Raw genomic sequence first — 144,179 nt, 5'->3', positions numbered from 1 at the left:
AGAGCTTATCCTTACAGATTTTGTATCTCTTACGCTGAACCACCCAGCACCTCTGCCCCAATCCCTCATCTGAAGTTTTAAGAAGATGGTTTGACAGTACAAATTACCTTCTTTGTTTGCAATTTAGCAGAGCTTGTGGTTTTTATAGACATATAAACTATTTTTATAACTTAATTCCCTGCAAGTTGTGGCATGAAGAGATATAGGCATCAGTCATAAAAACGTATGCTAAATTGCTCCTAATTAAACCTGTAGCTATTTTCCACATTAATAACTATATTGTCATGTTGCAATCATTTTTATCGATAAAGATACACATGATTAAAGTGGATGATTATTCCAATGCCCTGAGGCAGGTGAAAGTTTAAATTCTCCCAGTAGCTTTACAAGAACCTAAAGCCTGGTTCAGCAACAGTGAGATGGATGTTTGCATTGCAGATCCAGATAGAAGTACAGTTAAGATGGCAGAGATATTCTATATTTTAATTTATCTATCGACTTTAGAGAGAGGGTTCAAAGTCGCATTATAAATGTCCAAACAACCTTTTTACTGTAGTTCTCACAAACTGGGGATGATAATAGTTTCTTCTGGTTTTGTGTGCATTAATATGAATTAATGTGAATTAATTTGAAACCATGACATCAACATTCATCATGTTGTCCAGCATGTCACGACTAGTTGCTGTGTGTACAATCTGGCTAGGAGCTATCCATAAAAACTCTGGTAATACAGACCTTTTCCAGAATCCAGAAGTAAGCTCAGTACTTTCATTTGCTGAGGGAGTTCAAAGAAACCTAGTCAACGGCCTGTCCTGTGTGTCAGTGAAAGAGCAGTGCTGTCATGACTTTTGAGAGCCAACTGTGCAATTTCCCTCAAAGTTTGCAAGCTTCTTTTAAACTACACCTGTTGCTCAGAACTGAATTGCAAAAAGTGTGCAATTACATAAATTATATTAAGAGCAAAGGCCATACCCATATTTCTTCATTGCTTTACATATTGTGATTACCTTGTACTCTTGAACATTTTGAGAGCGGTTGTGTCTTTAAGGGAGGTGCTCAACAGAGTTGCAGGGCTTCACACTGCTTCCCCACACTGTTGTTGGGATACCTTGTTAACAGTCTCAAGTCAGCCACAGAAGATTCAGGTAACTATACCGCAGTGACCAGCACTGTCACCAGCCATGGCTCATTGGCCTGTTCCCCCTGCATATCTCATAGAACCGTTTACTGGATATTGGTCAGCACGTGTCTGTCTGGATCAGAGCTGCAGGTAGACTTTGGTCAGAAAAGGAGGATAGCTTCACAAACTTACCAGCAAGCTATAATTTTGCACTGCTTCATCCCAAAGTTTTCTTCATGTTTAAGGGTTTACTGTTTATGTTTTCAGAGAAGGTTAAACACATCTTGGTGAGATATTTCTGAACACCCACAGTGAAATACCTGGTTGTATTTCTTCCTCTCATTGTCTTTCTTTTCACATAAGCATTTGTGCATTTTACTTTTAGTAGCATAAGGAGCATGCGGAGAATTTTTATACTAATCGGGCACTATTGGTATTCTATTAAAATCTATCGAGTGTTTAAAGATCTGTGCTAACAACTATGACGGCAAGTCTTCCTCATTCTTTTTGCTTCCTGACAGAATTGGAAGTCACCGTCTTCTAGACCCCTGGGCCTGCCTCTCAAGCCAGGTCTTTGCCATCTCCCACCAGGGTTGCTTCAATACTCTGGTCCTCTCCACCTTCTCCGTTACTTGTGTAGTGTCCGAAGAATGATTTGTAATAATGAGCCTCTAAGGCTAACCAAGGGTTTCTCTGTAGTGTGAGAGGCGGCTCCACCTCATTTGGCTCCATTCTCCCCTTGTTTGGGAAATTCTAGGCTCAGTGTGTCCTACAAGGGTCCTCCCTGCCCCTCAGTGGGGTCTCGCTGAAAGCTCTTACCTCTGTGTGTGTGATGATAAACTAGACTATTAGTTTTTCTGAGCTCAATTCAACTCTATGTCTTAGACAACTAGCCATATCTGTTAGAGATAACTCTGTCCTCAGTAAATTATTTACGGTGAAAAACTGGACATTTTTACTCAAATGTTTTTAAATATCCAGACACTGATCTTCATGGAGGTTAAAAAAAAAAGGAACCATGACTAGCCGATGAAATATTTCACCATCTTTGCGCCTTGAGATTGTTTAAATGCAATAATCCATGCTTTGTTTCTTAGGCATATTTGTTCATTGCTCCAACAATGCAAATTTGTGTACGCTCTGATGCTTCTTTTTAATTGAGTGCTTCCTCTTTAAGGGAAAGTCTGAGAAATACTAAAAATACTTATATTGTATAATAAATATCACAAAGTGAAATTCCCCATGTGCATTTTGTAGGAAGAGCCAAGGCAGGACTGCTCAAAGGACTGGCAGTCTCCATGCTGGGATCAAAGGGCAGGTGAGCCAGATCTCAGCCTGATAGTAGCAGCGCACTATGCTCGAAGCTCTGTCTCTAAACTCCAAATAAGGTCAAGATTCCTAGAACTGAGCTCTGAAGACCTGTTCCCCTCTATAAATATGATACACCAAATTTGAAGGGTTAGGAGGCATAAAACTATAGTACGTGGGTACTGGAAAAAGTCAAATAGAACAGGGTTGGATAGAAAAAAAAAAAAAAACCAGCAAGAAAGAAAACAACACAGGAAGCTGTCACACAAAGAGTCCACCAGCGACTCCTTGTGTGACATGGTCAGGTGAGTGCTTCTGTGAAGACTCTGGCCTTTTCATCAATATGCCGACTCTGGATCTGCAGGTGAACAAGACTCCCAGGTGATGTGGATGCAGAGTCAAGTTTGAGAAGTCTTGCTTTAAAAAGTAACTGGAAAGAGGAGGTTGCTGTCAGCCACAAGGGATGGTCTATTTTAATGGTCTGGTCACAATGTTTGCTCACTATTAAGTACAACAAGTGGAATTTATTCCAAGTCTGGTTAAAATGTAGCTATGGCCTCCTTCCCTCTGCCTCTGCCACTGTCCTTCTTGGCCACTGAGGGCTACTGGGGTTGTCATTCAGGTTGGGTTTTGTTTATAGCCAGCTATACTGGCTGGCTGAATGGGCCCTGGGAAACCACTTAACTTTTGATCACTACTCACTTCTGTTTACTCTTCTCTACAAAAGGCAGAATGGTACTGGGCGACCCAGAGCTTAAATTAATTAATGTTTATAGCACACTTCAAGCCTTGGGGATAATAGCCTCTTTGAAAATGGGATGCAATTATCATTACGGCTAATGAAGCCTTAGCCTAGCTCCTCCTCCTCATCGGGTATGTGGCACTGAAGCTGTCTTTCATAACAGACTCTAAATTAGGACAGATTCACCCCAAATGGTACTTTCCTTCTGTGATTATTTTATTGAGGGTTTCAGTTTTGTTTGTTTGTTTATATATTTATTTTTACCCTATGTGCTAGATTTAGATGGATCGAATACGGTTGCTTCAAAGTAACTCACACTAGTTATGAACAGTGCTTTTCTCCAGTCTCAAATATGGCACTCCACAGCTTCCTTACCAGGGCGGAGGGGGGCCAGACAGAGGGGGCCTCAGAGAGAATCATTTAAAAGCAGGGCTGGGAGAATGACAGGGATGGTTCTTGAGTTGTTCCTTGAGATGGATCAACTCCAGGAAAGAATTTAGGGTTAATTGCAGTAGAGGAGACATTCATGGTGTTACTGGTTTAGGAGAAGTACAGCTTAATAATACAGGGGGTGGAGGCAGAATGAGTCCAAGTTGGAGGTCAGCTTGGGCAATGAGGTAGGACCCTGTCTCAAAAAGCCAAGGTTGGGCTGTAGCTAAGTGGGAGAGCACTTGCTTAGCATGCACAAGATGCTGGGGCCTGCTCCCCTGCACTGCACAAAGGTAAAACCATAATTTGAAAAAAAAAATCTATCTTTTACGTTTAGTAAAATAAACTCCTATTAATGTGCTCTGAGAGGAATCTTTCTGGTTCATTGAATTTGTAGAGTTACAGTCACCTGTTTGCTAAGCTTCACTGCTGTGACTTAGGTAAAGCTGGGTAACTAAGTGCTTTGGATGGGGCTTCCATGACAGTGCAGAAAGGATGATAGCAAAACAGGCTATTCCCAGTGTAGAACACCTTTGGTGAGCTAGAATCCCTGACACAGAGGTTCAACAGTAGCTGGACTCTTAGTCTGTAGACTCTTGGGTCCAGGCCAAGCAGCTGCTTGAGTGTAGGCTTTGCCTGTTTCACACCTGCCGTATCCCTCACTCCAAATTCCGAGGCTTACTGCTCAGTTCTTCGATGAAAATCTTTTTTTTTTCCACCTCAAGCAAATAATTCTCTTGTGTGTGTCTTCTGATTTTATTTTTTAATATATTTATAATTAAAATGTGATTGCATCACTTTGGCCTTTCCCTTTCCTCCCCCAAGCCCCTCTTATGCTCTCTCTCCAATCCTCTCAAGTCTCTCACTTCTTTCCCAGATTTATAGCCTCTTTTTCTTTTATTATTATTGTTCCATATATAATATTTATATATTATATGTATGCTCAAAAATTACAATCTAGTTGAGCCCGTTTTTATTACTTATATATGGTTTCAGGACTGGTGACTTTGTATTGAGTACCCAATAACGGAGCTCATTCCTGGGAGAGGTTAATCCTCCTTCACTCAGTAATCATTAGTTGCCTGCAGTCTTCTGTCTAGCGGTGGGACTCCTGAGATTCCTCATCCATCTGCATTAGCTTGTCTATTGATATTCTCATTGTTCCTGTCTTGTTTATGAAGTCATTGCTAGGAGAGAGTCTCACAGTGGACTTCCTGGTAGTCTAGCTCTTAACAATCTTTACAGCCACTCTTTTGTGATATTCTCTGAAATCATAGAGGCAGGAGCTGTGCTGCAGATGTATCTAAAATCAGGGAGGGAACACCAACTGGGGAGGGGGGGAAGAAGGTCAGTACCAAAAGAGAAGGAGGGAGGATGGATAAATAACACCAAGGTTGTTGGATAAAGACTTAAGGAATCGTATCATTTTCTATTTACCTAACATTATATATACATGTACTTACCTGACATTATGTATACATGTACATAATATAACATTATGGATACATGTACCTAACAGATGTATACACATGTATACATTATGTATAAATATATTACTATATATATATATATATATCCTAAATGAAGTTATGTTGTGACCGGAGCTGACAAGAACCGTACACTAACAAAACTCTGAGTTCCATCAATGAAAGACCTCCTTTTAAGTAATTGGTCAGGGCAATCCGAGTGCTCCAAACAATATAGGATATAGCTGTTGCCCTTGGCTGCGTCTCAGAAGTTGAAGGTAAGTCCTTATTGTTGAAGACAATAAATGTTTATGGCATGAGAGACAAGGGACTTGGATGATTCAAGCTGGATCTATTCTGGAAGCCTCCTTTGGTGTAGCTTTCACAGTATCAGAGAGAACTGTACAGTCTGCCAAGGGAGAGAAGCAGTTCTGCCAAGCTGTAATACCTGTGAACCCCAACAACAACCAGAATGTTAAGATATCCATCAAGGTGCAATGAGAGGCACTCTCATGGTGATGGCAACTAACAGCTGTCTAATTGGACGTACAGGCTCACTACATAGGAGGAAAGTCATACCTGGTACTGGAAACCTAGCCTACTCTCCAGTGGTAGTGAGTTCATGGATTGTAGAAGAGAATCTATAACCACCATTTTGATAGCTGAGTATAATTCCTAATTACATTCGAAACCTTATCCTTTTATGCACAGATAAGGGTAGCTATTATCTCTCATCAAAGAAGCTTTTCTTTACAACACATGAAGACTGTCAATGAAACCCACAACTGGACACAAAGCAGAGATCATGGGGACTCCAGTGTCAATAGATAGCGTCTTCCCTGCGAATCTCAACTGGAAGTCCCAGAGGCTAATATTCGAAGTCAGTTTTGAACGTAATTGGAGAATCTATTTAGCAGTTATTGCCTGTTTTCAGAGGTAGTACCTTAAAAGTAATTTTAAAGATTTATTTTACTTTATGTATATAAGTGTCTTTGCTTACATGTAAATATGTGTAGCATATGCATTCCTGGTGCTCTCAGAGGCCAGATGAGAACATTGGATCCCCTAAAATTGGGATTACAGATAGCAGTGTGCTACCATGTAGGAGCTGGGAATTGACCTGAGGTCCTCTGCAAGAGCAAGTATTCTTAACTACTGAGCCATCTATTCACCCCTTCAGAGGCATTTCTGATAATTTTTGTGCCATAAGATGAAAAGTGGTCCTTCCTGTCTAAAAGCATTCGAGTTAAATGCAGAGACAAAATGAACAGGCTTGTTTTTCTCTCCCACTAGAACAGTCCTGTGAGAGCAGGATTCAGGTCTTTTATACTCACTGGTGGGGCTGAATGCATGAAAGTGTAAAACCTTGTGTATTGCTAGGGTTAAGGGTGGATGTTTTGGTTGGACTAGTGTTAAGATTAGATTTGGGTTAGGGTAGAATTAAGGCCATGATGAGTTTAAGTTTAAGGTGATAGACTGGTTAGGGTTGGGGATGCATTCAAGGAAGGAGAAGTTGATAGAATTATAGAATAAAATATTCCCTGTTGTTACTCAGATAGAAACCATTTATAATAAAACAGGAGTAATAATAAAGAGTTGTGGGATGGTATAGAAATCATAAATAAGCATTTCATTTAAAATTGGTCAAGCAGGTTTTTGTGATATTAAATGATTGCAATGTATGAATAGGCTTATGCATGTATCCTCTTCTCCATTCATGTGGCATGGTATATCCCCTCCCCAATGTGATACCATTATTAGCTAGGGACTTTGGTGGTAGTTAGTTTATGAGGGAAGAGCTCTGAAGATTTGTGTTTTTGGAAAAGGGACACACAGGACTAAGGATTTAGCTCACTTGCTTGGCACATAATATGCCCTGGCTTCACTTTCCAGCACTGGAAAGTGAAGAACATGATGTGCACAGAGAACTTATTGTTTCCTCTCTCTTCTTTCCCCTCTTCACTTTTATTTTTTCTATCTTTCACTCATTTTCTACTTTAATATAATGAGAAGTTGTCTGTCTACATCCTGGAATAGGGTCTTTATGAAAACTAGACAGCAGTGTTACTTTTCTCCTGGACTTTTAGCTTTCAAAGCTGGAGAAAAAAAATCTTTGTGCTTGTAAGCCGGCTGGCCTGTGGTATGTGCTTGTAAGCCGGCTAGCCTGTGGTATGTGCTTGTAACACTGTTGACTGATGATGCTCTTCCTACGCTTAAAACATGTAGGCGTCCCCAAGCAACTAAATGTTTGTTATACAGAGACTAATATTAAAATGACAGGATGAGAATGTCCAGGCTTCTAAGATCAACTGGTCAAAACCCTAAGGAAGATTTTTTCCTTCTATTCAGAATAGATGGCAAGCTTAAAATTTTTTCTTTTGAAATACTGCCCATCTTAGAGAGGCCATAATTACAATGGCAGATACATATAAGTAAAACCCTATTTTGTTTCCTTTGTTGTAACCACCGTATTTTTTAACCAAATCAGGAATTGGGAACACAAAAGGGGTTATGATTATTTAAAAGCCTCTTAATAAGTCATCGGCCAGGATAAAATTTGAACCCTAGAAATTTAGAAACAAATTGAAAACTACATGGCTTTCTTCTTCTTTGATGATAAGAATCTTGATTTTTAGAGAGCAAACAGGGAGCATAGACTTTATCATATATGGTATATAGAGCATTGATCTTGACCAGCCAGGCTGTTCTCTTTCTGCACAGGACAGAGATAAGTGGAGCAAAGTGTATGTAAGTAGATGTTGAGCAGGTCTGGACAAAGTCTTTGTCAGCAGACTAGAAAATTTAACAGTAATAGGAGGGCTCAGAGTGTGAACGTTCCCATAGTGTGAACGTTCCCATTCAATGCAGTAGGGTTGTCAATTCTGAAGCTTAATTGTATCACTTACACGGCACAAGGCTGATCATTCAGAGCTGTTATGGGACACAGAAGCTGGCAATTAGTGGTGACTTGTTCTATCCCAAAGCAGTATCTCTCCTTTCTTTATGGATGTAATCATTGCTGGCTTTGTAGAAGGTCAGCTAGAAAGAGTTTTTGATCCCAATTGATCATCTTAGTTTTTGGTTTTGAATCATTGCCTTCTCCAGAACTGACAGTCTTGGCTGAGCTGCATATGTGCTGGGTAGATGAATGCTTTTTTTTTTTTTTTTTTTTTTTCTAGATAAACCAAGAGCCTTACATTTTTAGTGTGATACTAAAAAGAGAATAATGAAATATAAGTCACCAATGGCCAGGAAACATGCAATAGTTCCTTTGTGTAACTACCCCCTGTCCTTTTAGGAACACATAAGGTAGCTCATTAACCCATTGAGCATGCCAAAAATGTAGAGTCACTAGCCCTTGGCCACTCATACCTTTATTTTGTCTACTACTTATTTTGTGAATTATACTCTCCACTCTGCTACAAGCTAGTCACTAATGAAGAATAAATTTGTTGGATAAGCTCCCTGGAACTTAAATAGGTCAACAACTGGTGATTTATTTGCATCACTTCTGAAACAGATCAGTGCTTTCATGACAAAAAGCACTGTAGGGGTGGTTTGGGGCATACTTAAGGTCTGCCCTGGATGGCAGAAATATGATGTTGCCCACAAATAAGAACCACATCCACACTTTAAAACTGTCTGGGGGTCATATTGAGAAAAAAAAGAGATGAGGTTATAAATATTAAACTTAGTGTAACCCAAAGTATTTCATCATATACTCAATTCAAAACTCTGTAGTGAGCTGGGTGGATGACTCACCAAAGCACTTGCTATTCAAGCGTGAAAACTAGAGTTTAGGTTTTCAGAACCCACATATATATATAAGCAGGCTTGGCAGATGCCTATAATTCCAACACTTGGGAGGCAGAGCCAGAGATTGCTAGAGCAGTGTGGCTGTCTAGGCTAGCCTGAAATAGTGAGCTCTGGGCTCAGTGGGAAACTTTGCTTCAAGACATAGGGTGTAGAGCAATAGAAGAACATGCCCAATGTCAATCCCTGGCCTCTACTTACACCCATGTCCACACACTTGTGTCTCCATGTTCATGCATGTATACATGCACACACCTGAACCCAACCCCACCTTACTAGTTCCTTTTCACATTGTCTTCTAAGTCCAGCCTACATTATATTCTGTGCACAGACATATATGGCACTTCCGCCATGCTCCCCATCCACACATGGCAAGTGACTACTACAGTGGAAACCACAATTTTCGGTAGTAGAAAAAATACTCTACTACCTAAAGCCAGTCATTTAGAGACACACACTTCAGGAGGAGGGAACAGCAAGGAGGAAGGTCCTGAGTCTGAGGATGGATAAAGGTTTAACAAAAATTGAATTTCATTATAAAATGCAACAATAAATACAGCTAGATACCCACTTTACAATATTTCTATGCATTCTTGCTGGAAATTAAATTGTACCTTTAAAATGTTCACAGAACACGACCAGCCATCATTTCTTATGAACCTCAATTAAAAGTTCAGTATAGTTTAATAGCTTGCTACAATAGAAAGGAGCTCAATGCAAAGCAGAACTTTTTTTTTTTTTTTTAAAGAAAGCTAAGTTAAATGCATCTTGAACATATTTTTCTCTTTTACCTTCAAACACAGATTTATCACAGTCTACTGGGGTATTTTACTGATAAATATACTAATTGTAGGTTCTACTTTCTAATAGCATTATCTATCTTCAGGACAGGGCTTTGAGAAAAATACATCTGGGTACCATTGCTTGTGTTTTATCTTTCTCTGGAGGCAGGCCAAGTCTGACCCTCAGCCCAGCAACATAATGAATTAATTAGAAACAAAGGTACCCTATACGTAGACAATGAAAACTCACTCAGAAATAGCTTAAAAAGAAGTGTTGGATACATTCTGGAGTAATTGTCTGGTACACAACGTTCATGCCCAATCAGCATTCTATTATCTATGTAAGGCTAGTTTGATATGCATCTTTATTTTTATACACCAACTCCAAGATAAGAATAGAATCATAGAAGTTGATTTTGGTGTTGATTCCTGGAAGCAGGGATAGGAACCATATCAGGAAGGAATGATAGTAAAAACAAAAATACATACATACATACATACATACATACATACTACATATATGCATACAAAAGATCATGAGTGCCTCATCCTGTTGTACCACTTCAGATCTGTGAAAGCACACTTTGTGTCTCAGAAATATCTCAGTTCTGGAGAAATACATATTAAGCTATCTCTGCCACAGCCTTGCTGCTTCTGGGTTAGGAAAAAAATGACTGTCATCCTTTAATGCACATGAACAGAATCTCACTCAACTAGCATCCAGAGAAAACCTCCAGACAAGGAGATGTGGGTGCCTGAAGTTGGCAGCTGATTGCTGCATATAGGAATGAGAAAGACCTGATACATCTGCACAGGTCACTTCCAGAAGCTATGTAATGCTTACCCTATAAATTTACCCAGAAGCTTGCTTCACTGCTCAATGCTTTACAGTTTATCAAGTACTGCTATGTAAATTGTCTTATTTTATCCTTATGAGGCCCTTGAGGGGTGGCTGAGTAAGGGTTACTAGTCATATGTTATAAAGGAGGAATCCTACTGCTCTCACAGATGGCGAAGCATTGCAGGGGCTTTGAGGGAAATCCTGGCTGCCTTCCCTGCATCCCAGCCCACCCCTCTCCTTCTGTACAGCTGTGCAGTTTGCTCTCTTTGTGGAATGGCTCCTGTTCTTAGGGATGGGCCTTGGTTGGTTGTCACCAATTAAATCATCATGTTCTAATAAACACATGGCCAGTGAGTTATATCAAAGTAAAACAGATGAGAGCAAGCAAAGTGTCTTATTAGTTCTATTTTAAGTTTTACACATCCACGAAAGATATTTAGCTGTGTGTTTTTTAGGTGCCTTCATGTGTGTGTAAAGCAATCTGGCCTCATGATGATGTCAGTATCATAGGAGGAATAAAAGCCAGATAGATAAAGAAAATAGTATAAACTCCATAAAACTACAATAAAAGAAATTAGTTAACAAGTGTTCCCTGCCAGCTTTAGAATTTCAATATCAAGAAAATCTAGAGACGACAGAAGCCTACCTAGAAGAAAAAGCAGGGATTGGGTTTTACTTGGCTGAAGATTAAAAAAAAAATACAACTGGTGAAAGAACTAGTGGGCACACTGAAGAAACTCTTATGAAATCCGTTGGTGTTGCAGCTATGGCATCTAGGTACCTAGGGTAGGGTTTTGGAGCTTTTTATTCCAGGCAGAATTTAAATTTGTACCTGCAACGTTTTTTCCCTATAAGTTTTCTTCTTGCAGGCATCTGGCTGCTCATGCGTGACCTTCATCCTCTGGAATAAGAATTCAGAAGGAGTGTGAGAACCCAGCCAAAGCAAAGAGGGATGGTGACTACCAGGAAGACTGCTTACTTTGAATACTGAAAATAGCCACCATTGTCCCCTACAGCATAGGTAGACTCAAGCATGGGAGGAACTTAGTACACCAGGGAAATCATACTCATTCTACAAAACAGGATGGGGTACAACTGTGAGTGTCTTCACAGAACCTAAGTGTCTTATAAAACTTAGGGGAGGCTTTCCAGAGTAGATGGTTCTAAGGAGGGACAAACTGGCTAGGGGTCCCACAGAATCCAGATGATAGCTCTTTATGAGAGTTACTCCATATCTGAGGTCTATATTTCACTCTATGTGGTTTCAAACACTCCTTAGGGGTTCTACACATTTGTCTTTGAATGTATAGCCACAAAACTATACAAAGGATCACAAAACTACAGTCAGTGCTCAGCACCCAGCTGTTTGAAAGCAGTATTTTGAGTTGTTTTCCATAAGATTAATTTGCTTTATTTTCTAATTGTAGATAATCTTATACACACTTGTACACATATACTTGTGCACATGCAAACATACATGAACACACATACAATTTCCTACTTATGCAGAGAAAATGGGAAACAAAAAATTTAGACCTTTCTCTGTGCATTTACATCAACACATTTAATTTTTAAAAAGGATTTTAAAAATTTGTTTATTTGTGTGTGTATGTCTATATGTATATGTATGGTTATATGTGCGTGAATACAGATGCCTGTGGAAGCCAGAAGAGGTTATCTGATCTACAAGAGCTGGAGTTACAGTCTATTGTGAGTTACCCAACTAAGTGGATGTGAAGAACTGTACTTGAATCTTCAGCAAGGACAGCATGATCTCTTAGGCCCTTTTATTTTTAATGGATATGTATAAATGTGTGTGCATATGTGTGTGTGTGTATGCATGTGTGTATGTGTGTACATGCACATGCGTGCGTACGTGTGTGTGTGCACACACTTGAGAACAGAGGACAATCTCAGATTTTATCTTGAGGAACAACACCCAGTCTCTCATTGGCCTGGAGCCCATTAATTAGTTAGACTGGATGGCCAGAAAGCCCCAGTGATCTTTGTGTCTTTGCTTCCTCACTGTTGGGAATACAAGAGCTCACCACCATGTCCAGCATTTTTTTTTGGTGGGGGGAGAGAGGGTCCTGGCATCAGACCTAGGTCCTCATGCCTGCACAGGAAATCTTTTCCTGATAGACCTGTCTTCCCAGCTCTTAAGTACAGTCTAAATCTTTACTTTGCAAAACTGATTATACTGTCAACAGGAACAGGTGTATCTTCATAACTATCAAATAGTAAGTACTTTGGGTTAAATAAAAATGTATCTTAAATAAAAATATTAAGACTAAAATAAGTCTCCTATTTGTAGAAACTTAGTTTTATTTCAAACATTTAGCTTTTAGCAAAAGTAGTGTGATTCCTTTTGCTAGCTCTTTGTAATGTTTCCTTCTCTCTTGCACTCTTATTTTTTCTACTTAGCTCTCTGAATTAAATTCTGAATGGAATTGTTTCTTGCAATCAGTCTTTATTAAGCTATGCCTAACCTTCTGTCTTAGCCACACTTTAAGATTGTGCTTTCAAGCATCTCTTTGCGTTACTAAGTTTTATTTCACACATAATGATTCAGTTTCTTCTTTGTATCTTTAATTGTGTGTGTAGAATTTTTGGGTTCTGTCTATTGGGGGATGACTAGATAATTTTTCAAATCTGTTTCTAGTCCTCTTGCTCATTGTGTATCATTTCTCCACTGAGTTTTGCCCTCTTCCAACTGCATTACAACATAGGACATATTACATATTAATTACGTTTTCTCCAACATTCTGCAAGAAATGTCTACAAATCAAACCCACGAGGTTATGGTTTCCAAGCTACATCACTTTTTCCCTCCATCTAAAATGTAGACAAAAAAGACTTAATTTTACCACTATATTAATTATGTTTAATTAATTAATTATTGGAGCCTAGCTTCTCACTTTTTACTGGCCCAAGTCCTCATTGTTTTTCATTATGTAGGCATTAAAACTCCATGTTCTGGAGACCAGAAGGTGGAGTTTCAGGTCCTCTGTTACAGTTTAAGCTTTCAGTGTCTTCATTTTTCACCCCCACCAATTTTCTAACTTTCCTGGAGGTTAGGTTTCTTCTCATTTAAACAAATGTGACAGTGGTCTAGTATTTCTCTGTATCTGGAACATTTCTGATTATTTAGACCATAGTACTAACAGAAACTAAGCTTCATGTAGCTAAAGCTCTTAAATATTTCTTTTTAAAAACAGGTTATATTAATGGTACAAAATAGTGGCTTTCATTGTTACATATGAATTTAATGCACTTTAAAAAATACTTCTATTTTTTTTAACTTTTGAAATTATAATTACATCATTTCTGCCCTTCCTTTCTTCCCTTCAAATCCTTCCATGTACTACTCCTTGCTGTTTTTCAAATTCATGACCTCTCTTTAAAATTTGCACATATAATGTTACTTTATGTATGTTTTCAAGGCTGATTATTTAGTATGGGATAGCCATTTGGTATCCTCTTCTCTGAGGAGGACTGTTTCTCCCGTGCTCAGCATTCCTTAGTTGCCTGTGGTTGTTCTGCTAAGGCTGAGGGCTCCTAGCTTTTACCCAATTCATATTAACATGTCCATTGGTGTCCTTGCACAGAAAATGTTTAGGCAGCCATATTGGTGAGACTTCCTAGGTATAGCTTTTGACATTCCCAGGAGACGCAACATCAACAATAGCTTCCTATTCCTCTGGCTCTTACAGTCTTTCCACTCCCTTCTCCATAATAACCCCCTTTATACAAATATACGTATGTACTTCTCCCACTCGAGTATTTTTCAAACAAATGTTCAGAAGTGGAATTGTATGCTTGAGAGATGCACTTCTAATGCTATACATAGAAATGAAAAAATACCATAGAATGGTGAAGGGTTTGTCTTCTTTGCAGTATTTTATAATTCAAGAATATAATAATGAGCATGAGATAGCTTTTAAATAATTTCGTAGATGGATGTAACTTGCTTCTCTCTTGTTTTAAGCTTTACCCCTTTATAGAACATCCGTTTTAACATAAACTTTGGAAGTATAAACGCAAAATACCTGAATATGCCCATAGGATTATGAGGAGCAGAAGGTCTGTAAAAGCATCTGTCTATATATTCTTACTTTTACAAGGTGAGGACCTAGCCCATATAAATTCTATTGTCCTATCAATCACATATATTCACGCTGAAGGCTAGATGGTGAAAACAGGAAGGCACTTCACAGGGATGGGGCAGAAGCACATTTTTTGTATGCTCTGTTATTTTTTAGTGTCTACTTCTCCTAGCTCTAAAGCTGTCACTGAAGAGTAGCTTTGAACCAGCTGCAAAACTCTGAAAGGTCATAACCCAGGAGCAGGGCACTCTAGGAACGTGTGCATGGAAGATGCAGATGGGTAAACAAGCCATAAAGTAGACTGTGGCTAGCATTTCACTGGAGTGCTGACTCCAGGCTATTACCCTGTGAAAGTGAAATTTAAAAGAGCCAATATGAAAAACAAAAACAAAAACCTCTTGCTTGCTTTCCCCATAACTAATGAAACCTAGGAGTGTCCTGCAGTGAGGCGTGAGGCAGAGAGAAGATCACAGAGGTGAGAAGATTATCACCTCTTTTCATATCCCAAGGCTCCTTATGTCCATACATCTCCATATGGGCCAGACAGAACATGCTCATGAATCTGGTCACCAGGACACCAGGGTGCAGTGCCACCTCCTCCTCTTCACACAAGCTTTTCTAAGGTGTCTTTGTTGTGAGCATGCACAAGTGATAATTACCTTGGAAACTGTGACCATAACTATAGCATTTCTGAGGAACTCAGTGAATGTATTCAATGGTAATGAGATGGAAAGATGGGATGAATGTCTGGGTGTGCAGCTGTGGGTAACAGGCTGGGTGTGGCCTCTGTGAATGAAGGGAACTTACCAGGCCTTTATGTTTCATATAAGTAAATGAAGTGGGTCTAGCAGCAGTACTGGGAAAAATAGCTAGATCAGGATTAGTCTACTCTCTTTAAATGTGTCCAGCCATCAGGCAGGGATAACTAGCTGTCTCTTCCACTTTTCCTTTTCCATAAACTGGAATAAGAGCCTCAGTTATGTACTCTAGGACTAAGGCATCAGGGTTGGTGGTATCACAGGCTAGAAGTACCATGGACCTGGAGTATCATGAGGACTTACAACCAGGGATACCAAATTAGCATTCCATTTGGAGCAAAATATAGCCCCACCCCCTTTTTAAAAAACTATATATGATTATTCTGAGGGAACTTTTTCATTGCCTGTTACTGAATTCTATTCTTGGCTACTGTGTCTTCTTTTAGCTTGGAAATATTTATTGGAATATTTGTAAGTGATTTTTTAAAAAGAAAGATATATTCATGTTAAAAAAAATCTAAGCATGAGGTCAGAAGCCAGTAATTTCAGCTTTTTAGAAAGTTGAGTTAGGAAAGATGCAAGGTCAGGGCCATCCTGACTTTATATAGTCAATGTTAGGCTGGCTTGGGCAATTTAGTTCACACATTAAGTGAAAATCTGACAGTAGTTGTCTAGAGCATTTTCTTAGTACACACACGCACACATGCACACACTCGAACACGTGTGTGTGCATGATTCTATTTTGCTTTCCTTTTATTAGGTAGCTACTTCTACCTGAAGAATTTTAAATTGAAACCCATTTCCCACTGAATTCTACAGACACTGCTTCCCTGTCTTCTAGCATCAGATTTCACAATGCAAACTGTATCACGGACAAGGAAAGTGCAAACGACAAGCAGGCAACATAAGTATGAAAAAGGGTTATTCCTTTTAAATGGCCACCAGACATCAACAAGAGCCACTTTTTCTATCGATAATGATTATAAAATGCTAGTGGCATTGGTGCATATGGAAGGAATGGCTGTTCTACATAATGTAAAGGGGTGGGAAGGTTGATATGAACTGTCTGAAGGACACACTTGTAACATTCAATAGTAACACCAGTTACTCCTACTGTTTTATGTGTGATTGTTTCATTGTTTCTCGAGCTATAAACACTGAAATCCTTCTGTTTATTCTTGGGAGCAAACAATTCCTGGAGACATATTTATGTGAAAACCTTTTAGTCTTCTTCTTAGCACCCACTAGCCCGTTTCTTTTGGTTTTGTACAGCACTAGGGAAACGGTTCTTTTATTATTTACTTGGTCTGTTTTCTGTGCTCCATGCTTCCTATCCATCCCTTTTAACTCAGCAGATGAATGTTTGCTTTCCTTATGGATAGCCTGAATCTTTTATGTCTTCTTTTGTTTTTCTTTGTCCTTTGCTTTATATTCTAAGGGTTATTTAAATACGCATCTTTGTTTTCTATTGACTTATGTTCATAAAACATTTAATTGCTAGCTAATTCTTAATTTTTATGAGCTCTGTTTCCTTTTTAGACAGCCTATCCTTATGGATGTATCTTGATAAGATTAACCTACATGGTTATATCCGGAACATCCAGAAAATTCTTTTTTCTCCAAATTGTCTGTGTCTGCCAGTGAACTTCTTCTTTTTTTCTTTCACTTTGGCTATTCATTTGGCTGTTGCTAATTTTCCTCAAATATCTGAAAATCCCTGGACTTCTATCCTTATAATAAAGGGTGGTATTGATTAATGTAAATCAACCAGTCATGTTTCCTTTCTGTTTGGTACTTATAAATAAAACATGTGTAATAAAAATTCAATTTATTTTTTCAAAAAGTTTTCATCTTATTACATATAATAGATTCACTTTAATAAAATATTTTAATTTTTCTGTGTAGTATATAGGTATGTAGAAGTTATAGAATATAAGAAATGTCTAATATTTAGCTGGTTCTACTTCGATTTTCTTATTAATAAAATATCTTATGTTTTTATTTTGCAGGCATACTTAAGAACATTTTTAGAGTCAAAAGTCTTCATAGATATTTTGTTAGTGTTTTTAGCAGAATTAAGTGATACATACACACACACACACACGCGCCAACATGCTGCTTTATATACAGTGGAAAATTCATTTTGTGAGAGCTGTCTATAATTTGTGACCGTGATTTATTGATGTTTTACGTGTGTAACGTTTTTAAAAAGACTTGTATAAATTATGTCAAATGGGTATTGACACAGGCACGGTGCAGGGTAGCCTGATCTCACCACCTTTAAGATTCAGGGTAGATCAGTCTCACCACATTTACTCCACCACCACTCTGCTCCTTTTGGTCTTCCTTACACATTTTCTCCATGCATGCTTTGAATCTGGAAAAAACAAACTTTGGGGCTGGAGAAACAAAGAAGCTGCAATTTCCTTGCCTTAGTCCTTGGCCCGTGAGGAAGTAGAGAACACATCTTGGTGATTGGAGCCAGACTTACCCTTGGCCATGGGCATTGCAGCCGACCCAAACCTAATTAAGAAAGATCCTGAATAAACTTGGGTGTGAGCCAAAATCACTAGTCCCTTCAATCAATATTTTTGATATAAAAATTAGCATCTGGCCTGAATAAAAGGCTGTACTGTTTCATGCTGCAGGAAAAAAAAAATCCTCTTTCCCTTCTATTCTGACCTTCTGTTAGGTATTTTCCTGATTTATTTCGATGATAAGGTTTTGGGGCAGTTGACTTGCAAATTTTCCTTTTAGCTCCTCATTTGAACTGAAGGCTGAAAGCAGAATTATAATCACAAGTCCTACCTTAATCTCAAGCTGGCATAGGCATCAACCTTTTCCAACAAGTAAACTGACTTGACTTGTTCTTTCATTTTTTGATTGAGTTACCTTTGCTAATATGCAAAGATTAACTGAAATAACCCAGAAAGAAAGTCCCTTTTGTAAGGAGGAGGGCACGTGCCTAGGTAAACAACGTACCATCAGAGTCCTGGAACTCCTTTTTATTTTCTGTGAATGAGTACCAAATACCTTCCAAGAAATCTCAGTTAACTTAATACAACAATGCCCAGGAGATTGTGTTCACAGAAGTGCTTACTTAGCACTGTGTCTTAAGAGGATTGGCTGATTAGCTCTTAGGACATCATATGCCTATTTCAGAAAGTATTCTTAGTTTTTAACCATGGGATTCATGACTTGCCAATGAGATAGAGACAGCAAGGGTTCATGTTTGATTCATTTTGATGCTGGTGTTATTCCAAAGAGTTGTATTTCAATGAGGTTGAAAGGAGGAACAAATTAAGACATCACTGCCTTTTCAAAAGATTCCAGGAAATACTTAGTCATGAAATGAAATGATTTCCAGGGTTCACATTAAAATAATCTAATGTGAGGAATAGTGAAAGGGAGGGGTGAAAAGCCCCGTTACCAACTGCCAATGCTTAGAGCATGCGGATAGGTGGATTGGGCTCACCATACGATTCTATTTTACTGTTTATTTTTCCATTATTAATGTTAAGTGGCTATCTCAGAAATGAATCTTAAATGATAGGTGAGAGGAATCCTCTTCAACCGAACAGAATTAACTTGATGTGCTAATGCCCCACTCTACGCTTCTTCCTGGGAGCTTCGTTTGGTCAACGGGAAGCTCATTTTGTTCCTTCGACTTGAATTAGTGCTAAGGGAAACCTAACTTCATGGCTCCACATGGATTCGACTGAGGTCTGTGCTATAAATCAATGCGTAATGATTATGCTATTGTCCATTCATTGCATCATCATGTGTGGTTTCTGCTGCTGAAGTTTTAGAACCAGATATGTGATTTGTAGCATTTTCTAGTTTCTGTGGTGTCACTTCTCCCACTGTGACCACTCTAAGCTCCCATTGTGATGTCACTGGAGGATCTGGAAGGGGCTGTGTACAAGTGGTTCTCAGGAAAGCATATGCTTCTCTAGCTATAACTGCCTCTATCAGTTGCCTCTAGTAACATTCCAAGATGCAAGTTTCTACTCCAGCTTCCCAAACGCCCCAGACTGACTTTAATGACATCAACATGAAAACATTTATAATTTTATACTGTCAATTTTAGTGATTTATTTATTAAAATGACATTTTACAGGCAGAAGAAAGTGAATCCGGTCATCTCAAATGTTTCAGCGAAACATAAACATTATGTTCACACTCTATATACTTTATTTTACAATACCAAGATGATATGCTACAGTAGTAGTAGTTGTGTGTGTGTGTGTGTGTGTGTGTGTGTGTGTGTGTAGGCAAGAGGTTAATGTTAAGTGCTATACCTTAGGAGCTGTACACTTATTTTTAGAAAGAAGATCTCTCATTAGAACCTGGAGCTCCCCAATAAGGCTAGGTAGATTGGCCAGCAAGTCCAAGAAAGCTATCTGCTTTTGCCTTCCCAGCACTATATTATGAGCATATACCAGTATGCTTGGCTTTTTATGTAAGTGCTGAATTTTTGTGTAAGCTCAGATAGTTCCTCATGCTTGCATGGGCAGTGTATTACCAATAAGCTTTCTCCCTAGCACCAGGGAAATACTCTCTTCCTGATTTACAAAGCACTACACAGCAGGGTATGGTGTTCTAAGAGAATAGACTACACATACATTGTTACTATTTTCAAAATTATGACGTCCATAAATCAAAGTATGTATTCGAGATAGTTCAAGTATTCATCAGATCTTAGATTTTAAACAAGAGCTAAGATTTTATGTATCTGATACCTCTGAAAGAAGATGTGGAAATCCTCACAGGGCTGGCAAGAGTAACATTCTACTGCCAACCTGTAATACTCAAAGGTTGAACTTTTCTTTTTAAAAGTATGGAGAGATGGGAAGACAATGTTTAAAAAAGAAAGATACAAATACAAAGGAAAAGGAGGTCAAGAGGCATCTTGTAGATGGTCGTTTCAATATTGAGTCAATTTTTCGTAAAGACGGACATTCCTTAGAAAATGGCTCATTGAGAAAGAAAGGAAGTGCATGAACTAAATTCACTTCAGCTTACTAGTATAAATACCCTTAAATATCAACAAAGAGTCAGAAAAGTTCCCTGCTATGTTATAGGAGCCAACTGGTCTACCAAAATCTCTAATAATGGTTTACAAATTCTGGCATCCATTGGAATTACCTGGAGAGGCTTGTTAAAATGTAGTCCCCTGGGCACCACTGCAACCAGATTCAGTGGTGGTCTGGTGTGAGTCACATGGTTTGTCATGTTAACAAGCTTCCTAATAAATTCTGAAGCCTGTGGTCTTTGTCAGACTGAAATGTGGTGAAAGGCAGTAAGGCTGAGTATCCATGACACTGTCATAATTTGTCATAAGATTGGAGATAGGTCTTTATCATTCCTTCATTATACAAAATTTTCTTCCTTACAAATATCAATCTGAAACCTTCAGCTTCTGTTTCCCCAAAAGCTGATTCCTAGAACATCTATCTCTCGATCATTTAGTTAGATCTACTCATCTCTCTGTTGATTGCCTTGCTTTCTTTCTAAAAAGAATAGTAAAAGTATCCGTCCATATGTACGTGTGTGTATGAGTACATGTACATAATATGGTTGAGATGTAAAACACTATAATTAAGGAATCCTTAATCCCAACAGACTCAAACTCTGATTAATAAAAGTCTGCAATTTCTTTGAAGTTGAAATCAGTCTTAATTAACCTTAGTGGTTGAAGATTATTTTCTTCTAAAAATCAGCATTTTTTATAATTGACAACTTTTTATGAATTCAGGGTCTTTCCTCCCTCAGGAAGTATTCTACTGGAATTGTAGTTCTTTTCTTAAGTGTATATTCATCATAGACTCCGACAAAAGTAAGTCTTTTCATATGTGTATAGGAAGGTAACAAGTTGCTCCAGGACCCTCAGATCTTAATGAAAAAGGAAGAACCTCCTCCTTGTTCTGTAGGCTAGGCATGAAAGTAACATGGTGAACTGAATTCAAGTTCCTCTATGCAAGTAATAAGCATAGGCATTCTTGCCCAGGAAGAAACCTCTGTCCATCTGGTGGTTTAAAATCTTAGAGCAGGTGTGACACTGTAGGGGAAGATTACAGACAGAACTAGAGAAGATGGGGGGTGTTTACTGCTTAGTGGAGCTCCAGTGCAAGCTCCCTCTACCCTCTTTACCTCCCATCTCCTGTTTTGAACTCTAGATATTCTTTATTCTCTTTAGATGATTTGCTAAGAACAACTTCATTGGATACACATATTAAAAAGAAAAGACCCACACATCTTACTATCTTTATGCATCTATACAACATGCATTTTCTCTGCAGAAGTAATGCTGCACCAGTTCACTTGGAAGCACTGGAGCCCAGTTATCAGATCAGTCTTCAGATGGGCAGCTAGCTGTGTGTAGTAGTACTCTCTTCTTTTTCTCCCTCACCACAGCATTCCTTTAGCTTCTCACCGTTTATGAGGTACTTTATAACTGGAAACTACTTTTTAAAAAGATTTATTTTTTATTATATTTTAACTTTATGTATGTGTACGAGTCTGAGTGTTGTGGGTATGTTCATGTGAGTTCTGGTGCCCACAGAGTCCAGAGCCATCAGATAGCCCAGAGCTGGAGTTACAGCTGGTTCTGAACAATCTAACCTGGGTGCTGAGAACTGAACTCAGGCTCTCTCTGAAAGAGCAGCAAATGATGTCAACTGCAGAGACATCTCTCCAGCCCCACGGGATTCACTAAAAACATTATAGTCCACCAGCGGGCTATACTTTTTAAAATGCTTTACACAGTGATCACTTTCTTCTTGAATGATCTTTGAGCATCAGTGTTGGCCAGTCCAGCACTAGTTGTTGCAGGTTGAATTTCTGTCTCCCTGCACAGCATGAAAGCTTGGGCCCATCTGTGTCACACAGAGCCAAACCTCTTTTGAAGTGATTTGTTTACAGTGTCATTTGATGGAGTGGAATGTTCTGTAACTCATTCGAACTGTTACAGAAGCTTGGCTAAAAGGTCACCACTGCTCTTTGGAGTTTCCAAGTCTGGGCACCATCTGGGAGCTTGTTAAAGATAAGGTTTTCCACTGGCTTTTTCCATACCAACTAGAACCAATTAGCAGAGGACTAATTTTTCAGAGACGAATGTGTCATTTTGTATGTATGAGGAGGGTGAATCACAGTTGCAAAAAAAGTGTGCAGTGCCTTTTCTCACCAAATCTGAGTAGATGTGTCAGGGAGGATATGATTAACTGGACCTGAATCTGTATAACCTTGAAAGAGACTTTTAAATACCTTACATAATGAACCAGTCCATTTTTCAAGTGTAATTTGGGAACGTGTTGTAAGGAAAATTGAGTTTTCACTATATACTCAGAATTCAATAGAAAAATGGGAGGATATCTTAAAGATATAATTTTATTTGGAGCCCTTGAAAAGGCCTGAACCCAAAGCAGCTAAAACACAGGCTCACTGCCATTGGTACTTATGATTTATGGCAAAGGAGAGGGAAAAGTTAAATCTAGAATTATAATCTTTTGCTTTGTATCAGTCTTAAAGTCATAAAGACTAAGCATGCTAAGCTCACTCTGCATGGCAAAGCATCATTCGGGTTGTTTTAATTTTATAGTTTTAGTCTAGGTCCAAAACTGGCTTGTGATTGCTTTTCTTACTCCTTTTTAGAAAACAAGAGCTGCAATCTCTCCAATCCTTAAAGCTTAACAATAAAGTTGTAGCAAAACATCAAGAGGAAAAAGGTTTGCCTCAAAGACGTCTGTCTCTGCTCACTACCGGCCAGTTCTGCATTCTCCCCCAAGCATTAACTGTGTCTTTTGACACCTGTCCTTGGAGAAAGTCCAAATGTGACAAACAGAAGCGATGTTCTGCCTTTCCTGGAGCTTCCCACGACACATATGAATTGTTATCGGTGGAACAAGGGACTCGGCTCCTCTCTGACACTCTTTTTCTTGTGTGCAGATGGTACACAGGAAGATTATCAAGTTAAAACTCAAAATACTTTCATTTTATTTGGAGCCCTTGAAAAGGCCTGACCCAAAAGCAGTTAAAAAACACAGGCTCACTGCCATTTGCACGTATGTGTGTATTTACGGCAAAGGAGAGGGGAAAGTTAAATCTAGAATCATATTCTTTCGCTTTGTATCAGCAGGTTTGTGACATTAAATAAATGATTATTTCCCTTCTTCAATTAAGCTGTTTGTAAAATAAAATTGTCCTTAGAAGGGGCAAAATACAATTACATTACTTTCTTTATGTTTCATTTAGAGCCAGGAAACTTAGGCTTCCGGTTCACAGTGCATCTCTTCAAAGTTTGCTTCATTGTCAAAACTCTCCTTATTGCAGAGTTCAGCGCCTCCTGACTTCTTGAATGGGAAATATTTCACGTTCAGGAGATCACCGAGTTTATCAATGACTTCCAAAACCTGCAATGAGATGTCCTTTGTAAGTTATCTTTCAACTCTTCAGTGGACCACTTTGCAGAGCTCAGGTTAATGGTTAGCTTTCGGAAGACCCATAGTAATGTTTTTCCAGCAAAAATCCATGCAGGTAGGTTTTGGTTTGTAAGTCCTAGAAAAACTTTAATTAATTTGTCTCTGTGGGTACATGTATGTGTACAGCTATACCTGCATGTATGTGCACATGTGTGTGATGCCAGAGAACAACCATGGGTGTCAATATTCAGGAGTCATCTATCTTGTTTCTTGATACAGAGTCTCTTGTTGTCCTGGAGCTTGCTGGTTGGTGTGCATCTGTAATTCTTTGTCTGTGTCTGTAGTGTTGGTTACAAGCACATGTCATTACACTAAGCTTTTTAAAAGTGGGTCCTGGGAACTGAACTCAGGTCCTCATGCTTGCATGTAAGCATTTAACCAGTTGAGTTAATCCCCCTTAACATTTTAGAGAATTAATGATGAATGATAATTCTCTTTATTTAACGCTCTAACTCAACATTGTGAATGTTCTGTTTTAGGGGTGTGATGACAGGAACTTAAGACCTCTGACCCATCTAAACCTTTTCTGTATCTTAAGACTTGCATGTAACCTCATAGAAGAAAACAATAGGGTTGCAAATTACATTTGAGATTGTCTTCAAATAGAGTAAACCAACAAAATAGAATGTTTTGGGTGCTAATAGCTACCTCTTCAATCATCCCCAAACTTACTTCCAACACTGATTTTACAATACCCATTCCTACACTCTGTAGAATAGCACAACTTAGACTCACAAAGAATCAAGACCACACACATTTCAGTTTTATATTAAAGTCCTTGCTGAAGTGTGGAAGAGTACTGTAGAGCCATGGGCATCTCTGAGACAGGGGTTAGAAGGGAGGGCATTCTTACTGCATTGGGTTTACACTGGAGGTGATTTTAAAGAAGCAAATGTATACTCTCCTTGGGTACTACCATGAAGCCACTGGCTGGTGTGTATTTATCATCTTTCAGAAATAAAGAGTAAAGCCAGCTAGAGCTGTCACAAAGGATCCAGAAAGGCAATATGTTACACTATCCTGTGTCTTTTCTGTTCCCAACCTGATCTCTGAATGATGCCTCCCCCTTTCTCTCTTTTTCTTTGTGGATGTTTTGCACATGTATGTGTACTCACACGCATATACACCCATCCAAGGTATGTACATGTGTACCTGAAGGTCAGCCATAGGCCAGGTCAATACCTTCTGTATTGTTTTCCACTTTAATTTTTTAGACAGGGTCTTCCACTGAACCTGAAGTTTACTAATTAACCAGTTCCAGGGCTCTGCTAAGCTCTGCTTTTCCAGTGCTAGGATTGCTAGGATTGCGGGCACACATGCTACTATATGCAGCTTTTTACATGAATGCCTTGAATCCAGGCTCAGGTCCTAGTGCTTTCAGACTGACAGCAAGCACTTTGCCGACTCACCATCTCCCCAGCCCTCTGACTGCTTTCGTGTACCATTGTTTATGTTCTATGAGTGCTCACATCCAGTTGCTACCTTAGCCCCCTAACTGTTGAACGGGTTCAAGTTTTACTCTATGTTATCTTAAATAACAGCTCAGGAGTTTACACAGCAATGCATGTGTGATCTCAGGAGTAACTGTTGAGCTGACTTATCAGTGCTCCTAGCAGGCCAAGTATTTTATAGCAATGAAGAATTTGTCAATGTGAGCCCAATGTCTGGTTACTACAGAGTTAGCTATATTTGAGATCTTACTGCTGTTTGGACCCAAAGGGATAAGATGTTTTCTCTGCTATCCACCTCATTTCTGTCACCGTTTGGAGCGTACTCCTTGTTCATTTTCACTTTGTAAGGTTTCCTCATTGTTGTGTTCTTACTTCCTCGTGTAAACAGTACAAGCCTTCTGCCAGCTTCCTTCCTTGCCCTTCCCTTTCCACCTTTCTCTGTTTCTCTCTCTGTTTCTCTGTTTCTCTCTCTCTGTTTCTCTCTCTATTCTTCTCTCTCTCCCTTCCCCCTCTCCCTCCCCTTCTCTCTCTCTCTCTTTCTTTCTTTCTCTCTCTCTTTCTCTCTCTCTCTGGTTTTCTCTCTCTGCTTTTCTTTCTCTGTCAGTCTCTTTCCATCTCTGTCTCTCTCTCTCTCCTCATATATCCCCTCCCTCTGTCTCTCTGTCTCTTGTCTTCTCTCCATCTCTCTTTCACCTTTCCTGCCCTTTGTCTCTCTATTAATCACTATCTCTCTCTATCTCTGTTTCTGTCTCTATTTACCTCTTTCGGTCTCTGCCTCTGTTGCTCTCTTTTCTCTCTTCTGTCTCCTCTGTCCCTCTGTTGCCATTTCTCTCTATATCTCTGTTTCTCCTTAGATCTTTCTCTCTCACCTCTCTTTCCCCCTCTTCTCTCTGTCTCTGTTTGTCTCAGTCTCTCCCCTCCTGTATCTGTTTCTCCCTCTCCCCTCCTCCCCACATCCGCATCCATCTCTCTCTCTGTAGTGTGTATATGTGTAATTCAAGCTCAAAGGATACTCTTCACCCTTTTATTCATTGTGCTTTCCTTTTTGTTCCTTGCATTCTCATAAAACCACCCACTCTAAGGAACACCAAGCTCCCAGTAATTGCTAGTCTAAAAGTTTCTTCTCATCTCTTACCCTATTTGAACTTACTTATATTTAGGTAGCTTTTCTGTCTTTTTTTTTTTTTTTTTTTTTTTTTTTTTTTTTTTTTTTTCTGGAAACTGTTTGTTAGTGTACTATAGTAGTACACATCTGTCCTGGCAGTTTTAGCTCTACCTATGTCCTACCTATTTCCCTACTGCAATTCCATGTCTCAGGAAGTAGGTGCTCTTCCAGAGTCTGCCTTTCCCCTGATCACTGTTATTCATTTCTCAACAATTAGATCTTTGATCTTTGGCTTTAACATACCCACAGTTCCATAAACTACCATAGCTCTACGCTTGCAATCATTCCAGAGCTCTAGAATAAATTTTCACTTTTATTGATAATCCAGAGGCACATACTTTCAGTGTACAGGTCTGGGTTTGCTGTATCCCTCCACTCTTATTAAAGATGCTCTGACACTTACTCTCCATTTCCTCTCATGTACCTGTTTGCTCATCCTTCTGTTCACCAAGCCTGGAGAGCTAGAGAACTACCCTTGGTCTTCTCTGCTCAGGCTTCCCCTCCATTTAATCACCTGTCAAACCTCGGCAAGTCATGTATTCATAGTGTGTAGTTGTAGATTTGTCTTTTAATTGTTGTTTCCATTGCTACTGGATGGAAACCACTTGTCAACTCTTATTTAGTTTAGATGGCTCCATTTCATGTCCCTTTCACTGGCTCTTTCCTTTCTAACCCACTTGTCACACTTACTTCACCATGACTGATCATGTTCCTCTAGTGGTCAGAAAGACCCAGTGATGCTTCATAATTGTTATTTAACAATGTCTATCTGAAAAGTCACTTTCCTTGTAAAGATTCACTACTATAATAATGAACCTCACTTTTGTGATCCCACAGAGTTCCTTGTTGTCTTCTCATGGTTAACTTATTCTGTCTGAAATTATTATTACTTTGTTATTAATCTAGCTTGTCAACATTGTCTAATCTTTTTGTTCCAGGTTTTGAATATGATTCAGTCACATCAGTGCTTATAAAAATGCATTCACATTATGGGATATTTAAACTTCAGACTGACTGTGATGGCTTAGTGTCCTGATATTATTCATATAAAATATAAAATGAATGGCAATAAAATACATTTTAAATGACTGCTTCCTCACACAAATATGATTGATATTATATAGAAAAAGTCTTTATTGTTTTCCTATGAATATTGTTTAATTTAGCTCATATTTTATTATAGAAGCTTTTGGACCTGTAAAAAATAATCAGGCCATAATACTTCCGTTCATGTAAGAGGAAGTTTACTTTTCAGAGCAGAAATAGAACATTTGACTACTCAGGGTTTTCTATGAAATCAAAATTCTGACTTTAATCAAGTTTTCAGGAATTGGATTTTTTTTTCTATCTGTTGGTTTGGCCATGTTGTTGGATATTGTTGACATACTACAGTGTTTTTTTTTGTTTGTTTGTTTGTTTATTTGTTTGTCTGCTTGTTTTTTTTAACATTTAGCAGTGAGTTTCGTTTGTTATTAGTTTTCTTTTCTTAAACCACTCTAGAGAACCCTAAGATATTTCAATAAAAGTACTCTCCCAGTCTATGGTATCAGACGTAGTCACTCTGTTGGTAGATGGATACTCACTGTGTCTAACATCTCCCGAGTATGTGCTGAGGAGAGGCTGAACCTAGCCCGAGCGTCTGCCAAGGAAGTAGCTGGAAATCCAACAACCACCACCGCAATTTTTTTCTTAAGCAAAAGTCTTGCAAAAGCTCTTAGGGAAAGAGAAAACAAAAGGTTAACTGAGGGAAGGTAGAATTATCCTGCTGGAAAAAAAGAATATGGTTAGTTGACTTGTTCTTTTTAAAAAATAATATTAAGAAAAGGATGCAAAACAGATCAAGGAAAGGACAATCATTTGCTATCCCTCATAGATGAGTGTGAGCTTTTTATGGAACCTGACACAGTGGTTGGGTAGTTGTCAGTTCAGAGCCTTTGGGATTGAGCAGGCAATGCTGGTGTCGGCGGTGCTGATATAACAAGCCTGCACTGATATGAACTCCCTGATCTGCAGAGTTCATGGACTAGAAATCAAAACAGCTAGTATAATGGCTCAGGAAATAATATTTATTAAATGTAAGCCTGTATGTTTTAAAAAGTTGAACCACAGCATTAATTGTGGACATTTCAAGAAGGAATACTAAGTGACTATAACTTGAAGATCAGGATTTGATATTTCTATACCAGAAGTGAAGACTACATGTTACAGCAAATGAGAAGTAAGTATTGGCAAAGGTCTCCTTTCTTTCTTTCTTTCTTTCTTTCTTTCTTTCTTTCTTTCTTTCTTTCTTTTTTTTAAGTAGTCCTACATCAGTCACAGGACTAACTACAAAGCTCTTGAAGGCAGAGAAACCTTTACAATCCCTCTTTCCCTTCATTCTTCTGCTTTTTGTTTATTTCAAAGTTAATTTCAGTATTGACCTCAGATTATTAAAATCAAAGTCTCTAAATCACTCGTTCTAAGAGCCAAAGTCAGATTAAAAAGGAACATGCTCTTCCTGCCCCCCCCCCCCCCCTTAGTCCTTTTTCTCTTTGGGCTCTGTTGCTCTCTGCAGGAAATCTTAATTGTCAAGTGGCTCTACCCGCAAGTGATGTCAAGGTCTCACGTCCGTTCTTAGCATTGAGGACTTGCTGGTATACTATTTTAGGCTGGAAGCTGACAGCAGCATAGAAACCTCTAGCTGTATTTTAGGAAAAAAAATCAACTGTATGAGACTGCCCACTATTCATCCACCTTGATATTTAACTATCCATGTTTTGTTTGCCCCGTGCAGAATTCATGTTATCAAATAAAACAGTGGAGAGTGCAAAACCTACTGAACACACAACCTTTCTGCCTCCCCTCCTCCTGGCGGGGGCAAGGCAAGGTTTCCCACTTTGATTTCTACTGAGAAGGCTACAAGGCGGCAAAACTTTCTAGCTGAGAAAGTTTGAAAACAGGGGCTGTTCTTTCTGCCTTCTTGATCACACTATGGAAGGCTGCTCACAGCACTGCACAGGAGGAGAGCACAGAATTGTCTGAGAAACAAGTCAAGTGCTTTGTTGCTAGGTACAAACCACCTGACCCGTAAGCTCAGGCTAGGTTTTGGGGCTCTCAGAAGAACACTTCACTTTGTATCAAAGGAAGTGAATTCTGTCAAAGAATGTTGAAAAAAAAAAAAAATAACTGTTTGTTCATTAGGATAATCTGGGGCTTCCCAGAAACATTTCTGAATTAAAAACTTAGACCACTTCAGAGACTATAGATGATTACATTTTATATAATGAGTCTATGGATATGTAACCCTCAAAGCAAATCAGAGTTGCCATAGGGTAGAAGTAACCAAGTATATGAAGCAATAATAATAACAACAACAACAATAACAATAATAATGATGATGATGATGATGATGATGATGATGATGATGATGATAATAATAATAATGATAAGCATTAGCACTGGAGTAGATGCAGCACTATAAGAACATGTATACCAAAGTCTCCCAAGTGGCAATGACAATGTAGGGGAAGTAAAACCTTGTACCACAGGCTGAACATAATACATACTTTATGTGTGTGCTTGAATTTTTTGTACCTATTAATTTATTTTGTGTGTATGTGTGCAGGTATGTGTGTAGGTCAGAGGACATCGTTTTAGAGTTGCTTTTCTCCTTCTACCAAGTGGCTTCCAGGAATTAAACTCAGGTCATCAGGCTTTGGCAGCAAGTGTCTTTACCTGCTGAGCCATCTTTGCCAGCCTGATTTACACATTTTATGGCTGAAGTTGCGTTGTCCTAAACACCACAGATGATTGTACTGTTGCAGTACATTCAAAACTACACCACACTTGACACTCTTTTTTAATCTCATACGGGCAGAAGAATATGAAGAACTCTCAATTTGTAAGAACATCAAAGGTTTAATTTCCTAAGAATTTTATGTGTTTATGTGTATGCATGTAGAAATATGTGCATGTGGAAGCAGACGTAGATTTGGGCTGTACTCTCCAATTCTGTTTCACTTTCGTTTTCAATATATATTGTATTATGAATTTTGACAACTTTACACATCAGTACTGTATTTACATTATCTCAACCTGCACTCCCTTCTTAAATGTCTCCCAAATCCTGCCTATTCCCTCTCAACTTCATTACCTCTTCTCTTTTTAATTATTATTTTGAAGTAGTCACTCACTGAACCTATAGCTCATCGGTTTGATGGGGCTGAATGGCCAGGGAGCCCCAAGGGTCTGCTTGCCTTGATATTCCCAGAATTATGATCACAACTGTGCCATCTATGCTTTTACCTGAGTGCTGGAGACCAGGGAGTCATTTTAGCAACTGTTCTGTGTCTCCTTAGCCCCTGGCATCAAAGATTTTAAACGTGAAAGTGAAAACAAGTGTATTCACACCAGCTGATACAATTTACTCCCTATTTTGAAAGCTTTTTTACATATAACCTTTCAACAGAAAGAACATAGAAGAAAACAATGCCAGGCAGATGAGCAAATCTGGCAGATAACTGTGCCCACAAATAGCATGACTTTCTACGTCACCTGTCCTGGATTTCCTTAGGGAATGTAGTTAGGCATTATTTTTATTTTTTGCTGTCAAACTGAATGATGCATTTTGAGCTGTCAAAGACAACATTCAAGACCGCTAACCCAACAGTCTGTGTTGCTTTAATGAGATGTAGACTAAAACTTGAAGCCTTTGCTACAGGCTTCAGAGCTTCGGTCCATGGGCAAAGGAAAATGGCATTGGATTCTTAGGCTCCTGATCACAACCTGGATGAATCTAAGAAGGTAATCTAAGCCTTCTTAGTCTCGTAGTCCCATTTATAAACTAGGGGCAAGCACTGCACCCATGATGAGTGTTCAGAGAGGTTAAAAAGCCTTATTTAGAATATAATCAGCATCAGCAATGTTAGCTTCTCGTAAAGAAAAATCATAAGATGCAGGGAACCAGGATCTATGGTCCAATATAGCATAACCTATGCAGAGTAGCAGCATGTTCAGTCCTTTTCTAGGAGTTCTGCTTTTATTAACTACAATGATTATCTTGGGAAGCCATGTAACCATGGCAACTTAACTTTCTTTTCAGTTGAAACTACTACTAGTTAGTACAGTGTATAATGGTTGGCAATGGTGGGATACTTACATTGCATCAAGAGCTGTATTAATAAGCAGTATATATGTGATTAAAGTTATTAACAACAGCAGATCTTGAATTACTCTTACATGAAAAACATCATTCCAGATGCTGCAGATACTCTTTCTTTCTTTCTTTCTTTCTTTCTTTCTTTCTTTCTTTCTTTCTTTCTTTTTTCTTTCTTCAGTACTGCAGAGTGGAGCCAGGATTTTGTGTGTCAGGTCACTGTTCTATTATTGAATTATATCCTCAGCTCTTTACTGTATTAAATCAGGGTTATTTATGTATTCTCAGGAAGGGAGCGCTAATCTATCTAATTTCATCAGGAGGAATCTGGTATTCAGAAGGTTGTTGGCTCACTTGTCCAGTATTCTCCAAGAGAGAATATGAGCCAAAACGATTCTGAACCTCTTACTACAACACTAAAGACAACTGCTACAGCAAATAGATAGGATTAGTAGATTTGAAATGCATTTAAAATTCAGTCCTGTTAGTATACTACTGGCTGATTGTGTATCACAATGACATGTTGTGTATCTTTAAAAGCTCAAATAAAGTTTTTAAAAAAATATTTTCAGCATGAAGAAACATTGTGATACCCTATTAATGTGCATAATTTTTATATTTTATGTATCAGCATAAAACAAATTTAATTAAAAACATGCTCTTTTTTTGCTATTAATGAGATCCACATTGGATTATTCACTCATCCAACTTGTTTAGATTTTAATTTTGGTCTCCATCTTCTTGTACACTGCTTACTTCTCTTACTCTGTTACCATGCATTGTGAATCTCAACAAGCTTATGTTGAGTGTCTTCTTTTGAGCTAGTAATAAAATATTAGGTAGACATTATCTAGGGTTGAAATCTTCCTTCTAGAGTATGCTATTTACCCAGTCATTTTTGAATAAGTGCATGTGTTCTTTTGTGCCCTCAAAAGTTAGAAGGTAGAGTGGTTAGATTAGTGGCTGTGTAGAGTCTCCACTATCACTCCTCCCTTGACATTGCACTGAGTAGGATGGTGTTATATTCTGTCCCCTTGGACACTCAGTGCATTGTTTCTTTGACTTACATTTGTGAACACAGGGCTGACTGATGCTGATGATGTAACCTACTAAATAGCTCACTCACATGAGAGGTTTAAGTGCTTGATATTTTGCCGTGGCAAAAAAAAAAAAAAAAAAAAATCACACAGGATATGTTTAGAAGAATGAACCTTTTGAGAATTTATGATTCACTTCTATTCAGGATGAGTTCTCAACAGACTAGATTCCAAAATCTTTTAATGGTATTTTTTGTATTATGAATTATCTATCTGTTCAGGTAGATAAATGGTGGGTCAAAGAGAAAGCTCTAATACTGGGATTATGTGTTGGAGGGACAATCTTGTGTCAGAAGGAGGCTCAAGACCATCTCTCTTTCAATTCATATAAACCCTTTTTCCATATTTTCAGAGCTTGAAAATGGTATAGAGAGGTGGGCCTTAGTGCCTATGCCTATATTTTCTGGAAGGTACATGGAAAAACTTCTGAAGATGCCTGCTGATGACTTCTGAGAAGCTGTGTGTCTGAGGTCAGAACTTAAGCGCATCCTCAAGCACATAATCTAGCTCATGCACAGAAAAACCTCATGGCATAAAATATCCCATCTCTGTCATGGCACACTGGGCGTTGGCCTGATTTTGAGGGTTGATGGCTACTCACGACACTTTAGCAGGCATGTAGAGGAGCACAGGGACCACGGGAGAGAAGTCAGTACCATAGACGATGAATCCCATCTCTATCAGTCGCCGTCGGAAGTATTTTATGTTTTCTCTAAGTTGTTGTATTCTCTGTATACCTGAAAGGACACAGGCATGAAACCCTTCAATCTCTATCAGGAAGAGGGAAGTAGAGATTAGATCAACTTGGCAAGCATTTTCCCCTCTGAGGGCTTGCTTATCAGCTAAGAAGAGTTGAAAACAGGTGATCAGACACAAGTCCTGTGCTGTGCTTAGGAGACAATATGGGAGAAGGGTGTGTTAAATACTATAGGACAAGTGGGAGCAAGTACCTCTTGTGTATAGACTCTATGGCAAATGCTTTAAATATTAACTCAGGAAGTGAGTGTAATAAGAAATACACACACACAGACACACAGACACACACACACACACACACACACACACTCACACACACTCGAATCTAGCCATGGCTAAGCTAGTACAATTGTTTGGACTTTCTGTTATGTGAACCAGTAAGTGGTCTTTTCTGTGAGCAAATGTTTCTAGTGACAGATGGCCACTACTTTGACCAGGCATGATACAACAATATCAATAAATAATATGAATAGAGTGCTGGTGAGATAGATCAGTGGTTATAGGCACAAGTATGATGACCTTAGTTTGATCCCTGGATCCCACAAGGGGGCAGGAAAGATGTGACTCCTGAGAGTTGACCTCTGTTCTATTGATCTACACACGCACCTGCATGTGCATGCACATGTGTGTGTCCAAGCAACACACACACACACACACACACACACACACACACACAGAGGGTGATGAGGGAGAGAGACAGAGACAGAGAAAGAGACAAAGACAATTAAATAAATATTGAAAAGACAGCAGCAGTAACAATGATTATAATCCATATATAATGTCATCACAGTTATAGGCAGGTACCATACAGTAACTTATCTATTTCTACTTTATTATGACAGTATCAAGATGGGTACTGTAATCTTATATAATACATAATGGAAAGCAAGTACTTAAATTTATAAAGTTTGTAGCTATTCGAGATAGAATTTAGCCCAAGAAATTGGGTTCTAGAATTTGGTTTGTTAACCTCTATACTAGTGTTCTGTCTAGATAATGTATAGATGGTGGCTATCTTTTCTAATCTGTAATAAAATTCTAATCTCTACAATAATAATTGATCATAATTAAGCCAGTATTTTATAGTAGCAAAAGTGGAGAAGGCCTCATGTTGTAAAGGGTTGGACAGACATTGAGGATTAAGAGTTCAAAGCCTGATAAAGGGGAGACCTTATTAAGCCTTCCACTTTGGCTGTAGGGCCTGAAAGTATAGACACAAGGAGTGATGTGAACCTATAGACTGTCCTCCTGAAGTCATTTGTTTATGTAGCCTTCTCGTGTGTTGAATGATAAGATCAATCATTTCCCAAATACGTTAGATCTTCTTTCACAACTTTTCTTTGATCTTGAGTTCCAAAGGGACCTAACATTAATTGCCTAATTGTGCCAACTGTACATGCAGAGGAATGAAGATTTAGTTGAGTAGAACATCAAGAGATGGGATGTTAAATGCCTCATTTGTCCAGGATTCCTTTCTGTAATTGCTCCTTATCTAACTCCAGTTTTTGAGGAAGATCCTTTTCCAACTTTTCTCATTCCTGGTAAGCAGATTTTGATAGAGAAAAAAATAAAAAAAAAAATACAAAAACAAAACATCTGCTGCATTCTAACTCCTTAATCCTGGCCACAGATAGGGGGTAGAGATTCCCTTGACCTAAGGGGAGTTCATTTGGATATTGATCAGGGAATCATGATGTAGACTGTCACAGGAATTTTTACAAAGAGATGACAGATACTAGTTAAGCCAACCATATCTTCTTGCTAGTAGAGTTTAGATCTGAAAAACTTAAAACTAACAGTTGCTAGGATAAAATTAGAAGAAAGGGGAGAAAAAGTTGTAGCAGAATCCATGAGATAGAATAAGTCACTGGTTAAGAAAAGGGGGGCAATCTGTGGAGAACAGACAAAGTTCACTGGTAGCAATGAGAGGAGAAGATACATAAGCAGAAAAGAATTATGATCTGTGGGAAGCTAGATGTGAAATCAAACAGTCAGATTGGATAGATATGGATATGCATAAAGTTATAGATTATATAGATACATCCATGACTCTAATGAACACTATAAAGGAAAGTTATGTGGTATTATGATAGTTCACACTAGGAAGATTAGAGCAAGCCTAAGGTAGCCTGGCTTCAATGATGATCAGGCTGGAATCTAAAGTGTGAATAAGTTATTAAGTAGAAAACTATCAGAGAAGAACAGCCAGTTAGAGAAAGCAAGCCAACAATTCAACGGTGCAATGATGGGTACCATAGGAGGATGGTAGAGAACTAAGGGAATTGTGATGAGCCTGAGCAAGGGAAGATTGCCTGAAGAAAAAGAGGAGGGATGCGTGTAGACAAATGGAAGAATCCAGCATTTAAATGTTGTGATAAGGGTGAACCTAAAAGGCAGGAGAGAGAGAGAGAGCTAGAGACAGAGAGAGAGAGAGAGAGAAGAAGGAGGGAGGGGGAAAGATGGAGAGGGAGGAGGGAGGAGGAAAGAGGGAGGAAGGGAGGGAAAGAGGGAGAGAGAGAACATGCAGGAGATGAAATAATATTCCTGGACGTTTCAACATGGCAATCACTGATAGCAACATTTCTGGGTGGGCCACTGGATTGAGACTCGGAGTTGCAGGAATGATTTACTTTCATGTATATAGTCTCCCCCCCCCACACTCACTCATGCTTCAAGAACCAAATGAAACAACAATAAAAAAATTCTCTGCTCTCCATTTCTAGATTTGTCAATTGTGTGGAATCTGAAAATATGCAGGGCCATCTGTATAAATTCTACAGAGTAGATACAACGTCTTAAGTCATTTAAAAAATAATTGTTTTATAATATGCTGAAATGTCTCTTGGGAATTTGTATGTGTACATGGAGTGTCCTTTGTGAAGTATAAAACTAGAAATTAGAAGGGGTGCTGTTTTCCTTAAAAATTCACCTATACTTTGAAACTCTATGTCTAGGGAGATAAGAGCATAGAGCGGGGAGAATAGGCCAACTGACTACCAGAGGGATGTGGTAAGATGTGATATGAAGGTGATTGAGAAGAAGGCGTGGATATACATCCCATCCACCCAAATGTATTCCATATGGCCTGTCTTCTTGTGTGCTCAGCACTTTTGTTGATTGTTAGCTACACGACGAACAGATGACTTCATCAGGCTGGGCCTGATGGTTCCTAAATGTTCCCCCTCAAAGACTCGGAGGATTTCCTGGTCGGGAAGTACACAGATGATTTAAATTGCTTTTCCCAGTGGCATTATCTTTGCACTTGCCTACAGTGACTCATCTATCATTGGACAGCCCAGCTACTTAATTGGCCCCGTCTGTCTTCTCTTCCTCAATTAACTCAAGTAACTGGATCATAATCGAGTGTCACTACTTCACTATTTCTAGAAGCTTTGCAAACTTAATAAAACTGGTCAGAATTTTGGTTCTGAGTTCATCTGATCTGTAAGAACTGGAAGGGTCATTTTTGTCTGGTCTTTCCTGTCTTTGAACCACTTATCAGCACAGTTACGGCTGATAAGCCACCATGACACACTTTGTAGTCACCACGCTTTCTCATACAGGTCAACTATAAATGCCTTTGAGGTCTTTGGTATTGGCCAAGATACAGCTCCTTTCAATTACTTGATTCCTCACTCTTTAAAGTCGAAAACATTTGCATTCTCCTGAAGGGCCTGGGGGCAAAGGGGAATTTGTACATATAAAACGCTGCTCATCTAGACAGGATGTGGGTGATTGTACTAATTATGGTGTGCTTTGAGATCCGTGCTTGAAGAGAGCTTGGTAAAAGCAGAAGAAATACTTGGCAGGGTTCTTGTGCACAGGAACGGTTGCTGTCGAGACAGCACCCAGGCATTCTGCAGACTGGGCACTGCAGCCAGATCCTGTTTGAAAGGCATAAAGCCTCTAATTACAGAGGTTCAGCTTCTTCTTCTGCAGGTTCCACACAAGACCGAAAGGGTCCCAGCCAGCTAAAGAAATGAATGAGATGATTCTAACACAGGCTTTTATGTATTTATTTTGCTAAACTTGGGTCTGAGTGATGTCAGGGGGAAGGAACAGGCTTCAGAGTTAAGTGAACTACCATCAAGCTCGACCTGGATAACTTCAGTCCTTAAAAAAAATTGACTGTTATCTGCAAGGTAAAGATAAGATTATCTCAGGAAGATGGGCTAGAAATGAAGACTGTTTAAAGCAAGAGGCCCAATGAATGTGTCAACTGGCATCCAGGATGTACTTGGGAGTCAATTCTCAGTTCCCCTAGTTTTCAGCAGCCTCACTGTCGCCTTGGCATCACCTGGAGAGGTTGTAGAGTCAATCACACGCCAAGGTTGCACCCAAGACCCATTGAGTTGTGCACTCTCGGAGTAGCACTGGGCATGCATTTTGATTTTCAAAAAGAGAGTTGGAAATTTCAGAAACTGGTGCTTTGCCAGTTCGCCTATAAGGCTGTGCATGCTTGTGGGAGGTACCTGGCTACTTTTTGACTCTAAAGTTGGATTTGAAAATAAAAAAAAAAAAAAAAATGAGAGTTAGCAGTAGCCTCTTGATATCGTATCTAGGAAAGCTACTGAATTCAGATTTCCTTTCCTGTGGGTAACCTGCTTTCCTGGGAGTTATCTGCTACAAGTTGTTCATTCAACTTGAGATCAGCCCCTGATCTGCCTCATCCCTGTCAGAAGGTAGGTACGGTTAGAGGTGAACCCATGCCTGCAAAGAAGCTATGTGCTGCCATCCCTGCCTTTCAGGTTTCCAGCCCTACCCGCCTGAGAGATGAGCTGGGTTAACAGAGGCCACAGAGTACTTTAACCTTCCCTCCGATGCTGTTAAAACAAAAACAGCTGGGGCAGAGGAAGGAAAACAAATAAAACACAAAGCCTCTCACTACAAAGCTTTGCAGTCCCCTAATAAAAACAATGGTTTGTGGCGTTTCCAGAAATATGTTTAGGACAACTCAGTCTCCAGGAGGAGCAGAAGGAATTTCGGAGAGTGGAAACGGCCAGTGACCTGTCTTAAAGGAGAAAAATGTCTTCCCCACCAAATCATTGGCATGCTCTGGGGTGGAGCAGGTGGGTGGGCAGGCATTACTCTCTACAATGCAGAAAGAAAAGGAGATGGTTTGATGCCCTCCTGGGCCAACATAGTGTCACTCTCAGTTTCTAGCAGAGGAATGTATATATACCCAGATGCCAATGGGTGACTTATGTTAGCATTTCTCATGCTTAGAAATGGACACATGGGAATACACACTGCCTGCACTGACTTAAATTATTTAGCACACCACTACTGTCAGAACACTGACTTGGGCAATCTAACATTTCAGCTCAGGCAGTATTACTTGAAAAATGAGGTCCTTGTCTCCATAGATGGAAAGTATCTTTCTGTAAAACATTTCTCACTGTTTAAGCAGTTGGTATTTCAGAAAAAAATTAGCCCGTGGAAAATCAAATTGACATTAGAGAATGACTACAGTAGTCTAAACCCTTTCTTAGTCCTGGAGCTCCCCTGACTTCTTCCCTGGCGTGACCCAGAGTGTGGGGTGCTGAGCAGCCCTGGCAGTAAAGTTTCCATGTGGCAGCAGGAACCCAGTGTCTGTTATTTTTAAGCACTGGACACCAGACAGGACATTTTGTTTCCAAGACACTCAGGGGCAGAGGGATCTCAGGGAAGATGAAGAGGCTACGGGTGGTGAGAACGGTAAGAACCACATTAGCAGTGACAGGCTTCCCAGCAGGGTGGAGACAACAGCATTTGGAGTGGTTTGCTTAGAGAAGCACACATTTTTATAAGGCAGTGGAGCTCTCCCTTTTGATGTCAGGATTCCAAGGTTACGGCATGTTTTATAGCTACATACACATGTGCCAGGGGCTCTTTAGTCTGTGCAGTCTTGGCCCTGGGGAATGTACACAGAGGGGCAGATTGGACTTCAGGCAGGAGCAGCTATCTTCATGGCCTGATTTCAAGGGCTCGGAAGAGCTACTACTACAAAGCTACTCCAACACACTGACAGGGATTTGACTCACCGAGCAGGATGAAAGAGGTCATCTGTACATCAAGGAGGAGCCAGAGAGTGATGTTTTGGAATCCTTTACAGACGTGGAAACTGAGGCTTGTGGATTATGAAAGTATTGCCAAGATAACGTGGAAACTGGATCTGCTTATAAGATTCTCAAGAGTTGGCTCATTGGTTATGTGTGAGTCCCATGACATAAGGACACATGCATTTGACACACAGAAAGCTCTTATGACATACAGAAACTGGGCTGGTTGTGGAAGCAGAAATGGACGGTGGGATTCTGGAGCTCTTTTGAAAAGAAATGATCTAATCAAGAGGCAGATAGAAAATGGCATGCACAGAGTAACGCATGCCATTTGACATGTGTATCACCATGATACTGTCTGATGAATATTATTAATTGAATGGTTAATTTGCATTTAAATGGAGAGTAATATCTTAGCAAGTCTCTAATAGTAGAATTTAGTACATTAAAGAAGGCATGCACTTCCCAGAACCCTTATGAATTAGTAATTTTTAACATACCAAAGGTTTCTGTAATTTTTAAAAATTAATGGTAATAGGAAAATAAGACAAATTTTCTTATGTGCAGAATCAATATATATATGTATATATGCATATATGTAACATACATATATGTATGTGTGTGTTCATATGAAAGTATAAAGAAGACAGTATTTTGAGGGAAGACAGAGAGCAGCAGGAAGGGAGACAATCGAAGGTGATGGGAATATATAAACATAATGTATGAAAATAATGAAAAGCCATTATTTCATACAACAAGTAAAAGAACTAGCAGACATATTAACCTTCCACTTCAGAGATTATATTCTAGAAGGACTGGGGTTGACCTTTTAGAAGAGCTCATGGGACAATTATGATGTCTTCCTATAGTTAAGAACCACTGCTCAAAGTGACACATTACATTGAGGTTGTTGATTCAATAACAATAATAATGATGATAAGGGTAATAATAACAATAAAATAAATTGTAACTGAAGACAGCAGAGAACAATCCAAAGAGTTTCTGGGACCAGTCAGTATATTTGGTGGGAGGTTCTATGTGACCCCCCCCCCCTTTTTTGAAGATAAAAAACTAACACCTGGTTATGTGTCAGTTCACCAGTCGATGTGGTGGGAATGATGGGTGATGGGGATGATGGGGAAGATGGGGATGATGGGGATGATGGTACTTGCTGATCTATGTACTTCCCCAGGTTTTGAGAGGATGATAACTCAGAATTTGCTGATGTATGGCTTTTCATATACAGATAACAGCTGTATTTGGTAGAGAATTGAAAGATGAGGGTACCCACTTGTGGCCATTGGAATAAGAATAGTCCCTATGGCTTGTATATTTGAATGCTTGATTCCCTGGTCAGTGAACTAGGAGATGTTCTCCTATTGGTGGGGCTATGTCATTGGGAGCAGTCTTTGAAGATTCAGTTAGCTCATTTTGTCTCACTTGTTGATAAGGATGTAAGCTCTCAGTTACTGACCCAGCATCATGCTTGCTTGCTGCCATGTTCCTCACCATGGTGGTCATAGACTCTAACACTCTTCAAACATGAGTCCCAAATTAAATGTTTTATTTTATAATTTGCCTTGGTCATCCTGTTTCATTATGGCAATTGAAGAATAACTTAGATACCACTATTTTCCAGGCTCCTCCAAACTAGAAGATTAATATTATCATAATAGAATGTAAAGCATTAAGTGCCCCAGGGAAGAAATGCTCTGGGAGTTTGGAGAAGAAATTTGAAAGTGGTAAGTTCATGACTTGTGCATGGAAGTTTGCTTTGAGTTACCAGAATGGACGGCTCCATTGCTCACATGCTTGAATGCATTGATGGAAGGACAAGTGAACTAGACCAATGTAATTCAAATTCCACCAAGTCTGATTTGGGAAGTTGATAATGGAAAGATAGCAGTATCAAAAGTAGAAAATGATCTGTTTGGGGCAGTGGGGTGGGTGAATGAGGAAGAGGAATTTTGTAGGGTTAGGATATAAGCTGGAGGTGATATAAGTTAGCCAGAGTGGTAGCTTGTTTGAAGATGGGACACAGAGGCAAAGGATGTGTCAAAAGGAAGGTCCTGGACTGAGTAACTGAGTTGATAGCACCCTCTTGAAAGGACTAGAAGTCAGGGATATCAAAGCTGCCACCAGCAAGCTTTAATAGGGAGGGGCAGCCAGCAAGCTCATTTTAAAAACTTTGGTTTTTTGAACTGTGGAAACTATTTGCTCAGAAGTGGGGTTCTGATGGAGCCCAGTATTGATCCTTCCCCCACATAACACCAACACCAGGGTCGAGTGCCAGAGGGCTGTGAACCCAGTTTACAGGGTTCAAAAGTGACTCCCCTGTCACAGGTCTGTGTTTCCTCCCTCCACGTCTTCCCTTCTTCACCCGTAGAAGTGAGAATAATGCTGCACATTTCTTTCTAGTATGAAGATTGAATAGTAATCACTTAGTGGAGCGACAGGCACAGAAGAAATTCAATGTTGTAAAATTAAACAAAATATGTGTTTTATACAATGGGCCTCAAAAAATTTTCACAGTTCGAAAATAGTAAAAACCATGAGTTTGAGCTAAAACCTGGCTGCTTAGCTTGAATTTGCTCCCAAAGGCTATCCTCAAGGCCAACGTCACTACAGTTTATCAGGCTGTCCTTTAGTCCTTCTAGGTTTGTGTGTGTGTGTGTGTGTGAGGGATTTGCTTTCATTTCTTTCCTGTCTCTCCAAATTTAGTGTTCAATGTTCTCTGGAGTAATTTTCATTCTTAGTATTCAGTTTGAGGCAGATCACTGCTGGCAATGCAACCCTTGCAGTCGTCTCATACACATGTGTGTGAACGAACACACACACACACACACACACACACACACTCTCTCTCTCTCTCTCTCTCTTTTGAAAACTCTAGAGAGATGAACAAGCAGCAACTCCTTGGTGCAGTGACCTCTTAGATGGGGGCCTTCTGGAAGAAAGCGATTTGAGGAAAGAGGCCTGACTCAGGAGACTCTTCTACTGTCTTTGAGAATGAAGGAGCTACCTGCTAAGGAAGGAGTGACCGCCACCTGTGGAGAATGACTCTGGCATCCAGCCAACCAGAAAATGGGGACCTCAGTTCAACAGCTCCAAAGAATTGAGTTTGGTGATGGGAGTGGAGCCTGAGTTTTTGAAAAGAGTAGATGGTGCCATCTTCCTTCAGCCTCCTGGGAGGCTCTGCTCAAATTCTCCACAAAGTAACTGATAATAAACGGGCATTGTTTTAAGCAGCCACTTAGGGCAATTTGTTATGCAGAAACAGAAAGCTAATACATTCCTTCTAGCTCAAACTCACACATGCTGGGCTTCGTTAGGCATGAATCCACCTGCTTAATCCTCCCCAGCTGTGGCTGGTGAGGTAGCTGGTTTCCTCTACCAGAGTGAGGCTGAATACGTTTCACTGCACAGTTGTAAATGAGCTCACGATGAGAGAAACAAAGGCTGATGTAGAACACCAGCTCTTTTTCACTGTATATGAGACAAATAGAGTTGTCTTCTCTGCATCTCTAGTTGTACTGAAACGTATGGGATTCCACGTATGGGATTCCACATTACACGTCCTCTGTCTCAGAGTCTTTTTACTGAGAGCCTAAGAGGAGGAAGAAGCTTTGGCAGGGTTTTGAATGACTGAGAGGAAGAGGCCACAGGATCTTGGCCCCTGTAACATCTAAAAAAACAAACACTTTCCTTTACTCTTTGTTAGGGAAACTCTGTAAGGACTCACAAGCCAGGGCTGATTTCACTAGTCTGACATAAAAATTCTATCATTCGCTAACCCCTAAGATGAAGCAAATGAGGAGGCACAAGGTCCTGGAAAAGTTGGCCACACGTTTCTGTGTAACCAGGAAAACATTTCCTTCCTATCCAAGGGTTCAGTGTGTTGGCTAATTTTGTGTTCATTGGACAAACTCAAGTTGTCCTGTGCATATATAAGCAGTAATAAGGCAGGGAGGCACATGTCTGCCACCTTGATTGCTGACCCCGACCTTAGGTCTGCTCACACAAAAAGACCAGGTAGACCTTCTCTACCCACTAGCACAGGTGATTAATCATGGACTGAGGCAGGCCCTCAGTTGAAAGCCAGTGGAGCGTAGCACCTGACATCTGGTTTGTATTAGCTATTGCTGAAATGCCAGTGGCCTGAAACCATTTAGAAAACGCAGCTCTCCGTGCCCTCTGTTTCCTTCTCGGCTTCTTTCTCTGTCTCCAGCTGGTAACCAAGTGGCAAATGTATTTAGGAAGCAGCAGCTAATTCCTCCCTCAACAATGCCAAGGGCCTTCAATGCCAGGACCCTCAGACAGTGCACTTTGCATGGAATTCTGTCAATGCCTCTAACATACATCGAGGGATCTCAGAGGAACAGAGCAAACATGTTGCTGACTTTGACTGGAAGGGAAAAAAAAAAAAAAAAACGGGCAGGAGGGCCCGTTTCCTATTCTCCAAGCTCTTTGATGCAAAAGACAATGAGCAATGTGAGAAGACCTTTTAAACTGCTTGTTTAAAGATAGATGGTTTACCCTGTGGATCACAGTCCTTTTTGGCTTCTTACTATCTCTTCGTAATAGAAGGGACAGAGTTTTGCGTGAAGAACAAATTTCCAGAGAAACACATAAAAGATAAGCCTCGATACCAACGAGTAAGTGTACTTCGCAGCTAGCAAACAGCATGGAAGCAAAGCAATATCTGATGAAAGAAGTTTGTCCTGCATCTCATGGGAAAAACAAACAGTGGAGAAGAGAGAAAATTCCTCCTGAGAGCTAATGGCTGTCACCCACCCTGCTCCCTTCTTTCTCTGTCTCGATGCCCTAAATCTTCACACTTAGACACTGTTGTCTTTAAACCTATCAGACTCTAGTGTAAAAATATGTCTGTCCTGTTCCAGAGATCAGAGCAAAGGTTGAGGGTCACAGCTGGAAAGGGCTGGTGCCACTTTCTCCACGTCCACCTTGGGGTAGGAGCTGGGTCAGTGCTTCCCTTGCTAGTCTCATGATAACCTTTCAAATGATCAGAATGGATGGGATAATCTAGACAAAAGGACTCAGAAATGAAATGTAGTTGGTGTTTTTTTTTTTTTTTTTTGGTTTTTTTTTTTTTTAGGTTAAATATATTCTAAATATCACTTACTTATTTTTTTCTCTTTTCTTTTTTTTTGTCTTCTCTCTAAAAGGCATGTTAAAAAAATGAGTTTCAAAATAGTGAGGTTACATGAAAGACTTTGGCATTTTATTTAACACTTCTCTTAGCAACTGAATGAAACCTAGACATTTAAGCTTTAGAAATTTTACAGAAGTCTCAGAATGAACTATTTGGCAGGAACTTGCCCACTTAACCACGTAATAATAGTAACAAAAGGTTCTATTCTAAGACAGTGAAATGCTTAGGGTGAAGCTGATCAGGGTGTTTTCTTATGAACTCAATCTTGGTATGGAATATTCAGGTCCCATTCTCTGGGTTCAGAATTAAGACTTCTGTGTTTGGTCACTCAGTAAGCCAAGGGTTGGCTGTGACCACAATATGAACACTCGAGGCTCTGTCCCTCCTTAGATACTAGTTTCCCTTAATCTCTGCTCTCAAAAGAATTCAAGGAGAGCTAAGTGGGAGAGTAGAAACTGACTAAAAAGTAAATCTATCCAAGTTCATATAATTAACCCAAGTGGTCACATTGTTAAATTACAATTTATAAATTTCTGATAACAGTACCATTTTTTGTTTCATTATAGCCCTTAAAATTTTTCCAAAAATGACTTTTCTCAGTTTCTGCAGAAATTCAAGACCTTTTCTAATTTTGTGCCAATTTTAATTTTTTTCTAGTAAATTATTATCCTCAGGATCCATTTTCTGCTACCACAAAGTATATGGTGCTTCAGAGTTTATAACACAATGATAACACTATTACCATGTACTTTGGTGGAACACAGTTCTATGAAGAAGAAAAGAGAAGTGGTTGTAGTCAAGTAGGGCTGGTAGCCCTGAGAGCTTGCACGAAGGAAAGAGATCCTACTAGTTCCATTTCCCCTTTGTTCTGACTTACTCATACCCAATTCAAGAATTTATCTGCTCAGTTCCTGGAGAAAGACTGGTTAACTGCCTAAAACAGACAAGATTGTAACGCCCCTCAGGAAGTCTGAGGATGGTGAAGACTGGTAACCTTTTTCCCAAAGGTGAGTTTTACTCTCCTGAGTCGATAGATGGTTTTCTTTTCCCTTCCAGGCTTCTCTGTGGTTTGGCAAAATCATGTGATTAGGTTATGGCCAGTGGATTTTGGAGGAGAAAGGTAATATACCTCTCCAGTCACAGCCCATGAAAGTGTCATGCATAGTCCAAGTTCCTTGCCCTGTTGGCAAGTTTGGGAGTCTATTTTTGAAAAAAGTCTTCATCCTCTTCCCTCTTACTGTATGTACTATGGACTGAGCTGAGGGTGTCACACACTGGCAAGTGTACATCTTTACAGCCCCAGGCTTCTTTTTACTTTTTGTTTAGGGACAGAGTCTTGCTATGTTATCCAGACTGGCACCGAACTTGCAATCCTGTGTCTCCACCTTTTAACTCAAGGAAGAAGTAAATTACTATTGTGCTAAACGAATGATATGTTGGGAATTGTTTGTTCTCTCAACCAAGATACTGTCACCAATCCAAATATCTGTAATGAGTGATTACTATAAAAAGCTATCAAGAATCCAGAATCCTAATGCCCTGCTGCCTTTTATTAGCTGTGTAGTATAAAAGAAAACCCACATTTTCCTGTGGAATTTTAGTTTCTCAACTTCTCATTACCATGCACATCGTAACCCCACAGAAAAAGACATTGAAGTACAGATGCTCATTATGACAGAGGAAGAAAGGGAAGGAGGGAGCAAAAGATCACATCAGATACTAAGGTCAGCCTACTCACCTTTACTTCAGAAATACAGTCTCTTGGACAGACAGGGTTAGATGGGGCATAATTCCTGTTGATTACTATGTATTAAAAAGTCAAATGCACCTTTGAATTTTAGATGGTGTCTCGATCAGAAGCGTTAAGTGAGGGATTCAGTTAGCCTGCTTGGATAATTAAAGGCACAGTTCTGTTTGTTTGCTTCTGCTATTTGGGTAGTGATGGCTGGAATTACTCAGTCTACCTACTTCACTTCTATGTTTAGACAAATCCTAGTGGACACAATGTAAAAGCATTCATTTATCAAGAGGATAGAACAGTGAATCTAGATTTGGGCTCATGAATGGACCCACTCAGTGAGTGATTCTAATTCTAACACTTGAGCCAAAATAGCTCTGTAGAGCAAGCACATTTAAGGGAAGGACAGTACAAATGCTCTTAGATGGTATGCAGGCTACAAAGCTTGAGGGGGATCGGATTTGTCCCCAAGCCAACATTTATGCAGTCATTTGCAAGTTTGATGCCTCAAGACATGATTTAAGACCTGATCACTACTGATTTGAAGAGCTTCATTAGAAATGTGTGTGACTTGGCAACTGGAATAAATAACAGCAAAACAAAACTGCTGAAATCTGGATGAAGTGGAGATTCCCCCCTGCCCCCGAACTAGGGACATGAACTAGGGCTTAGAAAGATAGTCAGGCATTCATGAGGCAGAGAGGGCTTTGGTAGGTTTTGGGGAGGAATAAAAGCTATTTAGGTGGAGCTAAAACATTGAACGTGTCTTGGGAGGTAAAAAATCCCTGAGAGTAGCCAATGAGATTGGCCAAAACCCAAACTGAATGAAATCATACAGCTAGCCCAAGATTTTGAAGATAACAGCAAATTCTATCTTCATAAGTTTGTCCCTGAAAGACAGGAAATTTGATTGGGAGTGATGCAGATGTAACCTTATGAAATAAAATATCACACATTAGGAACTGAAGTTCTGCATGTATATTTTGTAGGAGTAAATTTCCACTATCCTTTTTCTGTCAATTGGCATTACTGGTGTCTTAGCTGTCAACAAATCATTTTTAGGCATGTGATGCCAAAGGATAATTTTGTGATTCAGAAATTTCGAGATTATTTTAGCAGCTTGACACCAAAGTCACAGCTTGGAAATTGACTCTAAGATCATAGATATGGATTCTCTATAGCCATTTTCGTTACATAAGGAAAATTGAGTCATCCAAATTAGATCTGTTAATTATTGCTGGAATCATGTCACACTCCTGTTTCCAGTTAAACTTTTTAGGTGAAAGAACTGATGTCACACAAAATTCTATAATATGTAAGAGGCTATGTAAGTGCCTTATGGGATCTTCCATCAGTATATAAATCTGTAACTATGACAAAACTGTTAGAATCCTACATTTACATGTCACATTAGATTGAGCATATTATCTTTTCTTAAAACAGTGCCCACATCACTCAGTACCATGACATCAAAAATGTGACAGTCTCTCAGGAAGATAAGTAGTTGAAAGGACTATGATAATCATAGTGAAAGCCAAGCAAACCATAGGAGAATCCATTGTTTCAAGTGATGACTTTGAACCATATAACCATAAGTCACTAAATAAATAATCAACATGTATCAGACTTGCCACTGTAGATCTACTTACTAATCAAAATGACTAGTCCTACTGTAGACACACTGATGGAATAATTTATGTGATAATAGTAATAATTAGCCAACGGTTAGTATTTCAAATTATTATGTTTATGTGTATATGTATGTGCCTGGATATATGTATAAGCATCATTTGTGTGCAGGTGCTTGTGGATACTAGAGGAGGGAAACTAGATTTCTTGGAAATTACAGTTGTGAGCTGCCTGCTGTAAGTGCGGGAAACTTAATTCACAACTTCTGCAAGAGCAGCAATTGCACTTAGTCATTGAGCCCTCTGTCTTGCCCCTTATGGCTTAATGAGGATAGGGTCTCATTAAGTTGCCCAGGCTGGCCTCAAAGTTACTATTATAGCCCAGGCTAGTCTCATAATGAAGATTTTCTTGCCTCAGTCTCCTGAATGCTGGAATTACACATACTTATTATTATGCATGCATAAAGAAGAACTGTTTTTGTGTCTATGTGCACATGTTCATGCGGAGGCCAGAGAACAGTCTTGGGTGTTACTCCTCAGGTCCCATTCACCTTTTTCTTTTTTGTTCAGACAGAGTCTCTCACTGGCCTCAGATCAGCAAGCCTGGGGATCTGCCTGGTTTTGCTTCTTCAACAGTGGAATCATCAGGTTGCACTTCCATAGCAGTCTTTTTAAATATAGATAGCTTTGAGGATCTAAAGGATATCTCCCCTTTACCAATGGTACCCCAGACCTACACAGACATGAATTAAAGTGGCTTTTATAGACATCAACCTTTGTATCCCAAGGAGGACGAATTACTAGAGAAATAATATCTCGGTCAGACAGCGATGATCAAAGGGGAGGATATAACTAGGGTTGTAACCATTAGCTCTTATGACTTTATAGATCTCAGTTTGTTTTCTTTTTATGAAAGCACAGATTTACAGGAGGGTTTGTTATGAAGAATACACAGTCCTGTGGGCAAAAGCACTTTGCTATTCCTCTTGCTAAGTGGTCAGTCATACCAGGGATGATGTACAAGCACTCATGCTAACTGAGTGAACCCGGTTCATGCTTGGCTTTAAATGGTGGCTTAAAAGAGTGCATCAAAACATATTTCATACTTTTCTTTTTCTGGTTCTCTCACATTTTCCAGTCCTCAGGCTTCCTTTCTGCAAGTTTGTCTAGGTCTGTCTATGTTTGCAGGAAAGCAGTCCTCTGTTCTTTTTCCCTTCGCAAAATATCCTTACCTGGTTCCTTCCTTTTATATGGAAATGTGGTTTTCAAATGAGGCTGCTTCCCAAGCCTATGGATGATGGCTAGTCTGCTTGTTGACCTTGTTCCTAGAGTTTCTGATTTCAAATGAAAATGTCTAGTAAGGTTCTAACATGCCCCAGGTGATGTTGACATGCTTGTCTAGGGACCCCTCTTTGAGAACCACCATAGCATACTATGTTTGTAGTCATCCTCTTCCTCCCATCCTGCTCTCCCATCCTCCTGAAACATGAGGTGATGGAAGACAGATGAACACCAACCTCCTACACTGAAGGCATTACAATAAACATACAAATGTTATGAGGAAAAGAAGACTTGGACATAGATAAGAATTACAAGTGAAAAGGCTGACCTTGGTGAGCAAGTTCAGTTATTTAGATGGCTGGTGTGCAACATTTGGAGCTCAATTCTTTTGATGAATAAATGACTCCAAAATGTCCCAATAGCTATTTTATCAGCATCTGTATCACAGCACAATTGGAACTAGACATATTGCCTTGCAATTCAATTTGAATACATGTCTCAATAGTTTATTATGTGTCAGTTATGTGCTGATAGCCAATGATGTGAAAATGATGTTTTCTATCTATAAGAAATCCATAACTCATTAGTGTTGGCTGGGAAGGAGAGAGTGACTAAGATGAGTTCATTATTCAATGTTAAATCTCAAAGGATGGCCAACCAAAACCAATACTGTGAGCAGCACTCTGGCTTTTTGTAAATACAAATAGCATTCATGCAGAATTACTTTGGCATCAGCAATCTGTCTTAACCATTCTTCCAGGAGAGTCTGATGTGGAATCACATTGTTATATAAAAGGAAGGAACCATGAGAAGACACTTGTGTTAGGGAATTGTACAGGAAACAGAGGCTAGGATTTGGACAAGTGCAGACAGGGGTGGGAAAAAAATAACAACACAAGGAAAAACAGAGGATGATAGTACCTGAAGGTTGTTACTAAAGAGAGAAGCATGCCAAGAGGTCAAGGCCAGCTGGGCAGGATGAAGACCAGGATAGAAGTAGAAGACCAAAATCCCCAGCATGGAGGGATAGGAGCCAAAGCAAGCCTGGTGACATCTGAGCAAGCAGGCTGGGTAGTGCACCCCTCAGAGGTTTGCTGCAGCAGAAAACAGTGGTTGTAAAGGAAGAAGAGGGAAGGGAAGTTTGATTTGGAAGGATACCAGCAAGACCATGCTGCAGAAAGGGATCAGTGCTTTTCAAAGAAAGGAATCACAACCACAGTGATGCAAAGGAGATCAGAGGCATTTATTTGTTCAGACAGAAGGGCAAGGGAGAACATTGCTGTTGGTCAATAAATCTTTGCCGAGGAATGGCGACCATGCTTGCAGGGTGCTGTTCTTGGTGTGCTTAATGAAAAGAGTCACTTCTCTTGGAGTCTGCACTCCAATGAGAGGAAAGAAAGAATACACATGAATAGAATGAAAACTGATGTGAAGGGAAGGGGAGAGATGAAGGCTGAGCCCATAGGATGGGACAGATCCTCCAGAGAACCGACTCTGAGCAGAGATGGGTGGCAAACAGTCGAGACAAATAAGAACTATTCTAGAAGGACCAGAAAGTGCAAAGGTCTTTCTGTGGAAGTTAGTTTGAGTGCTCCTGAATTTGAGAACTTAGGAGATCAAGGGGAAGAGCCTGAGAAATGCGCAGGAGAAGTCTGGAGAGCCTGTGGGCCACGGGAGTGCATATGGATTGAGTGGGAAACTGATGGCATTGGAACGGCATGGCATGACTTATATTTTCCCCTTCTAACTAGTTAGGGTTTCTCTCAGATAGATGCTACTTTACAATGTCAGTAAGAACACAGAATAGATTTACTAGAGGCTGGGAAGAGTTAAGGAAGAAGGGATGGAGAGAGAATGGACAGCAGATACCCAATCAAAGACTGAATCAATTTTAGTGTTAAAGAACCACAGGAATGCAATCTACAGTGCCCCATTATAATTATAAGTAACTAGAAAACAGGAGTTCAAATGCAAAAAAGTGTTGAAGAGTTAGAAACATTAATCAGCCCAATTTTCTGAGTATATTGTACACATGTACTGAAATATTACTCCATATCCCATAAATATACAATTATTATATGCTATTCAAAGCTTTTAAGACATACAAAGAAATGGAAATACTAACATCCCTGATTTGTCCATCACTCCCACTGTGTGACTATATTAAATTGTTATACTATAACTTGTAAATGTGTGCAGTTGAAATAATTGCTAAAGAGCATGATTTGTGCAGAGGACAAAGCACAGAAAGCCAAGACAGAGATGGGCAGAATATTTTGGAAGGTATTCCAGCTGTCTTGAGGGATGGAGTTTGAGTGGTGACCCGATTATAAGGATATTTCTAAGCAAGTGTTACAAGATTTGAGGAAGAGTAGTCATCAAGTTTTAGAACAAGGGAGAATTCAAGGAGGGCAGAAACTACTGAAAATATTTAGAGAAGGAAGGGAAGAGAGCAGGTGAAGTAAAAATCACAGCAGCTTTGTTATGTTCTTATCGTGCATCAGCACCAAGTGATATTCATTCTCTATGCCACATCACCTAGTCCTTCCTCTATCTTGACTATCAGTGGAGGAGCTGAGTTTAGAGAGGTATCATGTCAGACTCTGGGCCACATGCGATCTGGTGATGTCTCTTAATTATTTGTACAATTCAACCTCCATTTTCTTTCTTTTAGAAGTAAAAGATTGTCCACAGTTGGGAAAAGAGGGTTTAGGGATGAATGGTAGAAATTGGGAATTGAAAGAGACTGACTGACTGACTGGGAAAAAATGTCCATTGAAGAATTAAATAAAACAAGACAACGGATGACATTGTTTTCTGTAGGGAAGCTGTTGGCGTGATTTAAGGCTCTATCCCTTGTGACTGCTTGACATCTAGATTCAGCCAGTGACAGAACTGTAATCTTTCTAGACCTCTCTTAAAGTGTTCCCCTGCCTCTGCTGAAAGATCCCTTCAGGTGCCACACTGGTGTGGACTGGATTCTGGCTCCTAGTCCTCTGAGATAAAGATCCCCCACAATTGTATATAGCATAAACATGACCTGAAATCCAGAAGGCTGGCAAGATGGAAGTTGAGTCATGACGTATTTATTAAGCTGAGCACTGAGTTTGACACTCAGAGGAACACAGAATTAATTCAAGACACATTTCTTGCCCTTAAGGAGCTTACAACATTGGTTTAACTGGGAGACCACCCAACAACCATTAGGATGGAGAAATCAAATCTCCACATTGGGCTCAGTGTACTCCAGAGTGACAGGCTAGGAGATTAAACGGGTCTTGGTGCATATGGAACGCACACCCGGCCTGCAGACCCTCAGTCTGTGTGCATTAACTCCACCAGCAGCCTGGTTGCAGAGTGAAGGTGGCTGTTTGTGCATAAACATTGTCATTTCGCTGGGGCTGCTATTTCATCTTTGAACCTTGGCATCAAAGGAATACTGACCTTATTGCTGTAGCTCGCCTCTCTTTGAAGCGTATGGCTTTGCATTGCAGATTAAAGTAAAGACATTCATCAAGGAACGGATCTGGCCAACCGCTCCCCAAAGTTGCCCATAACAAAGCCTTGAAAGGCTCCAGTCACAGTTGCAGTAGGCTGAAGAAGGCTTGGAGCCAAGCTCCTCTTTTCCAAAGTTTGTGTGGCAGATCTAGAAATGATGCAACTCTTGGAGCTTTGGGCAACTTCATTCTGAGTACATCTTTGGAGAGAAGGCTAACCTAATGTAGTAGTCTCACCTATCCGATTCATTTGAGCAAGCATTGTTATAAATGTGGTCAACGTGATCATTCCCAGAGTGACTTTGAATCCTTCAAAAGATGTGCCAGACAGAGTTACCTGAGACTTGGCTGGTGATTCTTTCAAAGGGAACCACTTTTCTTTGTTCATTTATTTGAAAACAAACAAACAAACAAACAAAAAACAAACAAACAAAAAAATTAAAGCCAAACCTGTCTTAAGTTTCTTCCTATGTCTATTTTGACACATAGCATTCTGTTTTCTTTTAACTCATAAAATGGAAAGAGACATGAGGTAAAGTATTTTAATTATGATGCTAAGAATATAAGGACTTGTTGATACAAAAGGAGGAGAATTTCATGATATCCCATCCCTAGACAAAGACCTACTGACAACTAGTGATTGTTCAGAGCAGGAAATTAACCTCTCTCAGGGATGGATTCCCTTACTGGTTGTCAAAGAATATATTAGGAAGAAAGGAAGAAAGGGGGGGAGGAAGGAAGAAAGGAAGAAAGGAGGGAAGGAAGAAAATTTGGGCAGTGATGGCCCATGCCTTTAATCCCAGCACTTGAGAGTCAGGCAGGTGGATCTCTTGAGTTTAAGGAGTTTCAGGACAACCAGAACTACCCAGAGAAATCTTGTCTCGAACAAAACAAAACAAACAAACATCAAAAACAAACAATAAGCAAACAAAAACAAATAAAACAAAACCAGGATACATTAAAAACAAACACACAAAATGATATTACCACCAGGATGTGAGAAATAAGCCTTAGCTCTGTTAAGGTAACAAGATTTTTTAGGGCTTGTTTTGGTAGCCTCCTAACCTTGCTAATTCTGACTAATCCAAGACCTGGGATGACATTCAGTCCTATGTCATTTTTTTCCCTAAGACATTTTCTACAGAATCAGAGAGCTTTCACATATTTTTTGAATGCCACAGGAACAATAACAAATAACAGCAAACAATTATATAAAATTCACGATTGTTTCCAGACATTCCTGAGTACTTTACATGGATTAACTCATCTAACTCTCATAAAATCTCAATGCATAAATGTTATTATTCTCATTTCATAGCTGGGGGAACTGAAGCAAAGAAAAGCTAAGTCACTTAGCCAAAGTTGGGTGAGCCATTCATTTGCAGAAAAACACTTGATCTTAAATTAAGTAACACCACAGAAGTCAATCCCAGCATCCCAGCAGTTACTTTCTATTTGCATTATCAGGATTCCTGAAACTGGGTTCTCAGCCTTTCAATACATTTCAGTCAAGAAATACAAAAGTACAACACACACACACGCACATGCCCACGCACATACACACGCACACGCACACGCGCACACACACCACAGACCATTCTAAAAAGATCCACCAGCCATTTTATTTCACATGGTAGAAAAAGAACCATCTTATGGGTCATTTTCTAGCTTTAGTGATAAAACAAACTCCATCTTACATTTTTAAAAAATATTCTGGCCAGCAGGAAGGCTCAGTGGAAGGGCTATAGTGGTTGGTAGTGTGGAGGTGAGTGGAGGTCCTATTTCAACTGATAAGTTTTCTTCTTACCTGATGTGTATAAGGGATACAGGTTGTTCCTGATCAGAAATACTTGGGACCATAAGGATTTTGGATTTCGAATTTTTTGAGACTATTTGCACACATATCCTAAGATATCTTGAGGATGGGTCCCATGTCTAACCGCAAAATTTATTGCTATTTCATAAACATATGATTTTCAGAATTTTTTTTGACATAGGCTATTGTTCTGTAACTTAGGTTGGCCTCAAACCCACAATCCACCTGCCACTCAAGTGCTGAGATTACAGGTACGTGCTGCTGTGCTTTGTTCCCACAGACAACTTTACAAAATATTTTTAGTGTACCTGCATTTTGAGTGTCCTACCATATGACGGTGAGTGTGCAATGTTCCACTTAGGGTCTCACTGTGTCAGTGTTTAAAATGTTTCAGATTGCAGAACTTTCCGGTTTCAGATTGGGGTGAATGTTCAGCTTGAAGTAAAAGAAAAATAATTTCTTTCTTTCTTTTTGATAAAACACATTTGTAAGTATTCTTGTTTAATACTATTAATGATAGATATTTTCGTACATCCTATAAAGTGGGTGTAGAAGGTTGCAGTAAACAACACAAGGTTTGGTGCCAGATGAGTGGCATTCATATATATGCATATATATTTGTATATATATGTTATATATGATGATATATGATATATCTATTTCTATATATCTATACCTATATCTATATCATATATCTATATGTCAGTGTAATTTGTTGTTTCTCACTTGTATTCACTAGCTAGCTCCTTGGCTGCAAGAGTTGCTTTATTTATCCTAGCAGTTAGTAGAAGCTTTAGAGATTGGATCTGAAAGATGGGATGAGAATTCTATGAGGCTTCAATGAAACAGTTCTCCAAAGAGCAGGTTAAGTTCATTTGAGTTAAGCAAAGTAGCACATTTTAGCTGAAGTGACACAGTGACAAATGAATGACTGGGATGATATTGAGAGTTTACATGTTTTTACATGGCCAGTTGTGGTTTTCCCTTGCCCAGCTTCTGACAATAAAACCTACAAAATATTAAAGTGATGATACTCATCTCAGAGAAGCACAAGGAACAGCAAGCAAGCATATACATATACATATACATATACATATGTATATATAATTTATGTATGTATATACTCATATACGTGCAAACTCATATAGACACACATACGTACAAATGCACATACACATATATGCTTATACAAACACATACATATACACAGTGATACTGCTTATTTCACTTTAACCACTGGTCACACAGAAAGGATCAGAATTTGTTGATCATATTAATGTGTTGCTGAACAGTGCATGTATTTTAGTGAAGGGTTTGTGGTGTGTGTGTGTGTGTGTGCGTGTGTGTGTGTGTGTGCATGTGGTGATAGTAGTTCTAGTATGCTCATCACCTGACTCTACTAAAAATGTTGAGCTTTATGAGACACGAGTATGTACTTGAGAAGGTGGAAGACTGACAGGCAGAAGCCTGGGAGAGTTCTTGGGAGCTGAGGTTTCCATAGACTCCTTACCTCCAAAGTTTCCCTCAACTCCCATAATTATCTTCAATGATGTGATGATTTGCGCTGCTATTACGGGACTCATGGATGTAGCATAAATAGCACTATGTGACTGAATCCGTAAATAATCCACAGTTTCCTAAAATAAAGACAGAAACCCAAGATGGAAGCAAAGAATTTTCAGAACTTGTCCTCTGTACATGTCAGCAAAACATTTGCTTAGGTCCTCAAGAGACAACAGTGGTCTACCCAGTCTTCAGTGAGTAACTGTCAACCACCTACTGGCTTCTCCCCTTTCCTTAGTAAGTCTTTCCCATTAAATCCTAGAAACTATACAAAAGTAGGAGGGGGCTACAAATTTCAAGCTGGTCTATAAGGTAAAACTGAGTGTGTGAAGGAAAATTGCTTTCTGAAATATCTGCCTTTCATGGGAGAAAATGCTCAGGAATGGCTGATACAAAATCTGGTTCTTTTTGTGCCTTGAGAATGTTACCAATTGTGCTGTGAAAACTAGCAGTCCTTGCAGAAGGATGCATGCAATAGACTGTAAGGTGCAGAGGAAAGAGAGTGAGTACTACTAGGAGAGCTGTCAGGGCACATTCCAGTAAGGAGCCGACGGGATCTATGAAGCTCTGAAACATGAAGACTGAGGATGAAGAAAAGAAAACTTGGAAAGCGAGAAGATGCACAAAGGTACAGAGGCAAGGTATGTAAAACTGACTGCCATTCTCCACTCTTGGTCCCCACCAGCCTTCAAATAGTCAATGAGCCTCAGCTGCTCTCATGGCCTGCTTTCAGAAGAGTGATACTATACTGGTTCTGAGCCTTTCTCAAAAGGCTGTGGGCACTTTTGTTCTGCACTTCAAATGGTTTGTTTCCTTTCTTTCTTTCCTTCGATATTCATTCTTTTCCTTACATTTCATTCTCTTAAAAAAAAAAAAACCCTTCAAATTATTCATTTTAATTATTTTCTTTTTATTAATACATTTCACTTCTTGCTTTCTATCCTTCATTTTTATCCTTTTCTTCTTCTCTCCTTTCTACTTTTGTTCCAGCAAATATGTTAAATACCTGTGCTGTGCTATGTCCTAGGCTCACGAGTGAGTCTCAGAGACAGGAGGACTGAGGTCCTATTCTAGCCTGACATTGTTGACTTTCCCATGCCCCCAATCATATGAAAATGTCCAGGAGTGCTTTCCCTCATCTTGGAGAGTGTAGATGACCATGGTAGGCCTTGAAGCATTAGCTATGTAATATTTAGGAAAGTTTTCTCTGGAGGATCTGGAGGCCCTCAAAGAGAGATCTTTGATGATTTCCCAAGAATTACAAACACACTGTCCCTCAGCGTTCTGCCCTATAGTGGCAGTAGGGATTTCCATCCTCTGTTGAGTTAAATATTTTCTCACAGGCTGCAAGGGAGTCAAGGAGGGGACAGTCAGTGAGTCACAGGCACTAGACAATGGAGACTTAGAGGTTCTTGTGTCTATGGAGGGTGGTTCAAAGGGTGACCTGAACACAATGGATGGGTGGATTTGGAAGAATACAGAGGAAGTAAAACGCACATGGCCTTACTAAAATGAGTATTAAAGTAGACTGTCTGAGCAAAGAACAGAAGAGTCAATTGGGAGTAAAGAGAGAAGCTAGAGGTTTGGGGACTAGGTGGTCACGAGTTGTTCCCTTGAGTGGTAGTATGTCCCAGAATTAAAGCAGAGGTTCTGGGACTCAATTGCTCAGTCCGAATCCTGGCTCTGTTACTAACGGCTATGTGACCATGCACAAAAAAACTAGGTTTCCTATCTCAGTTTTCTTCTTTACAAAGTGAGATAGCAGTGATACCTACCTAAAACTTATTATGAGAATATATATATATATATTTCTCATACATTTCATATATATATACATTTCTGAGAATATGTATATATATATATATATGTATATATATATACATATTCTCAGAAATGTAGACATTTGTAGAACATGGTGGGGGTTGGGGTGGAGGCAGGGATAGAAACATGAAACTCCATGGGATTTTGTGATTTCAGTTTTCTGATTTGCAAAGGAAATGATCTGAGGTTAAATTACCTGTATGAGGGAAGCCACAATGCACCAAACCAATGATACTTAGCTTGTTTCTTCCTCCATCCCATAAGGGATAGTGGCAGTAGGAGTGAAACCAAGCCAGACTTAACCTAACTGCTACTGACCACAACAAGAAAACAGACAGGCCTTCGGAAGAAAGGAGAGCATAAACTTCATGAGCTATTGAATGACTCCAAGAGGAGAAAATGAGACCAGAAGCTGACACCACAGCCAACGTTCACGGGATACTTTTGTATACATTTTAAGAACACTGTATGTGTTAATTCACTTACAATAACAATAAAAGGTAGGTAACACCTTTTGATCCCCAATTTATAGATAGAATAAATGAGGCACAGACATTCTGAAAATTCTCCATAAAGATGATAAGGTAAGGATTTGGACACAATGATTCTGGCTCAGGTGTCTCCATCTTTAACACTATGCTTAGTATGTCTTCAAAAACAATGGAGAAGAAGTGAGTCTTGGAGGGTACAGAGACCAGCTCCCCTTATGCTTAGCCTGTGGTGCTTCCCCTGATTTGCATACATTGCTGTTTTGGGGTTTAAAGAATTTTAGGTATAATTTTATTTAATCAAAGTGAGTGTGTCCCCAGAAAGAAAGCAATGAAGGATATAATTTTCTGAAGGTCTACAGTAGTAAGGACTTAGCAGAGACCCTGTACATTCTGACAGTTTAATGGGAAGCCAAGGAGTTTCAGAGATTGAGTGAGGATGGCCAGTCCCCTGATGCATTAAAGACAAGAAAACTGAGTTCTTAGGAACAAGTATAATAACATTTCAGTTGGGAAGTATTCACCACAAAGATCAGACAAAGAAACAAAGCAAAGCCTCCTTTGATCCAAATCCCCCTAACTCTAATTTCCTTTCATAAATTGAAGAATCTCATTAGTCAATCATAAGCATCTTCAGTTTGAACACTAGTGCATCGGAGTAAAATCACTCCCTTGAACATGCAGAGTGTCTGCCCTACAATATAATTACTTTGGACTGAGTCCATTTTATCCCAGGCTGGGCAAAGGCTGTTTTGCTTGTGTGGTTGAAGAAGTGGAGTTCTGTAGTAACTTCTTGAGAGTGTCAAGGAAAGACCACTGATTTCTTCCACTTATTTCCTGACTGGGTACCACAAGTCATGAATTAAGGGTTGACTTTGGTCTCTTGCAAGATGAGTCTGTATTGTGTCTTTCTTTGGAATGGGATAGAGGTCCTCTCAAGGACAGGTTTCCAAGTCCTTTTTTTTTTTTTTTTTTTTTTTCAAGTCCAAATCCTTGATTATTTTATTTATCCCTAGGCCTGGAGTTCAAGGGCAAGGGTGGGTTTTGGAGAGGGAATCAGACAGGAGGCTTTTAGAATAAACATCTTGATACTTATTCCATGACCCTTATTTACTTCAAAGGGCTGTTAAGTGCAGGCAGGGCTGAGAATACCAGAAGAGAACAGCTTCTGTAAGGGAACTGCCTTTGCTTGCTTTTCAGGCTGCTGGAGCTATCACTCTCCAAACCTAGCCCCTGTTTCCATTTCCCTTCTCTAGAATTACAACCCTGCAGTCTATCAGTCACAAGGACAATCTCTGCCTCACTTATTTGCCAATCATCGGGGAGGCTGGGAGAAGCCAGTGAATGACAGCAGGCATGTCAGAAAATGCAGGATCCATGCTTAGAGGAGAACAGAGGATGAGCGATGTTGAGTACATCCTCCCAGCAGATAGAGACATAACTGAAACTAAAAACTGAAAAAGAAAAGAACCCAGCCCTATCAACTCCTGCCCTTTTTATAGACAGTGATAGACTTGATGTGAAAAGTGAAGTGATAATCTGAATTTTCACCTGGACCATTGGAAGGATAACTTCCTTAGTGAATTGTTAACTGTCCATCAACAGAGCTTTGAACTCAAAGAGCAAAAGACAAGAGCCCTATAGGCTTTTGAGAAACTACTTCAGTTTGGAATTAATCCCTGATCAGCCAAGGTGAATTTGTTACTTAGTAACAACTAAGGGGGAAAGCCAAGTCTCTCAATCAAACCTTGGCTTTCTGAAACCTTAGCACCAAGCTATTTTCCCCGCCCTCACTTGTTTCCAAAATGCACAATTCATCTGGTCTCTATCTGGTCCCTAATGTGCAAAACTCCATTCCACAAAGATTCTAAGAACATCCCAGTTGCAGTTTTTAGGAATATTGTCTCTGTATATCAAGATTAACAGGAAATTTTCAGAGACAGGCATTTTTTATCTTTTTCTAGAGTTTTGAAACCACTCGATTGTTTTCAAGTGTGCTTTCCATTCTCTTGCTCAGTTCCATAAATTGAATTCTGTCTGTGTCTTCAAGGTTTTTGCACAATGGTGTTTATCTCAGTATGGCTAATGAGTCCCTGCCGAACACGCTCTAATTCATGATGCCACCTGGTGGTTAATTCAGATACTGCATTATAACATGGGTGAGGAGGAGAAAGCGTGTAGGAGTGGAAGGAGTCCTGATTAATGTAATAATGATGATTTTTACAATTGCCTGATCTTTAACACAAAGGAGTAGAGGTCATGTAGACAAGAGTATTCCATTTTTGAAACTCTACACTTGCCTTCAGAATGGAGAACCGGCAACAGGATCCCAGGGAACAGTTCTTTCTGTGGCTACTCCTAGGCCTTTGTTTAAAGTAGGTATCAAATAAAGGCACTCGGAGGAGAAAAATGTGACATTCAACAAATCTGACAACATTTCAAGGATCTGCTTGCTTTAGTTTATTCAGGTGCCTTTGGCTCAGGAAACAGAGTTACGCTTGGTTAAAAGTTTTGTGGCTCAAAACTGCTGCTAAAGTAATCAAAGCCCACAGCCTCACAAAGCAAGGTAATCCGGATCAGACAGCTCCTAAATTTGAGACCCTCTGATCCTGCTGATGTGACAGTTAGGAAGGAAATATTTAACCTTTCACTAGACTTTGCCGAAGCCTTTGAGGACCTGGCATTCCCCGTGTTTCTAGCATTACCTAGCTCATCCCCATAGGAGAGTAGAGGGAGGCCGACATACAAAGCTTGGAGTATGAAAGAAAGTCGCAGTTACAAGGGGGCGAAGAACACTTAAAACAGAATTTCAGGCATCTGTATGGCTCATGGTAAGTGGCTAAGATGCAATCTGTTGTTTTAAACCACTGACGTTTAGAGACAGAATTGCTTTCCGCTAACATATTCCGATTGGTCTAACTGGTTGAGCAGTAGGCTGAATTTTTGTTCCTGCTGATAAGTGGGTAAGGAACTAGAAACTTTAGATATCCTGTTAATAGCACCTCTATGCACTAATTTGGGGTCTATAATGTCCTACTAGTTGGAGCCACAACTACAGAGTTGTGTACCACAGTCTCTTTGGGACAGATGTAGGCTTGGAGAGACAACTGCCATGATTTGGAAAAGGGAAAAGACACAAGCTTAAATTTTAAATCCCTTAAATCTTGGTCTGAATAGTTGCCTCCTCCCACCCCACCTTTTCCTCTTTCTTCTTTAAAATTTCTCTCAAATGTTTGTTATTTTATTTTTTATTAACAAATCGTTGATAATAGAAGCACAAGACAACAGCCTCATGTCACCTGACCCAATTTGTTTTCATCATTTAGAGAATAGAAAAGATGGCTATCTAACATCATAGAAAAAAGTTATTTCTCAGAAAACAATTTTAAAAGTCCATTTTTATTCTACTGTCGTTTAGGTGAAAACTTGTAAAATCCATGAGGCCAGCCTCTTGAATACTTGAACTTTCCCCACTGTTGCTATTTCCAACACATACACATACATACACACACACACACACACACACACACACACACACACACACACACCACTCCTAGATCTTTAATTTTTGAATTAACAAACTGTATGCATGTCTTGCCTGCATGTATGTCTGTATGCTATATTTGTCCAGTGCCAGCTGAGGCTTCAGATCCCTGAGACTGGAGTTACAGATAGTAGTGAACCTCCATGGGGTGCTAGGAGTTGAACCTAGAAGGACAACCAGTATTCTTAACTGCTGAGTCATCCATCTCTCCAGCCTACTCCCTCATAGTTCATGTAAGATTTTTTTTTTTTTTTTTTTTTTTTTTTTACTATTTTTGTGGCCCAGTATATACTAATGCTTCTTTGTGAAATTTATCCTCCCCACTATTTGTTTATAAGACTGATCGGTAGTTAGTCTACAACACTTTCCAGATATAGTTTGTCAGAGCTATCTCTCTTCCAGGAACTGTACACACGTGTGCCCTTGCTACTATGGTTACTTTGTTATGTGGAAGAGTCTTCTTTCCACACTTTTCTTTACTCTGTGCTACAGGTGAGCTGAACTGAACTTGACATGAACTTCAGAGAAGCCCTGATTTCTGCTTCCCTTGCGTTTCCAGGATCTACCCTAACACAAGAGGTTCCTTTCTTACCTTTTTCCCAGCTATATAGCCTCCTGAAGATGCGAAGCTTTTGGTGAATGTGCCCATGTATAGGTCGATATCCTCAGGGTCCAGTCCAAAGAGCTCTCTGATGCCTCGGCCCGTGGAGCCTGTAGAGCCAATACTGTGAGCTTCATCAATGTAGAGGTAAGCCTTGTATTTCTTCTTTAGAGCCACTATCTGGGGAAGGTTCACAATGGAACCTTCCATGCTAGCACAAAAGGAGAAAGGCTTGGTAAGTAGTGAATATCCTTCTGGAAAGCTCTGTAGTGTCCCTAGAAAGCCAGTGTCAGGCTGCTGACAAGAATTGGTCACACTTCTCTTCTCATAATATGTTTTTTTTTAAAATTATTCAGCAAAGACAACATTTCAATCTTGTAAGGCTTCTCTGGGCGTTTACTCTACTTGAATAAAATACTTTATGTTTGATGGATTGAGTGGATTGGGTTGTCAGCCTTGATTCTCAACTCAGAAGTGAACTAGCCACATTGCTGGCCTTATTAGTTTGTAAAGCTGATTATTGCAGTTAGATAAACGCTTTTGATATAGGTTTAATGAAAGTGCTCCACTCTGAGTCACTTTGATCTAGCTGCTATAGTTTGTTTGACCAGGTCTGCCAGATCTAAATTTAGCGTTTGAATTGCTAAAGATTAAAGTGGGGAATTAAACATATACAGAACTTCAGACACCATAGTATTAATTAGAGCACAGTAGAACACCCCTTAGTTCTCCACTCATAACAACTCAGTCTATGTGAGGCACCTGGTGGCACCCTTTCTTCATATCTCTTCAGAGTCATAGAACAGAAGCTTATCAGGCCTTAAAATAGCCTGAGAGTTTTAAGGCACAAGTTTCTGGGTTCCTTCTATAGAGATTCCAGCGGTGCATTGGGGTGGGAGGGTGAGGGATGGTGTATACAAACTTCCAGGATGGGCTTACACTAGTATCTGGGAACAACACTTGGGAACAACATTTATCCTACTGACCTTTTTGTTGTTATAGACCTATTTCATTATTTATTTTAGTTTTCTAAGTTTTATACTTCAGTTAAAAAAAAAAAACCTTGGATTGACAGATTTTTTTTTGTAATAACAGCTTTAGATTTGTAGAATAATTGAGTGAGGATTCTTGTATCCTGACATTAATGTCACTCAAGAGTGTGGGACACTTTTTTTTTTTTTTTTTTTTTTTTTTTTTTTTTACAATTTGATGAGCCAATATTGATACATCAACTAAAACCCACAGTTAAAGTTTACTTTTTGTGTTGTATCTATGTGTTTTTAAAAAGGATATGAGTGGCTTCACAGGTTGGCATGTCATTCTTGCTCAGGGTCACGCTAATCTCTGTCATCTCAATTTTAATGTGTGTACTAACTAATCCAGAGTGTCTAGGTGTTTTATTTCCCATGGTGGTGCAAATTGTAAAATGTTTTAAGTCCTTAGGAAAGGGGAATATAAAGCTGACTACTAAGTAAAATTGAATTTTATATTTGCGGCACCTTTGGATTTTCGTGTGTTTTAAAGAACATTGGCTTTACTTGCCCTTCACAGCGCCGTCAGCTGTCTGCATTGCTCAGTTTGAACTGCACAGACAGGCTGGTTCTATGAAAACAGACTCATATGTTTACAACACAATGCAGCTTGTCAAACGGTTCAAGCAACCCTTCAATTTAGTTCAAGGCTAATCATTTGAAGAGCATTGAACGTCTCCTCCCTCCCCTGTTAGGTATTAGACTGTATATAATCCATGAAAAAATAAGCTTAAGTGTTAGGTTGATTCAGTCAAAACAGTCCATTGAGTCTCACAGCTACCCTGACCAAAGGAGCTGAGTTTAACCGTTGATGGATACAGCATGTGGGTCCTTCACAAGGTCATTTTGGATGGACAAGATCTGCTTTTAATGGAAAACGAAATGGTTGTCTTCTTTTATGCATGTCTGTGAGTTACTTCTGGCACTGCTTTAAATTCCTTATTAAAGTTGTCTCCACTGAGGAAGAGGCAATATGACTATCTGCCTACCTTGGGCTTAGGTTATAACCATGGCACTTTCTAAATGGTAACTCGGGCAGCCTAAATGATGTCTTCTGTTATCTTAGGCTTCAATCTTATGAGTTATAAGCACGATAGTGAAGCTGTCTTCACAGGATCTTTATAATGGCTATCAATCATCATGCTTGCCAACTCCAAGAACAGTCCAGGCACCCAGTGAGCTTGGAAGGAGAGTTTCACTGAAGCCTGACCTGAGAAAATGGGAACCCTTAACAATGTTCTATGTTGAATCTTCTAAAATGAGGCATGTGGGTGCCATTGCAAGGGTCAAACATGATAAATGGCTTCAAGCCTTCAGAATACTTACACTTTCTTCTTGTCTATAAAGTGCTGTAATTTGGTAACTCAAACATGCTAGAAACCTGACATGACACAAACAGCCATTCATTTTTTTTTTCTGGAACTGAATCTGGCAGGAAGCAAAGTTAACATTGAACAGTGTTTATAGACAGTCTCCACAGCTAATTAGCCATCTATAGATGGGCTGCTTTAGCTGATGTAAGGAAACTGCCCACCTGGTTTGTATTTTGTCCTCCAAGATTAATGACTCTACAATACTGCTGATTTTTAGCGTTCATGCCAGGAACACAGAGAGTCCTAAAGAGAACTCAGCTTCTCTATAGCTATATTCATCCACACTAAATTTTTATTTTTTCCAGTATTATTGAATTTCCATTGAACATTTTGCTATAATGGGATGATGAGTCTGGACACAAGTAGAAAATAGTTATCTGTGTTATCACCACTAGTGTCTGTCAAAATAATCAAGTCCAAAAGCAATAAAGAAAAACACATAGCACGTTGTCATTTTTTTCCTGAATAGAAGGTTTTGCTTTTCTTTTGACTTTAATTGAAGAAAAAGAAATAAAACACAGCTATAAATAAAGTTAATTTGAGACTCTGTCTAGGGACCTGAATTATTCTTTAACTCACAGGTCAGTGAATTACTTCTTTATCTTTTTTTAAAAAATGTTCCTCTCATCAGCCTTCCCTCCACATGGAAACCAAAAACTAAACAATAGTTCAGACAACTTGTATAATGGAAAAGTCTCCATGTCAGGCCCAGGGTTTAAGCCAAGAGAAAGGAGAAGAGAAGCAAGGGAGATAGAGACAGGGAGGTTGAGAGGAAAAAAAAGAAGGGGGGAATACAGAGGAAAGGGAAGGAAAGAAGAGACTGAGACAGAGAGACAATAGAGAGATGGGGGAGGGGTTAAGATAAATTCATTTTATTCTTTGTCTTTACATGTTGAAATCATAGAGAACTAGAGAAAGCTTAGCACTGACATTGTTTTTAAATTTTCACATTTTGAGGGAGAAAGCCTCTTAGTCTATTCTGGTAATTCACCAGTTACTTGTATGTGTTATTTGGGAAAGGCTGTCTAATTCTTTTGTTTTGAAAATTTAGGCCCCAAGTATGCCAATTTGTGTCCCAAGATACCTGAAATACCTTTATTAGCATCATGTCTTTGAATCATTTTTAGATTTTTTTTACCCATTATGAATTGAAAAGGAATTTATTCTCTTCAGATACTATAAAATAATATAGTTAAAACTCAAATGTTAGGGTTAAAATGATTTTTAGGGTTAAAACATCAAATTTGGGGAAGTAAGAGGACTTTTAGCAGGGTATGATACTGCCATCTTACCCAGGTGAGAGGAAGAACAGAACTCAGAGAAAAACAATGAGGTTAGTCTTGGCAGGCTCTGACCAGTCAGCTTCATCAACAGGAAGTTCCTGTGTTCTAGTAACCTCAGCTTTATGGATACTTAGGCTTATAAACATACTCTTGCATCTAACATACCTAATGGTAATAGACTGAATTCTAGGTAAGAATGGCTTCTAAGGAAGTTGTCATTGCTCTTGGTAGGAGACCATTCAAAATTGCCTCTCAGGTGGTAGACCAAGACTTATAAGTCCAGATACTAAGACAGTCTTTTGTGACTACCTTTTAGTTCATCTCTGTCTTGAGCCAACGTGCATTTCTCTTTGCTTTCTCACTGGCTACGATAAATTTTGATTATTTGCTTATACTCTCTGTGTCCTGGTGTGAATTTTTCTCCTCTGGGAAGATCCTAGACTGTTGCCAGTGTTAGGATTAGCACAGCAATACATGTTTAACACAGTATTAGAAAATCAGATCAGAAAACTAAAATAATACTTGACTTTTAGATCCTAAATTGAGGATTCATGGAACTTTAGACTTGAATTTTCAACCCCCTTAATTTACAGATGGAGAAATTGAAGCCCAGATAGTATTACTATAAGTTAGAGTGACTTTTCACTCTCTGCTTATGAATTAGATATCGACAGATAGGTTGCATGTTCTATCTCCATTGAGCCTTGCTCCACCAGGGCCACCTGGTTTGTAATCTCAACTCTGCTTCATTTTATTAGTCTGCCCCAGGACAATTTATCTTGGCCTCAGAATGCTGTTTCATCTTTTAATGATCTCAGCAAGCTTGCACAATTTGTACACCTGAGATGTTTAGCAGGGAGTACATAGGTAGTATGAGTCTTCCCTCTGGAGCCCATCCCCTTCTGTCTGAAGAGCAAACAATTTTGCTACATAGACAGTTTATTGTTTTCCAGCTTAAAAATCTCTCCAACTAAAACCAAACGACATTATGAGATAGTTATTGTGTGTTGTGGAGGGACTCTGCTTATATGATATGCTTACATGATCAGAGACTGGCTTATATTATCTTTCTTAATACATGCATATGTGTTCTACAGGGGGCGCACAACTATGGGCACCAATACCAGGATTTGAATTCAGGTCCTAGATATAGACCAAAATCTTGACTCCTCTGTATTCTCTACAAAAATAGTAACACTTCCAGATAAGGCAATAAAAATATTATTGGTTGTTATTTATTTTGTGAAGTGTTCTGGATTCTTAGCCTAGACACCCAGACTTTTCTATTTCAAAGCCTACTTAAATCTTTCTGTCTTGATTAACTTTTCTCTTTAGAAATTATAAAAACGTGTTGTAGAGGAGCAATGGATGGTGAGATACTTTGCTTGTAGGCCACACAAGAGGCAAAGCCACCACCACCAACACCACCAAAACAACCTTAGGAGCTAAAATTCAAAAGAGGCTTTGAGTGGCTACTAACCAGGTATGAATCTACAGTACACTTCTCAAGAATGGAAGTGGCCTTGGGAACTATTGATCTCATATTCCCAACTCTGACTCTTTGGAAAAGCCTATGGAAAGTAATTTTCTAGTGATAGTTCCAAATTAGCATGCTTGTGTGAAGGCTTTTAACTGGACTTTCACTCTAGAATTCATGTTAGGCTGGCTTTAGTTTACAAAGGAAGAACCTGAGCCTTTCTGAAGGACAGAGGTTGTTGGGGTGTTATGGTTATTACACAGAGAAGATAAGAGAAAGCTTTCTGTGGTATCAAGTTCATGGACATGGAAGCTTTGCTCTTTGTACATCCTAGACTGATTGATCTGAAGTTAACTGATGCTAAAAGATTGAAACTTGCAAGCTTCTCATTGCTGTATACACAATCTGATCTTTCCATCAAAAGTTAAGGTGTAATTCACATTTCCTGGAGTCAAGGCTAGTTCTGTCATGTGTTTGGCCAATAGGGCATAGCATCAGTTCTCAGCCACTCTCTTAACAGTGCCAACTTTTGAGTTTTCTTTCTTGGAAGCCAGGGGGAGCTCTGGATAGATGACTGAATAAAATCAGATTCATGTGGGAGTTAGAGAAAGGATTGAAGGAGCTGAAGGGGTTTCCAACCCCATAGGAGGAACAACAATATCAACCAACCAGACCCCCTAGAGTTCCCAGGGACTAAACCACCAACCAAAGAGTACACATGGAGGGACCCATGGCTCCAGCTGCATATGTAGCAGAGGATGGCCTTGTCAGGCATCAATGGGAGGAGAGGGCCTTGGTCCTGTGAAGGCTTGATGCCCCAGTGTAAGGGAATTCGAGGGCGGGGAGGCAGGACTGTGTGTGTGTGTGTGTGTGTGTGTGTGTGTGTGTGTGTGTGTGTGTGTATGTGTGTGTGAACACCCTCATGAAAGCAGGGGGGGGGATGGGATAGGGGGTTTGGGGTTGTGGGGGGGGCTAGAAAAGGGGATAACATTTGAAATGTAAATAAAGAAAATGTCCAATAAAAACAAGAGAGAGAGAGAGAGAGAGAGAGAGAGAGAGAGAGAGAGAGAGAGAGAGAAGGCACCACAGTCACCTCCTAAAAGACAGTGTTAAATGTGTGAATAAAGTAGTGTTGAATATTCCATTCATACTTGAACTTTTGACTGATGGCAGCCTTGTGAATGAGCTCAATGAATACTGTGTGGGGCAGCAGACCTGACTCACAGGACCAAGGAAAATAAGAAATGATCCCAATAAATATTTGTTCTTTGGAGCGGTTTGTTACACAGTAGTAGTTAATTGAGGGGTCACCATTGCTAAATTGTGGTTTAGTGCCTCATTGGCTTGGGGCTAGAACTCTACACCTGCAATTTTTTTCCTCCTAATAGGATAAGGTAAAGCCAAGCCTAGCCCCTAATAAGTCCTGCTCCAGGAGTGGTTTCTGATGAGAGTATTTGTCTTGAAACCACTGATGGACTTCTAATTTTAGCCATGATCTAAGCACTTAAAAGTGTAACTTTCCTTCCTTCAGTAGAAATAAGTTCTGTTTGTTTGAAGTGGTGCTCTTTTGACTCTGGTTAATGGAGATGGCCAGTCTGCCTTCCCTCAGCCATTTCATTCTACCATGGGTCCAAACCTGAATGACAGGTGTTTAGATAAGGGGTGCTTGAATCCCTCCCAGGCTGGCAGTTGCTACAAACCACACAGGGAGAGTACTTTCCATGTAAGGTTATGACAGCACAGGTTCAGTATGAGATTACTCTCTAAAAGTATCAAGTTTTGAGCCAGTGAGTCAGTACCAGCCCTAGAACAGGGCTTTCTTAGCCCTGGCACTGTTACTGTTTTGAACCACAGAATTCTTCTAAACACCGAATGCTTTGCAGGGTATTCAGGAGCATTCCCAGCCTCTCCCCACTAGATGTCAATAGTATTCTACTTTATGTGTGGCCACTAAAATCTGCCAAAAGCTCCCTGGTTGGGGATAGGGGTAAAAAAAAAATCACTCTAGCTTTATAAATACCACCGTTTTAAAGACTTCGTGAGCACTGCACACCCCTGAGCTGACCTTAGGAGATAATTAGGAGGGCGTGGGAAGTGATCTACTATGAACTGTAATCGTTGCAACCCCACACTGGTACTCAGAATGGACAGAACTCCAGTCATTTAAAGTTAAAAAAAATGACTTCAGTTTTTATATTGTCTTCAGTTTGGAAGAATTCACTCTCCTGCACCCCAAAAGGTATAGAGGTGCATTTATTTTGTTACTCAGTATCTACTTATGACAGTGTTTAATTACGATAGAAATAATATCTTCATCACCTTATTTGTTTTTAGTTGAAGAGACTTCAAGTTGGAAAGCAATAAGTCGTTTATATAGCAAAGCTGTTTGCTCTTCAGACAAGGCTGCAGAGGGAGGATTCAGGATGCAATTGCTGTTCTCAGGTCTCCATTGCAGCCATGCTCTCTGTTGAGAGTTACCCAACTCCTCACTTCCTCTCTTTATATTTCACTTCTCTATAAGCAGCTCATAGGGAATATAGTCCCAGGTTTCTCTGCTGTAAGGATTGCTTGGGGATTGATTTAAAAAGGGTGCTCTGAGATAATATTTCCTTAGCTCACAGAACAGGGTGTAAACAGAAGTGCTTGGGTGCAATTTTCATTTGAGCCACGGTAATCGATTTAGACAGAGAATGAAGCAAATTCAATCATAGGCAGCGATATAAAAGTGCTGCTCTGAATGACTTAGTGGATATTTTGCCTGCTTGGCTTGAAGAAGGTAGGAAAATGATCTTGGGTATATCACCAAAAGTTGAGATCAACACATTCCTTTCCTCACTCTGGAGGAAAGATTGTCCTTGAGGTTAGTCCCCTGTATTCTTATGCCAGTCATTAAACTAATTGGTTAATGATTGGAGAAGAACTTGGGTTCACTGTCCACATAAAGGGTTTGAGGACACCCACTGAAACATCTGTGACAGACATGTCTTGGGACATCTCGATGTTGAATAGCCCAGGCACAATGTCTTTGAAATGCAGGGTATTGGAAAGAAGCAACACAGATCAGCAGTGAGGACATTCTCAAGGAAGGTTTCACCAGCATGTCAGCCCCCATAGTACTCCAGAAAATGCACAGAGCTGTAGATAAGACAGAAGATTCTAGACCTGGACACTCCTATCAGTAGTTCTAGTTGACCTTCCTCCTTGGTGTCTATCAGCAACTCATTTCTTTAGCCAGAAAGGGAATCTCATCTCCATTGGACAGCTCTCTGTGAGCCTGTGAATGTCAAATGCCTTCCTTTGTTTACATACCTGTAGACTCCTTCTACCAGGATGAGAATCTTTTTCCAAGCTCTCCCCGTGCGAGGCTGACCACTGATGATAGCTTCTCTCAGGAGCATCTCTAGGTTTTGCATATCTTTAAATGATGTGAAAAAGAGAAACTGAGTTACAAGAGGGTGCAAACTTCGTTTGCTCTCCTCCCTTTGTTTCTTGAGAGGGTGTCAAAATTATTTGCTTATTCATTTTTAGGCTCATACTCAGACCTGGACTTTTGAGGAGGTAAAGTTGGAAACAGAGAAATCCTGTGAGATACAGGGGTTCATTTTCTGTAAAAACTTAACTCTGGTAGGATGAATAGGTGCATCATTATAAGCAGGATGAGTCTGTCTAAAGCTCTGTCAACTTTTGTTTACCACCTGAAAGAACTTGGAAGTCTGGACTGTAGAGAAGTACCTAGTGAAGCTGAGGCTTTGCTGCTAGGCAAAAAAAAAAAAAAAAAAAAAAAAAAAAAAAAGAACTCTGAGAGATGTAAGTGACAGGCATCCCACAGTTGTTTAGACCTGACTATGTTAGGGGTTTCCTTGGAATATCTGCATGGCACTAGAGATCTCATTATCCTTGGGGGCTTGAATTTTGAATTGTCAGACATCTCAGTACTGTTCAGGTTCTGACATAATTGGTAGTCTTTGGTGAAACACTTGAGATCTCTGGACACATTACTAGTAGTTGACAATTACTGAGCCTCATTTTTTTTGTGTGCCTGATAGTTTCTAACTGTATTCTTGGCTGTAGGTCATTTTAATTCTCACAGGACACCTGTGGAAAAGGTCCTACATGGTTCTTCATTTAGTGCGTCAGGCAACTGGGTCACAGTGGATTTGGTAAGGCAGTGGTTTTCAATCTTTTTAGCCTGTGACTCTGTAATACATTTCCTCATGTTGTAGTGATCCTCCAACCATAAAAATATTTTTGTTGGTACTTCCTAACTGTAATTTTGCTACCGTTAGAAATCATAATGTAAATATTTGATATGCAACCTCTGTGAAATACTCATTTAACTCCCCACTCCCCCAAAGGGGTTGCAACCCACAGGTTGAGAAGTGCTGGTCCAAGGCCTATAATTGTAAATAGCAGAGTTGGACTTTGAATCTTTACTACATTCCACATTTGTAACCACAACCTTTTACTGCTTTTTGTGAGCGTCTTTGCACCACTTTTTCAGACTCCAAAATGATGCAGAGCAGGATAAAAGGTTAAAGTCTGGTAGAGCATCCATATTCACTTCTAATGCAAAAATCAAAACTAGCAAAAGCAGAGACATATAATTTACTTTCATATTATTTACATATCATTTACTTTTGAAATTTACCTTTTAAGGCCAAAGTGAGTGAAAAATTATAGAGACTAATGTGCATGTTTATTTAGATCGATATATTTGTACTCTATATTTTTGCTCAAGAAAACCTGCCTGTTCTTGGATAGACCCAGGGGATGATGTCAGGTGGGGAAGTTATCTGAGCTCAACCATGGTGCCTAATGACAATTAAGTGCTGATTGGTGTATGGTACTGAGATTTTAAACTCTTTTATTGTCATAATTATAAATTAATAAAGTTTCAGAACGCCCTCTCTGAACTAGCCTTTGAACGCTCCCCTGAGACAGCTTCTTGTGGTCTCCAACACAGTCTCATGCTCTTGTCTGTCTGAAAGGCACCCACTCATCACCCAAGTCTCACTTTAGACATGATTCATACCTGAGCGAGAGTCTCTCTCTCCCTCTTTCCTGTCATAAATAATCTATTCTTCTTTGAAACACTTATTATGTCACTTGTTATTACTGTTCTGATCTCTACTCCATGGAAGTACAGCATCAGATTGTATGCTAGTGCATCAATTTTGTATGATTGACTCACATTTATTTTTATGAAGATCATAGACCATGAGGAGGAAAGGATCTATCTAGTTAAGGGTTTCTAGAAAAGACAGTTGCATTTTGTGTGGAGCTAAGGTTTTCTTTTTTTTTTTTTAATTTTTTTTTATATTTTATTTACATTTCAGATGCCATCCCCTCTCCCCATTTCCCCTCCCTAGAAAGCCCTTATCCCATTCCCCCTTTTCCTTTTTGCTTTTATACATTTTTAAAAATGTTAATCAAAGGCTTTATAAGTTTGGTAATGCTCAATCAGAAGTGTAACCCAATACCCAACCTAGATATATAAACTATCTTTCATTGGTGGAGATACATGAACATCTGCCTCCATGCCCCCCTCTCTTTCTCTTTCTTTCGCTCTCTCATAACCTAGCTTCACCCTTCCTGTTAAAATAAAACTTTTCTCTCAAAATGCAGTTAGAGCATAATTATTCCTAATTGTACCAGTGAGGTACAAGATAGTCCTAATATCCAGTTCATCATTTTGTTGACTAATCAGAACCTCTGTCATCTCTCCTAACTAAAACACTTAGTTTTGAACCTGGCTTTTTTTCTTGGCTTTAGAATGAATGTCAGCTGAAAACCATCCACTCAGATCTTTTCTCTCAAAGTAAATAGCCAGGATTGGCTATGAGACTATAGGTCTTCAACCCCGTCAGAAATCCAGAATGACTGAGTTAACGGAAGTTATGGGAAGCACTAAGCATAGCTTCTAAAACTTAGCCAATTTATAGAGACATAGAGACTGCTGAACACCTGGAAAGCCCCTATACTACCGAACGTAAGGTTTTCTTAGCAAACTGTACTTTTTGTTTTTGTTTCAAGAAGTCTCTTACATTGCTCAACACTAGATGGCAGCCAAGGAGACAAAAAAAAAAAAAAAAAAAAAAAAAAAAAAGAGGCAACTTTACTGTTTCAAATTCTCAGGGCTCATAAATCCCCACAGGTATTGCTAGCTTGTTTGCACTTTGCTTTTAAGCTGAATGTCTAGGAGCAAAGGAGATAGCTCTTTGTTCTATAATCTACTGCAGGCTGTTAGCCTATGAAAGAACAAAGAGACGACGATCAAGAATTTATGTTTAAAACAACACCACCCCCAACAAACCACTACCTTTTCTATTTTTTTGTACAGAAATGAGACATGATGAGGGTAGCTTTAATGACATCCCAATAAAAGTAAGTTCAATTGACATAAACTAGACATCATTTTAATGCTCTCTTTAAATAGTTGTGTCTGTATAAAGAAGAATAATGGAACAGAAAACATTAAATGGAGTTGGGAGTGGTAAGGCAATGTAGAGAGGGAAGTGCAGGGAGGAATAATTAACACTACTGAGCTTCTGAAAAAGTCATGAGACCTGCTATGTATAGGCATTCTAAAATATAAAGATATACACAAAACATATACACGAAGAGTTTAAATGGAGTTGACTCTAATGGGGTAAACAATGCCTTTACTAGACACCACAGATAACAAGTAGAAACTCCAGTGTCATTAATAGATGACGTCTAATAACGTTGTTGGCAAATGAAGTCCCATAGAACCTCAAATATTATAGGCTACTGTTATTGTTTTGGTTATCTTCCAGAAATTGATGGTCAGAAACTATTGCTGGAAACACTACATACTTGAGTCATAAAATGGGGCTAGAGCAAGCTGGTCAGATCATGGAAGCTTTGTTCCTACTTTCACAGTGCTAGAAGGAACTATGTATGTTGCCGGAGGAAAAAAAGTAATCATGAATTTTATCCATCTGTGAACTCTGAAAACTCCAGTAACTGCCAGTCTGATACACCTCCTGGGCAACAGGGGCATGGATACCATGGGAGTAACCAACTGCTTTATCATTGTAGTTAAGGCCTGTTCTACAAGGTGGAACCCATTTCTTGAATGATTATCAAAGCCCAAAGTCTATGGTTAGACATATATAGACATAGACATATGGTTAGCCCTAGATCCTTAGCAAGAAGGTACTACTATTATTCTGTGAAATGAACATAGTATTAGAGTAACTCCTAGTGACTATTGTATAGATTAGTGCTTCTCCCAAACTTCATCAGAGAAGCTTCTCTTCTGCAGTAGATGATGCCCAACACAGAGACAGAACTGACCAAGGTGCTGAAAATGAGAGTTTGGAATGTTCATCTCTAAATTAGACATCGTATTATACCCTTTCCTTCTAAGGCTGAGGGATCATTGAGGAAGATGGGACAGAAAGATTGTAAAAGGAAGGGGTAGTGGTTGACAACAAGGCAACACTGTCTTCTAGACATAACAAAGCAGTTGCATATATGAATTCTAAGCAGCTGTGACACCATGTACAAGATTTATGAAAAGTCTAGATAAACAAAATCTCAGAATGAAGGGAAGATGCAAACAGAATCCCATTCTTAGCTAAGGAGCTATTGAAAATTTAGAGCTGTCAGGAAAGGAAGAGTTAGTTCTCTCTAATGGTGTGTCTTCCAGTAGGTTTACTATTCTCCAACAAATAGCCACATAACTCAAGGTAGGTTGGCAGCATAAGGTTGACAGGTTTTAAAAAAGGAAGATACAAAGTTGGGTGGGAATTGAATAGGGGGTAGATATAGGAGGAGTAGGCAAAGGGGACAATATGATAAAAATTATAATATGTGAAATTGTCAAAGAATTAAAAGAGATGTTAAAAATTAAAAAAAACAAATATTCTAAGATTAAACAATAAATTTGTTAATCATGAATGATTGAATGTTGCCTTCTATGGAGAGAGTATTTTAATGAAGTGTGTGAAACCCTAGTTACTAAGTTTCTTCAAAATGCTCCAGAATCCTCAGAGAGCGTTGTTAGAAGGGAGAGACTCAGTAGGCCTCACTCCACCCTGAGTATTTTAAGAGGCTAATGGCTATGGCGGGGGGAGGGAGAGACATTTTCTTCAGTGATATGGCCACTGATTAATTGTTTATGCCTCTGTAAATAACCATGTTTCTGCAGGCAGATCTAATGAAATTTATTGATTCATAATAATGTAAAGGTTAAAAGGGGATTCATTAGGAGGAGGAGAATTAGCAAGAGTCAGAGGGGGACAAGAGAAGACAATGGGGGCTGAAGTATAATCAAAATAAATACATTATATCCATATACAAAAAGTCATAATTAAACCCATTATTATGTGTAATTAACATATTATAATTAAAAAACATTAAAAATGCCCTAGAATCAGCAGAAAACAAACTGGTCCCTGGTTGGAGCTGGCTCCTTAACTCAAGCTGCATTGCTGGAAAATATATTTTATGGTATGTAGGAAGCCAACCTAGGAATAGGCTGTTTCTCTAAATCTTCCTAAGTACAAAACACAAAGAGATCCTTAGTTCATAACATGTAAGAATGTCAAAGCTAAACTATATATTATGAGGAGAGATTCCAGCTGCTAATGAGATGGGGCTGCAATAGCCCTGGTATAGTATGGAATTTTCAAATGGTTCTACAGCTGTCTGGGTCTTTCACATTCTCTGGCTGTAGCTGATGATTGAGTCATATCAAATGCTGTAGATATGTAAATGTCATAACTATATCCCTTCAGCTCAGCTTTTTTTTTTTTTTTTATTTAACAAACACAGGACATTCTTTGCTTCCCACAAAAGAACCTTTTTTTTTTTTTTTTTTTTTTTTTTTTTTTTTTTTTTTTTTTTTTTTTTTTTTTTTTGTCTGCAGAATGATACTTGGTCTGCAAAAGTAGTAGCTTTAAATTTATTGCAAAATGAATTGGTGCTTATATATTATTTCCTGCATCCCTCATCCCTTAGGTAATACTGGTAGCCACAGGTTTTCATTAGGAATGAAGTCTTGGACACTGTAGTAACCTGCCTGATGGTCCCCTTTCCTGGACTCCCTTTTCTTTCTTATCTCTGCTCCTCCTTCACCTCCTGTGCTTCTCTGGCTTACTTTTTAAACAAGAGAGGTTTACTTAAATTCTTCTTATCTTTGGGTCTGCTGCCAGGACAAAGCAACTAACTTGGACTTGAAGTTTAGCTCCTGCTATTTGATGTTTGGGTGACTTTAGGTATCAAATTCAAACACTCTGGGGTCAGTTTTTAGTAATGTGGGGGTAAAACAGAGAACTATGTATTATGGTTGTGGCAAAAATGAAAAGACCAATTATTTAAAGGCTGTGATAGGTTTGCAATCAGTGACTCTGAATTTTAGCTGTGATTTATCCTCAAGATTTTACTATTCAAAAACTACTAGCCTGTAGGTATAAGACTATTGGTCCCAGACTTGAATGGACTATTACTAAAAATTTACTTGGTACTTTGCTGAGCATAGGAAGAACCCTTTGAAGGTTCTGAGTTTCTTTCCCTTCAGAAATTTCTGCATAGTGTTCTTACTTCCTCATGTGACTGTTGAAGATAGAGAGGGAAATAAGGAGGCGATTACTAGCAGAATCCATTGATACAGGACTGGAAGTTTATTTTGCTATTTATTATGATGCTAGAGTAGCTTTCTATACACTGGAACTATTCTTTTCATATGCAGAGTGCAAGAGCCAAGAATACTTGTTTGTATGTAGTTACCCCATGACAAAGAACATACTGTTACTACATCAAAGCAGAATTTTTTCTCCCAATTATTGGGGAAATGTTGTGATGGTTCATCTTGATTGAAACTCGATGGGATTTACAGCCACTTAGAGCCTAATCTCTGGGCATGTCTTTGAAGGACATTTCCAGAGATGTTTAATGAGGAGAGATGGTATCCTATCCTGAATATGTATATACAGATGACACCATTCTGTGCAGTGGGGTCCTTGACTAAGTGAAAAGAGGAAAGTAAGCTGAGTGCAGGCAGTCATTGTTCTCCGTATCCTGAGTGTGGATACAATGTGACCACCCACCTTGTGCTCCTACTTCCATGACTCCTTTGCCATGATGGACGGTATCCTCAACCTCAGAGTCAAAATAACCTTTTCTTCTTTAAGTTGTTTCTGCTAGGTATCTTGTCACAGCAATGGGAAACATAAGTAATGCAAGTATAATTGACGTGTGAAGAGAAGTTGAGATGGAAAACAGTCCATAGGAAGAAACAAACTTTGGATTTCATGGAATTCCATATTCTCAGTGTTTTGAGATGTCCTGGTATAGGCAGTCACCTTAAGAACTTGTGTTTTATCAAGTGGGCTTTATACCAGAGATGCAGGGGTGGTTTAACATATAAAAATTCATCAATATAATCTACCATATAAACAAACTAAAAAAAAAAAACCACATGGTCATATTATTAGATGCTAAAAAAGCCCTTCACAAAATCCAGCACCCCTACATTTTAAAAGTCTGAGAGATAATAGACACAAAGTCCATTTCCAAACACAACAAAGGCAATATACAGCAAGCCCACATCTGTATACATAGCAAGCATCAAATTAAATGAAGAGAAACTTAAGGCCATTCTACTAAAATCTACTAAAGACAAGGCTGTCCACTCTTTCAATGTCTACTCAATATAATACTTTAAGTTCTAAATAGAGCAATAAGGTAACTAGAGGAGATCAAGAGGATACAAATTGGAAAAGAAGAAGTCAAAGTATTGCTATTTGCAGATGATATGATAATATATATATATATATATATCTCCAAAAATTCTACCAGGAAACTCCTACAGCTGATAAATACCTTCAGCAAAGTGGTTGGATACAATCACTGTCTCTACTATATATAAATGATAAACAGGATGAGAAAAAATTAGAGAAACAATACCCTTCACAATAGATATAAATAATATAAAATATCTTACTGTAACTCTAATCAAGCAAGTGAAAGGCTTATATGACAAGAACTTCAAGTATTTTAAGGAAAAAAAAGAAGATATATCAGAAGATGGAAAGATCTCCCATACTCATGGATAGGTTAGATTAACATAGTAAAAATGGCCATCTTACATAAGTGTTCTACAGATTCAATGCAATTCCTATTAAATTTTCAAAAGAATTCTTTACGGACTTTAAAGGATGATACTCAATTTCATATGGAAAAACAAAATATTCAGGATAGCTAAAACAATTTTGTACAATAAAAGAAATTGTGGAGGTATCTCCATCCCTGATTTCAAACAATAGTAATAAAAATATATGGTATTGGCATAAAAACAGGCATGTTGATCAACAGAATCAGATTGAAAACCCAGAAGTAAAGCCACACATCTATGGACACTTGATTTTTGACAAAGAAGCCAAAATTATGGAATGGAAAAAAGAAACCATCTTCAACAAATAGTGCTGGTCTAACTAGATGTCTGCATGCAGAAGAATTCAAATAGATCCACAGTTATCACCTTGCACAAAACTCAAGTCCAAGTGGATCAAAGGCATCAACATAAAACTGGATACACTAATCTGATAGAAGAGAAAGTGGGAAATAGCCTTGAAAGCATGGACACAGGAGACGACTTCCTGAGCAGAGCACTAACAGCTCAGGCACTAAGATTAAAAAAATAATAAATGGGACCTCATGAAACTGAAAAACTTCTGTAAGGCCAAGGACACCATCAAAAGGACAAAATAATAGCCTACAGAATGGCGAAAATCCCAACCCTGTATCCAACAAAGGGCTGATACTCAAAAATTATAAAGAACTCAAGAAACTAGACATCAACAAACCAAATAACAGAATTAAAAATGGAGTACAGATCTAAACAGATAATTCTCAGCAGAAGAATATCGTATAGCTGAAAAGGACTGAAAGAAATATTCAACATCCTTAGTCATCAGGGAAATGCAATTCAAAATGACCCTGAGATTCCACCTTACACCTGTCAGAATGACTAAGATCAGAAACTCAAGTGACAGTACATGTTGGTGAGGATATGGAGCAAGGGGAACACTTCTCTATTTCTTGTGGGAGTGAAAACTTGTGTAACCACTTTGGAAATCAATTTGGGCAGCTGTTAGAAAATTGGAAATAGCTCTACCTGAGGACCCAGCTATACCACTCCTGGGCATATACCCAAAAGATGGTCCAACATAACAAAAGGACACTTGCTCAACTATGTTTATAGCAGTTTAATTTGTAACAGACAGAAACTGGAAACAACCTAGATGTTTCTCAACTGAAGAATGGATAAAGAAAATGTGGTGCACTTACACAATGGAATATTACTTAGCTATTAAAAACAATGACATCATGAAATTTTCAGGCAAATGGATTGAACTAGACAATATAATTTTGAGTGAGGTAACCCAGGCCCTGAAAGACAAACATGCTATGTACTCATGTGTAAGTAAATATTAGCCATAAATTACAGGATAACAGAATAGAATCCACAGACCCAAAGAAGCTAAGTAACAGGAAGACCCACAAGGATGCTTAAAGCTCACTGAGTAGGGGAAATAAAATAGACATCAGGGTGGGTGGATGGAGGGCACTGGGTGGGGGAGAGGTTGGGGCGACCAGCAGGGATCAAGTTGGAGGGAAGTGAAGGGAGAGAGAACTGGAATCCACATAGGGTATGAAGCATCTCTGTGAAGAGCTGGAAACTTAGGACAATGGAAGCTCCCAGAAATCTATGAAGGTGATCCTATTAAGACTCCTAGCTATGGGGAATATGGAGCCTGAAATAGTTATCTCCTGTAACCAGGCAAGACCTCCAATGTAGAGACTGGGACACCAACCCAGCCATAAAGCTTTAGACCTATAATTAGTCCTGCCTACAAGAGGTTCTGGGGTAACAATGGAGCAGAAATTGAGGGAAAGGTTAACCAATGACTGGCCAGCCTTGAAATCTATGCCATGAGAGAGTACCACCCCTAGCACAGTTAATGATATTCTTCTATACTTACAGACAGGAACCTAGCATATTCTGTGGAATTTAGAGAGGAAAGACTGAAGGAGCCAGAGGGGTCAATGACACCACAAGAAAACTTACAGAATCAACTATCCTGGGCCCATAGGGGCCCACGGAGACTGAACCATCATGGGAGCTTGCATGGGATGGACCTAGGCCCTCTGCACATACTTAATGTAGGATTCCTAACGGCAGGAATAAAGGCTGTCTCTGACTCTGTTTCCTGCCCTTGGATTTCTTTCCCCACGTTTGCCCAGCCTCAGTAGAAGACGCACCTAGTTCTACTGCAACTAGATATGCTGAGGCAGATTGATAAATGGGAGACCTCTCTATTTCTGAATAGAATGGGTGAACCGAAGGTTGTCCAGGGGAAGAGATGAGAAGGAGGGACTAGGAGGAGAGAAGGGAGAGCAAGCTGCAGTCGGGATGTAAAATTAAAATTAGTTAATTAGTTAGTTAATTAATTAAAAAGTAAAAAGTCTTTAGAGCTAAAAAAAAGAGTAAAGAATCTGGTGTTTTTCCTGTTATTAGCTTTTTATTTGGCATGGTTCCATGGGTCACACATGCAATTTGACATTTTCTACAGAACCTTAAATAGCTCTGTCATTCTAATCTATGGATGAGTGTTCAGGAGCATCACAAAGCTGCATCCAGCCAGCAGAAAGGAGTATCACTTGTATTGTTGCCCCATCTAATTCTTCCCCACTCCATATACACTCTCTCTTCCTTCACCTCTCAAGAAAGTAGTTATTCAGAGGATATTGGATCTAGCTCTGCTCCCCAAGGTGCTTCTTTCACAATGGGTAAAGAACACAAAACTGCATCATGCATACTGGTCACAGGGAGTAAAGACTTTGTATTTGTTTCTTCCTAATGTTGCAGGAAAATTGACCAAGTTTATTAACTAAAACAACACAGACTTAATTTCTAAGCAGATCTGGAGATCAGAAGTCTGCAATGGGTCTGCTTGAGCAATTTCACAATTTTGGGAGGACTGGTACCTTTTTGAACGTTTTAGATCAGACTTTGCTTCCTCACATTTTCCTGCTTCTAGGTCTCGCCTTCCCTTAGAAAGTGTTCTTCCATCTTCAAAACTAAATATGACAGTTGCAGTCTTTCTCATATTATGTTACTCTGACAGCCTTCATTTTGCTTCATTTGTAGGGACCCAATTATTACACTAGACCCATGTAGAGGCTTAATTTTAAAGTTAATTGGTTGGCACACAGAATTCTCTCTGTAACTTTAACTCCATTTCCAGATAACAAGGCATCCACAGGTTCTGGGGATTAGAGCATTGACATGTTTCAGGGATTTATTTATTTATTTATTTACTTTTTGCCTTCCACAGAAAACTAAACAATAGCAGCTCATTCATACTGTATGTCTGTGGACTAGGAGGTAGTAAATGATGACTGAACTGCGTAGTTCTAATGAATTGGGAAGGACAACATTTTTCCCCAAAGAGTTCCAGGTATTTGTAGGACCATTTAAAATCTTAAATTAGCATACAAAGCACCGGTCTCCCTACGGCATTTTCACATATACTTCCTTGAGTTTATTCCCTTCTCCAGATTATTTTGGAGAGTTTTCTAAATACCTCCAAACTTTAATCTCTTCATTTATTAATTAGCTCCTATCTCATGTTTTCTGAAGGACTAATTAAATGAGCAAATAAATGCAAAGGCAATGTCAATAGCTAGACATCTGGTATACAATAAATTCTTAATAAGTGTGAGTTTCTGGTACAAAATCACTACAGCTGGCATTTATTATAAATACAAAGTGTTATCTATTTTCTGGGAAAAATAAGACAGTATGAAGGGAAAGTTGTTGAATAGGTCAAATATTTGAAAAGCTTTGTAAAAATTTAGATGATTAAAAGTTAATGCCAATTATAGTTTTAGCAGAGCTGAAGACTCAGAGTTGAAGAAATGTATTTTAAAATATTTTTAAACTTTGAAAAAATTTAAGAATAGGAATAATTCAAAACACTCATTCACCTGACCCAGATTCATTTTTCAATGTGTTATCTCACTTGCTCTATATATGTAGGTATTTATGTATTTATGTATCTATCATCAATTATCTATCAGCTACGTCTATCTATCTATCTATCTATCTATCTACCATCTATTTATCTATCTACCATCTATCTAATCATTTCTTTTAATTGAGACTAAGCTACATATACAGTGTCCTCTACCTTTGAATAGTCCACCACATAGTTCCTAAGAAGAGAGGTATACTTTTATATGACCATATTAGGGTCAGTTTACTTATTCGATAATGACCCAGATGTATTAGTTTAGGCTTTATGAATGACACATGGACTTTGTTACACACTCCTCTTTGTTTTCTATACAAACCTTTACAAGTGTAAGCTTGCAGCTGATAGACAGCATAGTTTCCCACCATGATCTATCACTCTTATTTAGTACGATCAAGTCTATCATCCAAATTTGCAAGTTGGTTCAGGAGTAACATTATCTCATGTCACTCAGAATCGAAGACCAGGTATAGTTGCTACCATCTTCTGTATTTTTTATGGTGAACTATTTTCTCTGCTTGTTTTTGTCCTTTATAATATTGCTGAGGTAAATCGTTGGCTTTTATCGTGCATCTAATTTGGGGTTTTCTGCTTTGCATCCTATGTAAATGATGGAGAATCCTCAGATATCCTGTTTAAATACAAAATCTCCATGTGTCCATCACCAATAGTGTTTTATTTCCCAGCTGTCCAAGCATTGTGTGACTTCTTCCTGATGTAGTTACTATTCTACTGTTCTCTGTCTTGAGTGTAGTTTCACTGGGGTTGTTATCCTGGAAGTAGGAACTAAGGAAAGATATGAAATGGTGTTTTGTGTGGTGTGATTTGTGTTGCTTGATTTAGGTCATACTACTGTGGGTCCCTGAAGAATCACTAACCAGTTGGTAGTAAGACACAGTCTGTGGTTGGGCCAATCTATTTCAGTATTTAGCATAAGGTTATTTTATATCATTTTTTTTCTTAGAATTTTCCTCCACTACCTGGGTTGCAAAACAAAACAAAAAGACATAAATGTTGTAAAGGAACTTTTAACAACCAGGGAAGTGGCAGGAACTGAAAGGAAGAAAAGGGGTTAGGGGTGAGTGTAACCAGAGCACATTATATAGGTATGGAATTGTAAGACATTAATTAATAAAAAACTAAACTATGATTTAGGTCTTCTTTTTCTCTTGTTATATATATCTTAACTCAAATAATTGTATAAGGTAGTCTGGAGGTGGGAACAATCATTAATCTGCCACGGATATTCTCTATATGCCTATATCATACAGTTATGGTCACAAACTTTTGTTTAGTAGACTGGAATGAAGAATAAGAAATCAATATTGATAATGACTCAGCTCACTTGTTCCAAATAAATCACAACCCAGCATGTCTATTCTGAAAGTGAGACTATTGTGTGCTAACTATATACATGGTTATTCATCTCCAGATCAAGCTTTTATCACATTACCTGTCATGCTAGAGAGTTAAAGGCATTCAGCATATTCGTGCTAATACCAATGGTATTTGCTCTGCCCACTTAATCAAAACATTACTATTTCTTCTTTGACTTCATCCTTGTCTTGGCGGAACTTCACTATGAATACCAGCCTGGCTTTGAACTTGTGATCTTTTTTTTTTTTTTTTTTTATTATTAGATTTTTTAAATTTACATTTCAAATATTAGCCTCCCGAGTGTGAAGATTACTAAAAGGTAGCATTATTTCCAGCACTAACATACTTTTTGAAATTTCTAAAAGATTTGTACTTCAAACATGGATTCTTGGTACTAGCAAAGTGATTTGAAACTGGATATAATAACAGATGGCAAATCCACATAACTAAAGAGATTTATCATACCATGAATCGAAAAGTTTAATATTTGTTGCAAATCCAATAAATGAGGCCATCATATTTTTGAATTACCCTGAACTATATATCAGAGTTGAGCCACATATCTGCGATCTTATTCGTCTGGAGTGCCTGCGCCTAGTCCTCATTCCATCTATCTATCTAGTCACAGATGCTAGATGTAGTTCTCCAATGTATGGTGATTCCCCAACCCCCCATTCCCATGCCTTTCTTCAGTGAGAGCAGGTTTTCATTGGACACTCCACTTGTTAGAAAAGGAGCTCACTGTGTTTACTTGAGAAAGCTCATACTGTTCTTTTTTTTTCTAGTTTGTGGCTTCTTCTTTCTTTCACCGTTCTCTGACTTTATTTCACTCTTTTAATCCCCTAGCACTAGGTAGAAGACACAGAAGGATAGAAAGGAGAAACACATCCTGAATATAATTTCTTTCCTGTTTCATCTTTGACCATGACTACTATCAAACAGCGACCATCCCTCCCAAATGACTAACAATGACCAACTCTCTCTTGGGTCACTAGCATTTATATTCCCTCTAAAAATGTTCCCAGAATTCCAAAGGTAACACACTTGTAGAAACTGTCTGCAGATGGCAAAACCATGTCTCTGTTAGAGCACAGGCAAATCATAGTCAGCTGCTATGAACTGTCTGAAGCAGCCCCATACCCCATACCCCATGCCTGGGTTTAAAATGAAATATTCTTATAACATATCTGTTTTTAAAGAAACCAAAATTTCAAAATTCTCACTAAAAACACTCTTGTGCATTTTCTTTCCTCTTCCATTAGACAATTATTCTATGGCTTAAAATTGTTCTGAGGTCTGAATAAAAGAACCAAGATAATTCTTCCTGCTTGTTATCCATATTCGTTCTATTGACTCTTTGTGAACTCCTGGAAAAAAAGAACGTACTAAGAAATAAAAATAAGAAAGTTGAGGGGAATGGAAAGAGAAAAAGGTGGTAAGAAATTTTTACAAAGTGTGTGTGTGTGTGTATACTTGCATGATCATGCACACGAATGAAGGGAGGGGGGCTCTAATGTCAATGTTCCAGAAGCAGAACTTTAACAGATCACATATGCCAATGCCTTCCTAAGCTTTACAAATGAGGACATCGAATGCAAGAAAGATCAAAGGGTTTACAGAAAGTGACACAAATTGGGGACTCAGTTGGATCAGAGGACATAGGTGTCATCAGCCATGACCCACTTCTTTTAAGGTGTTTCCCTAAGACTTATGATGGTGTCTGATCTGATCTATAAAGAGTGAAGGAATAGCCTTCTGCATCATCCTCCCCACTCAACCATGCAGTAACGAGCCTGGAAGGACATTTAAAATCTTTTAGATTTATTTTTTATTTTGTTTTATGTCTATGAATGATTTGCTTGCTTGCCTGCCTGCCTGCCTGCATGCATGCATGCATACATGCATGCATGTATATATGTATGCATGTATGGATTTTGTATGTGCACCATATGTGTGCCTGGTGCCCACAACACTCAAAAAAAGTGTCAGATCCCTGTTATTGGAGTTACAGATGGTTATAAGCTACCATGTATGCTGAGAATTAAACCTGGGTTCTTTACAAAAGAAATAAGTGCTCTAAACTGATGAGCCATCTCTCCAGCCTCTGACAGGACATTTTAGTGGTGTCTAAGAGGATTTGGAGATACGAGTATTATGTATGTAGGGAGAGGGAAAACAGGTATTATACCAAGAAAAAAAAAACCCTAACCTTTTACTTAAGCATAGCTCAAAATTTAAAGCATTAGGACTTTTTCAAGACAAGGTTACATGAAGGGGAGAATTACAACATGTCTGATAATTAAATGGCATCCTAAGACATCAATCACATTTTTAGAGGCCACATCACAAGACCGCTAACAGTGACATTAATGTGTTTTGGTAACACTTAGCAATCTGGATATTTAATACACTTCAGCCATTTGTTCCAGGTCACTAGAGGTTAACAAGGCAGCAGTGAATATAAAAATAATTGTCTTTCATTAGGTTAAGTCACCAGTTTGAAAAGCAAGGACAAGGACCTCTGAGTAATCTTGATCTTTGTCTAGGACCAAGGCATTGCATTTTGAGTAAATGCTCATATACTCACCATTGTGTTTGAAGGGTCTTATGACAGCACCTGACAGTCGAGCCCCCAGGATGACAGAATTGTGGTTAAACTCATCACTTAAAATGAGGCATCCCTGTGCAGAAAAGAAACACAAACCACAAAATAATGAAAGGAAAGACAACATATGGGAACTAGAAAACACCAAAATCTATGTTAAATCAGAACTCTACTTAATCTGGAAAGGTTGAACTTCAGATGGAATTTATATGGACAAAATCTAATCTTTCAGCTAGGTCATGGAGATGGCAGCTGTTTGCAAGACATTGCATCTTTACTAGAACATCAATAAACAAATACTTTTCAACAGCAAGATTGTCTTTAAGCACTAGCAAGAGTCTAAAGGATTGAGCTTTGACTGGAAGACTGATTTATGGAGGGCTGTACACTTGCTTGGTACCTGATTTTGTGCTAGAGTTTTTTATGGTTCTCATTTGTTCTCCTGGCAGCCCAGGGCTTTTTAAAATAGTAAGGCATTTCAAAGTCTTTCCTTGTGTTCTTGTTTTTCCTGTGCACATCCCATGGAAACAGAAGCATCTGTGTTTTACAGTTAAAAACTTTGAATTTGTAAAACTGTGCATGGAAAGTCAGTGTGAGGTGAGCAGAGAATGTTACTGCTTATGTCTTATGCTTGTAAATTTGTTTTTCTTTTAAAATACATACATTAGAGAGCTGTTCAGGAATACCCAAAATTTAGAGCAATGAGTTCTTCCTTCTATTTTGGTAATTCATATACAATGTGTTTTAGGTTTTTGAGGATAAAGCTAGAAAAATGGTCTCATTTACATAGGGAAGAATAATGTCTATTGGCAATTTTTCTTTGTAAACATTTGTGAATTATTGTATACCTCATGATACCTCACCTCTATGTTCTTTAGCCATGTAACCACTATAAATTAGGCAGCTGCTATTTCCAAGAAATTCCATATTTTTATATTAAATGTTATATATATTATATATCAGCAGCTAATATATCATGAGAATCAACATTTCCCCAATTACTCTAATATTTTTAATGGTGCTATCTTCATTTTTCTCAATGAACTTTCACAGAATCCAATTTAAGATAATATATCACACTTAGCTGTCAGTTTAAAGAAAAACATAAATCTGATTTTCACACTTGCTTATTTAAAATGAAGTAGCTAACTTCCCATTGTTTTTCCTCCAGAGCATCCTCACACACTCTGGCATAATTTACAATGAGGTTCTAGGTGATTTGCTGTGTGCCTTTATTGTTCTCTTCTTAGATCATGGATTTGTGTTCTAGTTCCTTCCCACTTTATACTTTGCATGTGCAGTCCCTTCTTCATTGTTCCAATAAACAATGTGCTCACCTTTCAAAGTTCTCCTTTCATGATTCTAGTACAGGCAACACAAAGTTCTCAAGAAGAGATGGCAGCATATATCTATATCTATATCTATATCTATATCTATATCTATATCTATATCTATATCTATATCTATATCTATATCATCTATATCATCTATATCTAATCTATATCCATGTGTGTATACATATATGATGTATGATACACACACACACACACACACATATATATATATATATATATATATATATATATATATATATATATATGGCTTCATACCATGACATGCAGAATCTCAATAATTAGTCACCTAAATGAATGAATGGTCGAAACAGGAAGTTTTTTTGGTCTAAAGTAGTGCTTAGTAAGTACTTGCTACATGGCAAATGTATATGAAAGTCCATAAAACAGGCCTTTCTAAGCTACTATTGAAGATGACATTTAATCCATATTTAGTCTAGCAACATAATAACTGGGAGTATCACAATCAAGAGACGTTCTAAACTATGCTGATATATTTACCCAAAGAGTTTGATGTTGAGAAAAGAACCTTTTGGCAACACTTTTGGTAAAGGACTTGTACAAAGGTGTAATTCTTGGGAATAGTACAGCAGAAGACACATGGCATCAAATTCTTACCTTTCCAACAAATATAGGGATATTTGTTGAGTTGGTTGCAAATCCCATCCCAAACACCATCACTGCTTCTACATTCAAGAACTTAGCCATGAGATCCTCCAGCTCCATGTGTATATCCAAGGTACCTGAGCAGAAGTTACATGAGGAGTGACCCTTGCTTTTGAACAAGCCCAAGTTTAAAAACTTAAATTCTACTATACATACATCAACATGGACCTGGAACATATCAAGAGTCTTTGTCATAGTTCCAATCTAGAAACAACTCAAAGTCCATATGTTATAAAGCGAATGTATTAATTTTGGAAACACAGTTGAATGTAGCCTAATGAAAAACAAGAATACTGCCTCACACAATGGTGTGGATAAAGTTTGCAAACATGTCAGGGCAGTGTTGTTTTTGTTTTTTCGTTTGTTTTTGTTTTTTGCATGACAAGAATTTTGGGATTCTCTAAATGCTCTGTATCTGGATGTTGTTGGATGCACATGTATGTTTGCTTTGTAAAAATCCATTGAGTTATATACTTATGGCTGCTCCCATACGCATTTTACAATGGAATAGAACATATAAAACACACCACAATCCCGACATCCTACAATCAATTGTTACAATCCTCTTAGAGGTTTTATTTACCTAAATGCACACAGATTCTACAGCTTCTATAGCTACTAATGGTACATTTATTAAATTTTTGCAATGTAATAGGTACTCTGATAGGTCTGCCATCTAAATGACTTTACTTAGACTTCTTAGACTTCCATTAGAGCAGGTAATATTATTTTATAGAGAAGAAAAACTAAAGTTTAAAAATGTTTCAGAGAAAACTCAACAGATAATCCAACCTAACCCTGAATGTTTGTTTTTACTTCTCATGACCTTTCTTTCTCTCTTTCTCCTCTTCTTTCTCATCCTTTGCTTCTTCATCTTTCCATCACCTTCTCTCTCTCTTCTTTGACATCATCTTGTATTACATAGCCCTGGCTGCCTTCAAATTAGTGAGATTCCTATCTCAACTCTCTGAGTTCTCAGTTACAGGCATGTATCACCATGCCAAGACTATAACCTTTTATATCCTTAATTAAAGAATCTCTTCTTAAATATTATAATCAAATTACTTGCTGGTAGCAAAGATTAATGCTTTCTAAATTTTGTTTGTAATCATTTTATCTTTTAGATATACAGCAGCTAATATCATAGCTACTAGCGTATGTAGTTAGTGAAATTGAAGAACTGAGCTCCAAAATATATTTGAAGTTTACTAACTTGGTTTCAACTTTAAAATTAAAGTCCTTTGAAAATATTTTCTACTAAATACCTCATTAGCATTTGAGTATTTCATTTGATTCCATTCATGGAAACTTTAGTATGTGCATTGAGATGTAATATGGATATAAAAAACACCAGGAGATTTTGTATTGATTATATGTGTTTAAATAGTAAATTAAAATGACAGATATTGCATTATATTTTTACTTTGACATTTTCCATGGAAGATAAATTTGGTTACGTTTGCATGATAAGTGATGATATCCATTGAGCTATCTCTCTAATGGGACAACATAAACTTTTAATTACCCTGTCAAACCTTGAGTAAAGGATGACTGTACTGTGTGCTGCTTCTGACACTCTGTGGATAAATGAATTCAGGTTTGAGAATAGAAAGACACATAAGGGGTGAGATTTAACTTGTACCTGCAGTATTTAGAAGCTGCTGTTGAGATTTAAGAAGGAGCAATATTGTTGCCATGTCCATTACAAACGTGTTTCCTTCAGCGTAACAATCAATATATATTATTATTCAGAATGAAGTATCAGGATTTTACTCTCACTGATGTTAGCACCATTATTATGCCAAAATGGTTAAAGATAAATTTTAGAAAGTATTAAGCAGTCAGTTCAAAGAGTTAATTCTTCATATTTTGTATTCAGTATTAAGTAGGATTTTTGAAGAACAATCTTTGTGCTTTAAAAAAACTACAGTATTATACAGAAGCTAGTTGGTGGCCTTCTCAAACCTGAATTCATTTTATCCCCACAGCTCTCAGAAACAATACATAGTACAGTCATTCTTACTCAAGATTCAGTGGAGCAGTTGAATTGTCACACTGGAGACATGGATCTGATGATGAAAGAATTTATCATGCAAACCTAATGATCTGACTTCTTATCCCAGAACTCAGTGGAAGGAGAGAGCCAACTCCATGGAGTAATTCTCTTATTTTCACACATATGTCACACATACACATAAATCATAATAAAATGTACAAAAAGTTGGAATTTTGATATAATATTTGTATCACCAAACATAAAATATAATTGATACACATCAAATATGTTTGATATATATTTGATATAGATCAGTAAATATATATATCAAATAAATATATTATACACACAGCAGAAAGAGTAAATTAACTTTGAAGATGAAAACATGAACACAAGATCATGTACTTGAATTCGTTTTTATTTATTTGGAAGACATTGCTTTTCCGGGCAGTGGTGGTGCACGCCTTTAATCCCAGCACTTGAAAGGCAGAGGTAGGCAGATTTCTGAGTTCGAGGCCAGCCTGGTCTACAGAGTGAGCTCCAGGACAGCCAGGGCTATACAGAGAAACCCTGCCTCAAAAGTACAAAACCAAAACCAACCAACCAGCCAAAGAAACAAAAAAGGAAGAAGACATTGCCTTCCAAAGGGGATGGTCCCTAGAGTAGGCAACTAAAAGGTAGGAGACTGGCTTCTCTCCCTAGATCTGCCACTAATCACTGAGTAGTCTTTGACTATTGTCCTGAAGGTTGGTAAAGAGATTGGAAGCTATGGTTTAGGATCTCCTGACACTACACATGCTCTTTCTTCCAAATAGAATTGTCTCCTCTCATAGTGCTTCTCCCACTCACTTTCTCATCTCCACCCATCATGTGAGTCATTCTCCACCTCCCTTCCAGCTGCCCAAGGCAAAACCACACAGGAGATTAATTATATCATCATTATCCCACCATGATTAGTATTACTAAGTTTATTCCAGAAATTGGAAAAATCTCCATTACAAAACGAGCACACGAAGAGTGCTGACAGACACACAAGACCCATGATTTCCACAGATACTAAAGACATCAGAATGTTCATGGGAGTAAAAATTGTGATACTATAGTAGATGTTTTGCCCTGATGAGCACAATGCCCTGTCTAGCCCTAATATTCAGGATAAACCTAGAGAGTTGTATAGGGTCTTTTTGTCGAGTATGCAATTAGGAATATCAAAGATCCACATGGAACCAAAGCAACAAAGTAACTAGGCAGCAAATATCAATACTTAGAGAAGCTGTTCAAAGCTAGAAGGAGGCCAAATTAGTCCGCTCAGTAACTTTTCTCAAAACTCTTTCTTGCTCAAGGGATCAACTGAGTAACTATGTCACAACTAAACTACCAAGACCTGGGTGGACAGATAATTAAGATAAATCTCCACCTTTGTTCTTTCTAAACCTGCTGTTCCACATGTTTAGCTAATTGAATTACTGAAAGTCCTTAGGATGGTGTGGGATGTTCTGTTAGGCAAACAGACAGCCAGGCAACTATGGGATGTACATGTGCCAAAGACTCTCTTGGGAGGTTTCCCAATATAAGGAATTCCATATGGATTAATAAAAACACCACTTTTTAAATTAATTACTCTATGCTAAAAATAAAGGATGATTAAAGAGAACAAAGTAGTTGTTAGAAAGTTGATGAGTTTCCTTTTTACAGACATCAGGCTGTGATTCAATCCAGTAAAAAATGTTAAATTGTAGTTAGTGGTCTAAATAGTTGGGTAGTTTTAAAAATAACATTCAACAGTCTGTCTTTGGTACATAAATACTGTCTTTTGTAAATCCCAATAAAGCATAACTATCATCCTAGTTGTAGGAACATACAGATGCACAATCATTTTTATTTGGCTAGTGTCAGTGGGCGTACAAATTGCTGAGCTATGTATATATTGATTCCTGTCATTAGTTTGATGTTTTTCTTATCCAGCAGGCTACTAAAATCTGCTTCATGAATAAAAGAATAAACATGAACTGGGTCTATCCTCTTGGCAGCTCACTAAGTGATATTTGCTGATGCCAAACATCGAGTTCATTGTCATAAGTCAAGTGAATAAAAAGTAGATTTAGGATAAATGACCAATATTCTGGACATGGATTACATGCTTCTGTTGGATTTTTAGTGATGCTGACTGGTTCACCCTCAGCCAAAATGCACAGATCTCTGGCTTTAATACTGTCCTACAAACACTGATTGATATCAATTGGGTAAGGGTATAGTTGAGAAGTCCATTTCTCAGTTACCAATGATTCCTCTGTGTCATGTGTGAAGCTATTTCCCTAACTGTGACTAGTCACATTTGGTTCATAAACGCCTGTTTGCAGACTGTTTCTAGACTTGGCCTCAGCACAGGTTATCATTTAACGTGAAGATCTGCCAGCTCTTCCCATCTGCCTGTTCTAATGGTGCTGCAGATCAGTTCACATCTGTGCCACTTTGCATGCACTGAGGATTCCTACATCCAAGCCAGCATCGGTCCTTTTGCCTAAAGGAATCACACAGAAGTCTTTGGGTACCTGGTTCTGACACTTGCAGTTTATATGGTTATATTGCCTCTTGGTTGAATTTATTTAATGTTAAGCATTTAGAGAAAGATGTGGAACTAGATGCCTTGTCTGGCCGCTGTGTTCAGAGACAAACAGCAGAAGGCACTTGCATTGGCAAGCCTACTTAGAACTTCACTTTAAACAGAACACTCACTACCTCTTGTTAAATTAACCATTTGTGCACAGTTAGAATCAGATGCAGGTCAAGTGTTTAAGGGAGGCATAGTTGGGCTATTGAAACAATTTTCTTGGTAATACTAATGACAGAAGAATTGTTAAGCTGACAAAATGACTTCTCTTTTACTTTGTGTTTTCTTTCTTTTTTAAAAAGATGTATTTATTTAATGTATGAGTGCTCTATCTACATGTACACTTGCATTTCAGAAAAGGGCATCAAGATTACATTATGGATGATTGTGAGTCACCATGTGGTTGCTAGGAATTGAACCCAGGACCTCAGCAACCGTGCAATTAACTGCTGAGCTATCTCTCCAGCTTATGGTTTTATTCTTTTATTTCTGTTTTTTCTTTTTTCTTTTACTTTTCATTTATTGAGGACTTCATCAATGAGCACCGTATCAGCATAATTTTCTCTCCTTTCTCTTCCCTCCAACTCTTTCCCTCTTCTTCTCAACTCTGTAGTCTCTTATTTTTTAATTATTATCACACACACACACACACACATGCACACACACACACACACACACACACACACAGAAAGAGAGAGAGAGAGAGAGAGAGAGAGAGACTTACATGTACAACTTGTTAAGTTCATTTAATGTTGCATATATATATATATATATATATATATATATATATATATATATGGCATAACCTGGGGATTACAGATCTTCTATTCTCAGTAACCATTCATTGTACTCAGATCTCTATCTAAGGATGGTGCTTTGAGAGATTTCTCCATCCATGTTGGCATGTCAATTGGTGTTGTCTATTTTTTCAGGTTTTATTTAGGCAACCATATTGTTGAGATTTAATGGATTCAGTTGCTGGTTATATATACGAGACACTATCTTGGAGTAGAATACTTTTTAATTTTCTAAATATAAACGTGGTATTTTGCTATAAACTTAGACAATAAAATATCAAGCAAATCAACACGCTCAGTGACTCACATAGTAACCCCTCTGTGTGTGTGTGTGTGTGTGTGTGTGTGTGTGTGTAAGGCCTTAAGAAAACATTTCTTAAGCAATAGATTCTGATTTGGGGGTTATGGATATATCTCAGTTGGTAAAATACTTATGTTGCATACTGGATTCAGTCCTTAATAGTGACAAAATTTTTAAAAAGGCTGTAGCATACAGGGCCTACTGCTTGGTGAGAGCACTGATGTGTTTCTCTCCCAGGAGTATGTGGAGACTCTTCCAGTTCTATAAAATCTAGCAAGCATAGAGAGAATTTTTTTGACTACCAATGTTGATTTCTCAATGCCCTGAATCCCAAACTAGGTGGTGTCTTCAGCAAGATGGTCTTACCATTTCATTTTGATGGGAAACTAAAAATAATAACAATATCCTGCGTTGTTAGGAGTGCCTTTGAGGCCTTCCTGACTAATAACTCACAGGGAGCCCCCCTCCCCACTGGAATAGAGATTATTTTATTTAATAATTCATGTCTTATGGGAACAGCACCCTCTACCCATGCAGGACAGATCTATTCAAATTCCTTTTAAATCATATTATATTTGAAAAATTAGCTCATTAACTCATGGGGTTCTATTAAGCTTCTTCATAGTTTTAGTTAGCTCATTTCCTAGCCCCTTTTTTCTTCTATCTCCCAACTCCCATACACACTTAACCCTTTAACTCTAGACTATTTCTCTCTGTTCTGTGTCACATGTGTTCTACAGTGATGATGAAAATTTCTGTACAGCCTTTTCATTTCTGTTAAGTCTTCCCTACTTCCTTGTTTTCTCACTTTCATTCCTTTCCATGTTTTCTGACTCTTTCTGCCTGTGGGATTCTTTTTATTTTCAGTGAAAATATCAAGCTAATCAAAATACTCACTGGCTCACATAGTAACACTATTCTCTGTGAGCGCCTACCTGGTGTGTGTGTGTGATTTAAATCTGGCTTCTTCTACATGAGTGATAACATGAGATGGTTATCTTTTTGAGACTAGGTTACTGCACTGAGTATAATTTCTTTTCCAGTTTCCTCCATTTACCTGAACATTTTTTGTTTGTTTGTTTTGTTTTTCGAGACTGGGTTTCTCTGTATAGCTTTGGCTGTCCTGGAACTCACTTGGTAGACCAGGCTGGCCTCGAACTCAGAAATCCACCTGCCCCTGCCTCCCAAGTGCTGGGGTTAAAGGCATGCGCCACCACTGCCCAGCTTACCTGAACATTTTATGATTTAGTTTTTCTTTACATCCAAGTAAAATTCTGTTACCTACATATTCTACATTTCATCATCATTTTCAATTAATGGACATAAATTAATTGCACTATTGTAAATAGAGCAACAGTGAATCTGGATCTACAAGTATCTCTGTAGAAAGATACAGTATCCTTTGATATACTCCCAGGAGTGGCAAACTAGACTTTAAGTTCTAGCTTACCAAGAAACCTCCAGAGTGATATCCAAAACAGCTGCACTAGTTTACACTCTGGCCAACAATGTATAAATGTTCCACCTTAACCACATCCATGCTAATATTTGTTATCATTTGTATTCCTGATGATGGTCATTCGGAGTCAAGTAGATATAAACATAGGAGGGAGAGGGGGTGAGTTGAGGGCATTAGAAGGAGTTAAAGGGAGGTAGTGGTGGGTGAAACTTTATTTATAAATAGCAGAATTATAATTTTATATACTTTTCATGTATCACAAATTTTCATTTTTATTCTTTTTGTCAAAGTAGTAAAATTGGAACTAGTCTTATTTTGCAAAAGTCCAGACCAGAGAGCTCCTCAATGACGTAGTGAGTGGGCCTTTGGTTTTACCTGAGAACTTTGGTACTAGGCAATGTGCTCTTCAGTGATACCCAGGAGAATTAGTCTTAGTTTTGAGTTCTCAGCATATGGACTCTAGCAATTTTTGAATGGCAAGTCATAAAAAATATGCCTGGACTGTGTGTTTTATCTTCTTGAGTTAGGAGGTGGAAGAAGCTTATCTGCAAATTATCAACTTCTGTGAATCTCAACTTATGTCACTCCAGGTGTGCCTTTTGGGGCACATACTGTACTGAGGTAAAATTATTGGTACATATTGTTGGTAAAATTATTATGTCACATTGATATATCATACTTGCTTGGCTCTGTTGAACCTACAGGGCCAGTTTCTACACTTTTTAGGAAATAGGCCTATTTTTTTAAAAAAGAGTTTGCTATAGAAGTAAAATAATTAAAATGGAGAATCTCTGAAACTTATATAATGAAACAGTTGTTTATAAACATCTTTGTAGCATTGATTTGCATAAAATTGTTTCATTTAAAAATCTCTTGTAGTATTCTGTGCTTGTTAAAATCTGGCTTGTGTATAATTCCTAATGCTGTCAGGGGAAGGACAATTACATTGTCAGAACTCTATTAGGTTTCAGGAAATTGCCAAAAGGCTTTCAGAAACCAAGACATATTTTCCTGTTTCTACTCCCAAACAATTCCTCTGAGAGTACCCTATCCCTTATGAGGACTCGTAGAAAAAAATAAAGAGGCTTGAGAGTAAGGCAATGACATTTCATTAATCAGAATTTGCAATAATTTGGTCTGAAAGGAACTAGTGCCATTTTTTAAAAAAGGGTTTGCTATAGAAGTAAAATAATTGGAATGGAGAATATCTGTAACTTATATAATGAAACCAATTGTTTATAAACATCTTTGTGGCATTGATTTGCATAAAATTGTTTCATTTAAAAATCTCTTGTAGTATTCTGCATTGTACATTCTAGAAAAGTACTCCACCACTAAACTATATCTCTAGTGTACCTTTCCAGGAGTCACTTAAAAAAAAATCTCTACTTGATAGCAACTTCTTAGAAACTACTCATTACAAAAGAAACCTGAATGTTAAGTTAATAGTTAAAGTGTGTTTTGATTTCTACTGATTTGCTGCCCCAAGCTGGCCTTTTCTTCAGAAGCTTGAATTAGTGAAACTATGTATTTCCTATTTAGCTTCAAAACACTTGGCAAAAATCATAAAGAGATGACTCAGTAATTGAAGTGAATGACAGTACAGGACAAGTTGTGAAGCCATGCTGAAGGGGAAGAAGAGAGGATTTGCATGCTAGTGGTATGGGCAGTGTTTTTAAACTGAACAGAAAGAGATTTCAGCAAAGCTGCATATTACTAATAATGTGAGTATTGCAACTGAAAATTTAGATGGAAATATGTCCTTAGCACATCCTTTTGTGTTGTTGGGTCTTAAGTCCATGTGATGTGTTCATTTTGGTTATTTGAAAAATGAAAGCACCGATGGCTAGACCCTAAAGCTATAATTATAGTTGTAGTTATGTTCCCAAATGGGTATGTGTTTGAAGTAAGCAGGATTCCCCTTTCCTTTTCCTTTTCCTTCCCCTTTCCCTCCCCTTCCCTTCCCCTCCCCTTCCCTTTCTCCTCCTCCTCCTCCTTTTCCTCCTCCTCCTTCCCCTCCTTTTCCTCCTCCTTCCCCTCCTCTTCCTCCTTCTCCTCCTTCTTTTGAGGCTGAGTTTCTCTGTGTGGCCCTGGCTGTCCTAGAACTCACTTTGTAGTCCAGGCTGCTCCCCTCCCTTCTCCAAGGGCTGACAAATCACCAAGCTGAGACAAGTTCTTATTGACACAAACATTGCTTTGCAACATTCCATGCACTTTCTTAGATTTGAACTTGTGATTTGATTAAGAGCACCAGATGATACTACAGCATCACATAGGGCATTGGGGTTATGTACAAACGATGCATTTCTACTGTAATCCAGTCATCACTTTGTGTTTTCAGGGGAAGAAAGATGAGAAAACATACATTTTGGTAGAACTAATGTGAGGAATGAAGATCAACAAAAGAAATGCTTCTCCGTGGTTCCTCCAAAATTAACCTTTCCTGGGTTTTAAGACATGGGGAACAGCATGTGTCAGGATATGTTCAAAGATTAAAACTAACTCACTTCATTGACTTTTTTGGTATTTCTTAGCTACTTGCCATTTTCCACTTAAAGATATTATCTGCCAGGCATATGTGTTCATGCTAAGTGAAATAAAAGGTCACTGTACTTTGGGAGAATCAGCCATGCTATCTAGTTTCTGGTAGTTCTCACAGTATGGGGAACTATTTTTAGGAGGCAAATTTGTTGTTACTCAATTTGCGCCATTTAACATTTTCTTGAGATCATGAGACATGTTTTCTAATCTAGTTACTTGAAATTATTTCAGATGAATGGCTTCCAGGATAATAATATTTGTAATTCTTGCATGTCAATATTACTTTTTATGTTGCAGGATGCTTTCAAATAAACCCTCTTATTTATTTATTCCATCACTGATGGTCTAGGTTCATGTTTCATTCTGGTTTTTTTTATGATTAGTGTAATAGCTTATCTTTGGGTCTTTCATTATTTACATGAAGCCTGTTAACATCCCTGTCTTAGAACCTGATGCAGAAAAATGAATGAAAGAGATTCAGGGTATGAATAGATAGTAAAAGAATACCAAGTGAAAATGTACTCCTGTTTAATTTCTCTGGGTTTGCTGACATGTACAACTTGTAATATATCTTTATGTGGCTTTTTCTGGTGGCAAATTATTTTCTGTTTCTATCTGCCTTCTTAATTTGGCTTCTGTCTACTACAGTAAAGGATGCTCTCTTTCACTGAGTTGAGGCATTATTTATCTTTGAGACTGTCTTCTAATTTGATTATTCACAGCACTAATACTGATATCACTAGCTCTTGAAGTAACATCTCAGGAAGTCACCAGCTTTGTGCTTTTTATAGCTGAGGTTATTCCTCTAGTGTTTGCTTAAACATCAAATAAAACATTGCGAGTATCTTTTGGCTAAGTGGAATAGAACTGTCTCTGCCCAATGACCTAGTGCTACCTCATTTACATCCCTATCTCAAAGGCCAAATGGAAATTAGAAAGATATCCTTACTAAGAAATATGACCAATTATGATTGTCTCTGGAGTTTTAGCTAAATATTTCCTCTATTTGTGGATAAAAATCTAACACTAAATATGTGTGAAAAAGCCATATAAAAGCCTACTATTTTTATAAGAAACACACACACACACACACACAAACACACAGTTTAGTTGGTATTTTCCCATTTAGAGTTGTGTTCATTCCAGAAGTCACAGGATACAAAATAAAAATCCCAAATGCCAGATGTATTGGCCATCTCCCCATGAGTTATTGGTCAAAGGTGTCCTGGAGCCCCTAAGACAAAGTAAACCATTGTCATTGCTCTTACTTGCTCACCAGAATTTGATGGTAAGAACATATTGATTAAAGGACATAGAGAAATTAAGTTGTTAGTGATTAGGAAGCTGCCTAGCTCTAGCAGCACTAGAAGGTACTATGCAGGCTGCTGAGGAAAATGTTATCAGTAGTCTAGACCAATTATGAACCTTATGAACTGTAATATTGACAAGTGTGGCAAGAAATGCCAGTGTGTTTAATAGTGAATGCTTTTTGCTTGGACTTAAGGGCTTCTTCATTGGAGGAACTATGGCTGAAGAGATTATATTCCCTGCTGTGAATCTTCTATTATAATTTTGCTAAATAGATAGATAGATATAGTATCAAACTGCCTCTATATTCAAATCTCTCTTCTAACAGATTAGCGAATCTCTGAAATCCAGATGGAAAACATTAGTGGGTAGAGATTAATGTAGAGACTTACAAGTGATCCAAGTTCAAAGAATAAGTGTCTGTGGCATACTGAACCATAAATTGGTCATTTATCTCATGTCCCTCCTGAAGGCTCAGGGACCACATCAGAAAAGGGGTTTGAAAGATGGTAAAATACAGAGATCATGGAGGGCTAGAGAAAAACAGCATCTTACTTGAGAGGACCAGTATATTCATAAACATCACAGCAGCTATAGCGCCTATACAAGACCCTCATAAGTTTAAGCCTGTGAACATTTTAGCATTCATTGGAAATGGGTTCATGGGCTCTAACATCCATCTGAAGAACTGTGAAAAATTAATGGCTTCTGGGGAAGGCAGAGTCTGTTCTCTTTAAAGATTTGGCTCCTGGTACACTATGTTCCAATGGATTGTTCAGCACCCAGGGGTATAAGAACAGCACAAAATCTGTTAGTGGTTATAAAATAAAGACAAAAGAGAACAGGAAACTGGGGTGGGGTAGGGGGTAAGGGATGGGGGTAGTGGGTATGGAGAAGGAGTAGATCTGGGAAGAGCCAACGAGAGGAGTTGAAATGAAAGTGATCAAAATACATATTATAAATTCTTAAAGAATTAATAAAATAACTAATAATATAATAAAAATTCAAATTTATTCTTAAAAGGTATTTGCTATATTTAATTTGATTTATTTGTTGCACATATCTGAAGAAAAATACATAAAAATGTCTATTGGCATAGTGTAATAACCCTTAGAATATAGTCATTCACCACCTCCAGATAATTATATTGTTTTTAAAGCCCATCTGACAAACAGTTATCTGAGAGGAGCTTATGATTTGTTATTCATTAATTGTAAATCCCATTGATCAAATTTGTTTATGATTGTAGGCAGGCCTGAACCAAGCTGATGAACTCTTTCATTTTCTACCTGGTACAGGGAATAGAGAAGCTGACCTGAACCAAAATGTAGAGTAGGCTATTAATCCTGCAGAAGTATCACCTAGATGGTACAATCCTGAGTTTTCTCCTCCAGACTATCAAAGAGTACTACACAGGTTTCCCACAGTACAGGAACTCTTAAAGAATAAATAAGATGCTACATAAAAAAACCACATGAAAAGGAGTTATAAAATAGCATTTTGCAAGAGCATGTGAGCTTTATGTTTTTGCCTGCAGTATAATTTCTTTCCCATAAATTTTACTCCTTTTCTGAGAAAAAGTAGTTCTATCATCTGAAAGAGAAGAGAATATTCTGTTCCATTTTGTATATTCAGTAATTTATTTACCATTCATTCATTCACTACAGCATTCCACAAGAGCAATCTCTCTGTTCAGGATATTTACATTTGTGTGCTAGAGCCATGCATATACATATACAACAGGATTATTATTTTAATCAGCAATGAATGTCATTAGGAAATAGTGAGGGAAGAAAGAGAAAACAGATATTCTGAAGGAAGCATTAGAGCTGGTATTTTAGAAGTCTGGTAATGAAACCTATTCAGAAGAATTAAGCTCATACTTAAAAAAGTGTGTGGCAAAAACAGGATGGCTGACATTTTAAAAATGATACTTATATCTCATTTTCTTCTTTTTCTTTTTTCTGCCCCTTCTTTTCTTTCTTCTACTCCCCCACCTCTTCCTCCTCCTCTTTTTCTTCTTTAATTTTATCACATTTATTTGAGGCACACAGACTTGACAGAATCGGGATTTGATATGTAGTACCATGAATCTGAGACTCCAAAAGACAAGATTCCAAATTAATCATGGTACTTACCCATTTCATTTCTGGTGCTGGCCACACCTACACCATACTTTTCTAAAGTATCCTTAACTCTTTCCATTGACTCATCATATTTCCTTCCAAGCCCAAGGTAGTTGTAGGAGCCCATGTTGATAACATTTTCGAAAACTCTTCCAGTATACCTGTAGGGAGATGAGGAAGTGAACACATGGGTCTATCTCATTTAATATTCTACTGCCTCAAAGACTGCAGTTTGGTCCAAGCGTCACATTGTCCTTTCCATTTTAACCTGCACTGTCCATGGCATAAGGTGTTTTTTTTTTTAAATTAGGGAGATATAACCTATAACCTGATAGTGAGACACAGTATTAGTGAAAGTTCCTCATCCCACCATATTACTAGGCAGTGGTTTTTCCCAGAATGATTGATTTCATGACAGTCAAGTTCTGGTTGAAAGTGCTACAAAACCTTCTAAATTAAAAAAGGCATAGTAATCTCCGAGTCTATCATTGAGAAGGCAGGAAGGTACAATTTGACAAGGAAGTTGACAAAGGCTTTTCAAGGTTGGCTCTGTATGTTGTACACCAGCTAACACAAGTCTAATCTTAATTATAACGTTATAATGTAATGAAACCACTTTGTCACCTTAAGTACCTTCCACCATATCATGGGAAACTGCAGTGGGCTGAGTAGTGGAAGATCAACCTCATTCACACCTTGGGATTTTCAGACCTGTAACCTTATATCTATGCTAGTTTCCTTGAGTCTCTACCCATCAAACCCTTGTAGCCGGCTGCTTTACCTGAATGTCCAGTTATAGTCATCAGTCACTTTCTCCTTTATGCTAATGTATTTCTCTGGGGCACTGCAGACTGTGTGACTCCAGCTGTCTCTGATTCTCATGTAAAGGTTTCTCGTATAAAAGTTCTCAAAGTCCTGATACAGAGGCACAAAATCCTGTTATGACAGAAGGGGGGATAGAAGGTTAGCGTCAGTCTTTTTTTTTTTAATTTTTCTTTCATTGCAATTGAAATCTGAAAGAAAAGGAGGAACTAGTTAGTCAACGAAGAGGACTTTTTTTTTTTTTTTTTTTTTTTTGAGCTAGAATAGATGGACAGGGGAGCAAATGAAGATCACAAAACTGTGGGGCCTCCATGCCTAAAGAACCTGCATCTAAGTATGAGAGAAAAATGTGGGCTTTGTGGGATTATGTCTGTAATCATAGCTATTTAGGAGGCTAAGTTAGGAAGAATGCAAATTCAAAGCAGACTTAGGCTACAGAGTAAATTGAAGACTAGCCTTAGCGATTTAATGAGAGAAAAAAGAAGAATCAAATGGCTAGTGAAGTATCACTGTGATAGAGTTTATATATAATGTCCTTAATTCAATCCCCAATGCTGTCAAGTAAAAGAGGATAACAAAGATGCTGGCTCAATTCAAGAGAAAGTGGCAGAGACAAGAAAGCTTGTTTATTTGTTTGCTTTACTATCCATAAGAAGGGGTTTATTTTGGCTATAGGCTTGGGATGTATTGATGCTCGAGCAGGTAAGTTGGAAAAATAGTAGAGATATTACTACTTTTAGTCTAAATAGATTCATGCACTGTGTTTTCAGAAGGATGGGTGGATGTGAACTATGGTAGTAGTTAGTCCTCACTAATAATGAGAAACTTGATATTGATTTGAAAATCATGGGCAAAATGGCTGTTGGCAGGTAGCTAGCTATGATGCGCTGAGGAGTAGGAACTGAGCTGACAAGGTTGTGGAGGGACCAGGTCTCGAAGCAGAGATACCAGCTTATGTTTTTGTACAAAACGTTACCCATGAATGTGAAGATCTGCAGATGAGTTGAGGTTCAAAGCAGAGTGTCTTAGTCAGGGGTCTTTATAATCACAGAACTTATGGAATGTCTCTATAGATTAAAGAAATTTATCTGAAAATTGTTGGAATTTATTGGAAAAACTTAGTCTGCATTCCAACTATCCCAAGAATGGGAGTTTATGAAAGGAAAGTCCCAGAATCTAGTAATTGCTCAGTCCCATGAGGCTAGGTGTTTCAGCTGGTCTTCTGGATAAGCTGGAATCCTGAAGAGCTAAGTTCCAACAGGAGTGTTGGCAAGTAAGTGCAAGCAACTAAAGAAGAAGGAAGTCATCCTCTTTTTATTGCCCTTGAGTATGCCTCCAGCAGAATGCATGACTCAGAATAATGGTGTGTACCACCATGCCTTGACCTAAGCTGTTCTTTACTTGGAACTTTTTCTATCCCAGGCTAGCCTTGAACTCAGAGATCTTCTTGCTTCTGTCTCCTGGTATTAAAGGCATGCATCATCTTGATGGACTTAAGCTTTTCATGGCCACTATGTTTCAAGATCTGGATCAAAAGCCTGTGTCTTCCAGGTTCAAGATCTAGATCACTGGTGTGCCCTCCATTTCTGGATTGTAGTTTATTCCAGATATAGTCAAGTTGACAACTATGAATAGCCACTACAATGCTCCCCTTGTAAACTTGACACAAATCATATCTCATGTCCAAATGAAAACAAAAACCAGGTCATAAATATGCCTAACATGATATAAACGATCCTTCGTACAATTAAAAATGCATTGTAAATTTAGAATAGGTCAATTTCCCTTGGGAAAAATACTTTTAGTAACAAAGTAAAACAGAAGCACTCATGCCACTTACAATCCTCATTTCTGCATCTGGTCATGTGGTCTTAGGTGGTATTTATAACTACTTTCTTCTACTAGTCATTTTGTATTTCCTCTACCCTCTGCAAGCACCTCAGCAAGTCTTGGCTGTTTTTCTGGAGGAGCAACCTATAAGTTTATTCCTAGTGTGTCTGTGCCCTTTGTCATCTTTCTTGGAACATTTATTTATAAAGGAAAACATTTAACTGGGGCTGGCTTACAGGTTCAGAGTTTCAGTTCATTATCATTATGGTGGGAAGCAGATAGGCATGGTGATGAAGGACCTGAGAGTTCTACATCTTGTTCTGAGGGCAAACAGGAGAAGACTGGCTTCCAGGCAGCTAGGAGAAGGGTCTCAAAGTCCACACACAAAGTGACACACTTCCTCTAACAAGGCTATATTTCCTAATAGTGCCACTCCCTGGCATATTCAAAGTACCACACAGATCATCTGTGATCTTATCATTTGGCTCATAATAATTGATGGTAGGCAGAAAAAACAAGAGCCATAGTTATGGCTTGAGCCAAGTGCTTTGTGAATTCACAGAATTGAAGCAGGAGAAAGAATCATAACTTACTGGAAGAACTGGGAAGACTTTATGGAAAAAGAACCATGGAGGTAGCCTTAAGGCAGATGAGGTTATGATGGGCAAAATTACGTCTGGAGATTATAATATATGACTAGGCTTGTTTGCCAGAAATACAGAGATAATTCAAGAAGAATGCGTGAGAATAAATAATCTGATATATCAGGTTGCCCTTTATTCAGAATCGATTTTGGTCAAAGTCAGAGCCAGTGTCATGATTCATGTGGCCTCTGGTCACCTTTTGCATCCTACCCTCTAACTTCTCCCAAAGTGTGGATATACTGTGCTGCCTAGGCATAGAGTGAAGGAGACTTATACAGCTGTCTGAGATTAAACTCTATCCTACAGTCAATGGGGGAAGTGCTGAATAATTGGGAATGGGCTTTCTTATTCCCATGGTCACTATTTTTGCTCTTCTTCATAGTATGGAGCTGGTTTCCAGTGAAAGGATAATAGGAAAACCATTGAGGAAGGTCTCTTTGTGATTTACTTACTTGGTTGGTAACCAACTTGTTCAGTTGGTTGACTTGAGAGAAAGTAGAGAGAATATGCAACTTTTGATGGCCAGTGTCTATACTCTAGCCACGCCCCTTTCTGTTATATCTCACTATGGTGCTCAATGATAATGTCATGATTTTACAGGGGGAAATTATGGTTTCATGTAAGAAAGAATGCTCATAAACACACATGGAAGGAACTTTCTAATGTATGTAAATTTGCCACTCCACTAGTTACATAAGACAACTTCAAATCATTCAATTTCTCTAATAGCCCATTATATAGGTTTTGTTATAAAAAGAAATCTATGAGCTTATGAGATGAGTATTAACATCTTTTCATGCTTTTGTGGGGAAATAGATGCATTTTGTTTCTCTCTGGTGTTATAATGTTTCAGACTATTTCTTGCTTTGCAAATTAGTCTAATGAAGATTACTGTTTTAGACACAGAACTATTGTGATCAGACTTATTATTATCTATCTGTAGATTTGATTTGTTGCTTGTCCCACTAATTTTATTTTTTGTATTCCTGACACAAAGAGCTCAGAGTAATAGAGACAATAAGGACCCAGTGATTTGGGTCTATTCTGCAGAAAAGAGTGGATTACACCTAAAACCATAGATATGCAATTGTATTAATCCTTTTGCATTATGTAATTTCTTTTATTTTCTTTAAACTTATGTCATTAGTTAAAATAATTCTCAAGAATCAAAGAGAAAGCCTCAATAGAAAAAATGACAGAATGTCAGAAAACATTGCTGCATAAGTTAGAGATTTTGACTAGTCCAGAGTTTGAGTTTTGTAGGATGAGTAAGTGCTAGAGAATGAATGGACAGAATGATGATCATATTTATAATAATTCACTCTGTATTTTACGTTTGATAAAACAAAAGATCTTAAATGTTCTTACCACAAAAGAAAAAGGGAAAAAGTGTGTATAATAGGAAAGAAAGAGACAAACTATACTTATTCTCTGATGATATGATTCTATACATAAAAGGCCCTAAAGACTTTACTAGAGAGGGGTTAATATACAATATACACAAAGAACTCAAGAAATTAGACTCCAGACAACCAAATAACCCTATTAAAAATGGGGTACAAAGCTAAACAAAGAATTCTCAACTGAGAAAACTCAAAAGGCCGAGAACCACCTAAAGAAATATTCAATATCCTTAGTCATCAGGGAAATGCAAATCAAAACAACCTTGAGTTACCACCTCACACCAGTCAGAATGGCCAAGATCAAAAACTCAGGTGATAGTAGATGCTGGTGAGGATGTGGAGAAAGAGGAACACTCCTCCATTGTTGTTGGGATTGCAAGCTGGTACAACCACTTTGGAAATCAGTCTGGTGGTTCCTCAGAAAATTGGACATAGCCTTAACTGAGGACCTAGCTATACCACTCCTGGGCATATACCCAGAAGATGCTCCAACATGTAACATGGACACATGCTCCACTATGTTTATAGCAGCCTTATTTATATTATCCAGAAGCTGGAAAGAACCCAGATGTTCTTCAACAGAGGAATGTATACAGAAAATGTGGCACATTTACACAATGGAATATGACTCAGCTATTAAAAACAATGAACTCAAGGAATTCTTAGGTAAATAGATGGAACTAGAAAATATCATCCTGAGTGAGGTAACCCAATCACAAAAGAACACACATGGTATTCGCTCACTGATAATTGGATATTAGCTCCAAATCTTGGAATACCCAAGATACAACTCACAGACCACATGAAGCTCATGAACAAGGAAGACCAAAGTGTGGATGCTCCAGTCCTTCTTAGAAGGGGTAACAAAATACTCATGGGAGCAAATATGGAGACAAAGCAGACAGAAACTGAAGGAGGGGCTGTCCAGAGACTGTTTCATCTGGGTATCCATCCCTGGTGTAGTCACCAAAGGTAGACGCTGATGTGGATGCCAGGAAGTGCATGCTGACAGGAGCCTGATATAGCTGTCTCCTTAGAGGTCTGCCAGAGCCTGAAATATACAGAGGCAGATGCTCACAGCTAACTATTGAACTGATCATGGGGTTCCCAATGGAGGAGCGAGAGAGAAGACTGAAGGAGCTGAAAGGATTTGTGGCCTCATGGGGAAAGCAACAATACCAAGCAACCAGAGCTCCCATGGTCTAAACTACCAGCCTGGGAGCACATAGGGATGGACCCATGGCTCCAGTTATATATGTAGGGGAGGATGGCATTGTCAGGAATAGGTGGGTGAGGAAGTCCTTGGTCCAATGAAGGCTAGACACCCAGTGTGGGGTAAATTGTGGATGGGGAGGTGGGAGTGGGTGGGTGGGTGGGGGCATATCCTCATAGAAACAGGAGGAGGGGGGATGGGATAGGGGATTCCTGCATGTATGGGGGGATGGGGAAAGGGGATTACATCTGAAATGTAAATAAAATATCCAATAAAATAAAAAGAATCTAGAGTTATAATATTTGATGTATTTCTTGGTGTATATAAACTGATTTTCTCTTTGTTGAAAAACAAACAATCAAACAAACAAAAAAGACTCTACTAGATAATTTCTACAACTGCCAAATACATTCAGAAAAGAAACAAGGTATACAATTAGTACAAAAAAATCATGAGCTCTCAAATACACTGTGAGTAGAATCAGGAAATAATCCCATTGATATTAACCTAGAAGAAATCTTGGAATAAATCTAATTAAGGAGTTGAAAGATTAGAATAATAAAAATTTTAAGCATTGAAGAGAAATTCAAGAAAATACAAGAATAGGGAAAAATCTCATATGCCTGTGAATTACGATTTTATTGTAAAAATGAGTATTCTGCCAAAAGTAATTTACATATTGAACACAATTTCCAATCAAGATTCCAATGTACTTCTTCATCTAAATAGAAAAAAAATATCTTAAATTTCATATGGAAATATTAAAAATTCCAGAATAACCAAAACAATTCTGAACAATGAGAGAACTGCTGGAGGCATTAGCGTTCATGATTTTAAGTTATTGTAACAGAGCTATAGTAATAGCTGCATGGTACTGACATAAATACAGACACATTGATCAGTGGGTATTAGGGAACTTTACCGGATGAGCCATCTTGATGAATGGCTATTGGTTTTATAGGGACAGTTGATACAAAAGTGAGCTATATAAATATCTAAGGGAAGACCATTCCAAGAGAAATGAAATGGAAATGAAAAATTCCTAAGCTAGATTGGATGCTCAGGATGAGTTTGAGAAAGATCCAGAAGATCTTAGTGTTTGAAGTAGAGTGAACCAGGGGAGAGAGGAAGAGGAGATAAGTTAGAGACAAAAAAAAAACAAACAAAAAAAACAAAAAAAAACAAAAAAAACCACATTCTGCAGGGCTTCCCCCAGATATGATTTTAGTTAGTGACTTGGAGAGACACTGAGACTTCTGAACAAAGATGGGATGTGGCTTGACTTGGATTTTAAAAGAATCATATTGGTTGTTTGTTGAGAAGAGCTCATAGGATAGTTCATTGGGTAAGAGAAAATAGTAGTTTGGACGAACCTGCAGCAGCTTGGGTAGTAAAGAACGGCTATCTGGCCGGGCAGTGGTGGCGCACGCCTTTAATCGCAGCACTTGGGAGGCAGAGGCAGGCGGATTTCTGAGTTCGAGGCCAGCCTGGTCTACAGAGTGAGCTCCAGGACAGGACAGCCAGGGCTACACAGAGAAACCCTGTCTCAAAAAACCAAAAAAAAAAAAAAAAAAAAAAAAGAACGGCTATCTGATAATAAACATATTTTGAACACAGAACAGTAATTGCTAACAGATTTGCCTTGGGGTGTAAGAGAAGGGGCAACATCAAGGATGACTCGGAGGCTTCTGTACAGAGCCCTGGACTGTCAGAATCACCTTTTACTGATGTGGGGAAAATTGTGGAAGGCAGAGGTTTGGAGTGGAAGCTCAGATGTCCAATTGGGAGAGGAGAAGATGAAGTAAGAATGTAGGGTCTCACCTCTTTACTTTTTTCTCAATAAAATAGGAAGCGATAGATTATTATTGAACATCAAGAGAGGCAAGAGGTACTGGGGCCTTGAAGAGGGAAAAGAATGTAGACAAGAGTCAGTGGCTAAATACACGAATGTGGTTGACAGACACCACACAACCAACTTAACTTAGTAATCCTCAATTTAAAGGGAAATCAACCCCTTCCCCTGAGGCAGGAATGTATATCAAGTAGAGTGTGTTTCACAGCTCATGGAATTTAAATTGAATAGAGTCAGGGAATAGAGAGAGCTTAAAATCTCACAAACGAGGTCTTGAGAGAAGGGATGAAGTACAGTTGCTAGCAGTAGTACTGGAGGGAGAAAGCTAGTACAGACAAACCCTTTGGTCTGAGCAACTGTCTAGAATGTGTGCTCAAATTCAACTCATTCCTATCATCAGTTTCTAGTCATTGATAGTGAACTTCAAAAACCTACTACCTCAATAAAGCATATATGATCTACCATTCATGAATCTGATAGTACCTCGGTGGACATGTGAAAGGGGATGAGAACCTAGGGACAGCTAGAGATAGTACTTCCACCACCTGAATATCAGTGATGGCTGAACTTTCAAGGCAGAGCTTCTAGAATAGAACAGACATTGGCTTCTCCTATGATCATGTTTAGAAATGAAGGCTCTTGGTCCTCTGGAATTGTCATTAGATTATGAATACCATCCCTTCATTTGTATACATGACAACCTTGAGAAGCATTATTCTGAAGTACTAGCTCATAGCTTTGCTTGCAGAGTATGCTTGTGTACCCCACAAACTTCTATGTACACCTTTATCCAGGCTTAACTAAAATAGTTAAATCACAGGGTTCTTGTGTAAGGCCCAGGCATGATTTTTTTTTTATTAAAAATCATTGATTTCAATGAATAACAAAGGCTACAAAGCACCAGTCTAAGATTATTATCTCAAAAACCTAAAGCTAATAAAACCAATCACAAGGGTTTCCCCCCAAAACTCTGTATGTGCTCATAGGGTATGTGCTTCATACCACCAGTGATGGCATTTTCAATACAACAGTGCTCATTCTCACTAAAAAGAATCACAGGTCACTGGGAATTAGCTTATTACATGCTTTGATAAATAGTCTTCAAGACATGGTTGAGAATGTTTGTTAACACAAGACAAGGATGCTGACAGAAGTATGGGGCATTAAATAAAGGGTAAGACTGAAGACAAGAGTGGTAGGACTAAGTCACATCCAAAGAATATAGTTATTAATAATTATAACCCGCTACTCTAGAACCTCTAAATTTCTAAAGGAGCTCAAATGAGACAAGTAACAAATTTTAAAAAACATACTAAGGAGAATATATTACATCAATCTCTTTCACAGGAGACAGACTAAAAATTACTTTATAAAGAATTGTAAATTATTGAAGTATTTATTGCCACTCCTTTCTGTGGTCAAACAATTATTGTAACTCTGGGGACAAAAGTTAAAGTACAGGCTGCTGTATGCTGCCTATAACATATCATTCAAGACTGAATGAATTACTTCTTTTTCTTGAGCACATTGAGGCTTTATAGCTTTTTTGAGTATTTCCTAGGCCTGAAGGGAATTTTCCTCCACTAAGGTCTCTGATAGAAGCCCCATCACTGCAAAGGCCTGAAGGCCCAATGCCCTTACTTCAGTTCAGAATGATTCCAAAGAGTCTTCCTAATCACTGAGCTCCAAGACTCACTTAGGTAGGCTTTTGCTGGGTCTGGACCACCACAATTGTTAATATAAGACTATTTCACTGCAATGATTGTGACACTGTCACCAATGTCTCTGCCCAAGTGGGAAACTGGAGATCACTTGGCATTCCTTCTAGTATCTTTTTCTACATGCAACCAAGAGTTGAGTTTTGTGTAAATATCTTCAAAAGCAGTTTCATTTTCCTTTTACCAACCTCTTCCACAGCTTATGAAAAAGTGAACTGTAGGCCTTCTTGAGTGTCACATTGCTTTTAGTCTTGAATTTGAATTTCTTCTCTGACATCTATTCAATTCTCTGAAGTTCATTTCATCTTTCTTTTCTCTGTTTACCCATTCTGGACCAGCCCTCGAGATCCTGTTTATTTCTTTGGCTTTGGTATACATTGGTAGGCTGAAGACTCATAGAGGATGCCACAGACTTAACTTGAGAGTTTTTTTTTTTCTTCCAGAGATTCATCTTTATATACCTGGCAGCTGATTCTTTAAACAAACCTTTGAAATGAAGACTCAACCACTTTGCACTTCTTTCTTCTCTATCTTGTATCTCAGTGAATGATGACATAGGCACAGACACCCACACCAAAACCCTGGGTGTAGTCTTTATCTTCCTGTTTCTCCAGAAGATCAGCTATCTGTTCTGGCACTTGTTCAACATCTCTTGGCTTTATCTCTTATTACCTCCCTACTGTCACTACCTGGGTCCCAGCCTCACTGTCTCATTTAGATCTGTGTCTTCTTTCTGTAATTTATTTTTCATGGTGTTATGAAAATAATCTTTCTAAATGTACAAATTAACATTTTTCTGCATACATCAGTGCTTTCTCATTGTTCTTATAATAAACATTTATGGATTATTAAACAAATATAATCTGATCCTACTTGCCTTTCACATGGCCTTTGTCCTCATACTCAAGCATTGTAGTTTCTTGATTTTTTTGACTATCCTCTTATTTCTGGACCATCCTGTATCACTGTCCATTTCTTTAAAGAATATCTGCCCTTTGCCTTACCTCTTATTCTTCTATGTTCATAATTTAATTTTGTTTATCTCAGGATCTTTTTCTCAGCAACATGTTCAGGTCAGGCACCCTTAAAAGCTCTAAAAGCTCTCCTTATGCCCTCTACTATTTGTGTGACTTCTTATAAGCATCCTTTTTTATGGTTCATTTTTTGAAGGTAGGGGTTATATCTGTCCTAATAGTCTCCTATTCTTAGATTGTACTCAAAGAGTAATGTGTCTCTCAACATAAATCGGAGATGCTTCTCTTTGCAGTACATGGTAATCAACACAAAGAGGGACCTTCAACTAGTCCAGATGCAGAGGATAAGAGGCTGAAGAATGATCAACACTGAATTGAACATCAATATAGGCACTCTCTCCTCTCAAGGCTTAGGGATCATTGGGGAGGAAGGGCTGCAGACAAATAAATAAACATAGCAGGGAGCAACACAGGATATCACAGCATGCACAAGACCCTTACAAGATCAAGACAGACCAAATTCCAGCACTGAGAGGAGATGTGGGCATGAAGTCACAATAGTTCTGAGGATAGCTTCTGGAAGATGGAAAGTCAGTTTTCTTTAAGAGTATAGATCTTGTGGTAAGTTAATCATGCTAAGTTTCCATGTGTGAAAGACCACACATTCAAGAATATTTGGGCATCACAAATTGCCCTTGATCGGTTAAGGGAAAAAGAGCACAAAGATAGGTGTGTAAGAAAAGGGTGTAGAAGTGAAAAGAGTTGGTGGAGACTGTGAATATGATCAAGACATATATGAATTTCCCACAGAACTAATTATATATGCATACAGGATATCTCTGATTATCTTCCCACTTATTTTCTAGCTCAATACAAAAAAAAGGCAATACAGATGCTTTACAGATAAGTATGCAAATTGTTCTAAATGCAGTGACTTGGTCATTGCTACGTGTGTCAGCCAGTGCTAATGGCAAATCTAGTGTGTGGAGGTTAGGGATGCTATTTGAATTCGTTTAATGCACAAGGCTTTTGAAACAGAGGAATCATTCAATGAGTTATACCAGTAGTGCAAACATTGAGAAATTCTGTCCTACATGAAATTAAAATGTTACATTCCACCAAGGTACATGTTCTTACTTTGGAATAGACCACAAATGATACTGAATCTATAAAAGCAGAGAAGAGTACTTCCCAGGTGCCCTTGCTTCCACAGCTGGCTTTCTTGTTGGCTCATTCATCATTAAAATTATCTTTTATCAAATAGGTTATGGAAATATTGTCTGAGTTAAATGTGATAATGAACAAGAAAACTTAAATTCTGTACCTGGTAGTTAATAGCATTTCAATAAATGTTAGTACAAAACAAACAAACACCAAGGCCACAAATACATCAGAGATGGCTTCGTGAGTGGAGATGAATGGAATTTACGGTGATTGGTTCCTGGACATATCCTTGTTTCTAGGGTCTGCCTGAATCACTATTTGAGAAGAGGAAGGGGTAGACACTCACACAAAGCCAGGGAGGCAAGCATACTTACTTTTTGTTCTTCTCGCTCTACAGCTGCATTGCATTTTTCTATTCCCCAGTTTCTCATAAAATCTCTGAGATAGCCGAATAGCATTCCAATTCCATATCCCATGTAAGTGAAAACGAAAACATAAAGTGGTGGTTCCGGGTAGGACTCAAAGATGGTCTTATCCTCCACATGTGTCTTCTTATTTTGCTGAAAACACAATGAAAATCCAAAATCAGCAGTTTCTCATTGAAAATAAACCAGGATAGTTATGTTTTTAAACTTTTGACCTTTAAAATCTAAAGAACTCATTAAAAAGTATTAAAATTTCTTGAAAGATATTGAAATTTGACCATTGAGAAGGACAAACAGCAACATAAATTTACTTTACAATAATTTGGTGAATACTTATTGAAGTATGGATGCTCTTAAGATTCCAAAATGGAGATCTATGAACTTTTTCTTAATTGTGAGCTCAGGCTCACTGCCTCACTGAAATCTTTTAAGTACATGACAGCAACAGTCAGCACTCTGCACTCATGTGATATAGGGTCCCATGCTCAGTATCTCCCTTGAAACACTAAGTCTGAACACTGCTATCAATTTTTATGTTTCCATAAAAGTTACAAACAAATTCAACAAAGAGGCAGCAGAATCATTCTAGGGAAATCATTTCTTGGTGTTTGAGGCTGAAAAGAAAAATGCTATTATTTTATCTTTGTATGTGGTATAGTTTATTGGTAAAACTAAGTTTAAATGTTTCTATGAAACAAACAACAAATTTTTCTCTTTTAGGAATTAATGTCACAGTGGAGAGGTGTTTACGATCAAACTGTTTCAATTCTTGTCACATTAATTTTCTCACACTAGCTTCATTAATATTTTCTCAATTGATTAATAGATAAAATCGTTCATGTAATTTTATTATTATATTATTTCATTGGAAATACACAAATGATTTCTTAACAGATGAGATATTCCTTTATTAAACTCAGCCAAACCACTTAGAAAGGGTTTTCTTTTTTCTTGATGAGAAGGAAGAGAGCATAGCTCTCTTGTGCTTAGTGTGCACAAGGCCCTGGAATGAATCATCAGTGCTCATGTATACACATACACACACACACACACACACACACACACACACACACACACACACAGAGAGAGAGAGAGAGAGAGAGAGAGAGAGAGAGAGAGAGAGAGAGAGAGAGAGAGAAGAGACCTAAAATCAATGAAAAGTTGCTTTCAAGATGAGGTAGCCCATGGAACATACTCAATTATGCTACTATATCAGGCCTTAAGAAGGAGAGTGGATTTGACAATGAAAAGTCAGGGAAAGCTTCAGGCCTTATTCACTCTACTTGCGTAGGAAGCTTAGCTATAAATCGCTATAAATCTACTCTGAGATGGTAAAATGCCAATGGAATCCAAAAGGCTAAGAGGTAAGGCAATTCTCACTGTCCAACTTACAGTGGACTGCAAGCAGGTTTTGCATATTATAATCAAGAGCTGTCTCTGATGAGCTTATGAACTTTTTATGAACTTTATGTATATTGAAGCAGTTAAGTGATTTCTGAGCAGAAAAACAAATCACTGTGAATGACCTGGAATACAAAACTCTGTCAAAGTATTCTGCATTCAGTATAGGAGTCGGTTTTGTGTGTGTATGTGTGTGCTCACGTGTATTCATTTTTCTAATACTATCATGGGAATTCTATAAATTCTTTGAATAATTAACATAATTGGTAAAAATAAAAAATACAAATTTACAAATTGTTTGGAAATTGTATGAACATTAATATAATGTAGTATTTGTTCAAGATAATCAACGGAATACGCTCAAAGATCAGTGAAAGTCTCTGGCAGTAAGCCACAACCTATTTCTTCCAACTTTTTCACACAGAAACTTGAGAAAGTTTCCTTGGGAGTGCGTGTGGCTATACAGATGAGGCTTCTTTTTTCTTACCTCAGTTTGAAGCTGGCATGAGGAGATGCCAGTCTGCCAGCTTTCTCATCAAGCTCCAGTGCTGCTTTATAAAGGCTATATTTCTTGCCAATGTGACTAGAAATAGGGAAATGTTTTTCTCCACTGACTATCCATCCTCAGGATGAAGACTGCACTTGGCTTGGCTGGGAGTACTGAAGCCCCATTTCTCCTTTCCCTACCATAGTAGACAAATATGATTCCTAAGATAGAAGAGGAAAGCCAAGATCTCTAAAGGTTACTATGTCACCCAGAGTTCTGTTTCTAAAAACACAAAGACACAGGAACTGTTCTGTAGCCAGTTAAAAATAATAACTTATTGACTTTACTGAGGAGGAGAGTTTAATCATAAAAGCACAAAATTTTAAAGCATTCAATACTTTAAATACTTGACTTTATTTGGAACAGAGAGCAGGGGAATTCATGACAATTAGATATATATTCCTAAAAGAAAAAAAAAAGGGCGCTTCTATGATTAGCACCATAGAAGACAACAGTGGCTTCACAAATTTCAAGTTAAACTGTAGTCAGGAGTCAGTTTTCCAGAGAAGCAGAGAAGTACATAGCCAACACGAGCCCTTTTGGGATCAGACCAAACCTTAAAGTCTGAGTTCAAAAATATATCCATAAAAGTGATTTTGATTGAGTCTGATTATGGGACAGCTTGTGCCTTGTTGGGGTAATACGCAATAAAAAAAAACAGCCTTGTAAGTACGGGGGCGAGCAGCTAAGTGTGATGCACATCAAGGTCAGTAGCTCACCAGAGTGACTAGGAAAGATGACATGTAGGAGAGTCCTGCTGTAACTACTGTCATTTCTATGCTGTTATGAAGGCAGATATGCACAGTTTTAGAGCTTTGTGTTCTGAGACCAGAGATCTTATGAAAGTAGTTCAGGGAAGCCACTAAAGCAGACAAACTCACAGACACACAAAAATACACACAAAGACACACACAGACATATACATACAAAGATACACATTCAGAAACACAGGAGTATACACAAAGACATTTACAGAGATACTCCCACACAAATTCTTGTCAGAGGACATAACAAAATATTATTGTTATTTTAAATGTTTTGTTATTTTAAAAAAAGAGCAATGTAAAGAAATAGGAAAATATAACCTATACAAAGAGTAAGGGAGAGCTGGCAAGTGAAACTGTCCATGGTAATGACCCAAATGTTGGACTTAGCAAAGACACATGAATCTTAGAACAAAAAAAATTTATTGGGATAAAAGCAAGTGACGTTAAACATCCTTAGTCATCAGGGATGTGCAAGTTGAAACAACCCCGAGATTCCAATTTGCAAGAGTCAGAATGGCTAAGATAAAAAAAAGATTCAGGTGACAGCAGATGCTGGTAGAGAAAGAGGAACATTTCTCCATTGTTGGTGGTATTCTAAGCTGATACAACAACTCTGGAAACCAGTCTGGTGGTTCCTGAGAAAATAGGACATATTATTACCTGATGACCCAGCTATACCACTCCTGGGAATATACCCAGAGGATGCTCTAACATATAACCTGGACACATGTTCCACTATGTTCATAGCAGCCTTATTTATAATATCCAGAAGCTGGAAAGAACCCAGATGTCTTTTAACAGAGGAATGAATACAGAAAGTGTGGTACATTTACACAATGGAGTACTACTCAGCTTTTAAAAACAATGACTTCATGAAATTTGTATGTAAGTGGATGGAACTAGGAAATATCATCCTGAGTGAGGTATCCCAGTTACAAAAGAACACACATGGTATGCACTCTCTGATAATTGGATATTAGCCTACAATCTTGGAATACCCAAGATAAAATTCACAAACCACATGAAACTCAAGAAGAATGAAAACCAAAGTGTGGGTGCTTCAGTCCTTCTTAGAAGGGGTAACAAAGCCACCAACCAAGGATACACATGGAGGAACCCATGGCTTCAGCTCCATATGTAGCAGAGGATGACCTTGTAGGGCATCAATGGGAGAAGAGGCCCTTGGTCTTGTGAAGGTTTGATGCCCCAGTGTAGGGGAATTTGATGGCAGGGAGGTGGGAGTGAGTGAGTGGGTAGGGGAACATGCTCAAAGAAACAAGGGAGGGGAGATGGGGTAGAGGTTTTGGGGGGTGAAACCTTGAAAGGGGATAACATTTGAAATGTAAATAAAGAAAATGTCCAATAAAAAAGACCACACACACACACACACACACACACACACACACACACACAATTATGTGACTTCATACAGTAATTTAAAATCAATTCCAAATAAGAGAACAAAGGCAAATGTCACTATAAAAATATGAATATATTGTTCATGTTACAAATATGTTCAAAGTGCAAAAATGGGGGACTGGAGAGATGGCTTAGTGGTTAAGATCATTGGTAGCTTTTCCAGAGGACCTAGGTTCAATTCCCAGCACCCACATGGCAGATCACAGCAGTCTTTAACTCTTGTTCCAGGGGATCTGACACCCTCATACAGACGTATATGCAGTCAAAACACCAGTGCACATAAAATAAAAATAAATAAATCACAAAATGCCAAAAAAGACACGTTGGTTGAAAGAAATAGAAAGGCATGACAGCAGTGTGTCACCAAATAAAAGACTCAAAAATGCAGAATAATACAGTGCAAATGTTGGGCAAGTTGGTACATACTTGTAACCCAGCAACTGGGAGACACAGGTAGAAGGACCATGAATTCAAGTCTAATGTGGGTAACAAGAAGAGACTCTTTCAGAAGGGTGTGTAGTTACTGATCTAGAAAATTGGCATGGAGACTCTGCAGTATATTTAAATCAGAAGCTAAAAGATTCAGAAAATGTTAGGATTTATACAAACCAAAGCCTCCAAATGCATAGAGATAAAGAAAAATAGAGGGGAATGACTAGGGCCGTTTGAAAAAAAAAGTGAGTTAGCATTTAAAACAGAAACAGTTACTTAAGCTGAGAAGAAAGAAAGGAGATAAAAAAATTGTAGTGAAATATTATAAGAATATTGGCTGGAAACTCTCCCAATTTTCATGGCGTATATTGATTACATATTTAGATGCTCATTTCTATCCAAAATAAGATATAAGGCAAGTAGATCCATCAACATCACTGTGATAGTAAAAATGTGTATGATAAAGATGAAGAGTAAGAAAAAGCAACTCATCATGCCCCAGTGACAGAGGTGATGTAGGCAGCTCTCCCTCAGCACACATGATGGTGTTCAGAAGACAATGGATTATAAATGTAGAAAGATTAGTAATTATGAATTGGAAAAAAATCATGATTGAAAAGTGACTGTAAAATAAAAATGTTACAAGATAAACAATAACTGGGAGAGTTTATGAATAAAAGAAAATGAATATAAAATTAGGGCATTGTGAAAGAAATAACTTGGAGAATTTATGAATAAAAGAAAGCTCTTAGTGAATAACCCAAAGAAAATTCTTCAGTCTAAAAGTATCAAACAGAAATTTAAATAGTCATTTCCACCCCCCCAAAACAAAGGAAGATTTTTATTATACAATCATTAAAATGTAATGTATACATTTCTCCTTTTTCCTAGCAAGTGATTTTAAAAGACACTATACAATATAATATGTGCAAGATTTTTGTGCTGTTGATGAACACATACTAAATAATGGCATAAAGTACTTAGGTATGAATGAATCCACATAGAGTAAGGGAAGGATATGAGGTGGCAGTGAGCACCCACAGAAACTGAAGAGTAGAACCAGAAATGGTAAATGGGTATCAACAAAATTACCACTTCTCTGTCCCTCTCGCTCTGTCCATTTATCTGGACAGATACATGCAGGCTTATATCAATGGTACATATGCATCATTTAGCTTGTATACTTTCCTTTAGCTCCTTCAAAAGAACATAGTTATTTAATGTGCTAATTATGATACTTTTAAATTTGTAAAATATATTGATGCAAAAGGCATAGAAAGAAGGAGTAATATACTGAAAGGACAGTTCTGCAGCTCACTGAGCTTGCATATGTATAAAAAATGAAGTATATATTGATAATATATATGTATGACATACATTACATACATATAGATACATATATTTACTTTTGGAGAGTACTGTGTCTTGAATCTAAGACCTTATGCATGGCAGGCAAGTGCTCTACCACACGGCAGCATTGCCAGTATATTTATGTTAAGTATCAAAGAAACTATAAAGAAAACTCAAGAATTAAAAAAAAATTATTAAAGTAATAAAAACATTACACCAGAGCATTCACTAAATCCAAAGGAAGTATTAAAGTTAGATCAGATACAAGACACCTAGAAAGCAAAGCAAAGCTTAAGAAAACAGAAGACCTGGCAGTCATCAACCCAATGATTCTTGTCACATAGTAAAAATGAATGAAGAAAGCAATCTCATCAACTGGCAGAGTGTCAAGCTGCGTAAAAGCAAAGTGAAATCCGGCTATATTCACTATAAAACACAGATTCACAGATGCAAATAAACTGCTGGAGTGGAAAAGGTGGTATTGTAAAAACAGCCTCTGCAAGAGCTGTGCTTCTGCACTCGTCGACCTTTGAACGAAACTGTTTGGAAATAGAGAGACCGGTGCTCCTAACTGCTAAGCCATCCGGGAACACCGGCTCACCCACAAGACTTTCAACCCCAAATTTATCTTTGTCTGGCTTCAGTGAGAGAAGATGAGACTTGAAGTGCCAGGATGGAGGGATATTCAGAGGGACCCCACCTGATCTGAGGAAAAGGGGAGGGGTGGTGGGGGGAGGATTGTGGGAGGAGAAGGGGAAGGGGTGACTGGGAAGAGGGCAGTAAGCAGGATGTAAAATGAATAAGGAAAAAAAATTTAAAAATAGAAAGAGAGAAGTAGTCTTGTCTTACTGTAGAGAATAATTGTATAGAGGTAAAATTGCAATCCTCTAGAAAACACAACAACAAAAACATGTTTACTGCTATTGAAACCCACAAATACATGAAAGAAAACTTGACAGAAATGGAATAAGAGCATATCCTACAATAATAGTACTCTCCAATACTCCACTCTTGATAATAGATAAAACAGCAAACATCTGTAGAATTCTTTTCCTCCAAACAGAAAAATACACACTTTCTCAAGAGCATATACAAGCTAGCTATAAAACAAGCCCCAATAAATTTAAAACAATTGGAACCGTGCAATAAAATTAAAAATAAATAACAGAAAAAAAATGAAAAATTTACAATTATGTGGAAATGAAACAGCACATTCCAAAATTGGAATGAATCAGAGAAGAAATGAAAGGAAGTTAGAAAACGTTTTGGAATTAATAAAAGAGGTTATGAGATATAACCAAGCAGTGTTTTGTGTGCAATGTACAGCCCTGGTGCTTATGTCCCAAAAGGAACATCTCAGATGAATAATCTGTCACTTTACCTTAAGACACTGGAAAAAGTAGAATAAAATAAAGCTAAAGAAAACAACAAAAATTACAATGAAACTTAAATAAACAATAGAGAATTTTGTTCTTCAAATGGTTTATGTCTTTAATCCCAGCACTCAGAGGCAGATGGGCAGAGGCAACTGGATCCCTGTGAGTTCCCTGGTCTACAGCATGAGTTCCAGGACAACTAAACTCTGTCCCTTCCTCCCCCATACCCTCCACCAAATAGAAAAAATAAACTTAACCTTGCTGGACTGAACCAAAGGAAGAATACTCAAATTATGAGAGTTAGAAAGGAACAGGAGACATTACTGCTGATTGAACAGAGAGTGCTATCCTAAGGGGAAGTCATAAGTTAGTATATGCTAACATGTTAGAGCATTTGTGACATGAGTACATTCCAAGGAAGACTTTGATCTAAAATCTGATTTATAAGGGAAACTTAAGTAGACCCACAACAAATAAAAATACTGAATTACTGATTTAAAACTTCTAGAACAGACCAACCCAGATGACACCACTGGTGAATTCAATCAAACATGTACCAGGTAATTCAAGGAAATTGCACCACTTTGAACAGCTGAATATCTGATTGATCCCAAGGCTGTTAGTACTCCCTTCTAAAGTACTGTTGCATGTGAAGTTGATATTGCTGAAGGCATACGAATGACATAGCACTAAGATCGTATCAGGGAGTTGGGGTAAGAATGAGAAATGCATGCAGTTCTAGTTTACTTGGCAGGGCCTTAAGTGCAATTTAAATTGCATTGTTTAAGATCTGAATTCCATTAAGCTGTTTGGGATAAATTGTTACCTTGACATCTTCCCACATCTTATGTCCATCCTATATCTAACCAACCTTAGATAAAAAATATTTTTTAAAAGTGCACCTGTACTGAGCATGCACAGGCATCATTTTTTTGTCAGTATTCTCTGAACAACACAACATGACAAGTATTTACATAGCCTTTATCATTAATAGGTGTAATAATTAATCTAAAGTGACATTAAGTAATTGGAGAACATGCATCGACTACATAAAATAACATAGCATTTTGCATCTTGTCAGTAAAGAGGCTTGAGTATTGTAGACTTTGGTATCTTTGGTTCTGGAAACAATCCAATATGGCCACTAAGTAATGAATGCATGTGGACCATAGCATTGTGTTATGTACTTTACAGATAAAAAGATTTAGAAACACTTTATTTATCCCCATGTTTCAGACTAAGTAGTCATTCAGAAATAAGGGAGTTGTTAAACCCTCTATTTTCTACCTGCTTTTTAAAATAGTACACAGAAATTCAATTATTATTATGTAAATTTCAATATACATTAATTTTTTGAAATAGCTTTTTTATACAATATATTCTAGTTACCATTTCCCTCCCCCGATTCCTCCCAGATTCCTCCTGTATGTACTAGAAATAAAAGGGTAGAAATTTTTTTTTTAACAAATGCTCTTTTAAGTAAGAGCAAACCAAATGCAACTCAATATTCTAGGTTGTATAATGGGAATAAAAGTAAGATTGGAAAAACAGATGAGATACAAATCAATTCTATAGTTCATCATAGTTTATAAATATTAATTTCATAATGATTCTTGGGCTTTCATGATGTTTTAAGATACTAGGATAACCTAACTGAAAAGAGTTCCATGAATTTCCTATCCTGTCTATTCTAACTAGATGAAAGTTCAATGAGATGTGTAGACTTTGGGTCTGGTTAATTTTGGTGTGTGATGTTTATTTTATATTCAAGTTATGTTTTAAAAATAAAGTTTACTTTAAAACCTACATTTAATTAAAATAATGAATAACATTTGTTATCTCTGATAAAATGTTTAGGAATATTTTACTACTATTGTCAGTGTGGTAAAGACTATTCACTTTCTTTTCTAGCTTCTCATGGTGATTTTACATTTTTCATATCTCTTGCAGACAAATATGGCTGAGTTCTCATTAGTATGAAGTAGGTAGAAAAACAAAGTGCCATTTCTTTACCTAGTCTATACAATATTCCTTATTGTATCTTTATTTTAATCTTACTAGCTAAGGTCACCTCTGAAGACATATTTTAAAATTGCGGAACATTTGCAATTTTTAAAAATTCGATATTTTATTTATTTACATTTCAGATGTTATCCCTTTTCCCCATTCCACCTCTCCCCCATTAGCTACATATCCCATCCCTCCTCCTCCTTTTTTTGCTTTTATGCTGTTTAAATTGCATGCAAGTATTAAGGTCAGTTCTAGGTTGAGGAACTAGCAATACAATAGATGCAAATAGTCAAGGAACAAACAAGACAATAAACCCAGATAGTCAAAGAACACAATAACAGAGTCTGGTGATTATTCCTGTGATCACTATTTCTAAGGGCTTATCAGAGCTTAACCGAAATATCTGAGCCTACTTCCCTGTCCTAGGCCAAAGTCGTTTTCATGCCTGAAGCCTACTTTGTTCTAGTTTAGATTTAGATTCCTGCCGGCAATTGCTTCTTTGTTCTAGCCTAAGATTTAGATTCCTATCTGAAATTTCTTCTTTGCTCTAGCCTAGGATTTAGATTTCTGCCTGAAATTACTTCTTTGTTCTAGCTTAAGGACAGATTCCTGCCTTCAGTCCATTTCCTTGTCATTGACCAATGTCAGATTCCTGCCAGGCATCCCCCAAAACTCTCTACCTCTCCCCCTTTTTATTGCATAAACCAGAATGAGCCTGTCTTAAGAAACTGGGTAGAGTAGTTGAGTCTTTTATGAATGAGGAATCAATTTTCAATGATTGTATCATTGAGATATGGTGGCTTATATACTAAGAAATTCAGTATCTTTGTAACATGTACAAACAAGACAAATGTCATCGAGATTCTTTTATTTCATGGCTAAGGTAAAAATTCAGATGCAGGGCATGGCTATCTCATATAAATTCCTAGGTTCAAATCTTGCCATCCTCCAAAAATTCATTTTGGTTTTTAAAAATTAAACAGAAAAGTTTAAAATACTAAAATGATGTTAACTGTAGATCATTAATTCACCTTGCTTTCCTCTCCTGAAGCATGCATAAATTTTAATTTATTAATTAACAAAATTTCACTTGGGTTTATGGTTAGAAAGGTTCAGAAGCTGGGCAGTGGTGGCTTATGCCTTTAATGCTTTTAATCCTAGCACTAAGGAGGCAAAGGCAGATGGATCTCCAGGAGTTCCAGGTCAGCCTTGTGTATAGAGTAAGTTCCAGATAGCCAGGGCTATGCAGAGAAACCTTGTCTCAAAAGAATAAAAAAAGAAAATTTAAAAAAAAAAAGGAAAAGAAATGTTCAGAAGTTTGAGAATTAAGTTATCCTGTCAGAGAAGCATCTATATCACCAACTATGACCAAAATCTAAAGTTTATTTTTATATAATAGGAGAAGTACAGGGCTTCTGGTTTCCATCTGCACCAGGGAGCTGTCCTGTACCACAGCTCTCCGGAATCTAATCCCACCCTTCGATAGCTTGTCCCCCAGGAGTGGTGACACACCTAAGCTCACAGGTGAGACCACCACTACTGCCCCAATACCTGGCACAATTGTGAGTTACTTGGGGCCCAGTGGACTCAGGAACCACAGTGCAGCTGTGGACATGATTTTTCTGGATTCAATCTGTGCCTGGGAGATGACCCTATGGCACAATTCTCCCCACTCCAAACCTGCCAGGTTAAAGCTTGCTCCCCAGGAATGCTGATACACCGAAGATCACCGGGTTATAGTCTCACAGGCGGAACAAGTTGCACAGAGACAGCTAGACCAGCTAACACCAGAGATAATCAGTTGGCAAGAGGCCAGCACAAGAACATAAGCAAGAGAAACCAAGGCTACTTGACATCAGAACCAAGTTCTCCCACCACAGCAAGCCCTGGATACACCAACACACCCGAAAAGCAAGATTCTGAACTAAAATCACGTCTCATGATATTGATAGAGGACTCTAAGAAGGACATAAATACCTCCCTTAAGGAGGACATAAATAACTCCCTTAAGGAAATATAGGAGAACACAGGTTAACACGTAGAAGTCCTTAAAGAGGAAACACATAAATCCCTTAAATAAATACAGGAAAAACACAACCAAACAGGTGAAGTAATTGAACAAAACTATCCAGGATCTAAATATTGAAATAGAAACAATAAAAAAATTACAAAGGGAAACAAACTTAGAGATAGAAAACCTTGGAAAGTGATCAGGAGTCATAGATGTAAGCATTACCAACTGAATACAAGAGATAGAAGAGAGAATGGCAGGTATAGAAGACAGCATAGAAAACATTGACACAACAATCAAAGAATATGCAAATTGCAGAAAACTCCTAACTCAAAATATACAGGAAATCCAGAACACAATGAAAGGACTAAACCTAAGGATAATAGGTATAAAAGAGAGTGAAGATTCCCAACTCAAAGGCTCAGTAACAATAAAATTATAGAATAAAATTTCCCTAACCTAAAGAAAAAGATGCCCATAAACATACAAGAAGCATACAGAATCCCAAACAGATTGAACCAGAAAAGAAATTCCTCTTGTCACAGAATAATCAAAATATCAAATGCACAGAACAAAGAAAGAATATTAAAAGCAGTAAAGGTAAAAGATCAAGTAACATATAAAGGCAGACCTATCAGAATTACACCAGACTTCTCAACAGACACTCTGAAAGTCAGAATATCTTGGGCAGATGTCAGCCCAGGCTACTATACCCAGCAAAAATTTCAAGTATCATAGATGGAGAAACCAAGATATTCCATGACAAAACCAAATTTACACAATATCTTTCCACAAATCCAGCCCTATAAAGGATAATAGAGGGAAAACTTCAACACAAGGATGGAAAATATATTAAAGAAAAAGCAAGAAAATAATTGTCTTACAACAAACCCAAAAGATAGCCACACAAATATAATTCCACCTCTAACAACAAAAATAACAGGAAGCAACAATCACTTTTCCTTACTAATTCTTAACATCAATGGACTCAATTCCCCAATAAAAAGACATAGACTAACAGACTGGATATGAAAACAAGACCCAGCATTTTGCTGCATATAGGAAATGCACCTCAGTGACAAAGACAGACACTACCTCAAAGTAAAAGGCTGGAAAAAAATTTCCAAGCAAATGGTCCCAAGAAACAAGCTGGAGTACCCATTATAATATCAAATAAAATTGACTTTAACTCAAAACTTATCAAAAAAGATGAAGAAGGACACTTCATACTCAATGAAGGAAAAATCTACTAAGATGAACTCTCAATTTTGAGTATCTGTACCCCAAATGAAAGGGTACTCATATTTGTAAAAGAAATGTTACTAAAGCTCAAAGCATACATTGAACCTCACACAAATAACAGTGGGAGGCTTTGACACTCCACTCTCACTAATGGACAGATCATTGAAACATAAACTAAACAGAGATATAGTGAAAGTAACAGAAGTTATGAACCAAATGGATTTAACCGATATCTATAGAACATTTCACCCTAAAACAAAAGAATATACATTTGTCTCAGCACCTCAAGGTAACTTCTCCCAAATTGCCCATATTGGTCACAAAACAGGCCTCAACCAATACAAGAAGATTGAAATAATCCCCTATATCCTATCAGATCATCATGGACTAAGGCTGGTCTTCAATAACAACAAAACCAACAGAAAACCCACATACATGTGGAAGTGAAATAACTCTCTACTCAATAATAACTTGGTCAGGGAAGAAATAAAAAAGGAAATTAAAGATTTTTTTAGAATTTAATAAGAATAAAGGCACAACATACCCAAACTTATGGAACACAATAAAAACAGTGCTAGGAAGAAAACTCATAGCTCTGAGTGCCTCCATAAAGAAATTAGAGCCAGTTTCCATCTGCACCTAGAAGTTAACTCTGTGGTACAGCTATCAGTACCCAAATCTTGCCCAGAAGGAGCTGGTCTACAAGGAGTGCTATCACTCCTAAGTTAAAAAGTGAGACCAACACTTTTGCTCCAATAACTGGCCAAAGAGGGACCCAACAGGAGACCACAGGAACCTTGGAGCACTCAGGAACAGGATCCTTGTGGTTTCTACCAGTGTCACCCCTATGACACAGCTTTCCACAGCCAAATCCTGCCCAGAGAACTGGTCTACCAGGAGTGCTGACACACCTAAGATCACAGAAGGGATATGCTTCAATCAGAGACAGCAAGACCAACCAAAGAACTTCTGGGAGTAATCACTATTGCAGACTTCAAGCTGTACTACACAGCAATAGTGATAAAAACTGCATGGTTTGGTACAGAGACAGGCAGGTAAATCAATCGAGTAGAATTGAAGACCCAGAAATGAACCCACACCCCTATGGTCATCTTATATTTGACAAAGAAGAAAAAACCATCCAGTGGAAGAAAGACAGCATATTCAACTAATGGTGCTGGTTCAACTGGCGGTCAGCAGGTAGAAAAATGCAAATCCATGCATTCTTATCTCCTTGTACAAAGGTCAAGTGGATCAAAGACCTCCACATAAAACCAGTTACATTGAACCTAATAGAAGAGAAGGTGGGAAAGAGCCTCGAACATATTGTCACAGGGGAAAATTTCCTTAACAGAACACCAGTGGCCAAGGGTCTAAGATCAACTATCAACAAATGGGATCTCATAAAGTTGAAAAGCTTCTGTAAGGCAAAGGGCACTGTTATCAGGTCAAAATGGCAACTTATAGATTGTGAAATGATCTTTACCAATCCTACACCCAATGGGGGCTAATATCCAATATATAAAAAGAACTCAAGAAGTTAGACTCCAGAGAACCAAGTAAAGCTATTAAAAATGGGGTACAGAGCTAAACAAAGAATTCTCAACTGAGGAATATCAAATAGCCAGGAAGCACCCAAAGAAATGTTTAGCATCCTTAGTCATCAGGGAAATGCAAATCAAAATTACCTTGAGATTCTACCTTATATCAAGCATATTAGCTAAGATAAAAAACTCAGGTGATAGCAGATGCTGGCCAGGATGCAGAGAAAGAGAAACAGTCCTCCATTGTTGGTGGGATTGCAAGCTGGTGCAACCATTCTGGAAATCAGTCTGGCATTTCCTCAGAAAATAGGGCATAATAATACTGAAAGACCCAGCTATACCACTCCTGAGCATATACCCAAAAGAAGCCCCAACATATAACAAGAACACATGCTCCACTATGTTCATAACAGCCTTATTTACAATAACCAGAATTTGGAAACAACTCATATGTCCCTCAACAGAGGAATGGATACAGAAAATGTGGTACATTTACACAATGGAGTACTACTCAGCTTTTAAGAACAATGACTTCAAGAAATTCTTAGGCAAATGAATTGAACTAGAAAATATCATCCTGCATGAGGTAACCCAGTCACAAAAGAACATACATGGTATGTACTCACTGTAAGTGAAAATTAGCAAAAAAAAAAAAAAAAAAAAACCAACCAAAAACCAAAAAAGCAAACAAACAAAAAAACAAGCTCAGAATATCCATGACACAACTCACAGACCATATGAATCTTAAGGAGAAGGAAGATAAAAGTGTGGATGCTTCAATCTTACTTAGAATGGGCCACAAAATATTCAAGGGAGGTAGAGGGAGCGAGGGTCTTGGGAGGGAAGAAGGAAGGGGAAGGAAAAGGGGGGCAGGATCAGGTGTGGGAGAAGACAGGGGAGATGTACAGAGAGTCAGGAATTGAACAGAAGTGTGTAACAGTGGGTGAGGGGGAACTGATGATAGCCATCAGAAAGTCCCAGATGCCAGGAAAGCAAGAGGTTCCCAGGATTGAAGGGGATGACATTAGCTGAAATACCCAACAAAGGGGAGAGAACCTGTAGCGATCATATTCAGAGGTTAGGCACAGTCCGTAGTTGAGGGATGGGGCCACCCACCCATCTCAAAAATATTAACCCAGAATTGCTCCTGTCTAAAAGAAATACAGGGACAAGGAGTGGAGCTGAGACTGAAGGAAAGGCTATCCAGAGACTGCCCCTCCCTCTGGGAATCCGTCTCATATGCAGACACCAAACCCAGACACTATTTCTGATGCCAAGATGTGCTTGCTGTCAGGAGCCTGATATAGCTGTCTCCTGAGAAGCTTTGCCAGAGCCTGACCAACTCAGATGCAGAGATACAGATGCTTGCAGCCAACTATTAGACTGAGTAGGGGGACCCCAATAGAGGAGTTAGCAGAAGGACTGAAGGAGCTGAGGGGGAAGAACTGAAGGAGTTGAAGGGGTTTGCAACTCCATAGGAAGAACAACAATATCCATCAACCAGACTGCCCCCCAGAGCTCCCAAGGACCACAACACCAACCAAAGAGTACACATAGAGGGACTCCAGCTGCATATGTAGCAGAGGATGGTGTGATCTGGCATCAAGTCGAGAGGAGGACCTGGGTTCTGTGAAGACTCAATGCTCCGGTAGAGGGGAATGCTAGGGTAGTGATGTGGGTGGGTGGCGGAGCACCCTCATAGAAGCATCGAGGAGGGGTGATAGGATAGAGGATTTGTGGAGGGGAGACTGGGAAAGGGATAACATTTGAAATGTAAATAAATAAAATAACCAATAAAAAAAAAAGAGTGGCACACAGCATTAAATAACTTGGTACAGGCCATAAAGCAGGAAAATACATATCTGAATTGAATCACTCAACTCTATGGACCAGTGTTTAAGCAAAATGAAACATGAAGCTAGACTATTGAGACATGATAGACTAGAACATAAGTCAGAAGTAGAGTAGCCACTGGGATGTCATCATTCCTCTTCTGATGCTTACTAATAGCTAAAAAGTCTCTACTAAATACCTATATCTGTGTTAGTCATGGGAAAACAGTATGAAAAGTTCATTTTAGAATTTATATCTCATGAAATTTGTATTTAGTAGTGAGATAAAATCTGCACTCAAAATAACTATATTTTAAGAATAGAGGGAAAGATAAATTCAGATATACTCAGAGGTAATAGCTAATCATTTTATTAACAAAAGTAGATTCTGATGTGGATGCCAGGAGGTGCATGCTGACAGGAGCCTGATATAGCTGTCTCCTTAGAGGTCTGCCAGAGCCTGACATATTCAGAAGCAGATGCTCACAGCTAACCATTTAACTGATCATGGGGTTCCCAATGGAGGAGTGAGAGAGATGACTGAAGGAGCTGAAAGAGTTTGTGGCCCCTGGGGAGAGCAACAATACCAACCAAACCAACCAACCAACCAACCAGAGCTCCCAGGGTCTAAACCACCAGCCTGGGAGCACATAGGAATGGACCCATGGCTCCATCTGTATATATAGGGGAGGATGGCATTGTCAGGCATAGGTGGGTGAGGAAGTCCTTGGTCCAGTGAAGGCTGGACACCCAGTGTGCGGAAAATCGTGGGTGGGGAGGTGGGAGTGGGCTGGTGGATGGGGGGCACATTCTCACAGAAGTAGGAGGAGGGGGAATGGAATAAGGGGTTGCTGGGTGGGGGGGAATGGGGAAAGGGGATCACATCTTAAATGTAAATAAAATATCTAATTAAAAATTACTTGAAAAACAAAAAAAGAAAAAAGAAAAAGAAAAAAGAAAAGAATAGATGGAAAGATATACTCAGAGGTAATAGCTAATTATTTTATTAAGAAAAGTAAAACAAAAATAAAAGATCTAGTCATTAATCATATATATATATATATATATATATATATATATAATCATTTATTTGACTGTAGGTATGTAGTGAATGTTTATTTTGTGCTACCTCTTATACCAGATCCAGCTACACACAAATAAGTTATAGGAGCATATCCCAAAATTTCATCTCTTTGATTTGTTCTATCCAGTACAGAAGCCAATAGCCAAATAAGGCTGGTTACGTTTAAATTTAAACAATTAAAAATTTAGAGATTTGGATTCTTAATTATTCTATCTATATTCCAAATGCACAATTACAGCATGTGGTTTATGGTTAGCCTACTGGAAAAAAAATCAAGCATTGATTATTTCCACCATCATTGGGAATTCTATTGTTTAGGTATTAATAAGCAGTGGCTTATGGGCCAGCTCATGCCTTCTGTGTTCTATCGGGACACTTGTCTGCATGCATTGTCCATGGTTGCTCAATGATAGAGCCAAACATTTGCGATACACTGAATGACTTAAACATATTTACTATCTATCAACTTATAGAAAAGGGTTACCAACTTCTAACCTAGATCTAAATTTAGATAGACATTCATATATACAAATGTGTAATGGTCACAAGTAATGACACTGTGGATCAGAGAGGATGGGTATCTGACATCATCCAAAGAAAAAAATTCAGAACAAATCTAACTTTTACAAGCATTTATTTACCTGTACCCACAAACCAACCAATGTAGGAAACACAGAAAACTTTTAGTCATTATAGTTTCTGATCCCAAAGTATTCTACAGGTACAAGACAGGAATAATTGGATCCAAATCAGGTACATGCAGATTGTTATTTTAGCTACTAAATCATTTCCTTGGGCTGCCATGAAGCACTTTTATTGCTGAATATTAGAGTGGATATATGAATATCTGGTCCAGTTGGTCCAATAAGAATACCAATAGGAAGCGTGACTCCATGGAAAACACAGATAGCTGTCCTAGCTAACTCTAAGCCTAATTTCTGTCATTTGTGAGATTCTCCTATTTGTCCTAAGTCATTCCCATTGTCTGACAAACATGTTAAATACCAGGCTTCCCTAAGGTTTGGTTTGGGATCTTTGCTCATGTCATGGTATGTGTCGTTTATGGGTACCTGAAATTGATAGTGGGACAAATACGTTTTCCCAAATGTCATTTTGAGGTCTTAGGCAAGTGGCTGCAGTTGTTTACTCAAACAAAAGCCACATCAGCAGTAATACCAACATGGTGTTTTCCTGGAAAGTAGCAAAATAATTCTGTTTTAAAAGATGTAGGAGTGAGTAACTGTGGTACTGGAGTTTGACAAATGTATAAGCAGCCCATTCACATCATTCTGCCTCTCTTTAATGATTCTAACTTTTCCTAACTGCTGGTCTATAGCACTTGCAGGGGATTTGCTAAATATTTTAATATATATTCTATGGTACAATTAAAATTTATGCATGTGTATACATTTATATCCATATAGCATGAATACATCTATATTCACATAAGTGCATATGCATATATCTTAGTGACTATCTTTAATCAGACATTATATCCCTTAGATGTTGGTGTCATTTCTGCTTTGGGTTTATGGCAATATTGATGATAGATAATAAGTTATTATAATTTTTTAGATTATGACAAAAAAGAAGTTTTAATAATATGATCAGCTTTTTAAAAAATTGATTCCTGCAGTTTTATGAAATTCTAAAGTCTGGGTTCTCTGGGTTGAACCAATAGGCATCAGCCATCTGAGTTTTTATACTCTATGAACAGAAACATTAGATCAAGGAAAAACATCACTAAGACGTATTTTGAAAGTCAATAATATGTTTTTATGAGGTCATAGGTCTCTTTTGTCATTATTATTTTAATGTTTGAGAAGATGTTGAGTCAATTTTTTAACATAAATATCAAAGTAGGCAGCTTATCATATTGTGTAAGCCAGAGTCCCCACTGAATCACTGATTCTGATGGCTTGGAAAAGCTGGGAAAGGAGCCAGAGTGAAGTGCATTCAGAAATAAGCCTGGTCTAAGATTCAGAAGAATAGAATGTGGAATGGACATTCTACTTAATGTAATACTGTGAGGCAATGATAAATGGTTTTTAAGACAGACATATAGGAAGTCTTGTTTTTTCATATGCTGTATACAATCTTTGAGTTCATGTTATGAAAATCCAAGATAGAATTCAAGCATTAGTCTTTTAGAATCACATAAACTTTTGCAATTTTACTAATTCCAAAAGTATTATTTGAGAAAGTGTATTAACTAATAGCATATTGTGTGTGTGTGTGTGTCTGTGTGTGTGTGTCTGTGTGTGTGTGTGCACGTGTGTGTTACAAATACTGGCTATGTGTATGGGCATGGTAAAAACCAAGGGAAGAATTCAACATGACAATGAAAAGATCTATTGTGGAATTTTGAACTCACTGCATTGCTTTTACAGCCAGCCGGAGACCTGCATCTCCTCATAATACAGTGTGCTAACATTCAGTTAATTTCATTTGAGGACATGATATTTTATTCAAGTGTTTATAACTGAGTGTTAAGGCATCTTCAATATTCTGAGAATATTTCAAAGAAAGGATGGAATCATAAACTTCAGTGTTTTGTATGTGTAAACATTTATAACGTGGCACAATTATTGAGTATTTCCCCTTGGTGCTAGTACTTTTATGGGAACTTGTATTTGTTAATGCATTTATTTCTTAGAACAGCCCCATTGCAGGTATTATTACTGTCTCTGTTGTCCAGGTGAGGAACCCGAAGAAGCAAAAAAGTCAAGCTATTTGCATGAGTTCATAGACCTATTAATGTGAAACTGGATTTAAGCATGGGCATGTGAGCGAGAGACCCAGGCTCTGTGTCTGATTGACATCATGAGGCCATTAGGGCTGAAGGATTTGGTGATGCATATGTGCCATTAAGAGTTAGAAGATCCTGTTTCTACAGTTGGCTAGATATGGACTATTATACAATCTTTCCAAACACTGGCTACTTCTCTGTGAAACTTGAGTGCCTATCATGAGGATTAAAGATATTTCTAAAGGGGCAAACTTACTTTAAATATAAATCATAGAGTAGAAGTACATTTGAAATTTACTTTAAAAGTAAATATTTATGTCTATAATAATAATTAACTCCAATTATAATTAATTTCCCTGATGTAATATTTCAAAGCAGAAATGTCAGGCTTTATGTGTAGTTTTTATTTTGAGAAGGAAAAAAATGTATTTACTGCTGATGGATGCAATTTTACAATATTTATTTTAATAGTTTTTAAAAATGGGCATACAAAGTAATGAGTTTTAGTACCGCATTTTCATATATATATATATATATATATATATATATATATATATATATCACATTTGTTTAATCTCTTTTGCGACCCATCTCTGTTCTAACCTGTTCCCTACTTTGTAGCCCCCTTCACCTTCCTTGGAAGTATCTCCTGTATTTGATAACTCTTCTTTAAAGAGATCTTAGGATCTCTTTTCACTCTTTCATGCTGCCCCTTCTTGTTTTATGATATTAGTTGTGAAAAAGAGTATTTTGTTTGTTTTAGAAAAGGAACTTCCTAGAACTTCCCAGGAAGGACCTTGAATTGAATATCAAGAGACCAGAACTCATGTTGGTGATGATGGAAGGCAGTGGCAACCTGGTGACATGGCTGTTCCGCCATTTTAGGAGATAAAGGATAGATGGAATTGTGAGGATTTCTAAGCTCACAATACCTTTCACTAGCTGGTATGTTCTAAAAAACAAAAATGACAGTATCTCTTGATCACATTGGGATTATGTATGTAAAAAAATCGTTATTTCTCCAGATGAAAATCAACAGGTGAGCCCCTCTTTTACCTGACCAGATGATAATCTGTATATTGGTTCCCATGTTAGAGATTTGTTCCCATGTTACAGACTGTTTCCCATGTTAAGAAGTTGAAAGCATCCAACCAAATGGTTTTAGGAAAATCTATTAAAATTAATCAAAAGACAGTCTAGATCAAACTCACTGAAAGATATACTTTAAATATTTGTAAATTTTACCTTAAATAAAAGAACTATGGGCCAATATTGAAGTCTAGTTAGTGGTATGCATGCTTAGTGGTTTAGGGACACAGTATAATTGCTCTACAACTTCTTTAAAATACATAAAATATGTGGATTGATGGATGAGTAGAAGGAGAGATAATGAGTAGATATACAACAGAATATAGCAAAACACCAGTTGTAGAATATAAGTGATAGATATCTGAGCATTTCGTGTAGAATACTTTTTTTTAAAAAATGTGTAAGTTTGCAAATATTTATAATAAAATGCTATAGTAAATGACTTTTTGTCTAGTGACAAAATTAGACAAAAAGACCAGCCTGTAAACACTAGATGTTTAGCCAGGTTACTTTGCTAAGACTCTATTTCTTCATCTATAAAATGGGTACAACAACACTTTAAGCCAATGTGGTCATTTGAGGATGGAACAAATTATTATTTGTAAGGTTCTTAACTATAGAGCAATATAAAAGTTTATTAGTTAAAATTTTATAAAATTATTTTGTGTATGAAGTCATTGATGGGAAAATAGGTTAAACTGACTTCGTAGATATCAGATGCCGGGGAAATGCAGAATTTATTAGCACCTGGTGACAAGCCCACATGTCTGAGGGATTAGCCAGCTTCTTTTCTAATCTAGGCATTTTGTTTCTTCTAAGAAGCAGTAAGAATCATATTGACCTGAGGACTTACATTTCATTTCTATCTTTATTTTCTTGAAAACATCCTGCTTTTAAAAGATCAAACCTATCTCCGGGTTTGGAATAGAACACAAATAATGTCTACATGCCACCCAAAAGTTTCTGGTACCTGGCCATCAAAAATGACCTTGTGCCTAGTGATTTTTACAAATATTGTATATTCCCTTTCTCCCTCTCTCCCTCTTTTCTTTTCTCCCTCCCTCTCTCCCTCTTTTTCTCCAGTCTTTTTCTCTCTCTGACAGATTCTCAGGCTTGGCTGGCCTTGACATTCTGACTCTCACATCTCTCTGTCCTCTGTGCTGGGTTATAGGTGTGGGTTACTACTCCTAGTTGAAGAAAATAGTTGTTAGTTGTCTTGTTCTTGGATGTTACAAGTACAATGGCATACATAATAGCAGAGTGTAAAACTTTGATAGTTACAATGAATCCTACATATCACATAGCAGAGATTTTTAAAAATTTGGTCCTAAAGAAGTCAGAATGCTTACTGTTCTTGAAAAGCATGGTAAATTAATTTCCAACATGCCAGGCAGCTCACACGTTCCGGAGGATCTAATGTCCTCTTTTGTACCCCAAATGCACCCACACATATGTACACACACACACACACACACACACACACACACACACACACACACACACACGAGAATGTAAAAAGGATAGAATGAAAGAAAAAAATCAATACTGGTTTTTGGTCTGAGCCACAGGAAGGATGGAGTTGTTGTTTACTGAGAAGTGCAGGACCATAACTAGAGCAGTTTAAGCAATGGAAAGAGGAACTCAGTTGTTCATAAGTTATGTTTAAGAATTTTTAAAATATTCAAGGCCAGAGATTAAATAGGGAATCAAGTGTGTGTGTGTGTGTGTGCGTGTGCGTGTGTGTGTGTGTGTGTAATAGTTGTCTGTAAATACCTGCTGCAGGTATAGTGAGGAGACAAGGTCACATCATCATGAACAACAGATAGCCTGTGAGAGTCAATGCAATTGGAAAAGAGAAAGGATGCAAGGGTTAACCCCTGGGCTGCCATTGTTTGTAGGTCAAAGACATGAGCAGGAAATAAGAACAGAAACTAGAGAAGAGTAGTTATTGATAAAGGAGGAAAACCAAGAGCAGCACATCCTAAAATCCAAGGGAAGAAATGCCTTAAGGAAAAAGTGTATCACTTTGTTTTCATTGCTCATTGCGAAACCTGAAGTTAAGTATTTTACGAAGAGGTTTATTTCATAGACATTTATATTTTGGAGACTGAGTCTTCAAATAAGAGTGCTGGCCCTGACAATGGCTCCCTTGTCTCTATTACCTCATGGCAAAGAACAAGAGATCACATATAGACAAAGAGATAGAATGACTCTGGGATTGTATTCTCTCTTATAGCTCTCTCTGATGAGAACCAACTCAGGGTACCAAAAGAACTACCTTTTTTATTTCCAAGGGCAATATCTAGTCATCTAATGAGTTCTTGAAAGTCTCATCACCTGTGTACCACATACTGAGTATCAAGGCTTTAACACATGAACACTTGGGGAAAACCCTCAGTCAATATTCAGTCCATGGTAAGGGAGAGTGAATATTTGTGACAAATACTACTGGTAAACCAAACAATGTGAAGATTAATACATTTCCATTGGATGAAGGAATTCAGAGTTTATGTCTAGAGTTTGCTAAGCTCCTACTATATTTCAGACATTATTGAGTACTCTCCTATAATAGCAGTAGAGGGAAAAGGTTTAATGGCTAAATTTAATAGATATTATTGAGCATCTCCTGTAGATAGTAAAAAAGAAATTAATTTTCCAACAACATTTAGTGGTGTCTGGAGACAATTCCAAGAGTTCTTCCAGCTTGTGCATTCCAGCATCAGATGTTAGTACAACAGCCCAGAACGATGAAGATGGACAAATCATTTATTGTCTCCCCAGGATGAACATAATTATGCAAATAATTTTGATTTTGTGTGGAATATATTTGAGTTGATGTATTTGGATTTTACAGCCAGATACGTATCTAGTTTAAACACACAAGCCTTTATTCCAAACAAAACAAAACTGAACAAAATAGGGTAATTTTTTTTTTTTGTAACAGGGGAAGGAATCATGGCCAAAACTTGAGAGCAATCGGTAATCAAAACAAACTCCTCAAAATATATGCAAGTATGGAAAATGGTTATGAAAGAATGGCTTCCCTATATATTTTTAAACAAATAGAATCCCCAACATGTCCAGTTCCTATTGCTAAGTCATAAAGCACCACCACAGTTAAAATAATCACCTCTTGGAAATCTGTCCTTTGTCAGAACTCAGATGGGGCACAAGAATCAATTGAAAGAGGCTCCAAGGAGAGTGGAGCCACCATGAAGCTAGCTTAATACCATTCTTTTTTACATTGCTTAATACTATAAGCCTGTGGTGATTATGACTACATCTCAAGCATAGTCTACATATAGCTCAGTGATCATTCACATTTTCCTAAGGTGGTAACAGTCCCTCTGATCCCTCCAATGCCTTTTAAACAAAGAATGGGCTTAGTCAGTGATAAAAAGACTTTTCGGTTCATCCCTGGGGCATATGGGGCTTAAGAGGGAAGGAAGGCAGTAAGATTAAGGATCAGAAAAGCTCCAGAAAGAAACTCTAGATGATTTCCAAAATGAAACAGTTCTGGTGTCTGGTGAGTTTTGAAGTTTGGCTACTGAGCCCACATGCAGGAACCACAGAGTTCACACCAAGCCACCCTGGACGAAAATGAAGGACATTCCCAAGAAACTGCCTAACAGTGTTTACCTTCAGTTTACTATGCTGGGAAATCTTTTGCCAACAAAATCTTACTTAGTAGCTGCATGTGAAAGAGGTAATTGTGTTTTAGTGTGAGCACAAAGAAGTAGAAAAAGAAAATGTAAAGTGATCTTCCTTGAAGCTAGTAGGGTTCGAGGCACTGTCCCATAGGACCTAAGTCCCAGCAAAGCATTTGAAAGATCACTGATCTCAGGCACCTAACATGCTCGGATGGCTTTTGCCAAAAGGTAAGGTCAGTGCGTAGCTTGTTAAGGGGCCCTTGGATTAAAATTTTTGCCTGAGGATCATGATAATAAAGACAACTTTATTCATACTTTGGAGGAAGAAAATAGGCCCTTGTTTCCTTCATCCTGTCGGGATCTCAGGAGAGCTTATTATTTCAGGCAAATATTTATTAAGCACAACAGAGGTTCTCAGTAGAAGCCAATTTCAACTTAGAAACATCTAAATATATCTTAGAAAACAGGATCTGGATTGCTGGTCAGAAAGAGCTGTCAAGAAATGCTACAGGAGTGACACTGTCAGTTGCTCCTAAAGAAGCTTCCATGACTAAGGATGTGGTGGTTTTGCACACTTATGTACCTCTGGGGTCCTGTCCTTACATAGTAATGACTGTACTGTCTATTTACTCTTTTATTTCCAAGCACTAGAATGCAGTTATGAAACCATGATAAACAAACAAACAAAAAAAAACTTGCTTGAAGGCATCTATGCTCAAATAAGATACCCAAGAATCAGAATAACCTAGAAGGTAAACAGTGGCAAGAGAAACAGGTACTTCAGGGACAAGGGGCATCTTAGCAATGATCTGAGTGGATAGTGTTTAGTGCTGTGTGCTTTCTCTTAAGCCCTTTCTCTTCATCCTACTCCAGGTTTTTGGTAGATGCTTCCTGATGTCTTTTGATAAGAGAGGGATATGTATGGGGGAACCATATCATTTTACTGTGCAAGGCAGGCTCTTGAGTGCATTCTCTTACACCTCCCAACTAGACCTGCAAATTTGATTCCAGCCAGCCTTGTCTGTTCTGTGTGCTTGACACAACCTGAACTTTCCCCTAGTAGAGGCTAGCACCTTAGGGTGATTGAACAGGGAAGCATTGTGAGGCATTCCACATACAGCTTTCTCAATTCACCCCAGTTAGATTGCCTATCTGTCTACTCAAGTTTGTCCTTAAGGGAGACTAGGTCACTAGGTGACTCAGACCAGAGAGTCAGGCCATGGTATGCAACATGGACAATTGCTTTTATTCAAGAACCTCACAGGTTTGGGACACTATTTTAAGTACTTTCTTATTTTTCTTGCCTAGCACAATCCCCCACATCTTTTGCCACAACCCCAGCCTCATTCCAAAAATAAAAAAATAAAAAAAAAAAATTAAAAAAAACGAGGGAGAAAAGTGTGGGATGGAAACAACTAGGAAGTCTGTTTTAGAGAAGCTGCCTTACTTTTACCCTAAGCCACACTCCGGAAGTGTTTTTTTAGAAAGGAATACTGGGGGTCCAATTTCAAAGAGAGATTCTAACCTCTAGTCAGGTAGTAGGCTGTGACAATTCTTTGTTAAATATCCAAAAGAGCCTTCCAACCAGAGAAACATTTCATGTTCCCCAGGGGCAAGGGTTATCTCCCATTCAATCTACACAAGATTTTCCCTCACTTCTCTTTTACTGAGGAAGCATCCTGAGTGTAAAAGGCTGTTTGGGTGAATCTAAGAGTTTATTCTTTCACAATCATCTCCCCCAAAATGCTCGAGGGTAAACAAAAAGTTTACAAACTCTGTACTTTAAAGAATCTAGGATCCTGTGGCTCTGTATGCATTTTCTCTTGTCTAGAGAAGAAATTCCCTTTTCACATCAAAGCTTCGTAGCAGCCACACATAAATGATTAGACAAAACATAGAGACAACAAAACAAAACGTCTTATGAAAGAAACTTTTTTTTCTCTTTCATTTTTTTGTTTTGAGTAAAGACTGGCTTAAACAGTGTTGTAAAGACACACAGAACTATTTTGGCTGTGCAGATTGAGGATGTAAGAGGTAGATAGCTTCTTACCTGGGCTTCCTTTGAGATGCCGTTTTTCACGCAATCACTGCTTTGCCTTTTTCCATGCTGGGTCGTAGGGTTATGTAGAGTCCCATTAGAAACAGCACTACCGTTAGGATTGGCCATTGGTAGAAAGCGCTGGAGCCTAGGCAGTTTCTCTTTCTGCCGTCTCCTGGAGCTTCAGTTTTCAAGTAGCTGAAGTAATGACAGAAAGCACTTTGGGGCAGAGCCTTTAAAGGAATCCTACCAGTCAGGATTTTCCAGAAGAAGAACCACAGCCTATCTATTGACCAGATCTTTGGCTGTTACCTTTTACTAGTCTACTCCAGTAGCATTGTGGGTTCCATGGCAACAAACCTGTTTCTGAAACTACAAAGGGAATTTTCCTTGCTAGCTGTTTTTTGAGGCTGAGGAGACTTGGAGACAAAAAAAAAAAAAAATTTCCAGGGACAAATACTGAGGAGGCGGGCTGAGAGGTGGAGAGATTTTTTTTTTAAAGATACACACAGCACACTCACAGAGTTCACAGAGTGAAAAGCTGGCTACTTACAAAGTTTTCTCTTTCTTGTATCCTCTCCCCTTTGTATATAGCTACAATTTTTTCATTGTAAGTTAAATTTTTTAAAAAAATATTCTTTGTGCCAGAAAATAACATTCACAAGTGACTCCTAGGGGCTACAGGGACAAAGGACTTGCGAGTTGGTCAGTGGGTACAGAGTTTCAGGTGGGGTGAGAGAGAAGCTTGTGGTCATAGGTCACTGAGAATGGATGAGCACTTATGTAAGGTGACTAAATTCTGTACATAACACAATTCAAATGATCAACACCTATCACTGGCCATGGTAAATATTAAATCACAACAGTAATATTCATAATCCACATAGAAACATATGCACCATAGAACATACAAAAGAATGAAATGATGAAGGGTCCTAGGCCATTTAAAATTTAGGACAGACAGAAATTTGTGAAACAGAACATTCTATTTCTTAAAAGGAATGCATCACTTTTATAACCTTACAGGAGCCGTTACCTTCTCTATCAGAACACTATTTTTTATGAGGAATACATCATTTTTTTTTTATCATATGACCTTAAAGGGGCCACTTATCTTTTCTATATTTCAGTTTTCAGTATAAAAAATGAGACATTATATCTGCAGCACAGTAGGAAATGACACTTGTACTTAAGTTTGCCACTGTCTCTGCTGTTGTGAGACATATGGTGACCATAGAGTCATATTCCACAAATACCTCTGGTTTACCTACCAGCCCTATTCTTTCAAAACAACAATCATCAGAGGTCTGGTCTGTTTCTTCCAGTTTCCATCAAAGGGCACTAGGGTTGGTTGTGTAATACCAACTATTTGCAGCCTGTTTCTGAGCCTACCTTTGTGGTTTTCCTTTGTTGATACCAGACTATCATATCTGAAACTGGAGGCCTTGGAAGTAATGTTCTTAAGAGGGTATGGTGGCACACTCCTCTAATCCCAGTATTGAGGAGCTGGAGGCATGCCAATTGCTAATTCTAGGCCAATTTGGCAGCTTGAAATACATGTGAGTTCCAGGCTAAACAAAACTTCATATTGAGACCCTCTCTTAACTTTTTTATATTTCTGATTGCAGTGGACCACATGACTCTCTTTCAGGTGCCTCGTCTCATTCTTGGGAGGAAATATGCTAAGAGAGAGACTAAGAAGACTCTGAATATATAAGTCTTGCCAACTTTCTTAATCAAATGTAAAATGAATAGCAGCACCCTGGATAACCCACTTTGAATCTTTGAGTCCTCCACTTGAATGACACCATTTTATATAAATCTATAATTTAATATATCGGCTGTATTTTCCTGCTAATTTACTATGTTACTCTCTTTTAGTATAGGGGTGTCAGTCATGAATCTTTATGAACAGGGAGGGGATTGCACATTTTCCTGTCTTAATACAGAATCAAGACTTTTAAACACTAGGTACCTAGGAATGAAGCCCACCTATTAGGCCAACGATACAAATGAATAAACAGACAGCAAATAAATTAAAAAAAAAAAACAAAAATAATAGGAAAATGGCATCTGTTGACAGAGCCTTATATCTTGATCTAAATTGTCTTATTTCTCACCAAAATAATGTGATTCCCAGAAGAGGTGATGGTAATGATGTGAGCATAATTTTCATGCAAGTATCCCCATTTCCCTGGATGGGAATGAGTAAGACAAAGTCTGAGCACAACGATATTGAGTTAATGCTAAGTCTATGTCCAGCTCAATTTGTTTCCATCTCAGAGTTTTTATTGCATTTGTCCCAACTGTCATCAGAGCAGAACGAACTTTCTACTGGTTTCTTTTTTCTGATGCTGTTACAGTGGGTGGTGGGCATTAGTTCTTTGATGGCTTATTTCCTACTATGGCACAACAGAGAGATAAAGAAGTAGACGAAAGTACTGATTGTTGTTCGCCTGACTGACTGCCTCATGCTACCCAGAAAGATAATGTGAAGACATTATGTTATTTTTGCCTGAGTTCTATTGTTCTGTACAGAATTGATAATACTTGAATCTTGATGCTGGAGATCTAATCTTGACCCTTGAACTGGACTGTGTTCATGCTGTGAATATAATGAAGCTCTATCCATGTCTGAAACTATGCTTTGAGTGGGGATTTTAAAGATCAATCTAACAATTTAGAGAGCAGAAGATCTTCCTCTCCTCTTTTGCATGTTTCCCATTTTACTTATACCCCTCTTCATCTTCATATTTGTCTTTATTTTTCTTTCTACAAGGAGACAAAAGCCAAACATAAAGGAAATATCTGAAAAACACACTAAGTTTTCCTCTGCTCTCATCTATCAAATTTTGTCATCACACATCAGCCTTTAAGAGAGATCTATTACAAGGTCTCAGTCTTGAAACTGCATGCTTGCACGCGGAGGCATGTATGTACAAACTTATATATGTTAACGTGTGAGCAGATGCACATGGAGGAGAGAGTTCAGTATCAGGTATCTTCAATCTCTTTCCAGCTTAGGTTTTAGGTTTTGGTTTGGGGATTCTAATGATGTCATTTCTTTTTTCTCTTTCTTTCCCACATACTCTCACATACCTCTCACATATGTGCATGTGTATGCATATATATTTCTAAATGTAACCTGCTCTGTTTGTGCAATGTTGCTCCTATGTATGTTTTCAGGGCTGACCATTTTGTATTGGAAAAACCAATTAGTGTGTTCTTCCCTGGAGAAGTCTAATTCTCATGCTTTATGCATTCCTTAGTAGTCCAAAGTTCTTTTGCAGGGTTACCCTGTAGCTTTCCTCTGTCTACTTTAATATGTCTGTTGTTGATGTCCTTTAGTTTTTGTGAGATACAGTCTGTACACGATCCTCAGTTTCTACCAATGTTGACTTTTTATATACGTAACCAGCATTTGGATACAGCAAGCACTTTGCTGACTGAGCCTTTCCCCATCCTCACTCTTGAACCCCTTTTGTCAACATTACAATGCATATACATTGTTGTGTGCTCAAAATCTTTTTAGTTCATCGATTCTTTGCATTGGGTTACTTCTAGGAGTACAGTCAGTGGTGGG

The 144,179-nt window shown here is 38.2% G+C and overlaps 1 protein-coding gene across 1 annotated transcript; it reads right to left on the bottom strand.

Annotated features, from left to right (window-relative positions):
• Positions 1 to 22,736: 22,736 nt before the first annotated feature.
• Sptlc3 (serine palmitoyltransferase long chain base subunit 3) lies at positions 22,737 to 140,916 on the bottom strand. Its single transcript, XM_034496555.2, has 12 exons — positions 140,609 to 140,916; positions 114,005 to 114,190; positions 102,792 to 102,946; positions 102,023 to 102,171; positions 88,824 to 88,948; positions 86,836 to 86,929; positions 71,113 to 71,218; positions 62,631 to 62,850; positions 56,133 to 56,259; positions 33,294 to 33,429; positions 28,045 to 28,174; positions 22,737 to 23,776 (listed from the first exon to the last, which is right to left on the bottom strand). Exons 1-12 carry the CDS (start codon positions 140,723 to 140,725, stop codon positions 23,630 to 23,632), a joined length of 1,692 nt encoding a protein of 563 aa, XP_034352446.1. The 5' UTR covers positions 140,726 to 140,916; the 3' UTR covers positions 22,737 to 23,629.
• Between the last annotated feature and the right edge of the window lie 3,263 nt (positions 140,917 to 144,179).

The sequence above is a fragment of the Arvicanthis niloticus genome, chromosome 2 (assembly GCF_011762505.2).
Source record: "Arvicanthis niloticus isolate mArvNil1 chromosome 2, mArvNil1.pat.X, whole genome shotgun sequence".
Classification (NCBI taxonomy): domain Eukaryota; kingdom Metazoa; phylum Chordata; class Mammalia; order Rodentia; family Muridae; genus Arvicanthis; species Arvicanthis niloticus.
The sequence above is the reverse complement of the archived record's forward strand: the minus strand, read 5'-3'. Positions and strand labels throughout refer to the sequence as shown.

Coding starts and splice junctions, on each gene's coding strand:
- Sptlc3 (XM_034496555.2), bottom strand. CDS start 140,725: ATGGCCAATCCTAACGGTAGTGCTGTTTCTAATGGGACTCTACATAAC. Junction 88,949..102,022: donor CAGCACCAGAAATGAAATGG/GTAAGTACCATG, acceptor ACTTCTGCTCAG/GTACCTTGGATATACACATG. Junction 86,930..88,823: donor TCCCTATATTTGTTGGAAAG/GTAAGAATTTGA, acceptor TTTTCTGCACAG/GGATGCCTCATTTTAAGTGA.